Consider the following 144,179-nt stretch of genomic DNA (forward strand, 5'->3'; position numbering starts at 1 on the left):
TATTTAGTTTAAGTATTTCGGGATAAATAATTTTATTTTCTCAAAAAGAAATCTACATTTCGCTTATATGAGAAACATTTTTCTATAAATTATATTATGATGAATAGGTACATAAAATTAATATTATTCATACATTGTGTAGATAAAGTATTTACATTTTACAATGTTTAATTTTTGCTTCGACAAACATGCATGGATACGATAATTGACTTTCAATTATATTATAGATCAATTTTATTTCTAAGTAATATATTATGCATGTAGTATCACTAATTTTCGCTATAGTATGGTTAAAGACTTTTAGTTTATACATAAGTATACTTAATCGATACTCTACGAGTAAATAATGAGTATATACAGTTTCGCTGACGCAAGCGCGTGGAGCGGTCGTGTGCGCGTGCGCTATCTCGCAGTCATGACGTCGATGTTAAAGTGCAATAGTTGTAATATAGTAGTCAACGAGTTGCTAGCGTTTGTACAAAACAAGCTGTGTGTGATGGATGAGGACAGTTTGTACAGGATTTGTGTGTCTTCGTTCTCCACAGAAGACATAACTAAATCGAAAGGTCTATTGTTTGCGGCTACGGATACGAGTGTAAACAAAATCAACAGAAGAGGTCAAAATAAAGAACAACGCGATATGGAGGATATTATTGCGCTTCTCAAATGTACAGAAACAGAAAAAATACCGGTCTTTGTGGCTCGTGACCTTCACCGGCTGCCTCCGGTAACGTTTGATTCAGTTGACGTTACGTGTTTGCTGAGGGACATCAACCAACTAAAATCTGATTTAAAGATCATCAAACTAAATTATGTCACGCATGATCAGTTAGACGAAGTGAAGAACGAAATTGGCCAAACGAAAAATCATGTTCGCAGGATGACGACGCCGTTTTCAAACGTTAATCAGTCAATTTCAAATTTAAACGTCAACTGTAGGAGAGGTGCATACTTAGATAGCGGTCCGATGGGGTTCTCGCATTTCGAAATCGACCGATCACGAATAACGGATGACAACCCGTCTCACTTAACCAGCGGGGAAAACATCGCACTATCTCTCTCTCCCCCGCACGTACAACACAGTGAAGTATTAACGAGCTCCCACTCTAACGCAGTGAATCCCGAGGTGCGGTCTCTTTCTACGACACCTGACGTTTCTAAACAGTCGACCGATCGCTCGGACGGTGTACAGAATGCGACCCCGGCCCCGTCTCTTTCTAAACCTGAGCGTGTGAGTGAGACACCGAAAACTGAGAGTTGCGATGACAGCAAGATGGCGACGAGTGGCCAAAACTACAACCTGGCCTGCAAAGTTAGTCAAGATAACGTAAATACTATAAATATTTTAAATTCGCAACTAGTAGAATCGGTACAGAGTGAGATCGAGCGTAGACCAACTATGGCAGAGATGGTGAAAGACGGCGTCTGGGAACAGGCGCAATCACGTAAACGAGTGGCAAAACAAAGGAAGAAACAAAACCGCTTCGTGGGACAGCGGGGCAGAGCAGACGCCATGCAGCAAGGGAAATTCAAAGCAGCTGAGCTGACGATACCGTTGTTTATATCTAATGTTCACAAGGACACGTTGGAGGATGATATCGTTGAACACATTAGAGTGAAAACAAATACTACAGTCAAATTACTGAAGATTAACATGCTAGATAAACAAAAGAATCACAATGCCTACAAACTATACGTGCCGAGCGATAAAATGAGAATATTCCTCGATGCCAAGACTTGGCCTGAAGGCATTATATTTCGTCGCTTTGTGCATTTCAAGCACAGAAATACAAACAGAGGCAACTCTGAGGGAGAGAACACTGTGACGTAATATTTATGGGAAATAGTAGAACGTGTACATTTATAAGTTTTAATTGCAAGAGCGCAAAAAGGTCGGTAGATAACATACGTGGATTATGTGCATTTGCGGATATCATCGGAATCCAGGAGACGTGGCTGCTCCCAAATGACATACCGTTTCTTTCCACCATACATGAGGACTTCGCCTATACAGCTACGTCTGCCGTTGACACCTCGGCTGGGATACTCAGAGGAAGACCTCACGGCGGCGTCGCGTTGCTATGGAGAAAGAGTCTGTTTCCCTCGGCGAGTGTAGTGGAGTGTAACAATAATAGGATTTGTGGTATTCAAATTAATGTAGGTTCTAAACGTGTTGTGATATTCAGTGTGTATATGCCAACCGATTCTGCTGAAAACTTACCAATCTTTGTGGAGTGTGTGAGTACTTTACATGCTATTATCGAGGACAGTGAGGTAGACGCTGCTTATCTATTAGGGGATTTCAATGCCCACCCTAATGAACCCTTTCACAATGAACTTATGAATTTTTGTGGGGACAGTCAGTGGATCTGTGCAGACCAAGAAATGCTTGGGCTCGACTCTGGTACCTATACATATGTGAGTGACAGTCATGGATGTGAGCGCTGGCTGGACCACTGTGTGGTGACTCAGGCGGCCTGGTCTACTATTTCTAAAATATATGTAATGTATAATGTTTATTGGTCTGACCATTTCCCACTAGTCATTGAATGTAACTTGGATGTAACTCATTCAAAAATATATAATTGTAATGTTGATAGGTCAAAAGTTTTCTGGGGTGACAAACAACCTAGTGATATTATCAAATATGAATGTAAATGCAATGATTTGCTAAAAGTTATTGACTTTCCTACACAGCTCAGTGAATGTGCAGATAGCTGTTGTAATGTCAGTAGTGACAACTTGCATAGGGAAGTTATTAATAAGTTGTATAGTGATATTATTTGTGCCCTTAGTTCGGCCTCAGTATTATGTAAAAATGACTTGCAGAATAGGAAGAATAAACATATAATGGGTTGGAATAAACATGTGGGTGAGGCTCACAGAGAGGCCAGGTTTAGATTTCAGATCTGGGTGGCTAGCGGTAAGCCCCGTTCTGGTCAATTATATGATTCCATGTGTGTAAGTCGCAAAGTTTTTAAAGCCAGATTAAAATGGTGCCAGCAACATCAGGACCAAATTAAATTGGACCGGTTGGCTTCTTATCATGGTAAAAATGATTTTCGAAATTTTTGGAAGAGTACTAACAGATTAAATTACAGGCCGGGGCTCTCTGTGAGTATTGAAAATGAGACCAATCCTGTAAAAATAGCCAACTTGTTTATGAATTATTTTTCTGTCAAGTCACCCCTTAGTGCAGAACCCCGAAGGGAGGTGGTAGGGTCAGCTGGGTCTGTGTGTACTACTAAAATTACAGCAAATCAAGTAAATAAAGCAATTAAAAATATGAAGAGGGGCAAGTCCCCTGGGCATGATGGGCTAAGCATCGAGCATCTGCAACATGCCGGGCCACATCTGCCCAGGGTTCTTGCCATGTTCTTCTCACTTTGTATCAGCCATGCTTACCTACCACCCGATATGATTCGCACTGTGGTTGTTCCTATTGTAAAAAATAAGACAGGTGACATAGCGAAGCTGGCCAATTATAGACCAATTTCTCTAGCGACTGTGGTGGCTAAAGTGTTTGACGCGGTGCTTGATGCTCAGCTTGATAGATATATACAAATCAGTGATGCGCAGTTTGGGTTTCGGCCCAAACTATCTACCGAGAGCGCGATACTGAGCCTCAAGCACACCGACGAATACTATACACTCAGGAAGACTCCTATATATGCATGTTTCCTGGATCTCTCCAAGGCGTTCGATCTGGTTAACTATGAGCTCTTGTGGGCCAAGTTAGAAGAGGCGGGGGTCCCTATGGATATTGTGCATATACTTAGGAGTTGGTACTTGTGTCAAGTTAATGTTGTCAGATGGGGAAAAGACATGTCAGAGGAATACAGGTTGGAGTGCGGAGTGAGACAGGGTGGGAGAACGTCTCCTAAGCTCTTCAACCTGTACATAAATGCTCTCATCGAGGAACTCAGCAGCATTCATGTCGGCTGTCATATTAGCGGTGTATGTATGAATAATATTAGCTATGCAGACGACATGGTGCTGTTGAGTCCCTCACCAGGAGGGCTTGAAATATTGTTAAAACTATGTGAGAAATATGCATGTAAACATGGCCTGAGATATAATGCTATTAAAAGTGAACTTATGGTTTTTAAGTCTGGGACCAAAAGTCCATCTGTTGTACCACCGCTATATCTAAATGGCACACCCCTTAAACGAGTGACATGTGTAAAGTATTTAGGCCACTTAGTCAATGAAAATTTGCGTGACGACGCAGATATAGATAGGGAACGTAGGGCGCTGGCGATAAGAGCGAATATGATAGCACATAGGTTCAGAGGCTGTACAGCTCAGGTCAAAATTACACTCTTTAGAGCCTACTGTACCTCTCTTTATAGCTGCAGCTTATGGGCTAATTACTCGCAAAGATCGATCAGCGCCCTACGGGTTCAGTTCAACAACGCCTTCAGGGTGCTGTTGCGTCTGCCACGCTTCTGCAGCGCGTCAGGCATGTTCGCGGACGCACAGGTAGACAGTTTCTCTGCTACAATAAGAAAGCGTGCCGCCGCGACGCGTCGCAGAGTGCTTGACAGTAGCAACAGTATCCTGAGTGTGATAGCGGGTAGGCCCGATAGTCGCTATATGCAGCACTGGTCGAACTTGCACCGTTCCTTAGCTCCTTATGAAATGTAGTAGTTAGATACCTAATAAGTTTGAGTAAGTACTAACATAGTCTTAAACAAGTTCCTGCATGTACACGTTCGACTAACCTTTTTGTTATGGATTTTTGTGGTCCGAAATAAATGATTTTTATTTTTATTTTATTTTTTATTTATTTATATATATCACCTCATCTCAAACCCTAGCTTACTGTCGACGACGCCTCCGCCCCTGACAAGTGACAGTCGTTATTAAGCTAATTACCTAATTGAAGCTATAATAGTTAATATTTATTTTATTTAAATAGACGTCGATTTACTCCGCTAATTAAAAGTTATCAATTATTTTATTTTAATACAAAATAGGTACCTTAATACGGGAATCTTGACAACTTATAACCGAGAAATCAAGTTTGACGGTAACTATCGAAACGTTCTTAAGATTTTTATATTAGGTACATAGTACCTTTGTAACCAACAACAAATAAATTAAATCTTTAATAGAAAAAAACCGACTTCTCAACCGAACCGGGTCAAGGTCCTGGTCCGAGTCCGGGTCCGGGTCCAGGACCAGGTCCAGGTCCTGGTTCAAATCCAGGTCCATGGCCAGATCCGGGTCCAGGTCCAAGTCCGACTCCAGGTTTGAGTCTAGGTCCAGGTTCGAGTCCAAGTCCGGGTCCAAGTCCGGGACCGAGTCCAAGTCCAAATCCGGGTCCGAGTCCAGGCCCGAGTCTGGGTCAGCCCCAGTCCCAGTCGAAATCGAATTCCTTATGGATCCCATCATCAGAACTCGAGCTTGTTACCTTGTTGTGTTAGTAGAAAAGAAATTTCGCAATTTATACATATTAAACTTAGGCCAACTGGACGTAGGAAAAAAGGTCGTTAGTATTTTCGTGCACTAACATTATTGCCCTTTAGACATTTAAAAATAGGTTAATTAACATGCATGTTTAGGAACTTTGTACATTAGACATTTTGATTTTTATGTTCTAAGCTGTCTTTAGGAATTTAGTACTTAGCATATTTGATTTTAGATATTATGCTACATAACTCTCCAAACATACTAGAACAAGAATATCCCAAAATAGAACCAAACACATACCTAACAAGGCACTCATGTTTATGCATATTTATATTATTGCCAGCAGTCACGTTTTCAGTCCAGCACGCGCCAAAAGTCGTATATAATGAGCCGTCTGATAGAACACGACGCGTCGTAAATAGCGCGCCCACACGGCAACACCGCATACCTACACATTTACCCTCTTTAGTAAGTAGATACCTACTTACCCTCGCTATCTCCTCCTCAGTAATCTGGCTAGACTTAGCCTCCGTGCCAGCCATCGTTTAAAACTTTAAACTGTCCCTATTTACAGCCCCTATCTACATCTCGAAACCATTATCCACTAATTAACAAAAAGAACCACGACGAAAAAATGTCAGCCGATGTCAGACGGAGGCAAAAAACAACTGGTACATAGGACGGAGACATTTTTAAAGGTTTATTAAAAGAAGGAGAAAGTAAAGGCAAATTAGAACAGTTTATTAATGTTGGGAGTAATGCTGGGGCCGTGTCGCGTGCCGCGCCGGGCGCCTGGCACGGCCCGGACCGGCCCGCCGGGTGACTCCGAGCGCCCTATGTATTCGCTAACCTAATCTTTATGAATATCGTGATTTCCATAAGTTAATATTGATTTGGGTTTGAGTAAACATGCAGTCCTTGACAAATAGACTGTAAATCTTATGGACGCTTTAATTATACGAATTAATACAGCTTAAACCTATGCAGATTAAAATCATCGACTGACTTCACGTACACGTCTTGATTGAAAGTATTGAAACCTAGTTTTCTAATCTTATCTAGGAGAGAAATGCTTCCTGTGTTCCATATGATATGCCTCCTCTACACGATGGGCTAGCGCCGGCCACTCCAAGGGACGCATTTATGCGTTCGAGGGAGCGTGATATTGCTATCTCATTCTACCGCATGGCTGCGTCCCTTAGGGTGGCCGGCGCTGGCCCATCGTGTAGAGGAGCGGTGAAGTCGCACTCGACATATGGCGTTGCGTGACTGTCTTTGGCGTTATCAGTTGTGGCCGCCGCCGCTCGCCGCTGCCGCCGCCGCGCGCATTCATGGGCAGAAGGACCCCACGGGTGCCAACCTAATTTATTTACCTTCAGAATACATATTAAAAGAAAAGGGCCCCGCAGACTTCGTCCACGGCTAGATCAGTTCACGCTACGCCGCCTTCTCCCCTGTATACAGACTAACTAATCCAACGGTTATAGCTCCTCTACACGATGGGCCAACGCCGGCCGCAGCCATGCGGACGCAGCCATGCGGTAAAATGAGATAGCAATATCACTGCTTCCTCTAACGCATAAATGCGTCCCTTGGAAAGGCTGGCGCTGGCCCATCGTGTAGAGGAGCCTTAAGACGAATGCAGAATGGGGACGAAAATCCATACAAACGTAGTTCCCATTTTATTCTATGGCCACAGAATAAGTATAGGTAATAATAGTACCGTAGTACAGAAAGGAAACTTCCTACAAAACCGAAGTTTGACAGCGGTTCAGGATAGAATCATGCTGTCCCTTTCTAATGTATGACACTATCCCTTTCGGCTATTTAGGGTTGTTAAAATTCAAGCCATTATCTTATCTGTGGTCGTGCGTACGTCAAGTTGTGTCAACCCTAATAATTGCTCGGAGCAATGCTGAGCTGAACGGAGCCGAAGTTTGCCCGAAGTCAGGATTTTCGTACCCCTGTTATGGCTATTGACACCTCGGAGTAACGGAGACGCCATGTCTAAAATTTTCGGTACAAAATAGTCTGCCGTTTTTTGCGGGGGAGGGGCACATCAAATGTATAGGTACGTCATGTCAGATAAACGTCAGTCCATACATATGGTTGACCATTGGCCGCCTATTTTCGACAGAGGGGAACGCCTGTTAATGGCGGCTCCATTGTTAATTACTCCGAGATTGACACAGTTTAGTATCTAATTATGTATTAAAATGTAAGTAAGAATCACCCTAACGACTGTAATGTTGTGAAGCCAACGTCAGTTGCAAAGTTAAACGACAAATGGGTTTGTTTTGTTCGCCAACCAGTTAGTTCTTCAGGTTATCTATTTCCTGATTGTTACAATAGCTAACTGGGCTATTGAGTAATTGTTACTAGTACATTTATTATTTAACAACCTGTAGGGTCATTGCGCTAGTTTTTGTCCGGCTCTAGTTTTCGTCCACTTGACGAAATTTGAATATAAACCTTCATTGCTGCATAAATTTGGACTTATTGCAATACGCTCGTGGCGCGTAGCCACGATTTCGCCGTATGGAGCGCGTAGTCGCTACGACCAGAGTGTACCCGACAGTCGGATTCTTGGCGCTGAATGTGATAATATCTAAACAATTTATCTATCTACATAAAAATTATATTTCGCAAGGTGCAAATTATAAATGAAATGGATTATTTACTGATCTGTCATGTGGACGAAAACTGACACCGGACGGTAAACTGACGCAATTACCCTATTCCAGTTTAGTACATATCTTAAAATAGGACGAATACGAATTTTGGATAAGTACCTAATGCATTTAAGTTTATACGACTTGTGCTTGGTTTGCGATTCTAATGCAAATTAATGGCAAAATAACGATTTACGGAACGAGGGGCCAACACAACTGTTTTAAACCTAGGTATTATCAAGGAAGATAAGTTACGCCCTATATACAGGGCGTCCCAAGACTATGGGACATCGGGAAAGTACCGTAGATTGAACAATTTACAACCTTTTGGCCGCCGGACCTAGTCCGCAAAGACGCTCACTCACACGCCAGAGTAAATTCTAAGTAAACAACTAATAAAAAGTTTAGGGATTGCAAAATGTGATATCGATATTTACAATTTATGGTAAAAATCTTCTCAATTTGGCTTTGTTCTTAACCAACTTTAATTTATTTCGAGAATGCCAAAAATTAACATATTTTTTACACACGACAATGTTAAAAATAAAGGTCTTTATCATTAAAAACAACCACTAAACAATATCGATTCATGACGTAATATCACCGCACTAGGCTCTACGAGAAGTCTTGTATACATGACAACGGCGCGCATGGACTGCCCGCAGTGCAGACCGACAAGGACCGTTTCCGCGCGGATTAAGTAATAATAGTCTCTAGGTCAACGGCGTAAGCGCTTGTCGGTACGTAAACTTTATAAGCGTATGGTTAGAGCCGCGCATCGTGTGTCGATAATATAAATGTACCGGAACGGCATTGGGGAAAATGACACGTGGGTTGAATTGTCAATGAGTGAAGAACAATAATATTGGAAAAGGGTGGGGATCAGAAATGATCGGGAATGCATGTTTCACATTCGACATGTTCCTTAGAAGAGCTTGTCAGTTCCCGTATTACACCCTCCCTACCATAATAATTTTTCGTCAATTTCAAATACATAACATTCTCATAGTTAGGCGACACTGACTAGTCCGAGCGTCCGCCTGTAGGTACCATTCTTGTGCGAAGCGGTCACTGCAGGGTATCACTCCCCACTACACTATCATCTCAAAATGAATCATTTGTTCTGCAAATAGACCACAAGGACAGATTTATTTGTCTGACTCTACTATGGACAGCTGAACAAGTTCCCTGAACTCCAGCTATAGTTATGCCTGTCTCTCTCTCGTTTAACGTATTCTAGTTACTAGTTATCACCAATTGGCATTTAACAGGTGTTCAAATGCTTACATAAAACCAGATTGGTCACTTGATATTTATTTTGAATATTCTCTAGAGATGCACCGGATATTCGGTTACTATCCGGTATCCGCCCTATCCGGCCAGTATTTTAATATCCGGCCGGATACCGGATAGTGCCCTACTATCCGGCCGAATACCGGATAGTACCATTGCTTGATTTTGGAGTAAACAAATTGGATTTAAGAAACAGTCACGGTCATAATCGTACTTGTTTATTATTTTAAAACAATTTAGAGATTCAACTGACTTGCACGCGCACTCATTTCGAACCTAGAAATGTGTCCGCGCGAACGTTCACTTAGAAACAGGTCAAAACTGCAGAATGCGCACCTGAAAAACCGAAATGTAGGTGCAGCTCTGCTGGCCGATATTCGGCGGCCGGATACCGGATATTCGGCCGATGGTCAGGCCGAATATCCAGTATCCGGCCAAACAACTATCCGTTGCATCTCTAATATTCTCATATCGAATTAACATTCCCATCCCTAGCTGTCTTGTATACAAGACAACGGCGACGAGGAACGTGAAAAACGTTGAAAACTGGAGCAATTTTTTTGATTGCCTTATTATAAAAGAATGGATTTATTTATCTGCTTTAAATGCAATTATTTTAAAAATCAAAGACCTAAAACATTAACACGAGTGTAAAAATATACTACAATTGATGTTTTTTCACATTTACCGAGCGGTTGAATTTGTGTCTTGTATACAAGACAGCGGCGCCAGTGTATCGTTCTATCGTTGTCTTGTATACATGCCAACGGCGGTCAAAGGGTTAAAGAAGACATTATTATAATTTAAAAAAACAATTTAAACTGCATTCATAGATTTTTAAATAATTACATGGTTGAACCGGGAATTGAACCCGCTACACGAAAAAAGAAATTACCCTGTAGCTTTATCATACCGATCGAAAAGCTTCATCATAAGGATTATTTTTTGCTAAATAGTGTGGTGATCGCGATTAGTCAGTTATGATGCACCATCTACTGGGCGATATGTACAGTAAATAAACACAATATTTTTGAAATACGTTTTTATTTACAATTAATAGCTTTGAACATGTGACAGTTGTTATCTATATAGTATAATTACATTCATAGTACATAAGAGCGAGGGCCTTATTTCATAAATGAAGATTGTATATAAAATATATAATAACCAAATTAATTTAGGTATACATTTTTACTATATATTTCACTACGATCTTTAATTCAAAATTGATTTTTTATGAATAACCATCAAATCTATATATATAAATGCAAGTGTCCTGACTGACTGACTGACTGACTGACTGACTGATTCATCAACGCAGAGCCGAAACTACAAAAGCCAGAAAGTTGAAATTTGCACACCATATTGCATTTATAAAGTGTACAAGAGATAAGAAGCGATTTTGAGAAATTCAACCCCTAAGGGGGTTAAAAAGGGGATGAAAGTTAGTATGGGGTTAATGTTTTCTTTTAAGTTAGGAATTTGAAACTTCGTAAAAAGATTTATTACTAAAATACAAGAAAACTAATTTCAGCGTTTTTGAAAATTCATCCCCTGAGGTGGTGAAAAAGGGGTTGAAAGTTTGTATGGATATCAAATATTTTTCCGAGTGGTGGACTTGAATCTTTGTATTTAGGGATATTATTAGAAGACAGGAATAGTACATTACTACAGAGGCCGGGACGAAAGGGGTTGCCGGCCGAAGACATATAGACGGCCGAGCGAAGCGAGGCCGGATAGGTCTGAGCGCGGGCAACCCCATTTCCCGCCGAGGTATGTATAGTGCTTTTCTCAAACATGCAATGAAATAAATAAAATAAAAAATCCACGAAACCCAAGTTTTATTTATAGAAAAAACTAAAAGTAAACTACACCCAAAATATAACCAACACGTACCTATGTCATTATCACGCGTATGTTTTACACGATTCGTGTATTTTTACTACCCGTATATTTTCATGTATCTTTGATTTTTTCGCCTTGTATCCGTCTGACTGTCGTTTTCGTCACAAAGGTTTACATAGTCTTTCATGTTGATATCATGTTTCACATACATCGTTGCTTTATGCATGGAGTAAATAAGTATAATTTCCACAGTGTTGACGAATTTGTAGTTATATTCATTTAAAATATGCCACAAAACTGTTTCTAATAAACTGTAAGCCATTTTTCTTAGTTTCACCAATAATAAAATTGCCATAAGCAACCATATACATACTTCGTCTTTGACTTGGCGGCAGAGGGAGCAAGTTAGTTATTTAAAATCAATTCTGCTTACGCTGCCAATTCCAACACCTACGATTAAATTAATATTAATTTCATTATTTCGTCGGAACTCATATTAAAGTCAAAAAATCAACAACGCACCATAAATCCAATAAAACTGAATGAATATTTTTCAACTTTACCTCCGTAACAATTTTAAAAAAATAACTACGCGTGTTTGAGTAGACCTTTTTACCGCTAACGTTTAGATGAAATATTTTAAATGTTTTTATTTGTGTAGTTAAATTTATAATTTAAAATTATAGAATGTATTATTTATAAGTTCATGTTGATTTTATACAAATAAAACTGCAAATTATAGCAAACATTGTTTTTTGTTTTTTTTTTATAGGCGTAGTGGCAGAGTGTCATTACGAACCATAAAGCAAATACTGCCTCTAGTTTTTTTTAATGGATGAATGCCACGAAGCTGTGTCACAAATATCTGTGAAATGAAAATTAAAAAAGAGGACTTTGCCGGCCTAGGCCTGCAAGATGTGTATGAAATTCCATTAACGACCTTTTGTCCTAGCCGCACCTGAAACGTTATACTTCGCAGCCTATTATAAGGAACATAACATCAATATTTCATTGCATGTTTTAGAAAAAGTAATTTCAGCGTTTTGTAAAATTCATCCCCTAACAGGGTTAAAAAGGGGTTGAAAATTTTACTCCATTACAAATGCTTTGAAACTTCTTAGAAAGGCATAATAGCCGATAAGAAAAAAAAGTGATTGCAACGTTTTTGGAAATTCAACCCCTGAGGGGGTTAAAAAGGGGATGAAAGTTCGTCTTCGGGTGCAAATTTTATTTTGAGCTAGGAACTTGAAACTTTGTAAAAACGTATCAAATTCAAAAACAAGAAAACTAATTTCAGCGTTTTACAAAATTCATCCCCCAAGGTGGTGAAAAAGGGGTTGAAAGTTTGTATGGATATCAAAAATTTTTTCGAGCGCGGGACTTGAATCTTTGTATTTGGGGATATTATTAGAAGACAATAAAAGTAATTTCAGCGTTTTGTAAAATTCATCCCCTAACAGGGTTAAAAAGGGGATGAAAGTTTGTATGGGGTTAAAGTTTTCTTTTGAGCTAGGAATTTGAAACTTCGTTAAAAGATATATTATTAAAATCCAAGAAAAGTTATTTCAGCGTTTTTGAAAATTCATCCCCTAAGGTGGTGAAAAAGGGGTTGAAAGTTTGTATGGATATCAAACATTTTTTCGAGTGTGGGACTTGAATCTTTGTATTTAGGGATATTATTAGAAGACAATAAAAGTAATTTCAGCGTTTTGTAAAATTCATCCCCTAACATGGTTAAAAAGGGGTTGAAAGTTTGAATCCATTACAAATGGTTTTGAAACTTCTTAGAAAGGCATAATAGCCGATTACAAAAAAAAGTAATTGCAACGTTTTTGGAATTTCAACCCCTAAGGGGGCTAAAAAGGGGATGAAAGTTCGTCTGCGGGTGCAAATTTTATTTTAAGCAAGGAACTTGAAACTTTGTAAAAACGTTTTAAATTGAAATGCAAGAAAACTAATATCAGCGTTTTTGAAAATTCATCCCCTATGGTGGTGAAAACGGGGTTGAAAGTTTGTATGGATATCATACATTTTTTCGAGCGCGGGATTTGAATCTTTGTATTTGGGGATATTATTAGATGACAATAAAAGTGACTTCAGCGATTTGTAAAATTCATCCCCTAGCAGGGTTAAAATGGGGTTCAACGTTTGAATCCATGACAAATGCTTTGAAACTTCTTAGAAAGACATATTAGCCGATTACAAAAAAAGTAATTGCAACGTTTTTGGAAATTCAAGCCCTAAGGGGGTTAAAAAGGGGATGAAATTTCGTCTTGGTGTGTAAATTTAATTTTAAGCCAGGAACTTGAACTTTTTGCAAAAAAAAGGTTTAAATTAAAAAACATGAAAACTAATTCAAGCATTTTTGAAAATCATCCCCCAAGGTGGTGAGAAAGGGGTTGAAAGTTTGTATGGAGATCAGATATTTTGTGAGTGCGGAATGCGGAACTTGAATCTTTGTATAAGGGCATAGGTACCTATTATGAGAATACAAAAAAAGTAATTTCAGCAACCAACATCAAAATCCACTTGACTTAAAACTTCATACAACTTGTAAAAAAAAAAGTACTTAATTTAAACATTGCTTTGATATGAAAATTATAGGTACTAAAGATGTAAAATGTTGAAGATATAAGATTCCACGCGGACGAAGTCGCGGGCAACAGCTAGTATGATATAAAAGAGAACTACAAGATACAAAATATGAAAATAATCCATTTCTTAAATATGTATTTACCTACTTTATAAAGATACATTATTAAATATTGAAATATGCTTACATGGTATTATTGTTTATGTTCAATATATTAAATTGACGTGCAGTTTTTGGGAGTGAGGCTTCAGTCAGTAGCCGACACTATTATAATATTAATTTTATTGCTAAAGGTATTTCCACCAAACTTGTAAAGCATTATAACATATTGTGTAACCCTTGATACATTATTAAGGTCATAGATTGTAGAAAGCTGTTGATATATTATATATTTAACCCTTTACCAGGCGTGGCTCACTCCGCGATTTCGTCGCTTTGCTACAGGTAACTGGAAGTACATCCGTTCTACACCAATTTCGGTGGCTAACCATAAGCCACGCGTGGCGCTATCGCCACCTAACGGCCATATCTGTCCTGGCCGCGTAGCCAAGATGCCAATCGCTTACGCTCCGTAGCGATCGAAATGCAACTGTCACTGTCGCGCTAATATAGAAGAGTGATAGAGAGACAATGCTTTTCGTTGTCGAAGCGATAGCGATTGTAACCTTGGCTAGGCCGGCTGATCGTAACAGACGCGTTTTGTTAGAGAGTGAGTATTCTGTACCTAGTTCTATTATTTGTGACGTTCTACGGTAAAAGGTACCTTATGGCGGCTGGCACCTACGTCACATAGCGCCGCAATAATATTGGAGCGGCGTTAATAAATAGCGTAAGCGCCAACCGCCATAAGGTACCTTTACCCGTGGGACGTCACATTTATTCAGTGCCTTTACTAGGCTGACATTTCAAAATGATAATCGAATCTCCGTCTTACTCCACATGATTGAAGTGCCGTATGTGGGAAATATGTATCCCTTAGCCTAGTAAAGGGTTTAATCATTATATTAATCCGGCGTGGGTGCACCTTGACACATTTGTAGAACTAAAAGTTCAGTATTTTCGTTTAATTTGATGATTGTCCATCATCTTTTTCCTCGTACTATATTTCAGTACTATTTAATTTTGTACAGTCGCCATCAGGTATATCGGAGCGGCCAAGGTGTTCACAATATCTGAACACGCACTCTAACGCCCTTACAATAGAGGCGTGTTCAGATATTTGGGAGCGCCTTAGGCGCTCCGATATATCTGATGGCGACTGTAACATCTCACAGTCACAATAATATGAGGGCCCAGCGAATTTAAAATTGATAGTCACTGTGACAAGGTACGTAATGGTACCGAAATTAAATCCTTTGTCTGTACAGTCAACAACAGAGCTATGAATACAGGCAAAGTGCCAAAAATATGTATACACGACCTTAATGTACAGGCAATAAAGTATTGTATACATATTTTTGACACTTTGCCTGTATTCATAGCTCTGTTGTTGACTGTACCTGTTCATTATGAAACCAGTAAAAATGTGTCTTAAATAGTTTAAATACGTACTTTTGCTTGGAAGTTTGTATATGTATAGCTACATATAAATATATTTTAAATAATATTTCAATAGAGAACATTTTGTATTTCGACTTTAGAAGTTGACCAAGATTAAAAATTATTTTAAATAATATTTTTGAGCTCTATTTTTAACTGCCATATTCAATATTTAAAAATATGGCATGTCATCTCAATTATTTTGTAGAAAAACTCTAAGGGCCACCACAAACCCGGGGTTAACCAATCAAACCTGGAGTCACTATGGTTACCAGTAGAATTTGACACTGGGTCAACTCCATCCAAAACAGTTACCGTTTACGGTTTAACCGGTTAAACCCGGGTTAGTGGGATGGTGCAACGCAAAGTATAAATAACTAGTTAAACGTGTATATTTAAACCCTCTGTCTAAAGACTATATCTTGAATATTTTTTTGAGAATACATTTTGAATATTTTTCTATCGAGCGAACTTTACCATCTCACAGTAATACGAGTATAAATATATTATAAAATTTACAGTTATTTACAGTTTTATTGTCTTTTATCTATTTGACATTATGATACTGTATCAAATCAATTTGGTAGTTTTTCGCCTTACTCTAAATATCTTACATATCTACTTGAATATATTTTAATTCATTCATTTATATAATAGAGTTAGATCAAGCTAAGTTGGCAACGATTTTGACAGCCCAGACTGTGCAAGTGTTATTTTAAACTTCAAACTTGCACAGTCTAGGCTATCAAAATGGCTGCCAACATAGCATGTTATACACTTGCAGATCAACAAAAATCAGCTTTAGTCCTTGTACGTATACGTGTGTTATTGTGTCAACTTGTAAAAAAAGTATGAAACATTTTTGAAATAATTCCATACATTTCAACTCTCAAGCAGGCCACTGACGAGCCTTCCAAATGGATGCCGTTACAATGGATTCATCCAAATGGACGGCATCCTAATATTAAACATTGTACGTTTTTGACATTTACGGACCGATTTTGGATTGCAGCCACGCTATTTGGACTGTTGGAAGGCTCGTCAGTGGCCACCTTCATACCAATACTTAAAATAAGTGTTGTTTTCACTCTTTACATAATTTAAAAATATTATTCTACAAAATTGCTTATAAATTCATTTTCCCACTAAAACTAAGTTCGTGATTGACAAAATTATTTACCTATATGTAGGTACTTAAAGGTATTTCATAACTTCATAAGAAAAAAAAATCAATATACATAATAATATTTAGTTTATCGATTACAATACAAAATACAATATTATTGTCGATATAAAATGTGTTATCCTTAATTTGATTTTCATGACAGCTGGCATGTTAGCACCGATTCAGACTTTCGAGTTATTTATTTTTTTAATCGTTCCCAATTTCGAAATATTCGAGAGCATTCAAATGGGTTCTCATAATTTTTTTATGATATGTCGTTTTTAAAACATCTCTTCGCGTTAACCCTTTAGCAGGCTGACATTTCAGAAATGACAATCGAATGTCAGTCTTACTCATCTAAAATAGAACACATGTTTGAAGTGCCGTATGTGGGAAATATATATCCCTTAGCCTGGTAAAGGGTTAATATAGGGAAGCACGGTCAATGCACTCTTATATTTATTTTGTGAGATAGCCCGTGTGATTCGCATTATAAAATTGTGCCTTTATATTAAGACACGTTCATTATGATCTTAAATCTTTTGACTTGGAATATCTTAAATGTTATCCGAACTGACCTACTAGCATGAGTTCCGTTCTCGCGCGACTCCATACATCTGGCGCGACTTCAAGTATGGACTCGCGCAGATGTGTCGCGCCGGTCTGACACTTACAATTCGCGCACAAAATCCGTGGCATCGTGGAGGGATCCGCTTGTCTCTCACTTTTTTCGAAATTCATGCGTGAATTCAAGGCAAGGGTAGGGGCATTTTGGAGGTCCTGCCTGCTTAAAAAAGCCGGTCAAGCTCCGTACCTAACACGATTACCTATGACACGCTTTTTATCCTTTATTTCACGTCTGATCTAAACTGCAAAACGTAATTCAAGACCAAAAAAAGTAAGACAATGTTGCCACTGCAATCATTTGTTTGTAAAATAGTAAAATCCTTTTTATAAATAATCACGCTAAAATAATTTATTTATTAGTAATTTTACTCCTACGATTTCAAAAAATACTTATAATTACTTATTTTTACATAAATACAAAGACACTCTAGTAAAAAGTGGCAACATGTTCTTACTTTTGGTGTTGAATTACGTTTTGCAGTATAGAAGGCAGCCTGACGTGTGTGTGTGTGTTACGTGATGACGAGACGGGGAGTCGGCAGTATGTTTGTGTGCTCGGCGAAGGTCATCGCGGCTGTCCACTTGAGTTGTTCCTCTGTGACAGCGCCGGCTATAGTGCACCCGAACCACGGCCGGTCCTTGCTTCTATAAATACATTTAGTATTAGCAAACACATATGTAACTTCTGTAAGAGTAAAAACACCAGAGCACCACTTTATAACAATATTTATTAGGGAATCACAAATATGAGAGTATAGATCTGAAATAACTATGTGACGACGCTTCTCGCGCAAAACCAATCTGAGATGGACGACCACCTCTAGTGATGTGACCTCGCCGGTTATCGTAGTGATGTCAAACACCGCTGAATGACGATTCCACCGTTTACTTCGTATAAGATGAACAAAATCTAAAGAAAAGACGTGCCTCGGAAATCAAGAAAAAGTCATTCTAGGATAGAAGGCGCACACACCTTTGGCCTATGCTCGGCTAGATGGCGTGACGATACCATTTCATATTTAACAATTTTAACACATGGATATCAGTGAATGAACATGGGTCAACATTATATAAAAATAATAGAATCATTTCTCCATATATATACATAATTTTGATAATTTTAAACGTTTTCATTTTGAGTTTTAGACGTGTGACGATATATGGCAGTAAATCTCTGTACAAAAAGTACTGAGAAAGACTGAAGTAGCACGACATACGAACGTTTCCGAGAAAATACGATGGAAAATAATTATGCACTACATCTCTACAAGATGTGGAAATTTTTAAGAAAAAGGGGTTGGCAGTTGAAGATGGAGCTGTACTTATATGTCCTGAAAGCATATAGGAAATAATTTAAAATGTATGGTACCTTTTTTGCTTGTTGCGCGGCACGAAGGTGATGGCCCAGCGCGACTGGGGGTTCCTTTTCGGCTCGTGCCCCACATACCACAGGATATCTTTTATGTGCCACTCGTCAATCTTGTGCGAACCCTGCAAAATATGTCAAATTAGTACAGTGAAACCTGGTTAATTGGCACCTGGATAAATGGAAAACCTCAATAATTGCAACCAAAAGTCCGGTCCCGGTCCCTTGAGACCAAAAGGCCTCTATAATTGAAATTTTGGAACCTCTATAATTGCAATTTAGATTTTAGTGCTTTTCGTAATTTTGCCTCTGTAATTGACCACATCGCAACTTAAGACCTCTATAATTGACACTGTGCTAAAAATCCGTTATTTTTGCTCTTGTTTTTACCTCTATTATTGAAACGAGTCTTACTTATTACCTCTGTAATTGAAATAATGTAGTTGTAAACAGCAGAAACAATATTTTAATAGCAATGATCATTTTATTTATATCTCCATCCAAAATTCAATTTATTTATTGGGTATCTATCACAGCCTGTAGTAAGGTGAAATAGTTTTGATCAATAAAAAACAAAGTATGCTTTTTACATTCTAATAAAACTTTCTTCTACAATTCAAGGGAATTTATTTAAACCCAAATGAAAAGAAAATAAAGTGGTAATTAATGTAGTGTAAAAGTGCAAGTATAGACAGAAGCAATATATAGACCAGAAACCCAGAACGTAAGCGTGTAAATCTAGTTTAAAGGGTTATTTGCACCTCCATAAAAGAAATTTGTCAGAACGCAACCTCTATTAATGAAAACCTCTATAATTGACACAACGATTTTTTGAACCTCGTTAATTGACACGACCTTCTTAAATGAAAAACCTGGTTAATTGACAAAAACTGGCCGGTCCCTTGAGATTGCAATTATCCAGGTTCCACTGTATTTTGATGTATACACACACACAAATATCTGTGTAATCAGGTCATCACACAAATAAATGCCCTTACCGGGATTCGAACCCAGGACCATCGGCTTCACAGGCACTACCCACTAGGCCAGGCCGGTCGTTGAAAGTCGAAAGGTTTAGGTGTATAATTTGGTGAACCGTGCGAAGCCGGGGCGGGTTGCTAGTTGATGAAACCAGGCGTGGCTCACTCCGCGATTTCGTCGCTTTGCTACAGGTAGCTAAAAGTACATCCGTTCGGCCCCAATTTTAGTGGATAGCCATAAGCCACGCGTGGCGCTGTCGCCACCTAGCGGCCATATCTGTGTTGATCGTAGACGCGTTTTTCTCTATAGATAGAGAGTGAGTTTTCTGTACTTAGTACTATTATTTATTCTGTGATGAAACATACCTGTTTGTCCTTGAAGTAGCAGAGCTTGCCGTTCTGGAACTCGAACATGTGGAGTTTGAAGGTCTTGGTGGCCTCGCTGGCGAACCGCAGCTCGGCGCACACCAGCCCCGCGCTCCTGAGAGCCTCCATCTCGTGGAGGATCTGTTTCAACATATTCAAAAGTTCAAAATGGATACATTAGAAGCACGCATTAAAAAAACCGACCAAGTGCGAGTCGGACTCGCACACGAAGGGTTCCGTACCATTATCTATAAAAATGGTCACCCATCCAAGTACTGACCCCGCCCGACGTTGCTTAACTTCGGTCAAAAATCACGTTCGTTGTATGGGAGCCCCACTTAAATCTTTATTTTATTCAGTCTATCACAGATCACAAGATACAGCCTGGCGACAGACGGACGGACGGACAGCGGAGTCTTACTGCCCTATTCGAACTTTAAGATACGTTAGTTAATAGATCTAGAAACGATATGGATTAGATGTGTCTGTGTCAAAAGTGACGTTTTTGATTGAAGAAACGTCATATTTGACACTGACATATCTAATCCATATCGTTTCTAGATCTATTAATTGACGTATCTTAAAGTTCGAATTAGGCCGTTAGTAATAGGGTCCCGTTTTACCCTCTGGGTACGGAACCCTAAAAACGATTGATAAAGGTGTTTATCTGGAGCATTGCATTGTATGCGAGTGAGACATGGACACTGAGACAAAAATATAGAAAGAGGTTGGAGACTTTCGAAATGTGGTGTTGGCGGAGGATGGAGAGGATTAGCTGGACTGAAAGGAAGACGAATGAAGAGGTCCTGAGTATGATAGGAGAAAAGCGATGCTTGTTAAACGCAATAAGAAGTAGGAGAGGCATAATGTTAGGACACCTTATACGGCATGGCAACTTTTTCCTAAACATCCTGGAAGGCAGGATTGAAAAGACAGGAGAAGAAGGGAGACCTAGAATAACTTATCTCAGCCAAATAAAAAGAATGCCCCGTATGAGGAAATTAAAAGACTGGCACAAGAAAGAAATGATTGACGATTACTCCACCTACAAGAGCAAAGCTCTTATGATACGGCGTGTGTCCATATTGCGCGGCAAACTATCGAACATTGGCGCGCGCAATGGATACCGGGTTGGCAGATCGCGTTGGCTCGCGAACCAACCCGGTATCCATTGCGCGGGGCTGCCTCGCGAGTCAATGCTCGATAGTTTGCCGCGCAATATGGAGACACGCCTTTATGATGATGTGGAAGTCAATTTGAAAATTGGACGCCATCTTGCGTATCTACATTTTTCGTGTGATTGCTTCGTAGGGATGGACCCCACCTTATTCTCTCTGACCAGCAGATAGTTGTCCTTCCTATCATCCTCGTCCCAGTACCCCTACAAACATGGGGTGATGGGGGTTGGAACCCACCTTATTCTCTCTGACCAGCAGATAGTTGTCCTTCCTATCATCTTCGTCCCAGTACCCCTACAAACATGGGGTGATGGGGTTTGGAACCCACCTTATTCTCTCTGACCAGCAGATAGTTGTCCCTCCTATCATCCTCGTCCCAGTACCCCTACAAACATGGGGTGATGGGGGTTGGAACCCACCTTATTCTCTCTGACCAGCAGATAGTTGTCCTTCCTATCCTCCTCGTCCCAGTACCCCCATAAACATGAGGTGATGGGGGTTGAACCCACCTTATTCTCTCTGACCAGCAGATAGTTGTCCCTCCTATCATCTTCGTCCCAGTACACCTACAAACATGGCGTGATGGGGGTTGGAACCCACCTTATTCTCTCTGACCAGCAGATAGTTGTCCTTCCTGTCTTCCTCGTCCCAGTACCCCCAGCGCAGCACCACGTCCAGCACCACCTCGTCGATATGCACCACTCGCTTCATGGACTCGTTGCATATCACTTCTTCTAGCATGAGGAGATGGGAGTCCATGTTGGCTTTCTCAGAGAGTTGGACGCATATATCGGCGCTTGTTGTGCTCGGCGTTAGCTGTGGGAGAAGGTATTTGTTATTATATATTATGCTGTAAGCTGTTCATATCTGTAACACTTTTCTATAAAAAGGAGTACCTAGTTGATAGCTACAAAACTATTTAAGTAGCAGTATTCTAATAGTAGCACTTATTGCAACTTATGTAGTGTAGAGATGATGTAGAGGCCCAACGGAGCCGACATGTCTCATTTGATAAAGGCTCCTTTAAAATACGTAGATAAAAAAAGTTGCAGTGGATTTAAAAAAAATAAAAATAGGACTATCGTAGGTGCTAGAATGTGAGCAATACTTAGATGGACGAGTTAGTTTGAGGGTCGACCCGTCAGGAGAGACTCGACGATTTGACCATATTCTTCCTAATCATTCTGATAAGCACTCGTCGTACCCTTTCGCCTATTTTCGTCCTCGTTCGGCCCCTACACAACCAGGTACTCACCGAGACCTGATAGCACGTCGTGCGATCCTTCACATAGATCCACGCCTTCAAATCACCAGCCGCCTTCGGCGCAGAAGGCGCTCTATTACTAAGCACTCTCATCAGTACTCGTCGCACGGCCCCCTCTCGACGCTTTTCGGCCTCGGTCGGCTCCCATACGGCCTCGTAGTTGGCTATTAGGTCGCGGACTACGTAGACCTCTTTGGAATACCAGGATGTGTTCAGGGTATTGCTTGTCTGTAAGAAAAAAAAAATTAGGTATTCATAAAATAAACACAACGGCATCTTTATGATAGTCCATTCACACTCACAGTATAATGAATGTTAGGATTTTAGTGGCACTTAATTATAAACTGTGATACTTAGTGGGTTCTCTCTTATTAAATTTCCAATGTACGTACATTAATGGATAACTATTTGCCATTCTTTTACGTATATTGGAAGTCAGGCAGTCGATAAGTAAACTCCCCATGACAGCTCTCTAAATTGCCATGATAATTCTGGGCTCTTATCATCACGAACTATATTAATATTTCCGCGCATGTTTGACTGTTTGTACTAGAGATGCACCGGATATTCGGATACTATCCGGTATCCGTCCTATCCGGCTAGTATACCGAATAGTGGCCTACTATCCGGCCAGATACCGGATAGTAGCATTGCTCGATTTCGGAATAAGTAAACAAAATTGGAGTAAGAGACAGTCACGGTCATAATCCTACTCGTTTATTGTTTTAAAACAATTTAAACATTCCACTTGCACGCGCACTCATTTCTAACCTATAAATGAGTCCGCGCTAACGTTCACCACGAAACAGGTCATAACATGCACAGTGCGCACCTGTAAAACCGAAATGTAGGTATAGTTCCGCCGGCCGAATATTCGGCGGCCGGATACCGAATATTAGGCCGATGGTCAAGCCGAATATCCGGTATCCGGACCAAACAACTATCCGTTGCATCTCTAGTTTGTACTTACTAAAGCAGCAGGCATTAAAGTAGGCGCCCACACAGACGCAAGATTTTCCGCGCTCATTTTATTAGCGTGCGCCATACTGTGCAGGAAGTGCAAGTGCGCGAACAACTTGCGCGCCGTGTTACGCGCCACCAGAGGAAGAGATGACATCACTCGGCGATAGATGGCGTTGCGGGCCGCCGGATCGTCTTGATCTGAAAACAGTCAATTTATCAATACGGCAAGTTTTCAATTTTTACATATGTAGTGCCTAATTGATTTCCAGCGTATTTTCGCAGATACGATCGTATCTGAGCGTTTTCGAAAAAAAAAATGTACATTTCATTCATGTCTTCAAAATATTGACTTCTTGGGCTCATTTTACTCAGAATCATTTGTGTCATTATCTATGAAATGGGACCTTATTGTCGATGGCGCTTACGCCATTATTAACGTTGTTCCGATATAAATACAATGCCGCACGACGGTCCCTTTTTACTAGATAATGTCCCATTTGTACATTCACGCCTCATACATGAAAAAATGTGTCCCAAGATTTCCTTTCCAGATCGTCACATTTTTGTATGAATATTTTTTTAATTTGTATGGTTGTTTTCTATGTATTTAAGTATTTCTATAAGAATGTCCTATAATATTTATTTATTATTATATTTACCTAACGCAGCCAGCATGGCTTCTCTCTTAGCCTGCGACATGAGCGGCTCGGGCAGATCTCTGAAGAACCTCTTCAGCACCCCAGCCACATCGTGCTCGGAATGCGTGCCAGGGCTCAACTGGACCGACCACGCGTCCCTGCGGAACCGCGCCAGCAGCTCGGATAGTACCACGTTGCTGCCTGCGCGGCGGTATATGCCTTCGGAAAGACTTCCTGTTGACAAATTGCCATGTTATTTACCAAACAATATCACAGAAGAAATAATAGTAGTACCAGGCGTGGCTCACTCCGCGATTTCGTCGCTTTGCTACAGGTAGTTAAAAGTACATCCGTTCCACACCAATTTTGAGGAAAGCCATAAGCCGCGCGTGGCGCTGTCGCCACCTAGCGGTCATATCTGTGCTGATCGTAGCAGACGCGTTTTGTTAGAGTGACATTCCATTTTCAACTGCAGCTGCAATACTGTTCATTTTACTATGGAAACGCGTCGCTGTCATTGTCAATTTCTATACTAAAATGAACAGTATTGCAGCTGCAGTTGGAAATGGAATGTCACTCTTAGAGAGTGAGTCTTCTGTACCTAGTACTATTATTTATTCTGTGGTACTACCTTACAGAAAGGACACTTCCTACAAACCCGAAGTTTGACAGCGATTCAGGGTCGAATCATACCATCCCTTTCTAATATATAACACTCTCTTTTTGGCTATGAAGGATTGACAAAAATTCAAGTGATCATCTTATCTGTGGTCGTGCACGCACAAGGAAGTCAAGTGGTGCCAACCCTAATAATTGCTCGGAGCAATGCTGAGCCGAACGGAGCCGAGTTCGACCGAAGTAAGGAGTGTCTCCCCACTGACAATATAGGATCATGTGGTAGGAATTCAATATTTTATGGAAAATTTAAAGGTGTTGAAACTGCTACAGAAGTGTATTTAAATAGTGTGCAAAATTTTGTTTAAAATTATACAGTGGATAGGATACCAGCAGGAGCCGTGTTTATTTCTTACTGAGTTGGACACAATATGGTGTACAGATAAATTATTTATCAGAGCGGTCATGAAATCAAAACGGAAACGCACTAAAAAAACATAACCAAAAATGTTTCTGTAATTTCTATCATTTAGTATAGTCATAAAAACTCATATACATATGTATATAAAGATCATATATTTATTACGCTAGTCTAGTCTAATGTATGAGTACATATTGTTTTGCCGTTTCATAAAAGTAGGCCGCTAATTTGAGCGTTCGTTCATAACTAAAATTGGTCAAGCTAATCTTGTCAGTAGAAAAAGGCGGCAACTTGAAAAATGTAGGCGCGAAGGGTTATCGTCTGATATAAAAATTGAATTTCGCGCCTTTTTCTACTGACAAGATTTGCTTAACCATCTATAAATACTAACCATGCGCATATATGAAGCTTAGGCACTTGTCCACAATGGCCGGAACGTCCTCTTTGGTCAACTGTTGATGGTGTATTTGAGCTCCGTTGTTGTGAGCAGCTAATTTTACCATGTATCGCCATCCCTGTAATATAAGAATAGTATTGTTTTAATTCTTTCTATGGCAATTTAACCATGAAACTTTGTATTTTTCTTTGTTCATTTTGTTGATGCCAACTTTTACTATTTCAACAAAATGAAATGATTTTTCAATTAGCATATATTCCGTAAAGTAAGTAGTCTATGGTATGCCAAGGAATTTGATTTCTATGCCACTCTGTACCTGGTCACAATGACATTTAATATGTAAGCAGCTAGGGATCTCATAATATTGTTATTGTGGCAATAATAGAGAGGCGAGGAATAGGGTTGTTGACACATGTTGAATTTTATAACTAAATCTAGTTAAATAGATAGAAAATGAGCAATTTATCACAATAAATTGGAAACTTAAAAAATATACGGGAATAATAAAAATATACTAGACCTGTTACAAAAACATTTTTTTAACCCTTCTAAATAGGAAAAATAATAATGGTACCATTCGATTCCTTACATTTTATTTCAAAAAATATTGTATACCAACAATATACATAAACGCAATATTTCACCGACAAAATCGCAATTTCCTTGTTTTCCATACATCGACACGGCCTCTAACGTTACATGGTGACGTCACGATGTATTGCCATTTAGTTCGAAGCGTTTCGTCAGTAAAGTGCGGGTGCCAGACTTTGACCATCATTTGTGACTTTTGTATTGCTTTAAGACAATGGGTCCCATACAGACATTTGATCCTCAAAACAAACCTGATCGATTGATACCATTCATAAAAAAATGTCAAATACCCTATTCCGTGAGGGTAAAACAAAAGTCAGTGGTAAACAAATTTATAGCCTGTGGCTCACTCCGCAATTTTGTCGCTTTGCTACAGGTAGCTAAAAGTACATCCGTTCCACACCAACTTTGGTGGCTAGCCATACGCCGCGCGTGGCGCTGTCGCCACCTAGCGGCCATATCTGTCCTGATCGTAACAGACGCGTTTTATTAGAGAGTGAGTCTTCTGTACCTAGTACTATTATTTGTTCTGTGCCTGTGGGCCATTAACCCCCTAGTGACGTATGATGCCGGCATCAGAAAAGAATAGCACCACTGCACCACCCCATCTCGTCCCGTGGGTGTCGTGTAAGGCGACTAAGGGAAAACTGGCCACAGATATGCATATGAGCAAGGCTCGCCCGTATCCTTAGCGAGGTCCTTGCTCACAAGAGCTGTGCGCGCGCCACATCGAAAAAAGAAACCCCCTACAGTTCGTGTAGTTCACCTTGAGGTCCCTCTCGGTGGGGAAGCGCAGGTAGATGGTGGCGTGTGGACAGTCCATGAGCAGGTTGCCGCTTCCGTCCGTCGGCATCGCTTGTTTAGTCTCCTCGTCTGCATCTTGCGTCACTGGAATCAAGATAAGATAAGATAAAAGACTTTTATTCGTGACGATCACAAAACATGTACAGTCGCCATCAGATATATCGGAGCGGCCAAGGTGCTCACAAATATCTGAGCACGCCTCTATTGTCAGGGCGTTAGAGTGCGTGTTCAGATATTGTGAACACCTTGGGCGCTCCGATATATCTCATAGCGACTGTACGAACATGTACAGACAGACAACAACAGCAAGAAAAGAAGAGAACAATAAGTGTGCATCACGAAATGGACCCAACTCAGCATAATGCTAGCTATATAGCCAGCGCTGGTCTTCCGTAGGGCCCATTCAAGACGTGACAAGAAGTCAGTAACTCCTTAATAAGTGGAAATTGTCTTTATACAATTGTAGGGTTTAAAAATTTATGACCAACTGAGAATAAGGGACTCGATTCGTCCTCGAGAAATTCAGTGATTTAGAGGGAAGCGCGAATAATGATCAACTTTTAGGTAAATCATACATGTCATGAGCGGGGTCTCTATTGTTTCCCAAATAGTTTTAAGTCATTCACAATGTATTGTTTGTCCCAATTTTCGTTAGTCATAATTGGTTTTCTCAGAAACGCGTAACTTTTCAGGATTGCCATAAAACAAACCTTTATGACTAACGATAATATGACAAACAATACATTATGACTTAAAACTTAATGGGAAACAAAGGGGCCCCCGTCATGAGCGCGTTGTGAGTAGGCAATCATAAAAGTGGATATTGAAGTGCGGGCAGTATCGCAAGAATCCGTCGAGAAATTGTTATAATATCTTAAAACAGCGCGCTACAGGCGACCTCCGAGTTGCGGCTATAACCGCAGAGCAGAATAAACGCAACGTACATATACTATCCACAGCCAGGGCTACACATTTGCGCGGTTTGGCTTAGCAACTCAAGGACCGCGGTGGCCTTGCGCAAAAACCTCTTTTAAGGAAATGTCCCAGCGCCTTATAAACACCTCAGGTGACCGGAGGGCTGGCAGCTACCTCGGCCAGAGGATATGCCTGGCCATCCAAAAAGGTAGGTAACGCTGCCAGCCTTCTGGGCACCATAACGCATGAAAGTGACCTGAGGGGAGCATTTTTTATTTATAAGTTTACTTTAAGATTTCTTACAGTTTACTTTTAATTTTGATGTTTAAATTTAATCGTTATACGTTATTCGGTATCGTTCATTGGTATTTTTTATCGTTATTAATAACAAATATTCTTGAACAGCGTAAGTAGATGATATTGAATAAAAACGATACGTCAAAGGTGCTGCAACATTCTCGACTGGCCATCAACGGACCTTTGCAAAAAGAATTGTCATTTACATAGTGAGTTCCACGGTAGAATATGACTGGCAATTGTTTAAAAATAGAAGCAAAACAAACAGGCAAACTAAAGATTCAGCCCGTTTTGCAGGGTAATAGGACAAGGGTATAAAGGGTAGATTATATGTGAGGAAAAGGTAGATTTTCTGTGCCTGTTCTGTGACCAGACTGTTGACTAATCGCTGAATCACGAAATATTTTCCAGCTATGATATCACACCGTATTTTTTTACTAGAGCCGTGCTCTAATTCGCTACGCAAAAAATATTAGCAATCGATTTAAATTTGGATTGTACGTCTCGAAGATCTGACAAGATGGACCAGCAATCTGCGAGACGGTAGGATGTCTTTTATCATCGGTCATTCTAACACGTACCTATTTAAGTGCAACCATGATAACCGTATTGGTCAAGATAGATAGGCGGATCAGCGCAAAGGTCTTTTTAATTCAAATAGTGATACTGCTCACGATTTCACAATTATTGCCAGTTATTTTAGCGATCAACAGCGACAGTGACTTCCGACGCGTGACGTCACAGACCGGAATATCAAGGTTTCGTATTTGCAGGGGCAAAGTTCGCGTACAGGTCACCAGAGCGCTGACTCAGAGTGACGCATTCGCTCGTCAATCAACTGCTTTACCGGTTCCTAATAAATCGCACGACGACTATTTAGTTAACTGTTCGTGTGCACTTACCACTAATAAAAGTGCGTATAAGTGCCATCCCACACTAGCGTCGGCGTCTAGTCAGCGATATGGAAAAAGACGTTGCTGCGCAGCAGTTGCGCCACCGTTAAGGGGCTCCCCCACGCCAATGACCTTCGATCTGAATCCCTTAGTTTTCTAATGTTTTTTGTAGCTTATCATATTAACAGCAACGGCTTTAAGCAATATAGTATCCCATATTTATTTTAAAGTTCATTGTCTTCGAGATATTTGGCAACAAAGTTGAACAATTTTAGGCTAAAAAACTGGTTTACTGGCCATAACTTTTGTGTTAAGTAGTTTAAAATTAAAACCTTGGACACGATTTCCGAGACTTCAAAGACGAACCCAAATATGTAGATTTCGTACATGTAAGATCCTTCACTGCAAACTAGATACGAAAAAAGTGTTTTTTTAGACAATGTTTAAAAAATTCATAAAAAAAAAGCATTCATTTTTTTCAAAATCCGGTTGACAAAACCGGAGATCAAAGATTGAAGAACCGATAACCGTTTGTCTTATAATTTTATCTGTAGTACAAAAAAAGGAGATCCGATTCAAAACTTGTCAAAAATCGATGAAAACCTCGGGTAGCCCCTTAAGGGCGATCTCTAGGTTTGGACGCATCTTATCAGCCGTGACAGCAATGGAAAATTATTGTATTTTTCAAATTCAAGTTTTTTTTTAACGGCTATTGTGGCGAGGCAGATCTATAGGACGGGTTATGAGTATGAGTTATGATTTTAGCAGTATAATTATGAGCGCTTAGATTGTATTTAGTATTAGTAGTAGATTAGTCATTATAGTATTTTTATACTTTTCAAATATAGTATGTATTACTTTTTAATTTTTCCACCCTACAATCAGTTTAAAAATAAACGTACAGTGAGTCGCGAAATTGCATGGGTAAATTATGATTAATTCATTGACAAAGTCGCCATGCACTTTTGCGACTGATGGTACATCAGCATTACCTAGTCTACAAAATTTTAGTGCTACGAGTATGTATTACTTCTCTGTGTCATCATACCGCAATAAATATTGGTCTAAATTCTAGTCAGACACAAATAAATATATTATCGTCGGGTGACAAGCAAAAGTCACTAAGTACCAAATTGACACAACGGAGTTAAATACGTGTTTTGATATTATTTCCAATTATTAAATCCGTATGTTACTTAAATCAAGTGTAACGTATTTTTTTTCAGTATTTAGAATTGTGGCAAATATATGAAGACTCAAAATGTAATAATACTATCGGTAGTTGAATAGTTATTAAGCTTAATGAGATTTAGCTGCCGCAATTTTAGAAAATCAGTGTATATAGTGAAATATTTATATGAAAAATCTAATCTTTATTTAATATTAAAAATTTTAACCAAAACTTTAAACCAACTCGGTATAAAAACTAAATAATTTATCTTGACATTTAAAACTAATTATCAGTCTCGGCTTCGGAGTCACTTCTTCCTGATTCATCGTAATTTGTCTCTGGCAAGCGATTTCTGAGCGATTTCAGCGTGTTAAGATTTTTATACCACGGAGCGAATTCCTCAGGTATCTGCCTAGCTTTAACTAACTTGATGAGATTAAATGCAGCGGTGAGTTTTTGCTGCAGAGTGTTATTGTAGCGCAAGTATTTAATGTTTTTTTATGAAACGTAAGTTGGTTTTAAATTGTTCTTTTGAGATTAATGAGTTTTTCTTTAGCAAAAAGGTGAGAAAACATAACATTGTATCCAAAATAAAATGGTTTCGGCTAAAAGTGTACTTAGTGACTTTTGCTTGTCACCCGACGATATATCCTTTACTAATTCGCGAATAGGTAATCGCTGGTAAAGCATACCTAAGCAGGTATTTAGCATATTTACGTGATACTACGTTATTTTATTATTTATAAAATACCTCCGTGCTCGTTCATTTCCGCGAGCGAGTTAAGGTCGTTCGACGGATACTTCCCTATATTAGACCTTAATTCAATGCAGTAAGGCTTTAATTGAATATTTACTAGAGACCAACAGTAAAACAGGTCTACTAAGCCTAGCCGCTGCTAATGATTCTATACTGTTGTCAGAGAATTATTGATACCACAAGTTGTATCTTATTCTTATCTTATAAAACAAAGTCCTCCGCCGCGTCTGTCTGTTGGTGTGTATGTATGTTCGCGATAAACTCAAAATATACTGAACGGATTTTCATGCGGTTTTCACCTATAGTTCGTTTTTTAAGCATTAGAAAAAACTTCAAAGAAAGGTGGTCGGGTCAGTACGTACTATTGTTAAGTTCATCTTGTCTAATGCTATTACTTCACTGGGTTATATATTTTAATAAGAGAAAAATGTATAAATACAAGAGTATTTCGTAAAACTCTACGGCCAAACCGTTACGTAATATCACCGTGTCGATACTGGGCGGTTCCTATCGTGAACCAATATCATGGTAGATAAGCCACGCAACGTCTGTAAACTGTCATTCCCGCATGGCTGTGGTCTTTGTTGAATATTTCATACCGAGCGAGAAGCGCGAATGACGGCCCGATTCGAGCAATACTTATAAGATATCACAGCGATACGATACTGATATGTTAGCAGGTTATAGAACCTGCTCACAAAAACATAGGTATTTGGTGGTCACGAGGTCTACAGCTCACAGAGTCAGAAGTATGATTACCGACGCATCTCGTCTTCCTCAGGTCTACGGTGCAGAGCCCACTGTCCCTACTGGTGTAGTAGACGAGCACCCTACGTACCAGTATCACCCATGCTCCTCGCCATTCTGTCCAGTGCGGGGCTTGGATTTGCTGCCAGTTGTATATGTAGCTAGTAACTTACCGACGCATCTCGTCTTCCTCAGGTCCACGGTGCAGAGCCCGCTCTCCCTACTGGTGTAGTAGACGAGCACCCTACGTACCAGCATCACCCATGCTCCTCGCCATTCTGCCCAGTGCGGGGCTTGGATCTGCTTCCAGTTGTATATGTAGCTAGTGATTTACCGACGCATCTCGTCTTCCTCAGGTCCACGGTGCAGAGCCCGCTCTCCCTACTGGTGTAGTAGACGAGCACCCTACGTACCAGCATCACCCATGCTCCTCGCCATTCTGCCCAGTGCGGGGCTTGGATCTGCTGCCAGTTTTATATGTAGCTAGTGACTTACCGACGCATCTCGTCTTCCTCAGGTCCACGGTGCAGAGCCCGCTCTCCCTACTGGTGTAGTAGACGAGCACCCTACGTACCAGCATCACCCATGCTCCTCGCCATTCTGCCCAGTGCGGGGCTTGGATCTGCTGCCAGTTGTATATGTAGCTAGTGACTTACCGACGCATCTCGTCTTCCTCAGGTCCAGGGTGCAGAGCCCGCTCTCCCTACTGGTGTAGTAGACGAGCACCCTACGTACCAGCATCACCCAAGCTCCTCGCCATTCTGCCCAGTGCGGGGCTTGGATCTGCTGCCAGTTGTATATGTAGCTAGTGATTTACCGACGCATCTCGTCTTCCTCAGGTCCACGGTGCAGAGCCCGCTCTCCCTACTGGTGTAGTAGACGAGCACCCTACGTACCAGCATCACCCATGCTCCTCGCCATTCTGCCCAGTGCGGGGCTTGGATCTGCTGCCAGTTGTATATGTAGCTAGTGACTTACCGACGCATCTCGTCTTCCTCAGGTCCACGGTGCAGAGCCCGCTCTCCCTACTGGTGTAGTAGACGAGCACCCTACGTACCAGCATCACCCATGCTCCTCGCCATTCTGCCCAGTGCGGGGCTTGGATCTGCTGCCAGTTGTATATGTAGCTAGTGACTTACCGACGCATCTCGTCTTCCTCAGGTCCACTGTGCAGAGCCCGCTCTCCCTACTGGTGTAGTAGACGAGCACCCTACGTACCAGCATCACCCATGCTCCTCGCCATTCTGCCCAGTGCGGGGCTTGGATCTGCTGCCAGTTGTATATGTAGCTAGTGACTTACCGACGCATCTCGTCTTCCTCAGGTCCACGGTGCAGAGCCCGCTCTCCCTACTGGTGTAGTAGACGAGCACCCTACGTGCCAGCATCACCCATGCTCCTCGCCATTCTGTCCAGTGCGGGGCTTGGATCTGCTGCCAGTTGTATATGTAGCTAGTAACTTACCGACGCATCTCGTCTTCCTCAGGTCCACGGTGCAGAGCCCGCTCTCCCTACTGGTGTAGTAGACGAGCACCCTACGTGCCAGCATCACCCATGCTCCTCGCCATTCTGCCCAGTGCGGGGCTTGGATCTGCTGCCAGTTGTATATGTAGCTAGTAACTTACCGACGCATCTCGTCTTCCTCAGGTCCACGGTGCAGAGCCCGCTCTCCCTACTGGTGTAGTAGACGAGCACCCGACGTATCAGCATCACCCATGCGCCTTTCCATTCGCCGCTCACGCCTTCCTGTAGCGAACAAAAATTCTTGTTATACATTTACCCCCTTATTCATAAACGTTTATTTACTAAAGTTGACAAGCCGATAATAATCGTTTGTCCCTTTCCATCATACTAATACGTCGGAAAGGGACAAACGATTATTATCGGCTTGTAAACTTTAGTGAACGTTTATGAATAAGGGGGTTAGTTATTATTAACCTCCTTATTCGTAAAACTTTACAAGCCACAATCAGTTTATGTTATATTTCTTTCTTACAAATACAAAGTCGAAATGATAGATAAAGTTAAGCGGCTAATTGAGGCTTGTTAAGCGTTTAGCAATAACGCCATAAACCTATACGATTTTTGCACATTATTTTACTAAACGTGATTTAATCGCGTAATCGTATAAATTAGTTCTCATGTTTTAAACGTCATGTTACGTACTTGACCGCAGGAAAATATACAATTACAACCATGTAGCGTGACACTAAACCTCGGGCCCCAACCGAGATGAGTCAGCCAATTTCATTGAATTCCAATCAACGTTTCATTTTACACCAATCGCAAATGCGTAGAAAAAAAGAAACAAAATAAATTCGCTCAAATAATGAATATGTCTTCATCAACAGTGTTTCTTACAATTGCTTGCAGAGAGTAAATCTTAAGTTAGGTATAAAGTAGGAGGAGAGCTTACAGCAATTATAAGGGCCACCCCACACTAGCGTCATTTGAGCCTCGGGGTCTAGCCAGCGCTATGGAAAATGGCGTCGCTGCGCATTTGCGCCAACGTTGGGTCGAGCAGCAGCCATAGAGCTGACTAGACGCCGATTCTCGGGGGACGCTAGTGTGGGGTGGCCCTTACTTTGAATATGACTAATAGATGATTGAAAGGATTCACATAGCAGTTTATTTAGTAAATATTTAACAATAACACACCTACAAAAGCTTTGTCTACGGAACAGACCATTTTCTCTGTTCCGTGGCGTAAATATCATCAATAGCCCAAGCAATACCACATATATCGCTGAGCATACAGTTCATTCAAACAATGACACAAAACTGCAATGCATAATGTATTTTAATTTTAACGTGTTTTCACACATCTTTGATAACTAAACATTCCCTTGGGATTGGACGATAAGCATGTTCTCCCTTAATTGGAAAAATACCCTCATAATTGACCAATAGTGGGCCGTAAGTCTTAGATAATAAGGTTTACGAAGCGTCAGTTAATAGGACGATGGTTCATAACGTTCATATGTTCATATTCACATCATATTTCGCTTTAGAAAATAAACAATCGCTTGGCAAATAATTAAGATAAGTAACAATGCACTTTAGGGATTTTGATGATGGGAATATGGTATATTAGGTACTCGTATGCCGTAGGGGCTGTGCAGGCTATTGTGACACTAAAACATAAATTGAAATAGGTGCAACGCTGCCTACTAGTTTAAAGGTGACAGTCCATTTCCTACGACAGCAACACTACCATTCATTTTACTATGTGCGGAAAGAGAAGAGTCGTGGAATGTATGGGGCCCAATACATTCCATGACTCTTCTCTTTTCGAACAGACTCTAGTTGTATGACAAGTGTGTTTGTGTAGGCAAATATACTATTAAAACAAGACCCCATCTTCGCTTTCTCGGCCAAGTACAACCAAATACTCGTTCAAAACAAAAGCACAGAATAAATAAAAGTACTAGGTACTTACAGAAGACTCACTCTCTAACAAAACGCGTCTGTTACGATCAGCACAGATATCTGTGCTAGGTGGCGACAGCGCCACGCGCGGCTTATGACTTTCCTCAAAATTGGTGTGGAACGGATGTACTTTTAGCTACCTGTAGCAAAGCGACGAAATCGCGGAGTGAGCCACGCCTAACAAAAGTGCTAAAAATGTGTTGTGTGAATGTAAGTCTGTTTTTTTAGGTTTTTAACGGGTTGCCCCAATAATCGTTTAGCTACGCGGTAGTTTTTGTTGACAGCTGCCAATTGTTGCGGTGGATCCGTGACAATGGCGGTGTCGCGGCACAGTTTGACTCTGCGCATATTGTTGCTGCAACGGTATTTAGCAAGCTTTTATTAGGTCGACCTGTATGTAACTATAACTATGTAATGGAATCTAAGGGAACTAATTTAACCATCTTCCAGGGATGACGCTACGTCTTGAAAATTGGCAACTGTATGTAGTTCTGATGACAATACAATAATATGGTACTGTCGAACTGAACTGAAGATGGAGACAGGTGGTGGCCATAGGAACTCTGTGATGAAACAACGCAACCTAATTGTGTTAGGGATTTTAAGAATTGTCTCGATGAGTATTAGTTGTCTGTCGTAAGAAAAAAGTACAGTCAGCGATATACCAAAAATGTTTTTTTTTTTGGCAAAAACTCATTTTACAATACGAGAAGCGTACGCAGACATAAAAGTGAATAGAGCTTATTAAGCGGGTATAGTTCATAAAGACAGTTGGGTGATTTACAAATTAGGTTTTATAGAGTTTTATACTTATTGCGAGATATTGGGTGATGATAATGGGTAATGGGACATTTGAATAACATAATTTTGAATGCTGACATTTTGTATAATGCGACAAATAACCAGAGATAATAATCGCTCAATAATAAAAGCTTGCTTAAAACAATTAGGAATAGTTATATCGGGCATCAAACCGTAGGTACTTATGTAAGTAGCCCGTCTTGCAGTCTCTTCCCTATTTTATATTGAACGGCAAAATTTAATAATTCAGGTGATATCGCATATCGCATCATTTATCCTCTCTATCGGCCCACCATAGAAGGAAAATAGGCAACAGAATTTTTCTCAACGGTATTTACTAGTATTGGGAAATGCTGGGACACAGACAAGACATTCACCAGACTGAGCATAGTAGCGCTACCCCCTCTGCCACGCATACGGTTATTTTACTCCATGTTCGAATCGAAAATGTCTTTGAACGGACCGGACCAATCATGGCACGGAACTTCGCTCACCTCGTCCCGCGCACCTCCGCCTTTTGGCATCATCGGTTGCATGAAATAATTGCTCTAAACTCGGTCTAGAGGATTCCTAGTCTCTGTGCTGGGATAACGCGAAGAAGGAAGAAGGAAAGGTATTTACTAATAGTATTGGGACATTGAACCCCAAGAGGTTATTTTAAGTGGCTACGTGAACGGTAATGCTCATGATTCTCAAATATAAAGCATACGGTCCTCGCGGCATAGCTACAATCAAGTGTTAAAAATATAAGTGCATACAGCTTACTCAAAAATATGTCCCATGTCCCATAGTTCTTAAATCGCTGACATAAGAGCTATGGGACATATTTATGAGTATGATGTGTGCACCCATATTTCTACACTTGACAGTGTACCAAAATTATGGGCGTTTAATGCCCCCTATGTTCATAACTATCAGGAACCGGAAAGACAAATTAGATCCTAAATCCGTGTGTGACACATCCGTATTATGTTCTAACAGTCTATGTTCTATTTTTAGGGCCACCCCACACTAGCGTCTTTAGAGCGTCGGCGTCTATTCAGCGCTATGGAGAATGAGGTGGCTGCGCAGAGCGGCTACCGCGAAAACCGAAATTCTCAAATTGCGGGGATCAGTCTCTTTTACTCCAATGAAGGCGTAATTAGAGTGACAGAGAAAAATCCCCGCAATTTGCGAACTTCGATTTTCGCGGTTATAGCCCAGTTGCGCCAAGCTACATCGAGCAGCAGCCACATAGTTAACTAGACGCCGACGGCCGGGAGACGCTAGTTGATTTTGTACACGCCCGCTTTGCAACTTCTGCTGCTGGCAGGCGTGGCTCACTCCGCGATTTCATCGCTTTGCTACAAGTTGCTAAAAGTACATCCGTTCCACACCAATTTTGGTGGCTAGCCATAAGCCCCGCGTGGCGCTGTCGCTACCTAGCTGCCAATATCTGTTCTGATCGTAACAGACGCGTTTTGTTACAGAGTGAGTCTTTTATCTTGTACTATTATTTATTCTGTGCTGCTGGCTGTATTACAAGATGGATTATTTAACCATGAATGCTGCAATGTGCAAGTTATCTCAACGGCCTTACGAATGCACAAACAGTGCATATTAACAAAGACTCCTTATGATAATCAAGCTCGACTGTTCTTTGAGGACAAACGTAGCATTGAATTCGGCTTAATAGATTATCGTGAAGTGCATTAAGGGCATTTTGGTGACAAGATATACTACCTACCAACCAACTAGAATCACTATATTAAGTTAGACTAGAGCTCAAAAAACCGATCAAGTGCGAGTCGGACTCGCGCCCGAAGGGTTCCGTACTATTAAAGGGGCCCACTGATTAACAGTCCGCCGGACGGTATCGGCCTGTCAGTTAGAACAAAAATTTGACAGTTCCGAACAACTGACCGGCCGATATCGTCCGGCGGCCTGTTAGTGGGTCGGCTTTACGCAAAAAACAACAATAAATCACGTTTGTTGTATGGGAGCCCAGTACCACCCACTATTTGTTTTATTATGTTTTTAGTAAACTGAAATAAATGTCATATACTCTCGTCATATTGTCTGTCACATATAGTCAGGGCCACAATGTATATATAATATGTATCAGTGGCGGCGCGTCCATAAAAGCCGATTCCCACCGGCTTGCCTGTTTTTGGACGTTTGAGCAGAGTTGTAATGGAAATTAGTAAGCCAAATTAACCCCGGCTTGCCTATGGATATATTGTTTGACGCGCCGCCACTGATATGTACAGTCAGCAGCAGAAGTCGCTATACACTCCAGGTGCTCAAAGAGAGGTAAACGTTTAAACTGTCAAAAAGTTGTTGACTGTCATGGTAGCATTTACTTGTAAGCGCTCAACATGTCACAAATATCTTAACAGTCGCTATTCATTAATTTCTACACTTACAACAAATCATTGATACCTTAGCTGTCAAAAAACCACTGGTATCTAAGCGGTCAACGTGTCAAATATATCTGAACAATATGGAAAAATAGACGTTTAAAGCATACATGTATGGTCGTATATTGAATGAATAATGGCTATGCTAATTTCAGGTAAAGCGTTTTGACAATCATCGAAAGCAGTACAGTCTTGTCATCACATACATCTATCTCACGTTTTGCCCTTCAACCATTGACAGTGGTCTGTCATTCAACTTACTGCAAACTATTTCTTTTATTGAATAGAATCATCAAAACGAATGAGTGACACATAGCGAAAGCTAACTGAAGCCGAATTTAGAGCCAATTATCAAGGCACGTTGTGGTCTTGTTACTAAGGCGTTTGCTTTTCAAAGCAGAGACCGCGGGTTCAAATCTCAGTCGGACGCACCTAGAAGTTACAGCTTTTTTTTTGGGTTTCATTTCTATTATTGATTTGTGGTTTTATATTAATTTCGCATAAGTTTATATGTTTTTTGAAGATATTATGTCACATGTAGCGTATGTACGACTTTCTAACAGGACGTTGTAGGTTTGAACCCGCAGTGGGCGTTCCTTAGATTACTCCTGTGCCGAATGCCATTTTATGTTTACTGCTAGGTTATACTAACAATAAGTTCAAAGATATACAGTATGTATCAGGACGAAAGGCCAAGAAAGAGACCCATTAATGTTTATATTATACTGGACAACTTTTACTATGGGACCAACCCCGATAACGCGGAAAAATAATTGGAAGTTTTATACATTTTGCTGGTCTGATGTTGAAATTTTCTATGGGAGAGTAAATTTTTTTCCGGGGTTTCGGGGTTGGTCCCATAGTAAAAGTTGCTCAGTATGACCTAAACATGAATGGGTCTCTTTCTTGGCCTTTCGTTCTGATACATACTGTATATAACTCCGTATACTCTATCCTCTCTGCTAAGTTGTAAAAACAAAATTCGTCATTTCTCCAACAAAATAAAGAGAGGAGTCATAGTTGGATACGCTTAACACCTTTACTGCCCGTGCTTCTCACGTGGGGTCACGGCTAGCCTCTATTACAAAGCCATAAGGTTTACATGTCAGATTGGGACAGTGAACGTGTCACGTTTCAATTCTATTGTTTTCTCCTTCGTTCTTTGATCGATTCGGAGCATCGTATTTTAGTACTATATGTATATAGTATATTTTAGTACAATAAGCGGGCTAAATAAATATAATATGCTCTACGGTTTGGAAGAACGGCCGCCTATGACAGTTAAAATAAAAAACCGATCATTCTCGTAGAACCTACCAAAGAATATAATACTCAGAACCTACTTATCTATTGTCTAAGTTTGACACTTGACGATAAAATACTTCTTTAAGAAAGGAGGTGTCAATTCGTAGCTGCTACAGTATTTTTTTAAAGTTAAACTGATAAAACGTTGATGCTTAGTTACCATTGAAATAACAACTGCTTAGCAACTGGTGGCACCCTGGCTGCTGACGTACGTGATTGGCAGGTATTAATGACAGCAGCTTGAATTTGAGTGCTTAGATACCATTGACTTTTTAACCGTTATTGTCATTGTGATTAAATAAGGGTGTATGTGTTAAAGAAAAACTCAGAAGTTAAGATATATGTGACGAACTGAAAGCCTACGCTAAAATGACAACTTAGATGTCCTTATTTTTGTGACGATTGAAGTGTATATGTTTTCTTGGACACCTTGCCCGCTCAGGTATATCTGCTGCTGACTGTATGATTGTATGTATACAGTGGAATCCGCTTATAATGACATCGAAGGGAACTGACAAACACGTCATACTAAGCGGATGTCATATAAAGCATAGTTGTACAACTTCTTATTTTTGTTATGTTTTCCAAATGAATCTCAAATTCCTTTGTGAGAGATGAGTTTTCTTAAATTTGTAACTAATATCTACTTGTCACTGAGAATCAAACCTAAAATACCTTACACGCCACGAACGCACCAAACGTCCTCGCAGGGAAAGACGTGGTGACGGCCACGAAAACCAGCAATGGTGTCAGTATAACCGGACATAATTTCATGGAAATATGATTTTTAGGTCATAGTAAGCGGTTTCTCACTATAAGCGAAGTCATCTTATCCGAATTTGTCACAAAGAGTTTTATATGAAAACCAAATTACGCACAGTAATTACGTCATAGTAAGCGGTTGGTCAGTGTAAGCGGAGTCATAATAAACGGATTCTACTGTACATTCCAAACCGCATTCTTTCCATGCCTGTACAATAAGAAAAAAACATGAATTATTCTATTACGGTTATAAATGTGCGGAGATGAATATTATCTCCCTCCAGTGAGTCACGAGACTCGCATGTCATACGTTATATCTCGATATGTTTATATGTTATCGTACTCAACGGATATGCAAGGCCTTGCTACTACTACTTGCATATTTCCCGACTGTTGTGGTAAACATGGACAATATGTAACGTCCCACGGGAAAAGGTACCTTACTGCGGTTGGCGCTTACGCTATTATTAACGCCGCTCCAATATTATTGCGGCGCTATGCGACGTAAGCGCCAGCCGCCATAAGGTACGTTTTGCCGTGGAACGTCACATATAACAATACAAACTTGTGGTATGGCAGAATTTCATTCTTAAATTCATGATGTATAGTAATTGTTAGATTGATGGTAAATTCGTATCAATTGTATTGAGATTAGAACGCCGTTTTTGTATATCCAGTATATTTCAAATATTACTTGATTTCTGCATCATCACTCCTTTGTATATTCTAGTTTACCGCCCCTGATACACAATAATCAGTGTTGCCAACTTTGCATAAATGATGCCAGATCTGGCATATTTTCACTCGCTCCAAAATTTTCCATTTAGCATCTGGCATATTTTTTAGCATAATTTAGTCTAAGCCAACTATGCACCGACTTAGCAGCAACAATATGTGCCATCGCCTTAAGTGGTTCATATTTTCATATGATTTTTGACTTTTGTGGACGGATGGACGTCGACGCTCTATATAAAGTTGGTCAAGCAGATCTTGTCAGTAGAAAAAGGTGGTAAATTTGAAATATGTGTTTTAAGTGTCTAATTTCAAGTGACATTTTAGCACATTTTTAGCATATTTCAACAATCTTTGGCGTAATCTTATCTAGACATTAGTCTAGCATTTTTTCAAAATCCTAGTTGGCAACACTGAATGTAATTCTGGCGTCACACACGTGGATATACCGTCTTAGTAAAGGTTAAATATCTTTACAACTTTTACAAGTGCAGTTCACACGGAGTCACGCGTTCATTCAACCAATCACTACGCCCGTAACGCATAACGTCATATAACAGTTGCAGTTGCATGTGCTTAGGGCCTATCGATAGAGATGCAGCGATTGGTTGACCCAGTTCTACCTGGACCCACTATTGATAGGTACAATGCGTGGATTAGGTATATGCAGAGGGTCTACCGCGTGCCACGTTCGACGTATTGCCTCCCTGTCACACTTACGTACGAATTTACTTGTGCGGCAGAGAGGCAAACGTCGAACGTGGTTCGCGGTAGACCCTCAGTTGCTGTGAACGGGTATCGATCGAATACAGTTGGCCTTCGTGATTCCATACTTAAGTGTTTATGCGTATTTTTGCTACGATCTAATGTTTACATTCTGACGACCTGTCTGGCCTGCAAAGTAAAACATTGCCTGTTAAGCATCAAAAGTGAGAATAAAATCGGCGTACATATTAAATCGCAATTTCAACCGGGGCTATCTTGAATTTATGTTACCTTTATATACCAACGTTTAAAAAAACATTCTCGATAGACATTCTCGGTTTTTTTTTAATAAACTGATCGGCGATTGGCTCTAGTCACACCTGATGGAAAGTGAAGACAGAGCCTAAGATGGTATTGGCATTTAATCAATTGTACTTTTCTTTTGTGTCTTTTTACTGAGGTGTGCCAATAAAGAGTATTCTATCTATCTATCTATCTATGGTGCTCACTGATTCTCGTAAAAAAGTTTTTAAATCGGAATATAGTCAAACGTATTGAAAGCACATATTGAATAATCACCCACCGTATCTCCAGTAGGGCTAATATGGTCGGCTCTTCATCATTTGTCACCATGCCTGTCACGTTCTAACAAATATATAAGTGCGAAAGTGACGCATGGAATGACAGGTGATAAAGATAATTTTTTTAATAGCATCGTTCGCAGACGTTTCTGCTTGTTAAAAATTAAAATTAGGTGATAAAGATGCAACCATGATACCGCTGCTGAATACAGCTTTACGTATTTTGTAGTTTCGCAATATTATTTATAAAATTCAACATCAACGAAATTGAGAGGTTGTAAAATAAGAAAATTGGTAGTAGGAGATTATTATGCTAGCGTGTAATTAAAAATCTTTTATTATTTTTCCGTAATACTATTTCGCCGTCCTGTATATTTAACTAACATGCCATTTTAAACCATGTTGCAAACAGATAAGATATACAGTAGGTCCGGTTAGTACGACTCCGCATATAACAACCAACCGCTTATAGCGACGTAAGTATAGGCACTTGTTTGGTTTTAGTACAAGCTACTATGAAAGCACAACCGTTTATAACGACTCCGCTTATAACGACCGATCGCTTTTAACGACGGAAATTGACTCAAAATCCGTCCGTCAAGTCCGGTTACAACGACGAGCGACGTAGTTTTTACAAATAAATTGTTGGTGAGAAGCTTACTCCGTCCCGCGCACCCAACTCTCCTCCCCCTTTTGCATATAGGGAGCAAGATGAAATAGATAGTCATGCGACTTTTCGTAATCTTGCAAAGTAAATAAAACAATTCCCATTATTCGATTGAGCTTAAACTTCACACACATAATAAAAAATAAATAAGATAAATAAGAAATAATTATGTAAGTTGGGTGACTATGCAAAATTTTGGTAGGTACCTTCGAGCTGATCTGTCGATGGACACGGGAGGTGGCCACAGGAACTATGTGATAAAACAACGTCATCTTGATTAGATCCCCAAGAATTACGACGTTTTATTTTACGGGATTCGAGTAATTTGCGGATGACGAGTGAGTACGCGTACCTTGATGAAAAGTGGCTTCTTCTAAACACACAAGTCTCTCCATTTAAGCCAAGGTGTCGTAATACTAACGTAAATATATATTTTAAAAGAAATGTTTTATTTCTTTGATTGTCGCATAAGTATTAATAAATACAAAATGATGTAATTATTTTGATTAAAAAATATATTAGAATATAGAATATATTTTATTTGTATTAATTGTACATCGTCATATTCATAAATTATTTACAATTAGGGGAACAAACATATTATTATAATATTAAATGAATGTTACATTTATATACAAGTCAATTACGCTTCAATGCAAGTTAGATTAAATATAATGATTAATGAATTATACTAAACATAATTTGAACACAATTTCATTGAATAAAGATGACATGTCATGAAAGTTATAATTATACCTATACATACTATTCATTCATGGTTTCGACTTTCGACATATTTAGTCATTCATCCAAAAATTCTTTCACCGAGTAGTATGCTTTTGTTGTGCAAAACGTTTTGAGTTCACGTGTGAAGCGTCGTTCAGTACTCAATTCTTTTATTACCTCAGGTAATTTATTATATATTTTGGCACCTACTACCTTTAAGGACTTCCCTGACTTCTGGAGTCTATGCGTGGGTACCGACAGTGCAGGTTTTCTTCTCGCAGAGTAGGTCTTGCTTATAGGAAACTCATCAGGGTTATTTCTCACATATTTACCTATCTCAAATATAAAGAGCGAAGGTACAGTCATTACCTTAAGGTTAACAAATAGCTGCCGTGCAGGTTCGTCCTGAGGGACTCGTGATATCAGTCTAATTACCTTTTTTTGTAGGATGAATGGTCGGTCTCTATCAGCCGCCAGGCCCCAAAGGTCAATTCCTCTCGTTAGGTGTGCATGGAAATATGCATAATATGCTGTCAGCAGGCCTTGTTCCGATAACGTATGCTTTAGACGTCCGATAGCGTAGAAGGCAGAATTCAATTTTTTACAGATCGCGTCAATCTGTTGGCTCCATTGCAAACTGCTATCGAAACAAAAGCCAACATAACGAGCATAGTCTACGGGTTCTATTTGCACCCCGTTAACGGTCAAATCTAGCCGTAACTGTACCCTATTATTGAGTGAGAATTGGAGGAGATTAGTTTTCTCAATATTTAACTGCATGCCGTTAGCTTGAAACCAGTGCAGTAATTTTAGAATTATGTCCCTAGCATTCGACTGCAGTTCCTCTTGGCTACGACCGTGGATTATTGCACATATGTCATCCGCATACATGATGAATTTTGCAATAGGACTTGGGAACGGCAAGTCATTCATCAGTAACGCGAATATACTATTTCCGACATTTGAGCCCTGGGGGACAGACCTATCTCCGACTGAGCCACACACAGAATTCTCCCCGTTGACATCAGTGACTTGAACGCGGTGGGCTAGGAACGACCTTACTATATCCAGGGCCTTACCCCGGACACCGTAATGTTCAAGCTTCGCCGCTATCAACTCATGGTCTACTAGGTCGAATGCACGAGACAAGTCAAAAAATATAGCAGCAACGTAATTTTTTGCCTCTAGATGGTCTAATACGGTTTCCAGTAGCATGCGCACCGCACCTAGGGTTGATCGGCCCGCGCGATATGCATACTGGTCACCGCAGAGTACACCTTTGGTATTGAAAAAATGTGCAAGCCTATTGCATAAGCCTGATTCAAATATCTTGGACAGTGCTGGAACAAGTGATATTGGACGATAATTTTTCATTGTATCCCTACTACCTTTTCCCTTGTAAACTGGGGTAACTCTGATTTTTTTAAGGGATTCGGGATAATTACCACTGAGTATTGCGTCATTAAAATGTTCACATAGTTGGTGAAGAAAATTGTGCGGTAAACTGTGAAGTATAGCTGTCGGGAAGCCATATATATCCTTAGTTCCTTTCGCTTTGACCGACTTTATTATTGTCAATATTTAAATAAAACTGGCGGCTCGTTTTGTACGACGTCCGGTTAGTACGACGTAATATCAGCGGTCCCTTGAGTGTCGTTATAACCGGACTCTACTGTACTCTATTCCTAGTACCTAAACTAAAACATTCAACAAAAAAGGAAAGCAATATCGGAGCGGCTAAGGTACACGCAAACACGCACTCTAACGCTTTGACAATAGATGTGTGTTCAGATATTTGTTAGCGCCTTGACCGATCCGATATATCTGATGGCGATGTATGCTGGTGAAAATACAAAATAGCTTATCATTTTAGTGTTCGCAGAAACCAAGCCTGTGATAGCCTTTAACCTGTTATAATTCCGAGTTGTGCAATAACGAAACGATAACAAAAATAAACATTAAATAAGTTTTTGGCAGAAATTTCGTTTTTGGTACAAGCTTTTATCGCTGACTGTACTTTTCTTACGACAGACAACTAATACTCATCGAGACAATTCTAAAAACCCCTAACACAATTAGGTTGCGTTGTTTCATCACAGAGTTCCCATGGCCACCTCTTTTTTCCATCATTAGATCAGTTCGATGGTACCATAATATTGCATTGTCATCCGATTTATACATTTATGCAAAATTTCAGCTCAATCGGAAACCGGGAAGTGGATCAAATTTAACTTGCAAGATTTTATTACAGAACGACAACACGGGACAGGTAAAACTAAATGAAAGCTTGTAAAAACATTACGTACTAATTTTATCACAGCTTCGAGTATGACAATGCTTAGGACTTTTCGTAGCATACCGTGGTGGTTCTAAAATTCTTGGAGCCGCCATATGTGAAATTTTCGAAGTAGTATTTACCGTAAAATGGGGTGGGTAGGGACGAAATCGAAGTTCAAGCCGGATAAAAGTTTATTTTTATGTGTGGCACATTGATTTATATACAAAGTAAGTGTTCCGGACGCATGAATTTTAGTTTATCAATGATAATTTGTAGTTTCATTTCATAACTTTAGAGATAAACACGAAATAGTAGGAAATCCCAGCTCACCCCGTAGTTGGGGTGAAGACGGATTTTCTACTACGGTGAGTTTTTAAAATTGTTGGATCGACACTTTGGGATTATGAAAATTATAATATGTAGCTTGATTTGTTATGAGAATATATAATTTACGCACCAGTAGCCTGTAAAAACCAACTCGCCCCTCTGTCATCCCTCCTCACGCCATTCATAACCCAACTGCCCTCGTAATCCCTACTCACCCCATTTTACGGTACCTGATTTTCGCATGTACTCGTATATTAGAAACAACACATCCTTCTAGATTGTAAGCAGGTAGAAGTACCCAGGAATAAGTACGTAAGTGTCTAAGTGCACGTACAGCGCTGATGGAAAACGCCAAAACGAAGCTAAAATTATGTCACGCGACTTTTGTTAGCATCTCACACGATTGTCATCTTGGCTATCAGTCACACGATTGTTATCTTGGCTAGGCCCCCTTATTTTATTTATTTATAAATAGGCCCCCTTGCATTATAGCAAAGGCAATAGAGTGTATAGAGGCGGATTGTCAAAGTAAATTATGTAGCCACTGTAAAATTACTGCCATCTTTAGACAGAAGATAAAAACCGTTAGAACGCCATTTGACTTTGATGCTTATTCTTTCACTGATAAGTGTCAATTTGTAAAATTTTGAAATTAACGCTATCTACTGGACAGTAGGCCAAAGGTATGGTGCAATATTTTCGAGCGATGGCTTCTTCTTCTTCCTCGCGTTATCCCGGCATTTTGCCACGGCTCATGGGAGCCTGGGGTCCGCTTTGTCAACGAATCCCAAGAATTGACGTAGGCACTAGTTTTTACGGAAGCGACTGCCATCTGACCTTCCAACCCAGAGGGGAAAACTAGGCCTTATTGGGATTAGCCCCGTTTCCTCACGATGTTTTCCTTCACCGAAAAGCGACTGGTAAATATCGACTGATATTTCGTACATAAGTTCCGAAAAACTCATTGGTACGAGCCGGGGTTTGAACCCGCGTCCGCCGGATTAAAAGTCACCCGCTGTTACCGCTAGGCCACAAGCGCTTTTTGTTTTTTCGAGCCATTGGTTTACTGTTGAGTAAATGGCGTTAATTTTTAATAATCATGCGTTAATGTTAATTCTTTAGAAATGCTGAAATCATTTGAGAATCTCGATTGACATGTCATAAAGCGCATACAATAGATCAGTACGTATACCGGAGGCTGGAGGAGAGACCGCTTGTATAGTAGTTTAATGGTAGTTTTTAGGAACCGGTTTATGCAGGTAATGTTGGCATTAGGCCGGCAATTGCGGTATTGGCAATGTCGACACTATTAAATAAATAATAATAAATAAATGGGGCATTAGTTATCTATGAAAAGGGACCTTATTGTCGATGGCGCTTACGCCGCACAGCGTCGCGCGGGATTGGATTTATATCGGAGCATCGTCAATAATGGCGTAAGCGCCATCGACAATAAGGTCACTTTTCATAGATAACGTCACAAATATTATAGGACATTCTTACACAGATTGACTAAGTCTCACAGTAAGCTCAAAAAGGCTTGTGTTGTGGGTACTCAGACAACGATATTCTTATATAATACATAAATACTTAAATACGTAGAAAACAACCATGAGTCAGGAACAAATATCTGTGTCATCACACAAATAAATGCCCTTACTGGGATTCGAGCCCAGGATCATCGGCGTCGCAGTCAGGGTCACTACCCACTAGGCCAGACCGGACCTTAGGCCTATCTTTCATACATTTATGGACGGAATAAAGGGTGGCCGCGAGGATAACGCGCTAGTGTAGTTTAATGGTCGCTTTTAGGAACCGGTTTATGCAAGTAAAGTTGGCAGTAGGCCGGTGATTGGGGTATTGGCAGGCGTGGCTCACTCCGCGATTTCGTCGCTTTGCTACAGGTAGCTAAAAGTGCAACCGTTCGACCCCAATTTTGGGGTTTGCCATAAGCCGCGCGTGGCGCTATCGCCACCTAGAGGCCATAACTGTGCTGATCGTAATAGACGCGTTTTGTTAGAGAGTGAGTCTTCTGTACCTAGTACTATTATTTATTCTGTGGTATTGGCAACGTCGATGCTATGACGGATGGGTCGCTAGTTACTTAAGCACGAATTGGCCTATTATTCATAGACTTCATAGAGTAATGACCGTGAGGGACCCATGGGCCAAACACATTTTAGAAAAAGTTCACTTCTGTGGACAATACAATAAGTTGACGACTCTGGAACATAATATATATGTCGGCGGCCGATCGTAAGATCAGGCAGATCGTAATGTTCTTGTGTAATGTTTCGACGATAGTGACATTAAACCAATATATAGGAAGGATAGGTTCGTTAGGTTGCTTCATATGCCCGGAGGGCAAACTGCCCAGAAATAGGAGCCCCGCTCAGGGAACGGGTCAAAGATTTTCACGTTTCACGATTTGCCTAGGAATTTCACGATATGCCTGAACTTACGATCGGCCGCCGACATATGTATCCCGTTTTTCTTATTCCAGTCTTAAGTATTGAATAAAATGTATTCCGCCTATAAAGTTTCAGCTTTAGTGCCCAAACTTAACTGTCAATAGGTTACAGCAGTGTGTCATCTCTAGGGCATTTACATATCAAGCACTGGGACGTTTACTTTGCCTACTTTTTATACTAATCGCTAGTTCCACTATATTTATTTCATTTCCTGTTCTCCGTTTGTTTGTTTTGTTATGTACGGTGTATAGACACACATACATACAATTGATACAATTTAACGCGCTGATCTAACCTAACTACAGTAGAATCCGTTTATTATGACTCCGCTTATACTGACCAACCGCTTACTATGACGTAATTACCTACTGTGCGAAGTTTGGTTTTCATATAAAATTCTTAGTGACAAATTCGGATAAAATGACTTCGCTTATAGTGACAAATCGCTTACTGTGACCGAAAAATCCCATTTTCATGAAATTATGTACGGTTATACTGACATTTATGCTGGTTTTCGTGGCCGTCACCACGTCTTTCCCTGCGAGGACGTTTGGTGCGTTCGTGGCGTGTAAGGTATTTTAGTTTTGATCATCATTGACAAGTTGATATTTGTTACAAGTTTAATAAAACTTATTTCTCACAAAGGAATTTGAGATGAATTTGGAAAACATAACAAAAATAACAAGTTGTACAACTATGTTTTATATGACATCCCTTCGATGTCATTATAAGCGGATTCTACTGTACCTACTAGCTGGCACCAGTGACTAGACAAGGTATATTATATCACACATGAAGTGTGCAATTACCCTATAAATGTAACTAACGCCATCCGCTCATTAATTTTTAATGAGATGAAATCTGTCGCACGACTTTGTGTGTGTACAGTCACCTGCAATAATATGTTACTCTTCGAAGGCCGCAAAAATATGTGACACGCTCTTATGGCTCTACAAATAAGACCGTGTCAGATATTTTTGCGGCCTTTGTTGTGTAACATATTATTGCAGGTGACTGTACATCATAGACTAGGAATCCTCTAGGCCGAGTTTAGAGCAATTATGTCATGCAACCGATGATGCCAAAAATGCGGGGGTGCGCGGGACGAGGTGAGCGAAGTCCCGTGCCGTGATTGGTCCGTTCAAAGACACGGACGTCACACAAAGGCAGTTTCGAGTCGAACATGGAGTAAAATTACCGCATGCGTGGCAGAGGGGTTAGCGCGACTATGCTCAGTCTGGAGGATGTCTTGTCTGTGATGTACATACTCGGCTTCTAGTATATCGTCATTGTTGACTGACAATTCGAAAACATTTATCTTTACCACCAGTTTGACACTGACATACTTATTCGCTAGCGACTGTGTAAACTAACTGACGATGTATCTCCCTCGTACTGACATTGGTGCAAGCGAGATGCACTGCGTTTGTGTCACGGCTCAGCCACGACATCGAGCGACTTGCGACGGTGGGAGCGATAACCATAGGTTGGAGCGTGACACAGCGATCGGACCTTTCGCTCCAACCTATGGTTATCGCTCCCGCCGTCGCAAGTCGCTCGATGCCGTGGCCGAGCCGTCACAGACCAACTTACTTAAGGCCGCGTACTAATTGCAAAGATCATGGTATAATAATATACTCCGCCTGGTACTCTCTACCCGTCTTTTTGTGGTCACGTGACTGACAGTACTGACACAAGCCTACGTCATCATGCGATAGCGCTATATGATAATATGCGATAGCGCTATATAAAGTGGCAATGTTATTGTGACGTAGGCTTGTGTCACTCTGGGAAGAGAAGACCATGTTTAATTAGACTATGGCAAAGATTGAGGTTTGTTGTTATACCTCTCGCATTAAATAATGGTCTCGATGACAGTTCCATCAAGTCTCATTCGGTTGGGCTTAAAAAGGTGGGGTCTCTGCTCATTGTAGCCTACATCCGCTCATAGAAGCTAGGATCCTATAGAAGTGGTATACATACACGACCGTGCCTCCGTGAGGGACAAAACATAGGTACGCAATGCGACACTTTGGACACTATCTATGGGCCAATAGTTGCCTGAAAATAAATATTTTCATCACTATGATTGGTCGAATTTATTTGTTGCCCACCATAATCCATACTAAATTTACGGTGGGGAACAAATAAAATGTGAGACTGTGACAAGGACAAACAATAATAGCTCTTTCGCTGCTACTCCTTAAGTATCTTACATAACATACATAATGGGTTAGCCGTTCGGTCATTTCCCCGACCCCTCATGCCAGATCCAGTTATACACTAGATTCATGCATCCGCTTTATGAAGAAACGATCGGTGGCGACAAAGCTGGCTCAAACCTGATACACAGCCGTCCTCGAAGATGGGGCGCGACTCGAAACAGCCTCCGCAGCCTGAAGAGGCCCCTCACACCCTCCGAAGTCCCAAAAGAGCGTGTCGAAAAATACCTACTACTACCCTTTTTGAAGTAGAGTCGGACCAAAAAAAGTCTGCAGCATATTTGATAGCCGCAGTGTCATTTATACGTCATAATTTCATAGAAGCTTGACGTTTAAAATAACACTTTCACTGCGTGGGCTATCAAATCCGCTGCAGACTATTCTTGGTCGGACTCTATCTGTGGGTAGTCTGTGTCTGGTGGATGACCCGTAATCCAGCACGTAATTGGAACACGTCTGGATAAAGAGGATGTTGCTCCCGCCACGGAACCACAACACTGACTCATTGGAGCATCGTACGGGGAGCGGTTGTTCGCGTAATTTCTACAATTGGGTATTTTCACGACAAACCAAATATTTATTACAACAATCATAAGTAATACATAGGCAAAGGGTTAGGTAAGACATAGGTAGGGTAGGGTAGAAAAGGGGTTTCAGTCGATGTATGGAAGGGCGGCACCGTCGTCGAACCCAAGCCACCTGGGTATTTTCTAACTAGTCAAATCAGTTACTTTTTTAGAAATGTCAAAACGATTTGCTAATATGGAATCTATGAAACATTGAGACATAAAAATTGAGGTTGTGGCTATCTCTCAAGTATTAAAAACAAAGTAAAAAAAAAATTAAGTGTTTATAAACCTTGTTAGAACCTTGATTGTTTTTTAATGAATTACTATTAGGTGCATGTAACATCCTAATTTCAAAGATCGAACCACTAGTTTAGCTAACCCAAGGGGATCCTAGCCTTGGAATTTGGTAAAACCGTATTTCACTTTCAATATAATAAGACATACTTATATCTTACTAGCTGTTGCCCGCGACTTCGTCCGCGTGGAATCTTATCTTCAACATTTTACATCTTTAGTACCTATAATTTTCATATCCAAGCAATGTTGAAATTAAGTACTTTTCTTTTTTAGCAAGTTGTATGAAGTTAAAATTTCATTTCAGTTTAGTGGATTTTGATGTTGGTCGCTGAAATTACTTTAATTCTTGTATTCTCATAATAGTTACCTATGCCCTTATACAAAGATTCAAGTTCCGCACTCACAAAATATCTGATCTCCATACAAACTTACAACCCCTTTCTCATCACCTTGGGGGATTATTTTCAAAAATGCTTGAATTAGTTTTCATGTTTTTAATTTAATACCTTTTTTTTTTGCAAAAAAGTACAAGTTCCTAGCTTAAAATTAAATTTACACCCCAAGACGAACTTTCATCTCCTTTTTAACCCCCTTAGGGGTTGAATTTTTAAGAACGTGCAATTACTTTTTTTTTGAAATCGGCTTTTATGTTTTTGTAAGAATTTTCAAAGCCTTTGTAATGGATTCAAACTTTCAACCCCTTTTTAACCCTGTTAGGGGATGAATTTTACAAAACGCTGAAATTACTTTTCCTGTCTTCTAATAATATCCCTAAATACAAAGATTCAAGTCCCACACTCGAAAAAAATTTTGATATCCATACAAACTTTCAACCCCTTTTTCACCACCTTAGGGGATGAATTTTCTAAAACGCTGAAATCAGTTTTCTTGTATTTTAATAATATACTTTTTTAGTTTCAAATTCCTAGCTTAAAAGAAAACTTTAACCCGATACAAACTTTCATCCCCTTTTTAACCCTGTTAGGGGATGAATTTTACGAAACACTGAAATTACTTTTATTGTCTTCTAATAATATCCCCAAATACAAAGATTCAAGTCCCGCGCTCGAAAAATTTTTTGATATCCATACAAACTTTCAACCCCTTTTTCACCACCGTGGGGGATGAATTTTCTAAAACGCTGAAATTAGTTTTCTTGTATTTGAATTTGATACTTTTTTACAAAGTTTCAAGTTCCTAGCTTAAAATAAAATTTGCACCCGAAGACGAACTTTCATCCCCTTTTTAACCCCCTTAGGGGTTGAATTTCCAAAAACGTTGCAATTATTTTTTTTTGTAATCGGCTATTATGCCTTTCTAAGAAGTTTCAAAGCATATGTAATGGATTTAAATTTTCAACCCCTTCTTAACCCTGTTAGGGGATGAATTTTACAAAACGCTGAAATTACTTTTCCTATCTTCTAATAATATCCCTAAATACAAAGATTCAAGTCCACCACTCGAAAAAAAATTTGATATCCATACAAACTTTCAACCCCTTTTTCACCACCTTAGGGGATGAATTTTCAAAAACGCTTAAATTAGTTTTCTTGTATTTTAATAATATATTTTTTTACGAAGTTTCAAATTCCTAGCTTAAAAGAAAACTTGAACCCCAGACAAACTTTCATCCCCTTTTTAACCCCCTTAGGGGTTGAATATCTCAAAATCGCTTCTTATCTCTTGTACACTTTATAAATGCAATCTGGTGTGCAAATTTCAACTTTCTGGCTTTTGTAGTTTCGGCTCTGCGTTGATGAATCAGTCAGTCAGTCAGGACACTTGCATTTATATATATAGATTATATTAGACCTACACTACCCTATTAAAATTTCCACTTCTCTTTCAATAATGGCAAATAACTCATTCATTATTTATGCGTTTTACTATTTCGTTTTCAGAGTAACTGTAAGGTTCAGGCCCCGTAGACAACATGGTAATCGCTAACGCTACGTAGAGAACGAAACGCAACTGTCACTGTCACACTAATAAGGAAGAGCGATAGAGAGACACAAAGTGTTTCGATGGTAAAGCGCAAGCGATCATCACCTTGGCTAGGCCCCCTGAACAGTTAGCGCTCTTGAATAGCGAAATACTCCAAATAGCATAGCGGTGTCATACAATCTCATTCATTTGTAGGCACAACTTTCACTAGCTAGCGTAGGTATTAAATTAACCATCTGGCAAAAAACATCAGCAAAAAATGTACAATGATATTTATACTGGTAAATATTCAGAATTGGAATAAACTCATTGTTTGTGAGTGTATTTAATGATATTACTGCGGGTATAAGTTTATACAATGTATAAATGAAAGTTACTATTTATTCAAGCTTTCACGGTTACACCCTTTCTATTTTTACAAGTGAATTAAAAGAAAATGCGATGTACCTAATATAGGTAGTTCAGCAAAGTATTTCATCCGAGGATATTACACTCGGCATTGACTTTATACTCATAGCACTTTGTTTCAACTGCAAGATTTATAAACAGAAGTAATTGAACGTCATTATTATTACAATTTCTGAGACTATAGGATCGAAAAAAGAGATTACCGTATATATTTACTACTCATGCACTATAAAAAAAAACCGGGCAAGTGCGAGTCGGCCTCGCGCACCAAGGGTTCCGTACCATAATGCAAAAAAAAAACAAAAAGAAAACGGTCACCCATCCAAGTACTGACCCCTCCCGACGTTGCTTAATTTTGGTCAAAAATCACGTTTGTTGTATGGGAGCCCCATTTAAATCTTTATTTTATTCTGTTTTTAGTATTTGTTGTTATAGCGGCAACAGAAATACATCATCTGTGAAAATTTCAACTGTCTAGCTATCACGGTTCGTGAGATACAGCCTGGTGACAGACGGACGGACGGACGGACGGACAGCGAAGTCTTAGAAATAGGGTCCCGTTTTACCCTTTGGGTACGGAACCCTAAAAAATTAACCTCGTAATTTAAGACGCAGGACAATTTTCCTGCTACACAGTCTACATTTTAGCTACAGATCTCGCCTGGATTTTATCCTGTAGATAGTCTTAAGATGGTAGGTATTAATACATGTTTTATCGACAGATCTCGTGTTAAAACCTTTATCGTCATCGAAGCTCTCGCGGCACGTGTTATCGTATCATTCGGAACAGTTGAGGCGATAGCACACGATTAGATAATCCGTGGGGTGTGCCAAGCCTAACAAACGGTGCCGACCTACATCGTGCATCATGACAATAGGATGTAATTTAGGAAAATATAACCACAAAGCTGGGTCCTACAATAATCCTCATAGACACTTTTTTAGCTACAAATGACGTAGTATCGGCCCAAAGTGTCAATGAGTTTAAGATAAGCACAATGCAAACTCTACTCACTCCTTGATGGCAGTCATCAACCGAGTTTTCAGAGCTCTGACCGCTCTGGACACAGGCATTATCACTATTATCAATTTATCAGTTATTTCAACTGCCTCCCTGCTTTACAAATAGTAATAAAAAGACCCAAATTAAAAAAAGCTGTGCTGTCTAGTAATATGAGGCGGGCCTTACGTCGCCCTACCACCTAACAACGATTTTAAATAAGTTTTAGGCAAAAATTCCATTTTTGATACAAGCTTCTATCGCTGACTGTACTGTTCTTTCCACAGACAACTAATACTCATCGAGACCATTCGAACAACCCCAAACACAATTAGGTTTCGTTGTTTTATCACAGAGTTCTTATGGCCTCCTCCTATCTCCATTATCAGATCAGCTCGATGGTACCATAATATTGCATTGTCACCTGACTTACATATGTATGCAAATTTTCAGCTTCATTGGAAGTCGGAAAATGGGTCAAATTTAGCTTGCAAGATTTGACCCGTACAAACATAGTTACATATTTACATAGGTACATTGCAAGTTAAATAAAAGCTTGTAAAAATGCGTGTTTTTAAGCAAACACAGCTTTAGCACATAATTTGGAATTATGTATACGTAGCCTCAATGAGTTGAGGTCTATCAACTTTCAAAAATAAATAAGCCATTATGTAGGAAAATGTTTGTAATTGCCAAAAAATATCCTTCAAAATCATTGAAACCGTTATAAAGTGCCGTTCGTCTCATTGGGAGCAGTAGGCCATCACGGTAATTTAGTGCTTATTACCGCGCAATAAGTGCCATAAAATTATTATGCACTTGTTCAATACAATGTCATATTTGTTTTATACTTTCTCTTACGCTAGCATGTCGCGACTCGAGCCGAACTAAATTCGGCTTTGTTATAAGAGAAATATGGTGGTCATTTGAATGATGGTACATTTAATTTTAAGTCTAGCAAGTGTGATAATGATAAATGTATAGATTTAGATACGTGTTCATTGTTTTGTTTGTACATATTTGTTTTAATATGACAGGTTTGCAATTCGTTTTGCCACAAAATCCTGCTAACAAGGTTTTTTTTAATATGCTCTCAGTGTTTTTAATTTACTAAGAATATAATCCTACACAATACATGTCTTTTAAAATTAACAAATACGTTAGTTGTAAATTAAAATAGTCCAATATTTTCATTTTGCTCAGAATAAGGCGACAAGCGACGAGAAATGGCTTGAACATTTTATCGTATTTTTTAAGATCCCTAGACTCTTGTGATCCCGTGTCAATGTGTACAAGCCCAGTGAACGCACGAGCGGAGCGCGCAGCGGGGCGTACCGCGTTCATATTGAACAAATACAAATGTATGCGAGCGGCCGCATTGCTTCGCCGCTGCCCGCTGCGCTAGACGCTGATAAAAACTCGCAAAGCGGCACTAACCTTCAAATAACACCATCCGCACCTAGTAAACTCTGCCGTATGTTTCGTCTGGAACTCCCCAGCTAGATGTTCCGCAATCTTCTGCGCCCAGTTTCTTCGTTCTGACGCGCTGGCGCAGCTGAAGAGGACTTTTCGAGAAGATCGCGATCCAGTGCTGACTGAAAGCTCGAGCATGTAGGAGTTGCTTGTTGTGCTGAAAAAGACCTTGATGTTAGGTAGATAATGCTACATTTCGATTGGCAAATAATTGTAATTAGGACTGATAGCTCCAGCAGACATGGTAGCAGTGGCTTATTTTGTTAAAATGGACCTTGATGGTAGGTAAGGTAGGTAAGTAAGGTTACATTTGAATAACGATCAAGGGATGTTAACCCACGATATGTATTTGTATTGTTAATCATTTATGTAAATGTCATTAATCATCATTGATCATATGCACTGGAAGGAATTTAAGGAAAATAATAGTGCTATTTGACACAAATCAAAATTAATAGGCTGATTAAAACAAAACATCTAATTTTATTCCTAATTAGGGAATAATAATTAAATCAAATAACTGACTAATCAATGGCTCGAATTACTTTAGAATAGGTACTTAGTATTAATGAGACATCTAATGAGTAATAGACGCATGTAACAGTAATGCGTCATCAGAGTAGCCAGGTAGATACTACACTTTAGATCAGAAATAATAGGTCACTTTGTATAGAAATGTCCTAATAAATTGGTCCAATTTGTTTTTGAGTGTTTTATGGATTAACAACGTATCGGGTATTTTAAGGTAAAAACAATTACCCACTGTCGTATTTAACATGTATCTAAAAAGCCTACATTTTGGCATAATTACATTGATTTTGATGTTTGAAGTGATACTGAGCAAACTGATGAATATAACCAAAAGCGATGATCTTTTATTCATGCACATGCATTTTCTGTCTGGGCCTTATAATACTATTGACCTTTACAAAATTGCCTCCTCTAGAGCACAGTCGCTGTGGCCGAAATTGGTCAGGAGAGCATCATCAGTTCAAATTTCATGTACACAATTAATTTAGTAATGCAAGATTTTTTTTTTTTATTATGAAAGGGCTTACTCATGGCCACAGACTAGCCGAGGCGTAGACGTGGCCTACGATGGAGCGAGCTCGCCCAGAAGGTGCCTGTTCACTCTTGATTTGAAGGTTGCCGGGTTATAAGAATACGGAAATATAGACGCCGGCAAGGAATTCCATTCCTTGGCAGTGCGCATAAGGAAAGTAGAAGCAAAGCGCTTCGTGTGAATTGGTGGAATATCTACCAAGTAAGGATGGATTTATCAATTAACAGCTTCCATTTAAATAAAATGGTTTTCAAGAAGTTGTTTAAAAGAGCAAATAATGTAAAAAATAAAATGGCCAATTAATGACTCACCTGGATGACAGAGGCAACACAACTTGCAAAGAGTTGATTGTATCCAGAGGGTAAGACTCCTTCAAGACGGAGTTGGTTGGGTCCGTATAACACAACAATTTCTGTTCAGACAGCACACAAAACCTACTCTGTGTGTTCTTGAACAAGTCTTCAACACCACCGGACACCACTTTAGTCAATGTACCACTGAAAAATTGCACCGGCAAGCCGTTTACTGGCGGTCTTTCTATCGTGTCAACTTTAGGAATGACCGCTTTTGGGGATTTGTTTAACATATTGTCCAATTTTAACATGCTTGAGAATTTCTGCATAACCGAATGTGTGCTGGTAGATCTTTCTCCAGCTTTTGGCAATGAGTCTGTATCGCTAACGAACCAGTTGGAATTGTTGTCCTTGTCCACCATTGGGACTTTCTCATCTTTTGTCTCAGTCTCAGGAAACAGGCTGTCTGATCTCTCCGGGGGAGTAGGTGGATTGTAATATTCAATGTCTCGGAAATCAAAAGTCTCATCCGAATTGTCTGTAGTAACTATAGTACCGTAAGTATCTCCTATTAAGAATGACTCCAGTAGTATTAGCTCATTGCTTACTCCATCATATTTTGGTGCAGGTTTGCTTGTATTTAGTGGATCAAACTCATAAATTGTGCTTTTGCTAGGCCTCTGTGTCTTGTTACAATTTGTACTTGCCTGAGAGCTTATGGTACTATTTGGTAGTGTCCAGTTTTCATACATAGAGTTCTGTCTCATAACCTCTATGCTCTCTCGTTTCTTCCGTCTTTCTGGAACTTCAGGTGCTGATCTTATGCTTACTATACTATTCGCTCTTGAAGGTTTCGGTGTGTCATATGTTAACTGCTCATTTTCCAAATTGGTATAGTTGTTTTGATCAGATTCTCGGCTGTCATATGAGAAATTACTAACAGTGTCGGTGTTGGAGTCTGAATTTGTAGAAAATAGTGAGAGATCATCAAAATGGGATGCATTCAGGTTGAGTGATGGCAATTCTTGGGCATTTTCGTTCTCCGCTTTATACCTCTTCTGTTCTAATAGTGGTGAATGGAACTGTATGTTGTCAAAGAGACTGACGTCCACTACTGGCATGGAGACACAACGCTGGTCTTCCGTTTCCTCCAGAGAGTCTGTCTTTTTCACTTTTCTCAGTTTCATGCCCGCACTCCTCGTGCCTTCTATGACGGATTTGGTGACGGAGTCCCGCACCGCCCGCGACGTCGTGAGCGTCTTTTCCAACGTACCTTTAGCAAACTTGGACCCATCCTGAATGGACTTCTCAATTTTCTCGTTTGCCGACTTAGCCGAGCTGCTCACTTTCAGCGCCACATCCTCGGATATCTGTTTAGACACTGAACTTATGGATCTGAATATGTCCGAGGCGGAAACTCTGTCGTTGGGACTGATTTTAGTTCTCGGTAAGGGAACTGGTCGCTTGAGCGGATCATTTTGTGGCAGAAATGCACTCCTCGGCTTCGGAACGGGCGGCGTATCCATCGGGCTCGGTGCACTATCACTGTACAACTATTTAGACGACGATAACATTGCTAAGCCATTATACAAGTTTCATAAACAATGTGACGGGTGACTCACAGGGGGCTAAACAAACCACTTCTTTATTATGTTGACCCAATTATGTCGTCCGCTCTTTACAAAAGTACAAAGATATGTATCAGCCGTGTAAATAACTAGATTTTGATCACTTAAAACGACCTAATAATTAACCAAAAGAAAAATATATTTATAAAAAAAATTGAACGTTTCGATGAAGGAGTGTAGCGCAGACGCAGTGCGCAGCTGTGTGCCACAGATGAAAAATAAATTCTATAGACAGATACAGATGCAGGCCACAGACTATAAACATACCTTCACTATTCATCAATCGTACCAATATACATGATGGCTCATTTAAGTAGCTAACACACTATCGCACCGCACCAAGGTCATTGAGGGACGCACCCATAAGTAAGAGGAAGAAAGCGATATCTCTTTCTCCCTCTTACTTATGGGTGCGTCCCTCAATGACCTTGGTGCGGTGCGATAGTGTGTTAGCTACCTTAGATCGGTCAGTATGGGAATATCTGAGGGCCAAGGCCCCTACCTTTATTGTTCTATTTGACGGCGCAGCAACTAGTATCATTTCTCTCTCCTCGCTCTTTTAAAATGCCATTTGTCAAAAAAGGACAACTATACTGTTGACAAGATGGACTTCAAATCCAAGTGGCCCCTTTTTAGGCGACCCGGGTTGTGCATGTTTGCGTAAAAACGTATATGTGTGCTCTTTTAGGGATGTAAAAAGTCGATTTTAATCATGTTATATATCGATAAACGCTACACAGCGGAACGAAATAGCGATTAATTGAAGCTTCAATATCTTCGTTAAACATAAACATAATTGAAATGCTAATGGATAATGAATATATTATAATGTAATAAAATAATTCAATTATTGCGGACCACCTATTTTAATAGGTATTTATGTATTTTAATTAAATATCTGAACTTTCCCTTGGTTCTCTCCTGGGGCGTGACTACAAAATTGTGATCTGATAACCACAATAAAGAAAAAAAGCGTTTTTGTTCATTTTAGGTATAGTTAAACCTTTGAAGTAAAATTAAAATTGCAAGAAATGTCGGTAGTTTATCGATATGACTTTATCGACATGGCTACAGCAAAGTGGGTCGCTTTGTTAATCGTACACTAAACAAAAAGTGGTCCCACTGACAGCGCGCTTGGAAGGCATCTGTATATATTCTTATATCTATGCTGAGGGCCTACCGCGAACCACGTTCGACGTGTTGCGCCTCCCTGTCACACTTACGTATGAATTTACAAGTGCCATAGAGAGGCAACACGTCGAACGTGGTTCGCGGTAGGGCCTCTGAAACAACGATCTCTTCTAGGCTTATACTCAAACACAACACACCCACTGTTCCACTGTCAGTAGAAAAAGGCGCAATTTATACGCAAGCTCAACTCTTTGCACCAACATTTTTTATTTTTCTACTGAGAAAGTGGGTGTGCCAGAGTATAGTAACCTACGACTCGTTAGGCTAAAAAAATAAGTAGCTACGTTAGTGACGTAAAAATAACAAAAAAAAACAGACATGAAACATCTGTCACTTTCATTTGTCAATCAGAGTCCGGTTAATACACGACCAAATAATGTACAGCCCAATAATAGGCGTCCACTTTTTTGGATGCGTATTATTGGGTTGTACACTACTGCCCTGTTCAAAGAGTGGCTTCGTATTATTGGCACGGACCGAGCTTGTACACCCTGATAACGCTCAACCCAATAATACACGACCCAATAATACGAATCCATTTAGTGGACGCCGAATATTGGTCGCATATTATTGGCCCGTACCGATAATGTTCGACCCGGGATTGCTCAACCCAAGAATGTACAGCCCAATAATTGGCGTCCACTTTTCGCTCCACACCACAGACTATAAATATTTGACACATAGAGTGATATTCTAGGGATGGGGCGACGATTTTTAAGTTTACGATTCAGTAATGTTGCCATGCGCAAAAAATAAGCAGATAATGGTAAGGTTAAGTAGCTAACATATTATCGCACCGCACCGCGATCTTGGTGCGTCGCGCCCATAAGTAAGAGCGAGAAAGAGATATATTTTTCTTCAGCCCGCTCCAGACTATGCGCGTGAATCGCGGGCGAAGCCGCGAACGCGAGTGTGGAGTCGATTTCGCTGTCTGCGAACATCGACGCCACACTTGCGTTCGCGGCTTCGCGCCGCAATTCGCGCACGAGTGTGGAGGGGGCTTTCCAGACGGAAACAATTGTTCGATCCATGAAATGTATACTTGGTCAAGCAGATCTGGTCAGTAGAAAAAGGCGGCAAATTTGAAAAATTTAGGCACGTAGGGATCTCTTCCCATAGAAAATTTGAATTTCGCGCCTTTTTTTATTGATAAGATTTGCAAAACCAGCTATAATTAGAATAGAATGACAGAGAAAGGTGCCTGCAATTTGCACGCACCGCGACCCTTCGCACCGGTAAGTGAGGGCGAGAAAAAGATATCTGTTTCTCGCTCTCATTCATGAGTGCGACGCACCAGGGTCGCGGTGCGGTGCGATAGTGTGTTAGCTACTTTAAATGAGTATAGTTTTCCTGGTTCTTAGGCCCCGTTCGCACGACAGCTTTTTCAACGCGCGTTAAAAAAAGCGTTTGAATGACACAAATGGATAACCATTTATGTATTCACACGACAACGGTGACGCTTTTATTCAGTGTTGTTGGATTTTAGACTTTAAGCTTTGGTCGTTAAGTCGAATTTAGAGTGCGACCAGATTCAAGCGCTTTTTTAACGGGCGAAGCCGCGAACGCGAGTGTGGAGTCTAGTTCGCTGATATGCGAAATCGACTCCAGACTCGCGTTCGCGGCTTCGCGCAGCGATTCGCGCGCGAGTGTGGAGCGGGCTTAAGCTATTTCTTGCTCCGTAGTCTTGTGAGGCGGACTACAAAGTAGGATGGTGTGTGAGCTATATCTTACACCGTAGTCCTGCGAGGCGGACGACAAGGTAGGAGTGTGAATGAGGGGCTTTAGTTACGCGGCGCGCCCCGCTCACGCGCCGCCCGGAAAACGCGCCTGTGTGACGAAGCCTTTACAGAGAATTCTTATTAATAGTTTTTAACAGAAGTAGACCGTTGGATCTGACCTAAGTTTCTGAGTTACACACTCTCTTTTTGTATTATTTAACGAAGACTTCCTTATTCCTTCGGGACTGATCGAATCGGTCGATTTGATCAGTAATGAAATTGGCGTCAATCTCCAATTTTAGATTTATGGTGATATTAGAGCCCTCTTAATTGAATAAACGGGTATGTCCTTAAACCACGTCCAAGACCACCGGTGGACAGGCAGCAGCGTCCCTCAAATTCGGTGTACTCGACTGCGATCGCCAACCCGCCTGCCAAGCGTGGCGATTATGGCATTCACCCCCCAAAAAAGGGGGAGGCCTATGTTCAGCAGTGGACGTCTTATGGCTGAGATGACGATGATGATGATGAAATTGAATAAATGCCCCAGAACGAAAATACTAACCTCACAAATTGGTATTCTTGCGTCCGCACCTCATTTTATCGGTAATATCGGTCATTATCGGTCATTATCGGTGGTTGAATTCGGTGAGCCAAATTGGTATTTGCGTCCGCACCTCCTGATTCGATCGGGCAATTGAATCAGATTGGCGAAAAATTGACTAATCTGGATATGCCTTTAATTGACAAGAGTTTAAAGGATATCATACAAATACGACGGAATTAAAATAAAAGGTAACTTGCTTATACTGTTGTGTATTGCTATTGAATATAGTTCGTTTTTTTTAGCATTAGAAAGAACTCCACAGAAGCAAGCGTGCAGTCTTTATCGGGCTCTTTAATTGTTAATAATTATTGAATTATCTAATGTAGCATGGTCAATACATATAATTTACTTCAAATTATTACCGCTGAAAGTGCCGGATTTGGAACCAGAAGCTTACTTCTGCGAAGTTCTTTCTAATGCTAAAAAAAACGGACTATAGCTTGGATTGCTCATGATAAAATTAATCTTGATTGAATTTCTTTCAGATCAAAAATCAAGCCTCAACATCGCAATCCCTCAACTCAAAAAAAAGATTCCGATTGTTGACGCCAGAGATATAATTATTTCCAAAAAGCGTGCACAAATAACAGATGCACGTGAAATATTAGCTGAACTAGCTCACAGATTAATAATATGTGTCTACAGATTAGTATAGCCGCCCGTCATACTTTTTTTTTCTATTTATTTTTAGAGCTTGTCACTGAGGTGAACATGTCGCTCCATAAAAAACTACAAATTTATACATTCTTACAACTAACTTATTCTATATACTAAAGCCTTTCGTACAAGCTGCAATAGCATCCGACGAAGGAGCAGCCAGGACACTATTGCAGCCCCCAACATAGCATTATGGCTTACGCCCGTCATACTGGGTCATACTGAACAACTTTTTCTATCGGACCAACCCCGAAATCCCAAAAAAAATATTGGCCTTCCCATAGAAAACGTCGACATCCACTCGATCAAAATGTATGAAACGGCCAAAAAAGCTTAAGTGATTACGAAGTTGGTCCCATTATAAATGTCATAACTGAAAAATTTGAATTTGATTAGCCTAGTAGCCAATCAGGTAGCGGTGATTGCTAAAGGGGCTTATACATAGAACACGGACCTAATGTAAAGCGCCCTCCAGACTATGCGCGTGAATCGCGGGCGAAGCCGCGAACGCGAGTGTGGAGTCTAGTTCGCTGATATGCGAAATCGACTCCAGACTCGGCTTCGCGCCGCGATTCGCGCACGAGTGTGGAGCGGGCTTAACGATGCATTTTTACAAATCGGTCGTTACAGCCGGTCGCAACGACGGACTCTAAGCCCCCATTCGCACGAGAGCTTTTTCAACGCGCGTTAAAAAGCGCTTGAATCTGTCCGCACTCTAAATTCGATTTAATGACCAAGGCTTAGGTAAGTCGAAAATCTAACAACGCGTGATAAAAGACCGTAGTTCTGTAGAAAGCGACCAACTTTTTATATTTGTCAAAGTGACTTACACCCTAACTCAGTAGCTTTGGTCTCTTTCTGCATTGATAAAAAAATTGAGTTGGTCGTTTTCTGCATAACTACGGTCATTATTTAGCGCCACCGCTGTCGTGTGAATAAATACACATGTATCTATTGGTGTCATTCAAACGCTTTTTTAACGCGCGTTGTAAAAGCGCCCGTGGGAATGGGGGCTAAAGGCGTATCCTGACCAGATCCTGACTAGTAAATTTTTCGCCAATCTGATTAAATTGCCCAATGTATGCAATGCAAAAAAAAAAAGTGGTGCGGATGCAAACACCAACTTGGTTCGCCGAATTCAATCGCCGATATTGACCGATATTACCGATAAAATGAGGTGCGGACGGTTGAATACCAATTTGTGAGGACTGACGCCACACTGTGGGCTGAAATTGGGCTGTCATTGACATAGAAACCGAAGTTATTTTTATGTTTTCTTGATTGAAATCGGTTTTGCTAGGCATTGTTATAGTAACCTATGAATTTTAGACGATTAGGTATGAAAGTTGTGGAATGAGAGTTACGAATTAAAAAAAAAATCGGGGTGCACTCCTGGGCCCAGTTTTATAAAGTTACAAGTTACAAGTTTACAGGCGTTTACTGGCAACACTTGCTCCGTTTTTTACAATTTGCGTTTTATAAAAGTACTGTGTTACAATTTTACAGGTTACAGGTACAAGTGCCTGTAGCTCAACCATAGACGAAAATACGGGAGTTTTATAGTTTTAAACTCATAATCGAACAAGCGTTTTATAAAAATATTGTAAATTACAAGTGTAGATTGGTACACTTGTAACAAAAACTTACATACGTCTTGAGTCCTGTAACAGCACAACAGCAGTTACTTGTAGACTCGTTTTCTGAGAGATTTTAAACTTTACTCTTTATTGTTAAGCACCAACGCCAACGATTGTGCCAGGGCATGCATACTTTTCCATGCACTGACCTTATCAGTTTTTGTTAATGTATCTGAAATATATAGTTCATAGGAAATAAAGTGACAATATGTTTGATATTGATTTTATTGACGATTCGTTTTATTTTATCTACTAGGAAATGGAAAGGGATTATTGCCGATATTTGTCGTTGATTTATTAGCATTCGTCTCTTTATTTAAGTATAGTGCATTCACATTAAGGTAAAGTGTACTATTCATAATTTTCGATACACAGACACACCGTATTTATCTTTGAGCCGCTACCGAAACGATACATTTTAATGTAAGAATGTGAAAGAGTACCTACTTATTTACATGTTATTTACTTATAACGTAAATATTTCATTAAATCTAACTTAATCTGAATCTGAAAACGGCCCAAAAAGTATATCCTTGGCATGGAACGCCGCTCTCAACCACTCGATTTTTCCTTCATTTCTGGCCATTTTTCCAGTAATTAATATTTTACAGCAAACAAAAACACATAATTTAGTAGAGAACCGAGTATCTATGACACACGTTTTTTTTTAAATAGTGATGTCCTTCACACCTGTAGATTTCACATGTAATCGAGATTGACCGTGGTTCTTTACAACTGTAATTATTTATGTGTATTTATAAAACACCTGTACCCGTTCACAGTGCATTACAGGTGCCTGTAGCCTGTACTCTTGTAACCTGTAACTTGTAACTTTATAAAACTGGGCCCTGGGGGCCGATTTTTTAAATTCGACTACTCGATTTCGTGTATTAAATTTCGTTCAATAATATCTCTACTACTAGGCATTTAAATTCTACTAATAGAATTGAAAACGAGTGGTCAATACCACTCGATTCTCAATTTCTATCGCTAGTATTTCAAAAATTAGCATTTCGCCGTTTTCCACCGATTTCCGAACGATCGAACGATCGAATTTCAAAAATCGGCCCCCTGGAGTGCCGACAGAAGTGAAAACTCAATGACTAGTCCAAAATGTCTGCAGCACTACCTATGTATAAGGTAAATGTACGCTTCACCGAATGCTTAAGCCCTAGACTTACGTTTAATTTTTTTATTTGTTCTGATATTTTCTTACGAATATGTTCAATACTAAAATAGAAACATAGATAAATTTGACCTCATTTAAACATACCTATAAATTACTGAAATGATTGGACGTGTATTAAAAACATTTTTAAAGTCATTTCTTCCAATTTCCTTGTTTGTACCGTTTACCGAACTAAGAAACGTGATTTGCACATTATACCGAACTAGGAAATAATTGTATGAAAATATGGTGTTGAGTGGTGCTCAAACTTCAGTAGTTCACTATTAAATCCCTACTATGCTTCGTTTTTTAGCATTATAAAGATGGTAAGCGATCTTGACGTGTCTTTTTTATTGAAATAATTCTTTTGAAAAATAAGTCAGTAAGTAAGGTACGCAACAATTATAAAACATGTACGCATATGTATAAAATAATTTGGCTGTTTCATAAATTTTGGCTGGTCCATTTTCTATGGAAGGGTAAATTTTTTTTCACGATTTCGGAGTTGGTCCCATAGTAAAAGTTGCTCAGTATAATCCCAAAACCTCCCTGGGAATGGGAATGTAGTTATTTTTTAGCCACCCTGTATGTGAACCCCGCAATTTCATAACAAAAGATAAAAGTTTAAAAAATCACAATCGCCCACGACGAGAGGAATCTAAAAAAAATTTTTGAACATCATGCTTCATTATTTTTGTCCACATTCCAAGACTATTATCAGGCGTCCAATAAGTATGTCTAAAGTTTGAAAAGCGCTGGCATTGAAATAATGGTCACAAAAAATAAACATATAAATATCGACCTAGCCGTTATCGTAATAAGGATGATATTCTCAAGAACGTCGAATAGAAACATGGCCAACGCAAACATGAGTTCGGTAGCAGAGACTATGGGTACCATTCACCGAACGGCCGTTCGGTGAACGAAACATGGAAAATATGTGGAACCTATTTCGCGAACGGATTTTGAAAATAGTATTTTAATCGTAATCAATGTGGTATAACTACAAATCTATCATTAAATTTAATACTTGAATCCATTACAAAACCGTACATGTATAAAGTTCTTGTTAATACTGACGTAAAATATCTAAAATTATTGTTTGATATTAGTCTTGCCAAAAACCTTATTTTGATGCCAAAAAGTCGTAAAACATGAACATTTCAAACGCAGTTTTATAATAATCTATATAGGTTATTGTTGTTCGGCAATTGCTCATAAAATTACAAATACATTAAGTTATTTGTGAAATTAGGTAGTTAATCTAAATAGTTCGTAATCAACCATTAAAAAAATAATTTCAAAAACATACGCTTTCCCTGATTTCGGACGCTGTTCGATAATACCTTCCAATCAAATTGTCGGTGTACTCATCACCGAACTCACATTAAGCTTAATTTCTGATAATATGACTGCACTAAATTAATTAAATTTACTAAAATACACGAACTAATTAAGTAGTCACACTGAAAAACCATACTTTGAAACACAGAAATAAATTTAAAAGGTTTTATGACCTTAAGAAATATACGCAACTTCTTACCGATTTCTTTAAGGTTGCCCATACAAAGTGGCAATCGGGAGCAACGATCCGTTTCGATCAGTTGCCACGTCCCAACTGCGGGACAAATTGGCCGACTCTGAGGCATAGTTGAAGGGATAGGTATTTAACTCGTGGAAAAAAAATACGCAAGTAAATATCAGCTGTAAATAATCGACTTATAGCCTAAAATAGAAGAAATTCGGTGATACGGACGGATATTGAGCGTTCGGTGGAGCGTACTTTTACCTTAATTGACCCATCCTCCTTACTATTGAAAAACTTTAGTTCCGAAATTGCTGGCTAGTGAGCTTAAATTTGTAGCGTTAATTGTTTAAAATTCGAATAGAAATTGTAAAGTTACCTTGCAGACCTCGCATCTAAATATATTTGGTCATGATATTCTGAGTTTTCACTTTTATTAGCGATTTTATCAAGATGCAGCTTTATTGAATTATATTTGAATACCTAAAGTTAGAATGTAACTGAGATTCTCGTATTTCAGCCCGTACAAGATTAGAACATTGAGCTTTATTGCTTAAATAATATAAAAGTTCCAGTTTTAAATAATTCACCTGATTATGATACGTTATGACCTGGTTATGACTAAAGTTCTTTGGTGAATAACATTGTGCGTGACACATGACGTCAGCCGTCGTCGTCGTCGTTACGCGTTATGTGTTACGCTGTATCGAGTTTATCATTTTTTCCCCACCTCAAAAAGTGCTCAGCGCCGCTAAAGAAGTTTTCACTTCAAAAAAATGTATGGAGCAGGAACAAAAAATCATTATTACTTAGTCAAGAAACAAAACAAACCGTAATATCTTCGCAGGTGGTTATACTACGAATTATTTGTGATTTTTTGGCATACTAAAATACATATTATTATATCCGTCACGGGTGCGGCTTTTTTTAAAATCATTAATTGTTTCTATGGGAAAAGCACAAAAACCAAAGTCAACATAATATATATTAAGATTTTTTTTGACTGAAATGGGTCTTGCCCAGTATGTTTATGCTAAGTTGTAAGTTTCAGACGATTTGAGTCGAAAATACTAGTTATGATTTTTTTTCAAACAAAATGTATTTAGCCGGTACAAAAAATCAAAATATCTCACAACAGTTGACTTTGGTTTTCGTGCTTTTTCCATAGAAACAATTAATGTTTTTTTTTAAAAAGCTGCACCCGTGACGGATATATGTAATATGCCAAAAAATCACAAATAATTCGTAGTATAACCATCTGCGAGAATATTACGGTTTGTTTTGCGGTTCTTGAGTAGGTACTTAATAATGATTGCTTGTTTCTGCACCATACATTTTTTTGAAAAAAATTCGTAACTCGACAATTTTCATTCCAAAGCGTGTAAAATTCATAGAGTCGGACCAAAAAAAGTCTGCAGCGGATTTGATAGCCCACGCAGTGCAAGTGTCATTTAAACGTCATAATTTCATAGAAGTTTGACGTTTAAAATAACACTTTCACTGCGTGGGCTATCAAATCCGCTGCAGACTTGTATAGTACGATAGCTGCCTTTTAGGACAGTAAAAAAAAAAGTGGTCGGCCAAATCCTGTGTTGGCAGGTTAATGTGTCCGACCAATTTTGTGGTACCACGTAAGAGCTACAATTTACCTCATCGAAAAATAGAATGAAACAAACGGATTATAATAGCTTAATAAGCCTGTTGACTTATGGCTTAGTCGGCCTCACCTTAGCCGGGCAGTTTTTGCAGTCCGACCACATTTATAAAGAATAATAATTTCTTTATTGAAAATATGGTTTCTTCGCAGCTTGAACTTAACTTAATAATGCTAACTGAAAAAAGTCATAAGTAAATGAGTCCATGGAGGTCTTAGAGGGCTTTAAAAAAAAAGAAAACATTCAGTTCAAATTTTATTCATAAATCTATCTACTTAATATCTAAATAACGTTTTCTAACTACCGACGTGGTTTCAGAGTAACACTTACGTTGAGATGATGTCTCACAGATGTCAAAAATAAAAAGGTTTTCATCGATTTTTGACAAGTTTTGAATCGTATATCCTACTTTTCCACTACAGATAGAATGAGGAGGCATAACTGACATTTTATCACGCCAGGCCCCAATTTCACAACGGTGACAGGTGCGACGAATTGTAAAATCACTATTGCTGACGTCACAGGCATCCATGGGCTACGATTACCACTTACCATCGGGCGGGCCGTATTTCTGTTTGCCACCATCATTGTATTATTTAAAAAAAACTTTATTATATCGGAAAAAAACAGATATTTCTCCTGCGAAGTTTCTGACAATTGTCAAAGATTTAGAAGAATTGTAGGTAATTCTTGACAGGTAATGAGTTATATGTCGGAATTTCGTGACAATTGTAGTGTTTCTTGTGACAATTGTCATAAACTTAGCAAGAGAAATATCTGTTTTTTTCCGACATCATAAAGTTTTTTTAAATAATACAATGGTGGTGGCAAACAGGAATACGGCCCGCCCGATGGTAAGCGGTAACCGTAGTTCATAGATGCCTGTGACGTCAGCAACAGTGATTTTACAATTCGTCGCACCTGTCACGTTGGTGAAACAGGGGCCAGGTGGCGCCTCCATAGTGGAGTTGCTCACATACATTGTTTCCAATAAATTGTAAACATTCTCCTTTTTTAACCGACTTCCAAATCCCAAAGGAAGAGGTTATCAATGCGGTTGTATGTTTTTTTTTCTCCACAATACTGCAATAGTGTGCGACAAATTGTGGAAATATACCTATAGGATCTCCCTTTTTTCCCAAGGACCCGATATGCATAAATCGGTGAGAAAAAGCTTTGAGTACCAAAAACTAAGGCAAATGACAAAGACCGTTTGTGTAAATAAAAGGTTTACATTTGCTCCATGTGAAGCTGTTGGAGGAAAGAAAATAATAAAACTCATGAACTTTCCTTTTCAATATTTTACTGACAGGTGAATAGGTTCTAAAAATGTAGTGCAATTTCCTTTACCTTCGTATTTTCACGGATACGTCCGAACGTCTCATATATGCTACTTGTATTTCAGTCAATACAAACAGTACTGAGGCGAGGTTGACTAAAGTAGCTTTTATACCTAACTATTCGTATCTTCCCCTGCAATTGGCGACTCACACGAAGACGTCAGTCGCCCGAGGCGCGCGACGCACGTCCGGCGCCGGCGACTCAGCAGAGACTCATTCTGGCTGCTTGTATCAGCTCCTGAAATTTGAGAATAATTATATTTAGAATATTTGTTTAAAATGATTTTATCAGTGCAACATGAACTTTAATTCACTTTCATAACTTTCCTGGCTTATTTTATATAGGCCCTACATACATAGATGTCGCTAGAAATAGGTACGTAACTTTTCTGAAAACCTAAATGTTAAATGTTTTAAAATTATGCCTGCTTATATGACCTTGTATTATCGTAGTTTATATAAACTGATATGTCGTTTTTACAAACACTCCCTCAGTGGACTTGTTGTACAAAGTAGCAACAAAGGTCTTTCAAATTCTGAAAGTGTCATTACGGGATTGTCCATATGAGTATGACACCAACGAAACGGCCAAGCCGTACTGTTTGACCAAGATGTTGGCTTTATACTGTTAGAGCTTATAAAGTTAGGAATGACAGAGTAAAAGTCTTGGTACCTACTACGGGATCTGATAACTTTTTTAGTGTAAAAGCTTTATGCAACTAGTCTTGGCAACACTTTACATTAAATGTTTTCGTGGGTTGTTCTAACCTCAAAAGTAGTAAGGTTGTCTGGAAGAGATCGCTTTTTAGCGATAAGACCGCCTGTTGTTTAATCTCTTCTTCCTGTATTATTTGTATTGTTTTCTGTAATGAGGTGTGCAATAAAGAGTATTTGAATTGTATTGTAGTACCTATACTGTAATTGAGGTAATCTGAAAAAAAAACCGGCCAAGTGCGAGTCGGGCTCGCGTTCCAAGGGTTCCGTATATTACACAATTTTTAACAATCAGTGCCGGATTAAGATATTTTGATGCTTTAAGCATTTCTAGACCATGGTGCCCCCTCTCCCTAGGGTCATCAAGATTACATTGATTTTTTTTGGTAAATTGAGAGAAGTTCAATGCCGCATTACAGCTGAGAATGGAAATCAGTCACATCATTTTATCACGAAAATTGACAGTGCCGTTGCAGTAATGTTGCAACAGATTACCTAATACTGCTGCAGTCGCCACCCGAATGTCACACCTTTATCATATCTAAGAAAGTAATTGAAACGCGAGCGAAGCGAGCGCGAAAATTTTTCGATATAAAAACGCAATATGATAGACAGTTGTACATTTTTACTTTTAGTATGGAAATCAGTCACATCATTTTATCACGGAAGTTTTAATCATTTTTTATCATTTTATTTGCGATAAAAAAGGTTATATACAAGTTGTTTCTGTAAAATTATACATTTTTAAGTCCCATCTATCTTAACTGACTATGCAGCATGCAAATTTTAGTGTAATATATACCTAACTTAACCTACTTAAACTAGTTTAATACAAATTAATTATCAACAACAATAGAAATAAAAATACACTGTCAATTATGAAATAATAATATATCATGTATCTATCTCAAACAAAACCACTTCAATTAACATAATTTAAAAACTAGATTGTTGATTTACAAGGTATTCATTAATAGAATAAAATGTCGAAGACAGCAGCCATTGAAAAAGTGCTCTTTTAAATTTACTATTGGGCAATTCTCTTATGTTGTTGGGTAACTTATTAAATATATTGACACACATAGCATAACAATTTTTCTTAAAAGTGGCAGTTCTTTGCATTTTATTTATGACCAGCCTGTTAGTGTTCCTAGTATTTCTTAGGAATACTTCGTTGGCTGTTTTAAACAGGTCTATATTTAACTTAACTAAGTTGACAGTACTTTGCAACAGAGTAATGTTGCTGCAGTCGTCACCCGAATGTCACCTTTGTCATACCTTAGAAAGTTATTGAAAAGGCGAGCGAAGCGAGCGCGAAAATGTTTCGATATAAAAAACGCAATTTTACTTTTAGGCCGAACCAGGCCCGAATCCTGGCATTTTGGTGCTCCCCCCTGAACGTGGTGCCCTAAGCACGTGCTTGTTTTGCTTATTGGTTAATCCGGCACTGTTAACAATGTATTGTTTATGTGAAACGTGAGTGAAATCTAACACTTTAAACTCTCGCGTTTTGTACATATATTTAATTACACAAACGGGTCTACCGCGTTTGGACGCGCGTTTGGTTGGCGTTTGTGGGTTTGTTGGGACGTCAGTCTTTCCGTGACCACAGCTAGTGCAACTCAGCTGAAACGTCGGAATTAAAGGTAAAAACAATGAAATTATATCGCGGTAGACCCGTTTGTGTAATTAAATATGTGATTGAAATCTCTTTAAAAAATCCGTAGGGGTCGGATCTAAAACTGTAATTAAGTCCGACTCACGCTTGACTGTACATTTATAATAGGTTTTCCTGTCATCTATAGGTATAGACCTATTTTATGTATTTTTTTCAAAATTTTAGACTTAGTAGTTTCGGAGATAAAGGGGGGGGGAATGGTCATTTTTTGCCTATTTTCTTGAATAACTTCTAAACTGTTTATTCGAAAATTATAAAAAAAATATATTTGAGATCCTTACAATAAGCTCTTTAATTTGATATGTAACATGATATAATTTGAAATTTTTTTTTTTAATTTTTTCATTTACCCCCCAAAAGTGGCCCCCATGTTTAAAATTAATTTGTTTACGTTACATGTCCATATTTTGGTCACAAACTTACATATGTGTACCAAATTTCAACTTGATTGGTCCAGTAGTTCCGGAGAAAATCGGCTGTGACAGACGGACAGACAGACAGACAGACAGACTGACAGACAGACGCACGAGTGATCCTATAAGGGTTCCGTTTTTTCCTTTTGAGGTACGGAACCCTAAAAAGGACTATAATTATTAAAATCATTTAAATTAATTAAGGTAAATGTGTGGAAGACTGTCAGGTAAGACGACAAGCTCTTTCAATCCTTCAACTCTTGCACTTGTGCATTCTCTACTTACAGAAGTTTTGTAGAGCAGAATAAGCGAATCCATGTAGATGTAGTGTAGGGACGCTCGGCAGGAAGCAGGTGGGCTGTCGATCACGTGTTGCGTTCATTCAGCCCAATTCCCTAGAGTTGGAGCTGCAGCTAGGTTACTGTCCCGGCGGCATTAAGTGCCACACCATTCTCCTCGAATCTTCTTGTTTTCCTGCAGAACAGAAGAACATCTTTAAGTTCGTTTTCTTTCAGTGTGTCTTTACCGAATGTATTATATCGCGGTGCCGCATACATGAATTACATGATAAGTTCGCCTTTGTACTAATGATGTGTGTTCTTTCATGTTTTATGTTTCTTTTTGTACAAGGACTATACCAAACAAATTTAAGAATATCCACAGATGGCTCAAAAACAAATGAAGGGACCGGATGTGGTGTCTTCTCGGAGGACCTGAACATATACATCTCAAAACCCCTGGGTTACACTGGGAACACAATACGGGATTCCAAGCTGAATGTGTAGGAATAATGGAAGCTTGCAAAGCGATAAAAAGACGAGAAGTAAAACAAGAAAATATACTAATACTGTCAGACAGTAAATCAGTACTGCAAGCACTAGGTAGCTACAAACTTACATCGGAACTCATACTTGAATGACATCGAGGCCTCACTGAAGTGAGCAAAGAAGGCAACAAAGTAACAGTATAATGGATAAAGGGGCATAGTGGATCAAGAGGAAACGATGCAGCGGATGAACTGGCCAGGAAAGGTTCAGAAACCAGCTTCACAATAAGTTGTTGTTGTCCTAAGGCACCCCAGAGGTGCAAAGGGCCTTCACAAGCTCGCGCCACGCCTTCCTATCTTCAGCGACCACTCTGGCCTCGCTCCAGCTCAACCCGACCGCTCGTCGTTCATTTGTGACGGACTGCTGCCAAGAGTGTCACAATAAGTACTGGACTAAAATGAACACCTGTAGGCAGACCAAAGAACAAAACTACAAGCTTACACCAAAATATTACTAAAAACACCCAGACACGTTTTACGATTACAGTGAGTTTTTTAATATTCCACTAGTAATTTAATAATTAATACAGGCGTGACATTTGTATAGTACCGATATAAATTACATTCTCATTGTTAATAATAATTTCGATATATTGCAAATTTTAACGATTAATTTTATTTATATAATTTGGATTATGTTTACAGGTATATGCACATAGAATACTAGACCAATACTAGTACTTATATGGAAAAAAAAACATGTAACAAATTGTTATCAATAAATTTTTCATTTCATTTCATTTCATTCATTACATCATTTCACACCAACTACGCAAAATAGTAGGATTAATCACAGGTCATAACAGACTAATCCAGCGGTCGGCAACCTTTTAGCAGCCAAGGACCAAATAGTAGTTACCGAAGTTGATGCGGGCCGCACTTTGTTAATATTTATGACTTTATCAGACATTGTTGTTTGTCAATATTACATACAAAATAGCCTAGGAGGCACGCGGGGTGCAAGTGAGAGGTTCGCGGGCCGCTTGTTGCCGACCGCTGCACTAATCAAACACCTACATAATATGGGTAAAACAGACAGCCCCATGTGCAGAGTGTGCATGGAAGAAGAAGAAACAGTAAAGCATATTCTCCTACACTGTAGGTAGAAGGTAGAAGTATACAGGAACCAATACCTAGGGACTCCGTGCACATTGAAGGAGGCAGTTAGCGACCTGAAGACACTGCTAGGTGTCATGGAGGAGCTGGGGCCACCCCATAAACACAATTTTTTTGCTCTTAAGTAGTAGTTTTTGATGGTGTTTGACCCATTGATCAGTGACCCAGTCTCAGTTTTTCTGATAAACAGCTGTCTTAATGGACTCACCAATATGTTTTGCAGAAACCTCCACCTTGTAGCATACACCTTGTTTTCTCAGTCAATCTCAATATAAATAAATATATTGGGACATTTTTACACAAATTGACCAAGTCCCACGGTAAGCTCAAGAAGGCTTGTGTTGTGGGCACCCAGACAACAATATAATTATTCAATATACAAATATCTGTCTCATCAAACAAATAAATTCCCTAACCAGGATTTGAACCCAGAACCATCAGCTTCACCGGCAGGGTCACTAGGCTAGGCACCCACTAGGTCAGACTGGTTGTCAAATATAACCAAGATATTCTTTTGAACAAACTGCCATGTCACTGCTGGTTTCAATCTGTGCCCTTCATAATCTACATACTTACTGCTGTCTGTCTCTCATGCAGTCTAAAAAAATTAAGTGTGGGGTACAAACTTTGTGTCGGTCGAAAGTCGAAACCCTCTTGCCTTATCTCCTGATCCACCTTTCAATACTGGTCATCACTCAAGTAATTTTCCAAATTTCTGGGAATACTTCTAGCTCGAGACAGAGGTTAAATATGTGCCATAGCGGCTCCGCCAGCACCATGCTGTACAGTCCATACGCACGAGGGAATACCATGCGGACACGAAGATTTTTTTAGCTTAAGTTGTTGAATTGCGGCACTTACCTCCAACTTCGGCTTCTCCATTAATTAATATTTTTTCAGTACCTCGTACCTCTACTGAGTCTACTGTTTCTTTTATTAGAATTCATTTTATTGTATTTGTAAACCAACAAGTGTCAATACAATACTGTCAATGTCACTGAAAGATGGCACTAGAAAAAACCGATTATTTTTAAATTGTCAAGAGCTAATGTCAGAACGTCCCTACTAATTTTGACAGCTCCCTTAAAAAAAAGAATCTCTCTGGTTTTTGGCTTCCTATTATTGGGTCGTACATTATTGGGTCGGGCTTTCTCGACCTGTACCAATAATGCGCAGCCCAATAATTGAAAGCCAAGGGACTCAAATTATTGGACGCGAATTATGGGGTCGTACATTATTGCCCTGTGAAAAGAGTGGCTTCGTATTATCGCCCCGGACCAATATTGCGCGGCCCGAGAATGCTCAACCCAGGAATGTACAGCCCAATAATACGCGTCCACCATGGACGCCTATTATTGGGCTGTACATTCTTGGGTTGAGCATTATTTGGTCGTACATTAGTGGCTCCCGTCAATCACACATTCAAAATTGTCGTAAAAGAAATTGCAAGATTCACCGAATTTACTTTGAAAATTTACCAAGTAAACTACAATAAGTTGGAGTTCTGTTAATAAGTTAAATGCACCGACGTAATTTTGTAATAATCAATTAGCGCTTTGTTATTTCTATGATTTGTGGTAGAATTGCAAGGTAAGTAATATTTACACAGACAACATCAGCCGCACCTGCTATAAATTCTAACATTTTTGCATGAAAGCGGTGATATATTTAAACGATTGGAACACCAAGTGTCTAAATAATCAATAAATATTTTTTCTGGAGTGTTGTTATGGGGAAATTATGTCATATTATGCAATAACCTATGACCATGATTTCATTAGGCCTTGAGGTTCTCACCGCATTCTTACCGCCTACACTGCGAAATTATCGCCACTTTAATTTTTCCTATAGTTTACTTTATAAATAGCAAGTTTAACAACAAATAGCTACTAGTATTCATAACCGTTTATCCTAATTGGTGGAATTGCAGCATACATAATTTTGCCATTTTTTAAATGATAAATGATCTTTTATAAACCTTTTATCTCTCTCTGTGTCTCAGCCTGGCGACATACTACTATTATATTTATTTGTTTATTTAAACTTTATTTCACAAAAGAACAACTTAATGTACAAAAGGCAATCTTAATACCATATAAGATATTATAGTTAAGAAATGATATCATATCTAATACCATGTAGTTAACAATATATAAAATATACCTGTTCTGCCCCATACTATAAAACTTTAAGGGTATTTTGTATGCTTAGATTGTAAAATGATCGTTTTGAAAGGGTAAAATCAATATAATAGAACACTGGTCTTGGGTCGCCACCAATTTGGGAGGCCAATAGTTTCCAAGTTTCATACAATCGATGAAAGGGAGCAGATGGTTGTGGCTCCAGGGTCAAAATATTTATAGACTCCTGTCCTAGAATATCTGTATAATTAATTATTTAATTTTATTAATTACATTATGAAATCATCATTGCTTAATTAACGACTGATAAGCTTTACCAAATTATGCAAATGCTCTTTAGTCGTAGTAGACTAAAACTTAAAATACATCATACTAAAGTCATATTTTACAACTGCAGTTTATAGATAGAATAACATTTCATTTGAATACAAATATAACAAGATATTTCTGAGGTGAAAAATATATTTTGTTATTATTGTAATACTGTGTATTTAACTGGTTTAAGTTTCAATGACTAACTGATGGCAAAATTTCCTAATACATAACAATATATTTTTTAAATGTTGCATAATCCCTAACTGCTAGTTCAAGTGATATAATAATTATTATATTTTAAACTTTCTTATGTAATATTAAAAGCTACTGACAAGTATATAAATTATTCATGTAAATAATGTATTAATCAACTAATTGCAGGCAATGTCTCACATTAATGACCTAATCGGCGTAGTCCGGGGCCTGCGGTTAGTAGTGGAGGCCGGAGTCAAACTCCAGCAGGAAAATGCTAGAATCATCTGGAATAACTCCACCATTAAGGCTTTCGCTCAAACCTGTCCAACTAACCCCATATCTAACATCAAAGTTAGCCCAGACTTTGGGAAAGAGCTGTTTGACCGAGCTTCTGTTGTCGCACAAGGGTTCCGACAGTACGCTGTAATGAATGTCCCCAATTTCACAACGAATCCAGAGACTAAAGCCGCCATGGATCCAAAGTTGCAAGAGGAAATAGAGGAGCTTAACCGGGAGTTCAACCGGACCTTCGAAAGTTTGGAGAAAGCTCAGTTAAGAACGGAACAGGGGAACGATAGAATTCAAGTTCCGTTAGAGAATGTAACTGTGCGGAAGGTTGAGACCCATACTCCTGAAATCCTTACCGAAATCAAGCCAAGCAGTGCAAGCAGTTCAGGGAAACCAAAGCCTGTTGCCAAGAAAAAGATTAGAGTGGCGGTGAGTAATATACAAGGTTGACTATGTGCATGTTACATAACATTTTTACCTAATCACTTAGTAGCAAATTCGTTCTTATACTGCTGATATTGTGTCTTTAGTTTCTTAAAGTCATCTTTATCTCTTAAAATTACGCAAAATTTTAAGCATATGGCGCAGCAATCGTAATTTTGTGTGATAGATAGCCTTCAATGTTTAGAATTAAAAAGACTATACTTATTCCTTGTTTACGCGTAACGAGTTAAAAACTAGTATCAATTACAAATTTGGTTCATGTTTCGTTAATTTATCTCAAAATATTAATAAATAAAGTGGCATAAACAAAAATCGATGTAATACCACTAAAAACTTTTTTTATAAACTCCACTTGGCAAGTTACTAAAATCCATTGATATAGATATCTAGGGACTGGCTTTACGGGCAATAATAATGAGGCATGACGGGCCAGTACAGCGGTGTGAAACCGCTACAACGCGATTGGTTGATGAGTTCGAATCACGCATGCGATTGGTTGACGAGTTCCCATTACGCGCGCTATTGGTCTTAGACTGCACGATTGGCTGGAACTCGTGAGTAACACCGCTGTAACTAGTACCATTTTAGTGCCCCATTAGCCCGTCGTTAGGTATTATACGTCAATGCTAAAATGAGATTAATTCCTTAGCTAAGCGAGAACTCGAAAGCCCGCGTGGTCCCATCGTCGCGCCTCGGCCGAATGTTCTCCTTCGGCTCGCTGGCCGCGGGGCTCGGCGTGGGCACGGTGGCGCAGTACGCGCGCAACACCATCCAGTCCGTCACGGGCAAGCCGGACGACTCCGCTAACGCATTCCTCTCGCCCGCCAACGCCGAGCGGATTGTCGACACTTTGTGTAAAGTCAGAGGTGAGTTATTCAATACTCAATATCTTTATTGCAAATAAGGAATAGTCCATGCAGTAGCGGATACACAGTATCAAATCAATTAAAACAGAAAAAAAGTAAAACATCCCTTCAATTGATAACGTAATTTCGATTAGAATAATAATTAATAATTATACAGATTAATACAACACATCAGAATATAAATCCCCCTCCGCGACTGTCTGTGTGTATGTTCGCGATAAACTCAAAAACTACACGCGGTTTTCATTTATCGATAGAGTGATTCTTGAGGAAGACGTTTAAGTGTATAATTTGCTAACCCGTACGGAGCCGGGGCGGGTTGCTAGTAGTAATTAAACATTTTAACTATTTGACATTCCTTTCTAGTCATTCGATTTTGAACCGTAATTCTTATAGTAGAGATGCGTTTTTGTTTTAAAGATGATGGCAAGTATGTTGCTGCTACAGACTAACCCCCTTATTCATAAACGTTTACTAAAGTTGACAAGCCGATAATAATCGTTTGTCCCTTTCCATTATACCTATACGTCAGAAAGGGACAAACGATAATTATCAGCTTGTCAACTTTAGTAAACGTTTATGAATAAGGGGGTAAAGGTTTAATGTCTGTCTAATAGGAGCGGCGCTGAAGCTCGGCCAACTGCTGAGCATACAGGACGAGTCTGTGATATCGCCAGAGTTGCAGCGCATATTCGAGCGAGTGCGGCAGTCGGCAGACTTCATGCCTGCCTGGCAAGTGGAACAGGTCAGTCAATATTACTTTTTAGGGCCAAGTGCGAGTCGGACTCGCGCACGACGGGTTCCGTACCGTTACCACGGAATAAATAATAGTACTAGGTACAGAAGACTCACTCTCTAACAAAGCGCGTCTGTTACGATCAGACCAGATATGTCCGCTAGGTGGCGTCAGCGCCACGCGCGGCTTATGGCTAGCCACCAAAATTGTATGGGAGCCCCACTTAAATATTAATTATATTCTGTTTTTAGTATTTGTTGTTATAGCGGCAACAGAAATACATCATCTGTGAAAATTTCATCTGCCTAGCTATTACTAGTTCATGAGATATACAGCCTGGTGACAGACAGATAGACGGACGAAGGGACAGACGGACAGCGGAGTCTTAGTAATAGGGTCCCGTTTTTACCCTTTGGGTACGGAACCCTAAAAACGTCGTCGCTGTCATCACATGCCATCTTTCTGTTTCCGGCTGTTCAATAGGGTATTTTCCTACTTCTTTCTTCGTTCTAAAAAAGTAACTGATTTGACTCAGTTACTTTTTCAGAACTGTCAAAACGTTGTGCTAATATGGAATTTATATGAAACATTACATCGTGACTAGGGTTTGTACGACGAATCCGAAATGTATGGGAAGATCCGCGGATCCGGATCCCGAACCGGATAATTACATACATTTTGGATCCGGATTGCAAACCCTAATCGTGACGTCACGGTCAACTCACCTACTTTTTACATTTCTATGCTATTTATTAAATAGAACTTGTGTTTAAAAATAACTCCTATCTGTGTTTTTTAATATAAACCGGTGCTTTATTTCATGCATGGAGTAAAATAATTAATTTTAAATACAGTATTATAGGTGAACCAGGATCTATTGAGGGTGCGCCATGTTACGGAAATTTGTTGGTACTAATTTCTAGCAATGGCAACAATTTTAATAATAGACAACATCTACCCTCTATGATAGTTGTCAATATTGACAATGTAAACATTGATTTGTCTAGTTTCGTGTGAATTATTATTAGACTGCAATAATCATGCCGAAAGTTATAGATTTTACAGAGAAAAAAGTTGTAAATAGTGTATATAGTTATTTATTGGAAAAAAAACGTGCGGGAGAGGAATTTCTTCCATTAGAAAACATAACGAAATTAGTAAGGAAATTAGCATCTGAATTGACGGGTAAGTTTCAAACTTATGGACAAATGTCACTATAGTCAGGTCGTCACGATGTGGTTGATGTCTTGTAATAATTTGATTTAGAACATATTTGGTACGTTAAATAATTTATTTTGTAAAATTATCTATATAAATTCTTACTTATAACTCTTGCGTTACTTATTGACTTTACGCTATTCATTTTATCTAAATCGAGTCAGCCATTTAAGCGTAAAAACCGAAGAAATATCCAAACATCAAACTTCGCACTTATCAAACTTCGCACTTATTAAAGTTGTCGGAATAAAACAAAAATCATCTGCCAATTTCCATTGTCCCCACTATACAAATTGTTGCTATATAAAAATCAAAACGAGCGCCCTCTTGACAATACTCCCAAAGTTCTGGTTTACCTATAAATATACTTGGTCAAGCAGATCTTGTCAGTAGAAAAAGGCGGCAAGTCAAAAAAATGTAGGCGCAAGAATTATCGTTGCATAGAAAATTTGAATTTCGCGCCTTTTTCTACTGACAAGATTTACTTGACCATCTACATACAGTCGTCATCAGATATATCGGAGCGGCTAAGGCGCTCACAAATATCTGAACACACCTCTATTGTCAGGGCGTTAGAGTGCGCGTTCAGATATTGTGAACACCTTGGCTGCTCCGATATATCTGATGGCGACTGTACAATAAACATTGTGTTATATCGGCAGGTGATGGCGACCCAGTTGGGAGCAGAGTGGCGGACAAGAGTGCAGCATTTTGAGGACAAACCATTCGCAGCCGCCTCTATAGGTTAGACAAGCCATTCTTAGTGTATTCCGCGGAACCCTATACTTCGTTTTTTTTAGCATTAGAAATTAGGTAAACAATCTTGATGTGTCTTTTAATTGAAAAACACATTTTAAAAATAAGTTACGGCAAATACGTAACAATTATGAATCTAATACGATCATTTATATTCTCCTGCTTTCAGAAGTAATCGTTTTTGATTTTTAAAAAGCGTTTTTCAATTAAAAGACATGCCAAAATCGCTTACCTTCTTGCAAGTTCTTTCTAATGCTAAAAAAAACGAACTATAGGGCAAAGCCTCTGTTGGGGCTCCGCGAAAATATACTTGTAATAATAAGAAAAAAAACCAGCTCTTCTATAGGTTTATCTGGTCCACAGTGATGAACGAAAATTTTTCATTTGGGGTGACGTCAAATATTTCGCTTGCCAAAAGGGTTCCGTCACCAAAAAAGTTTGAAAACGCTGGGTTAGACAATAACTTTTTTTGAAGTGATAACTTCTTTAGCGCTGTGCACTTTTTGAGGTGGGGAAAACATGTTAAACTCGAGACAGCGTAAGGCGTAACCCTCTCTTTCTACCGCGCGGCGAAAATATATGCCTGAGCCTGCTGTTTCGTTTAGGCGGCGCAGGGCGGTTGCGTGACGTCACGTGTGACGGACGATGTCATTGTGTTTTTTGATTTAAATGCCATCTAGTGAGTTTCCTTCAAACTGGTATTAATATAACTGTAGTACTTACAGTGATGTACTTAGGGGTTTCAAGTAATGCGGCGAAATAACGCTCGGCTCGCGAGCCAACTCGATGGCTCGCGCGGCAGCCCGGTCTCCATTACGCGCGGCTGCCGCGCGAGCCTATGTTCGATGGTTTGCCGCGCGATATGGAGACGAGGCTTTATTTTGTTATATTGACAGGCCAGGTGCACCTAGCGGTACTTCACAACGGCATGGAGGTCGCCATGAAGGTGCAGTATCCTGGTGTTGCGAAGGGCATCAACAGCGACATCGACAACCTCGTTGGGGTGCTCAAGGTACAAAATTCGTCGAGTGTATAGTTCGTAGGTTTCTAATAGAGCCCGACGGCTAATCCTACTGTCTATTGCTAAGTAAAACCGCACGTGCTACTTACCTGAAAAAAGGGTCTTAATTATTCTACTTGGCACCTGAGCGCGGGCTAGTCCAAGGCTCAAAAAACCAGTGTAGGTGCACTCTCCGATAACGCGCCTTTGTTAAGCATCTCGATGACACATTTAACACATTTTAGATTGGTTCTATAGCGTTCGACTCGCCGGCACTCAGTAAACGAAGTACGTATTTTTTATGCAGGTGGTTGTGGCACGTGGCACGAGCGGTTTTACTTAACAATAGACAATGGGATTAGCCGTCGGGTTCTATTAGAAACCTACAAACTATACGTGCACAGTTGGCGTCGACCAAGTGGCCAAATATATCGTAACACACCTTTTTGTTACCATAGAATAAGGTGTCCTCCAATATTTATGGACTTTAGCCATCACTAACTTTTGACCCCGAGTTCGTCAGACACTATACTACGTCATGTAACACTAATAGTAACTGAATTGTCAAACGTACACGACAGTCACCTGCAATAATATGTTACTCTTCGAATGACGCTAAAATATCTGACACGTACTTATTTGTAGAGCCATAAGGGCGTATCACATATGTATTTTTGCGGCCTCTGATGAGTAACATAATATTATTGCAGGTAACTGTACCACTCATATGCAATACCCATTTGAAAGATTGGTAATCAAGAAACGACATCAATCTTACTTTTCCATGTTTCATTGATAAATTTGCTAGACACAGGCAAAAGTAGCTAAATAATTTATTTTTCTCAAAAATGGACGTCAAAGTCGACTTTGCCGTGTAAAAAATAGGTCGCGAAGCGCGGAGTTTATGGTCAGTCAAAAATTAAAAAGTTAAAAACATTGCAGTCTCGATTTTAGGACTGCAATGTTGCATACAAATTCCATTATTTGTCGAGTTCCAAACTTTTTAAAAGTTGAAATGGCCATATCAAATGAAGGCACAGGCCCATTAAACAGCCAAACAGATGATTAGTGCCGCGACTATTTAGCTGTCTCAAATAGGTTGGCGTATTTTCGGCAGAAAAATACACTTCTATTTTTTTAATAAAAAAAATAAAAAGGCGGCAAGTGCTTTGTTCTGTGAAAATATATACGTAAGAATGTTGCTTTTGTAAAATATTTCTATGATATTTATATTTCTTGCACCATTTTTGAGAAAAACACTATATATGACTCGGCTGGAAGTCTACTTGCTGGCTTCGGATTCAATTAAACGGACTCCCAAGGTCGTCCGTTTAAAACGAATCCTCAGCCTGCAAGTAGCTACTTCCGAGCCTCGACAATAATGTACTATTAGTGCTTAATGATAATGTCCTGCGCATATGCGACTTCCCCAAATTTCGGTAGCCAAGTATCAGTACAGATTTAGTGTATAATTGTTTTCCATCGTATTTTCTCGAAAACGTTCGTATTTGTCATGCTATTTCAGTAAATCTCAGTACTTTTTGTACCGAGATTGACTGACACAATGTGTTATTTGTATTGATGTGTTGTCTGAATAAATTATTTCTATTCTATTCTGAATAGCAATAAGATACGTTTGTACGTTTCCGTGAAAATACGATGGAAAATAATTATGCACTTTAGTTCGTTCTTTTTAGCATTAAAGGAAAAGTAAACATTCATGACGTGTCTTATTATTGAAAAACACTTTTGAAAAATAAGTCACGGCAAATACGTAACAATTATGAATCATATACGATTATTTACCTTCTTTTGCTTTCATAAGTAATAGTTATTAATTTTAAAAAAGCGTTTTTCAATTTAAAGGCACGTCCAGATCGCGTAGTTTTTTCTAATGCTAACTGTCATTATTATTGTAGGTGTGGAACGTGTTTCCAAAGGGGATGTTCATAGATAACGTAGTGGAGGTAGCCAAGAAGGAGCTCGCTTGGGAGGTAGACTACCGCCGCGAGGCCGAATGCACCAAACGGTTCAAGACTCTCCTCGCGCCCTACCCCGAGTACTTCGTGCCCGATGTTGTAGGTAAGCTAGCTCTACGTCCGTAGTCTTGTCTAAACTGAAAATCGTTATCAAGACCAAAAAAAGAAAAACAAGATTAAAGTCGTTTTTTTGTCTTCTAAGGCTGTTTCCATTAATTCAGAACGGGCAAACTTTCGTGTATTTTATGTTTCTTTTCTATTAGTTTTTTTATAACGAAACACTTTGTTTCAGACGAGCTCTGCGCGCAAGAAGTGATAACGACCGAGCTAATAGACGGTGTACCGCTAGACAAGTTCTTCGACGCGCCGTACGAAACCCGGCACGACATCGCCTACAAGATCATGCAGCTCTGCTTGCGGGAGATGTTCGTGTTGCGCTGCATGCAAACCGACCCCAACTGGGCAAATTTCTTCTACAACCCTAACACTAAACAGGTATAATATATAAGCTGTTTAACGTGGTATAAGTTTTTGCTTTTTCATACATTTTGGCTGATCAGATGTCGACGTTTTCTATGGAAAAGCCAAAAATTTATCCCCGATTTTAGGGTTGGTCCCATAGTAAAAGTAATTCAGTTTAGCGAGTAAAATTAGAAACACCATGTATGACAGTCAAAATCATCTTACAGGTCATCCTCCTAGACTTCGGCGCGACCCGCGAGTACTCTAAAGATTTCATGGACCAGTACATAGAGATCATCAAGGCGGCGTCCGACGGCGACCGTGGCGCCATCTTGTGGATGTCCAAGGAGATGAAGTTCCTTACGGGTTACGAGTCTAAGGTAAGGATAGATAACTTTGTTTGGTCTCAATTAAGTTTCCTGTGAGGATCAAATGTCTATGGACAGGCGTGGCTCACTCCGCGCTCGCAACAGGTAGCTACAAGTACATCCGTCCCACACCAATTTTGGTGGCTAGCCATAGGCCGCGCGTGGCGTTTAAGGGACTAGAGTATGGGGTTCTTCAGAAAAATAGTGTACAGGTTTTTAAAGGGTCGGCAGCGCGCTTACAACACCTCTGGAGTCGCAGGCTGGTACACTGGCGACTGCTTACCATCAGGCGGGCCGTATGTTTTTTTGCCACCCCAATAAATATGCCCCATTGACGTCCGTAAACTGTGAACGAATATTTACGACTCATAGTGTCCAAAATGATTGTTATACAAAATGTATTTTGTTGTGTATTTTCAAAATGACGTGCGTTTTCGCGAGCCTTGGTCCTAAAGCACCCTTTTGCACAAAGGGCCTTCCTATCTTCCGCGACCTTGCCATGGTTACGCCAAAATATTCCCCCAAGTTCACACATTAAAACGATTTTACTATGCATAGTACTTTGGCGTGTCCGCTCTGTGCTTTTCTAACCTTAATATTTTCGCAGATAATGGAAGAAACCCACGTGGACACAGTGATGATAATGGGCGAAGTATTCACCAGCACCTCAGGCGAATTCGACTTCGGCACCCAACGCACCACCCGCCGGATACAAGCCCTAGTGCCCACCATACTGACGCACCGCCTCTGTCCGCCGCCCGAGGAAATATATTCGCTACACAGGAAGTTATCTGGTGTGTTCCTGTTGTGTTCTAAAATGAAGATTAGGATGAACTGTAGGGATATGTTCCAAGAGATATATGAGCAGTATAAGGATAGGTAATCAGGATAATGGTAACAACGATTGTTATGGGTTATATTGGTTGCTGTGTGTGTTAGTGAACTTTTTGTGTATGGCGTGTGAACGAAAACTCTTTTGTTTTTCTTTAATTTGCTTTGTTAATACTTTTCTAATTATGATTACCAATGGGTTAAACACAATAATAACTACCTCTTTAAATAAAATAATGAAGTAAGTTTGAATTATTTATTTATAATATTTTTAAGCGGATATTTTCTGCAGTATGAGCTATTAAGTGTAAAGTTACGTTGATTAATTGTAATTCGTGTAACAAATGTAACAATGTGTAAATAACTATTAAAACTATTTAACTTTTAATGGTTTATATTGCCTTTATTTTATTCTGTCACTTACAGATGTAGTCGATAATTGCTTTCCGTCGTATTTTCTTGGAAACGTTCGTATTTTTTTATTTAATAAAATACAGAGGCATTCTTCGCGGAGGTCGCGGGTTCAAATCCCGGCTCGTACCAATGAGTTTTTCGGAACTTATGTACGAAATATCATTTGATATTTATTTACCACTAGCTTTTCGGTGAAGGAAAACATCGTGAGGAAACCTGCATACATCTGCGAAGAAATTCAAAGGTGTATGTGAAGTCCCCAATCCGCATTGGGCTAGCGTGGGGACTATAGCCCAAGCCCTCTCGCGCATGAGAGGAGGCCTGTGCTCAGCAGTGGGACGTATATAAGCTGAAATGATGATGATGAGAGGCATTCTTAAAAATAGTCATAGCCCCGCGACACTCAACAATGAGTTTAACTGTGGGGTCATCAGTATCTAGTTATGTAACAGTCAACCTACCAGTACTTTTTGTACCGAGACTGACTGAAATAGCAAGACACGTTCGTGCGTTTCCGTGATAATACGATGGAAAATAATTATGCATTCTGTATTACCAATTAGAGTATGGATGTGGATGGTATTTTTACCTTTTTTGACAAACATAACTGAACCTATCATCAAAGATATAATTATATAACACTATCCTAAACACAAGCATGACCAGTGAGTATATTTCATAATTATAAATCACCTAGTCTAAGAGTTTAAATAAATAAAGATAATAAAAAGTGGTATAACATAATATCAGGTGGTGGTCAGGTGACAAGCAAAACTCGCTAATTACTAAAAAATATATTTAACATGACGATATTTCCTAACAAACTAAAATGCAATTGTCGCCTGGCTGGCGGAATAATGACAATAGTAAAAAAATGGACCCCTATATGTTTATAGAAAGTAGGTACGCTAACCATCACAGGCAGCATGCAGTGCAAGTGTCATTTTAAACGTCAAACTTCTATGAACTTATGACGTATAAATAACACTTCCACTGCGTGGGCTATCAAATCCGCTGCAGACTTTTATTGGTGCGACTATAGCAACCTAGGAGTATAAAACCGAGGGCCACGAGAAGCGTAGCTGGTCCACAGTGGACCAACGAGGTCGACGCTTCGTGAAACATGTGTTCATAGAAGGTATGACGCTAACCACTATGACAAATGCAATTGCCAGTACAAACTGCCACGAGAAGTGTAGCTGGTCCACAGTGGACCAACAAATCGGATTTCGTTTGCGTAACTTATACATTCATAGAAGGCATGCTGCTAACTACTATGACAGGCAGTTGCCAGTACAAACAGCCACGAGAAGTGTAGCTGGTCCACAGTGGACCAACAAATCGGATTTCGTTTGCGTAACTTATACATTCATAGAAGGCATGCTGCTAACTACTATGACAGGCAGTTGCCAGTACAAACAGCCACGAGAAGTGTAGCTGGTCCACATTGGACCAATAAATCGGATTTCGTTTGTGTAACTTATACATTCATAGAAGGCATGCTGCTAACTACTATGACAGGCAGTTGCACGTACAAACAGCCACGAGAAGTGTAGCTGGTCCACATTGGACCAACAAATCGGATTTCGTTTGTGTAACTTATACATTCATAGAAGGCATGCTGCTTACTACTATGACAGGCAGTTGCCAGACCAAACAGCCACCGAGCAGTATAAAACCAAGGGCCACGAGAAACAGCGTAGTTGGTCCACACTGAACCAGCGAGGTGTCGGATTTGCTGCGTGATAATTGTGGTTGGTGGCTGAAATAGAATACACCAAGTAAGTGTTATATTATAGTATAGATATAGCCCGCTGTATTTTATGTGCATTTCAAACACAATCTTGTATTGTTGATGAATAAATATGATGATATGTAATAATTATGAATAATATACGATGAATCACATTCTTTTGCTTTCTTAAGTAATAGTTACTGATCTATAAAACGCGTTTTTTTAATTAAAAGACACGTCAAGATCGCGTAGTTTTTTTCTACTGCTAAAAAACGTACTATAGTACCTATTATGGAAAGCTAGAGGTAAAGACGAAACAGGAGCTGAGTTTTAAATACTTTAGGTAAATATACCGTCTAACGGAAGCGGCTCCTAAAACTAGTGCGATAAGGACAAGGCGAAAAATCCTGTGTAAAAATCTCAATAATCGAGGTTTCGTACTCGACTGTTTCCTCCTCCAAAACTTAACCAATCGTAATCAAATTTGGAAATCTAAATGATTATGAAATTATCTGTGTCGGACCGTATTGCTTTTTTTGGCTAATTGAGGTCAGTTTTGGACACTACGCCTCTCATTGCGGCATAGTCAATGATGGCATTTTTGAAGGGCTCTAGCGCCTTAAAAAACAAAAATATCAAACAAAAAGCAAAACGGTCCGACACAGATATCGACAATATTAATCTGTGTTGAAAAAATCATGGCTCTATCATCAAAACCCACGGAGGAAACAGTCGAGTACGTTTGTATGGAGAAATGACCACTCCTGTTGGCTCTTAACACATTCAGCGCCAAGAACCCGAATGTCGGGTACACTGTTCGTAGCGGCTACGCGCTCCGTATGGCGAAGATGTGGCTATGCGCTACGAGCGTAACCCGTAGCACTTAGTGGCAATTAATGTGTTAAGTGAATCTACCTACTCATAAGGTATATTTGCAGGTCTGTACGTGTACATACATTGGATCAGGTAGTGGCACTGGCGCGTCCCTGCCAAGACCAACGGGCATCAGCAGAGCCTTATCCTGAGGCAGCAGCGATATTTCCAGCTCTATAATACCCTAGACAAAAATTAATGCACATGGATATACTTCAAGAAGGACCTGAACTCCACACAAATCAAGAAGAGTATGCCTGTAGGATCGACCATCTCTACTGTTCTTCTACAATCATAATTTACATTAAATTAAATATCTGACAGCTCATACAGAAGGCGCTGTGCGGTGTCATCTGTTTTGTGGTAACCGAATTCACAAATGTTTTTTAATAATAGTTACGATCAGCAAAGTAAGCCACAGCAGGCGTGTCTCACTCCGCAATTAGGTACGTCGCTTTGCTACAGGTAGCTAAAAGTACATCCGTTCCACACCAATTTTGGTGGTTAGCCATAAGCCGCGCGTGGCACTGTCGCCACCTAGCGGCCATATCTGTCCTGATCGTCCCAGACGCGTTTTGATTGAGTCTTCTGTACCTAGTACCTATTATTTATTCTGTGGCCACAGGCAAAGAGAATATGACCACATGGCCACACGTTTCGCGTACACAACTAAATTGCTCTACATAATAAAGAGACGAGCAAAGAGTGACACAGAGGCAAATATTAACGAACTTTCTATTTTAGTGTTTCGCAGTAGGCCCTCTGTTATTGCTAGTGGCGCCCTCTACGCAGAGTATTACGTAATATACCCTATTTTAACAGGACCTGCTAAACTGAAAATCATAATTAAATTCCATAAAAAGCAAGACAATGTTGCCACTTTTTACTAGCGCGTCTTGTATTTAGTATGTAAAAATAAGTAAAAAAAGTACTTTTTTAAAATCGTAGGAGTAAAATTACCAATAAATAAATTATCTTAGCTTGTTTATTTATAAAAGGAATTTACTATTTAAAAAAACAAATTATTGCAGTGGCAACATTGTCTGACTTTTTTTGGAATTTAATTACGACTTTCACATTACAAGTTTAAGGGCCAGTTGCACCAACCACATTTGACAGACTGATCAACGTCAGCCGGCGCGCCCCGGCGCCTTACTATGAAACTTTCCATACATAAAAATTTTGCGAACTCTTTAGCGATACAGTTTGGTGCAACCGACCCTTAAAATGGGCCCTAGTACTTACAGCAAAATAATAGTCCCCGGAGTTCCGGTCGAGCATCCTGAGGGGCCACCAGCCGCGCGCGTTGCGCACCGCAAACATATTGACTTTGCGCATATTGGTTACAGCGCGCGCGCTGTGGGGCAACCTCGAGCCTCGCGGCATACCCGACAGGTCGAGCGTCAGCATACCTTCACAGAATGTATAATGGCTCCTCTACACGATGGGCCTGCGCCGGACACTCCAAGGGACGCAGCCATGCGTTAGAGGGAGCAAGTGATATTGCTATCTTATTCTGCCGCATGGCTGCGTCCCTTGTAGTGGCTGGCACTGGCCCATCGTGTAGAGGAGCCATAAAAAAGATAAGATCCACTAACATATATTATACAATAAAGAATATTATTATTATTGTATCTCCTTTTTGGACTTCACGGGCCTATAATCCCGGTTTTTTGATAGGCTTGCGTGGGGACACAGATCCAACACGTAGAGGCCCCTTGGAGAGCTTTTATGTCATGTAGAACGCCTGCTGGAACCCGTTCACAGGTGCAACAATAGACACCCGTGAACCGGTCTCAGCAGGCATTGGGACTATTGTAGAAAAAGAGAACAGTATACCGGTCTATGGATTGAAGTTTGGGTGGACTATGAGACTGGGCTATTGTAAAAGAGGTCCGGACACCTGCCATAACAATGTTAACACCGTCATCGAGGCAGGCGGTGACTCGCCGCTGACTAGATGGGCCCCTGAAACTGCCGTCGCGAAGACGACCAGGGGCAACATCGGTGTGAGCGGCTCAGGGGTGTCGAGAGGTGTGCGCCGCTTTCTACCCAGTGGCTGTTACCAGCCACTGTGCCAACTCGCGTCTTATGCATCTTTCACTTCCACCCCTGGAGCATATAGCTCTAGCGACTCCTCTCTGGACGGCCAATGAAGGCAAGCCAGAGCTGAGAGTCCTGCGGGTCTCCTTGGGGTCCACTCAGACCGACGAAGACACGCCGGAGACGGAGATCCTGACCGACTCTCGGGAGCACTCGGGTCCGTGGGGTCGTTACTCCCCAACAGCTCGCCACAAGCTGCCCTGCGGGCTTATTATTATTATTATGTCTGTCTTTTACAAATTCTCGGGACCATGGGGTCCCGGGCATTTGGAAGGCGTACGTGGGGCCGAAGCCAACACGTAGAGGCCCCTTGTAATAAGACAATTTACTCTAAATGTAACGTGACACCAACCGACGATTATCCCTGTTTGCGCTATAGTAGTGCACCCAAGGACAAGCCCCGGTTAGTGTAGGACTATTGTAAGAAAAGGTACAAAAAGAAACCGGGCTATTGCGTTGAGTTGCTAGTGGGCTAGTAACCGGGACTATGGAGGAGACTATGGCACCTGCCCTGCTCATATGTTAAAAAACATGAAAAAATGGGCCAGGTGGTGACTCGCCAACTCACAATATGGGTCCCCGAAAACGGCCGCTCGCACGGAGCGACAAGGGGACAACATCACGTGAGCGGCCCAGGGCGTGGAGAGGTGTGCACCGCTTTCTACCCAGTGGCTGTAAGCAGCCACTGTGCCAACTCGCGTCTTAGGCATGTTTCACTTCCGCCCTGCGAGCATATAGCTCTGACACCCCACTCTGGACGGCCGGTAAAGGCAAGCCAGAGGTGAGAGTCCTGCGGCCCCTGCTCAGTGTTCACTCCAGCCGGCCAATGAAGGCAAGCCGGAGAGAGGGGCCTGACCGACTCTCGGGGGTATGGGACCCAAGGGACGTCACTTCCCATTCAGCTCGCCACAAGCCGCCCTTATTATTATAGTTTCGTCACAGAAACAGGAAGAGAGCCAAACTATAAAACACTTTGCGAATTCGGCGCCGTCGACTGGACAGAAACTTTGGATAGAGAAGCATTATAGCGGTTTCTGCTGTAAGTTATTATTGAGTTACTTAATAATAAATTAACTTATAACTTGGGATCGATCTATCATCACTGACAGGACTATTGTAGCCAATAAGCCTGACATCGTGCTGATAGATCGATCGCAGCGCCGGGCCGTGCTCGTCGACGTCACCATCCCCCATGATGAGAATCTCGTGAAGGCCGAGAAGGACAAGTCCAGCAAGTACCTAGACTTAGCTCACGAGATAACCGCCATGTGGGATGTTGACTCGACGATCATTGTTCCTATAGTCGTGTCAGCGAACGGTCTCATAGCGAAGAGTCTCGACCAACACCTAGAGAGACTCTCGCTATTCTCTCGCAGAAGGCGGTAATTTTGGACACGGCGCGTATAGTACGTCAATTCCTCACTCTGCGGCCCTGACCACCGGCAGCTTGGGCCCTGCCCCGCTGCCGGCGGCACCCTAGGTTAGGTTTTTTATAATGTGTTTATAATTTTTATTATTGTTTTGTGAGTGTTTTTATATTTTACTTTTATATTGATATTATAATTAACCTAACTTAAGAAGAAAAATAAATAAAGAGAATTAACTTATTATCATAGCAGAAAGTTATAAGAATTTATTAATAATTATCTTATTAGTAATAAATAACGAACGTCGAACCCGATACCCGTCCCCTTCATTTATAGTGAATGTACCTAGACTTGCGCTGCGGCTTACCGTCGTAGCATTACGCTGAGTGGGGGTCCTATTGGTTTGACGTAAATAAATGTATTTTCTTTCTTTCTTTTTCTGTATAACTAGTTTGTTAGCACCAACGAGGAATTAATACCTACATGTTTACTTTGCAAATGCTCATTATACTCATAGCAAAAATTTAACATGGACTTTGAAAAATTTTAATCGGAAAGATTTACTTTCAAGTTCGGGTTTGAAATAGGTACGTAATTCCTAATACCGCCTTTTAGCTTCGGAGTAGGAAAATAAAGGATTCATTTAAATACGCTTAAGTACAGTCAGCAGCAGAAGTTGCTAAGCGGGCCAGGTGTTCAAAATGACCTAATTTTGGACACCTCGCCCGCTTAGCAACATCTGCTGCTGACTGTACCTATAAAATCTTGGAGTGTCGGAGCGTCTATATCCAACACCTGGAGGACGAGAATTGGCGGAAACACCTCCGTCACCTCCGTAAACGGGCCCTTGTCGTGGAGCACCAACTGCAATATAAAGATTATCTGGATTACAAACTGAAGTAAAGTCGAAAAGTGCTCGAGTGGAGACCACGGACTAGCAAGCGCAGCGTAGGACGTCCACCCACAAGATGAACAGACGACCTTGTTAAGGTCGCCGGAAGACGCTGGATGCGGGTCGCTTCCAACCGGCACGTAAGTATGGAGGTCCAAGAGGGAGGCCTATGTACAGCAGTAGACGTCTTATGGGTGAGATGATGATGATGAAACTGAAGTGGTAAATGTCATATTCATATACCAAAGAAAAGGTGCCTAAGTAGTTCGTTTTTTAGCATTAGAAAGAAGGTAAGCGATCTTGACATGTCTTTTAATTGAATCGTGGGTAAGCTCAAGAAAGCGTGTGTTGTGGGTACTCAGACAACGATATATGGAGCATTCCATGAAATTGTCTACCGTTGTCCCGTACAAACGCGAAGTTTCTGAAGATTTAAAGGTATAAGAGTTTCCTTTTCTATGAGAAATGGTCAAACATATGCACAGAAAAATAATCGCCTGCTTTAAATGCCGAGAAAAAAGTCGCAACACAGGAAATAGAATGCGTTTGTACGGGACAGTCCGTGGAATGCTCCATATATATAATATAAATACATAGAAAACAACCATGACTCAGGTCAGGAACAAATATCCGTATCATCATACAAATAAATGCCCTTACAAGGATTCGAACCCTACGAACCTTACGAGGATTACTATATAGACCGACCGCTTAACTCAGTCCTCGCCTGCGCGGTACGGGGGCGACGGGGCGGGACGACTAAAGGCCTGTGCACACCGGCTGCGTGTGCGTGACGTGCACGTGCGGCGTTGTAGTATACAGATCCTTATGAGAGATGGCACACCGCTTGCGTGACGTGTGCGTGTGCGGCTCTAACATTTTAGCGCACGCACACGCGCACGTCACGCACACGCAAGCCGGTGTGGCTCGGCCTTAAGGGCGGCGGGGAATGTGCGGACGCCGTACGCAGGACTGAGGACTACGAGGACTTAGTTAAGCGGTCGGTCTATAAAAAAACCGGGCAAGTGCGAGTCGGACTCGCGCACGACCACGGATGCGCATGTTCCGTACCACAATGCAAAAAAAAACAAAAATAAGCAAAAAAAAACGGTCTCCCATCCAAGTACTGACCCCTCCCGACGTTGTTTAACTTTGATCAAAAATCACGTTTGTTGTATGGAAGCCCCATTTAAATCTTTATTTTATTCTGTTTTTAGTATTTGTTGTTATAGCGGCAACAGAAATACATCATCTGTGAAAATTTCAACTGTCTAGCTATCACGGTTCGTGAGATACAGCCTGGTGACAGACGGACGGACGGACGGACAGCGAAGTCTTAGTAATAGGGTCCCGTTTTACCCTTTGGGTACGGAACCCTAAAAACAAACACCGGACCTTTCTTTCAGTATGCTTGTATTGAAACTGGAAGATCATTCTCCAACTGAATCGTCCTTCGCCGTTTGTACTCGTATATATATCGGTGTCTTGGGCTTCATCGCTTGATCCAATCCATCTATAATATAAACTTCTATAAAATCTTATGATATGACACTTAAAGTACTTATAGGTAAGTTTGATATCAGTGTTACATTGACGGTGAAGGAAAACATCGTGAGGAAACCGGACTAATCGCAATAAGGCCTAGTTTGACGTCAGCGTCGCTTTCGTAACAACTAGTGCCTACGCCGATTCTTGAGATTAGTTGCCAAGCGGATCCCAGGCTCCCATAAGCCGTGGCAATTCCGCGACAACGCGAGGAAGATGAGAGTGTTACATTTGTCTTAACTAACGTTCGGTGGCTCTCAGGTAAGAACTCTGTCTTATGAAAGAGAAACACTCCTTTTAACATATCGTCGGGTGACAAGCAAAAGTCAGTAAGTACCACCACAAGTTCATAGCCATAGTGAACCATATTAGTACTAAAAGAAGGTCGATTTTTGTTTATATTTTTTTAGTAATTAGTGACTTTTGCTTGTCACCTGACGATATAGACATTGTCTCCCTTGTTCAGCTTGACGTCCCACATGAGAATGAGATAGATATGATTGATATGAAAGTGATAAATCACTAACATAATCAGCTCATACTTAGGTAATGGTCGTCAGGAAGAGGTCACAAAACAGATAAGTACAGAAGTCAATCACATGTATGTACTTTACTTTTCATACCTACGCTCGGCGGTCGCTCTAGGGTTGCGATTGTTGCGAACTATGACTTATGCACAAAAAAACTATTGTCGTAGTGGCACTCGTATCCATCGTATCGTATCTCGTATCTAGTTGTTAGATTTATTGTTGAGGATGAAACGGGAAGAATGGAAATATAAATTAATAATAACATTAATAACTCAAATAGGTATTTTCATTTTAATGTCATTGTTATATTACAAATTTGCCACAGAAAATATCTTGCGATGATTTCGAGATTGGCAAAATGCACGATTATTATATTTTAAAGTGTAATTAATTCGCATTCTCATGTACAATATAATAAATTCGCATACGCATTCTCTCTGAAACCACTGGTAGCTTAAAAAACGACAATTCACCTGTTAATGTTGAATTTAAACAACCGTCCACTGTACATTTATAATAACTTTTTGTTTTGTTTCTCCATTATTGCACAAAAAAGTTCACAGACGCGTATCTCAAGCGGATGGCACTCGCGCTCGCACTGGTCCCAACTGGTCCGAGATATCGTGTCCGTGAGCAGTGTCTATGTGTGCGTTGCTCGAGCGCGCTTTGTAATATGTAGGTTGATTTCTGTACCTATCTCTTTTGTGAAGAGGTCGGGTGGAGACAGGCTATGGTATTACCGGCCGGGAGCTGGTATTACTTATTCGACTATAGGAACATCTGTCGCCTTAGCCACGACACGCTCCGAGGGTGCACGCTGCCTTCCGAGGCCCTCCGGTAAGAGCTAGGTCATAAGAAAGTGATAAAACACTCACACTCTTACATTAGGCCCTTTGATCAGCTCCAAGCCCCTCAAGAGTATGATACAGAGAAAGTGATGGAAAAACTTACGCTCTAACATAGATATTAGCTTTCTTTGCCACCTTTAAGCCCTGCACGTCCCACACAACCACCCGCAGTTCATAGTACTCATCAGGACGAGGACGGATGGAGACAGGCGCCGGTATTGTCCGGCGACAGTCCAGCAGGAACATGTCCACCCACATGTGGATCTTACCCTGGAAAATAATGGGGAACAGGAGATCTTACGCCATGGATGTTCATGTCTTTCATGTTCAGTATGTAGTGTTAAAATGAGAGAGAAAAATTATTGTATGGCGGCGGTTCGTGTAACCCAATAAGATAACAAGATACAGCCTCATTAGCAAGCGACCAGCGCCATTGTCGTCCAAGAGGTTTGAGCAGAGGGAGCATTCCATGAAATTGTCTACCGTTTGTCCCGTACAAACGCGAATTTTCTGAAGATTTTCAGGTATAAGAGTTTCCTTTTCAATGACAAATGGTCAAAAATATGGGCAGAAAAATAATCGCCTGCTTTAAATGCCCAAAAAAAGTTACAACACAGAAATAGAATGCGTTTGTACGGGACAGTCTGTGGAATGCTCCAGAGTCACAGTTCTGTGAAGCAGAGTGCACTGAATACCGCACCGGACGTCGCCTGGTCGCCGTCGCTACCGCCACTCAGTTTACCTTTCTTCACACACTTACCTGCTCAACCCCGGGTTTGTCAGGGTCGTACAGAGTTCTGATCTCGACATGTTCAGGTACGAGTCTGTGTCCGCACACGGGTACTGTGTGCCATTTGTGAAGGATATTCAGGCAAAGGTTCTCCTTGCTTGCTAAGGGGTTTGTGTATTTCGTTCCTGAAAATCGTTTACTTAAGTTAAGGCACGTTAGCGGCCTACCGACTTGATACCAATGAGTTTCATGGAACTAGTGTACCTGGGGTTACTTTGATTCATGGGGGAACAGTGATCTTGGGATCACGTTCTCTCACAATCAAATGCGCTCTTGGCATCAGAGCCCACCAACCGCCAACATCGAAAATCTAAAAACCTTATTTTCTCTTGCGACAGAGAGGCAGCACCGGAATTTGACCTGATTGTGAAGCAATAGTCGCCTGTGAGAATTTAATGCCTGTGAGTTTTTGTGATATGATGGATGCTAGGCCGTCAGCTGTTGTTCAGGATTTAGAGGCCAAGTGCCTACTTGGTATGGCACAAAAGATTTAGGGGGCCCTTTCTCCATCTCTTCAATCAAATCAGTGTTAGGTGGCCTGGGTCCCTAGGCCCGGGCTTAGTGGGCCTAGGCGGAAAAAATCAGCAGAGCCGGGCTGATTGGTAGCAACTGTAATGTTATTATAAATATGTTTCTAAATAAATACCAGAGTCAAGGTCTTTATACTCCAACCCGTTGAAGACCAGGGATGAGGGGTCGGGGAACTCGGGGGCCGCTAGGTGGTTCTGCTCGCAGAGCTGTTCCAATATGGCCGACGGCCGGTCACTGTCACGCCATCTGTTGGAGCCGTTTCTGAAACAAGCTTCATTACCGTAAACCACACGACATATATTACAACTACACCTCTAAACCTTCCTCAAGAAGAATCACTCTATTGATAGGTGAAAACCGCATGAAACTCCGTTCAGTAATTTTTGAGTTTATAGCGAACATACAAACACAAACAGACAGATAATTTTCATAAACGATTTACCCCAATCTCTTACCTATGGATTACCTTATCTATACGCTGATGATACCAGTGTCATTTTGAATGCGACCACTACCCATGAGTTCAAAGTAATGATCAAAAAATGCTGGAAAGAAATCGAAAATTGGTTTACTGTCAATGGCCTTAGAATCAATCATGAGAAAAGTTATTACACTATATTTCGACGTAGCCCTAAAAGTACCGACTTCGACTGTGATGTACCAATACAGAAGGCCGAATGTATTAAATTTTTAGGGGTAGAACTCGATCCTTATCTGAGATGGAACAACCAGATAGATTCCATATGCAAAAGGCTGGCTAGTGCATGTTACTCCTTAAAATCACTTTCGAAAGTAGCCGATGTAACTATACTTAAATCTGTATACTTTTCCTACTTCGAGAGTATTATCAGATATTGTATAGAAGTATGGGGTAACGGAACGAACATAAACTCTATACTACTCTTGCAAAAAAAGGCACTACGAATTATTGTGGGATCTAAACACATACCAGTCACTCATCGCAATATGTTTATAGACCACAAAATATTTACAATTACGGCATTGTATTTATATCGAATATGCGTTTATATGTATGTCAATCAAAATAATTATAGAAAGGCTGAAGAAACCCATCATTTTAATCTCAGAAACAAATCAAAAATTGTTCAAATTAAATCTAACTTTATCCATTTTAATAACAGCCTTAACAATATCGGAATTAAAAATTTTAATAAATTAAGTACCGACATAAAACAATGTAGTGACCTAAGAACATTTGACATAAAGGTAAGAGATTATTTCATAAATAGACCATTCTACACAATTGACGAATATTTTGACAACGCACTTGATTAAAATTATTTTAGGAACTGTATTTGTAACTTCGTAGACTTTTTTATTTATTTTTACATCATAACTTGACATTTATACAACATCCGACATTATTTTATACTTTCATTTATATTTTTAGCTAGATTTAAGATATTATGACTGTAATGGGGGTTCTTTTTATGAGTGGGGGTTTTATTGTTAAATTTATTATTAAGTAATTGTAGTTGTAATTATTATATAGTTTGGACTGTAATTTGTAAGCTTTATGTGTGTATGTGTAGTTTTAAATTTATTTTATATCGATTTTAATTTTAATGTATTTTCAATGTTTTTCTAATTTTGTGCCAATTAAATTATAAACATAATTGAAATTGTAATGGATAATAATTAATGTAAATATTGTAAATAATTGTATATACCTACCTTGTACCTATAAAACTGTATTTGCATGTACATGTACTTAACGCAAATAAATAAATACAATACAATACAATAGACGCGGCGGGGGACTTTGTTTTATAAGGTATAGTGATACTTGCATTTCCTATCCGATCCGAGCCACACACTCGTGCAAATGTGCAAGCTGAGGAAGGTTTCCAAAATCTGCACATCAGTAAGTACACACTCGTAATATCCTTACATATTATACTCGGAAGCCAGGCCAACAGTGGCCCTATATTTCGTGTAGGCTCTGTTCTCGAGATCAATACTGGTGCAGCCGATCAACTCGTCGGCCGTAGCCCCACAGTCCAGCACTGATATCTTCAGGAGATAGTCTTCTGGAAGTGTGCAGTCGAGCTCGTACATCCTGGATACAGTTTCGAATGATTCACGGTTAGTTTCTCTAGACTTATATCGACTGGGATATGAACCGTTGATTACCTTTAACCCCGGTTCATTTCCCAGTCGATATAAGTCTAGAGTCTAGTGATCCTGGAAACATTTTTAACGTTGTAGTGTGTTGAAGTTACACTAGCAAAAATCTACTTGCTCTATTTTTTGTATTACAATTTTTACAACGTAAACTAAACCTAGACAAAAAGAGGTGGCTACTAAATAAATTGGGAAGCGCACCGAGAAATAATTAGGATTAATCCCTGCCGCTTCTTTTCAATCGCTCTATACTTCCGTCTTAGAAACTTTCTGCCTCGCGCAGCTAAACTGTGGAATGAATTGTTGCTTGTGGTATATCTGGACCGATACGATCTTCAAACCTTTAATGAAAGAGTGTACTAAAAGCCGGCAACAGTACGGACCGTTCTTGCAATCCCTCTGGTTCTGCAGGCGTCCTAGGTCACAGTAATTGCTTAATGCTTACCATCAGGCGATTCGTCTGTTCGTTTCTCTCCTAAATCACAACAATAATATACATTTATAACTTACTTTCCAAACGTAGGTTCAGCATCCCTCGGCACGCTAGACCCCCGGTCGCACAGTTTCTTAGAGTTGCACTGCACGGCCACATAGCACTTGGACGTGGTACCACTGGTCACCAGACCAGAACATTTCACCGCGTATACGCGGACTAGGTACCGGGCTGGGTCGTTGTCGGGGTGGTTGTTGAAGTAGCTGGAAGAATGAAAGTAGCGTTAGTTGACAGACATACTTAGGTACGAGTAATATAATACCACGACCAAAGTTATATGTCGGAGGGGTGCTGAGCTGCAGCGAGTGTGGCCGCACATTCGATGCAAAGATTGGCTACGTCTGTCGCCTGAGGGCACACCAGCGACACTCTCAGCGGTGGAAAGCAGTCTATCGCTGTGGCCGAAAACGGCTAGCAGATGATTACGACCAAACCTTCGAAATGAGATTACCTGCCCGATTTGAACTTTAAGAAACAGCCGGCCTAGCCAAGGTTACAATCGCTATCGCTTCGACAACGAAAAGCTTTATGTCTCTCTATCACTCTTCTTTATTAGTGCGACAGTTACAGTTGCGTTTCGATCGCTACGGAGCGTGAGCGATTGGCAACTTGGCTACGCGGCCAGAAACGATATGTGACGCTTTTTCAAACAAAAACGTTACTTTTGACACTGACGCATCTAATCCATATCGTTCCTAGATCTATTAAATTGAGGTATCTTAAAGTTCGAATCAGGCCGTAAGACTTAATAGAGCGATTTCACACTGTCTGATCCGACATCGAATTTAAGATCCTACATAACATACCCGTAGTCAGGCCGCGGGGGCGCGCCCGGGCGCCATCTTTAGCGGTCACGCATACTACAATAAACATTACGCCTACACATACGCACATAAACAAATATTGTCGGTCCGACAGCTGACGGGGGGCTCCAACAGGGCAGAATTTATCGGAAGCGTCTTTCCGATCGGGTGTCGGAAGGCGCCTATGACAAAAACAGCTGCAGAAGAGTGCCAATGGGATTAAGTCCGCCTTTTTTGTGTTGTCTATCGTTTTTAGGGTTCCGTACCCAAAGGGTAAAACGGGACCCTATTACTAAGACTTCGCTGTCCGTCCGTCCGTCCGTCCGTCTGTCACCAGGCTGTATCTCACGAACCGTGATAGCTAGACAGTTGAAATTTTCACAGATGATGTATTTCTGTTGCCGCTATAACAACAAATACTAAAAACAGAATAAAATAAAGATTTAAATGGGGCTCCCATACAACAAACGTGATTTTTGACCAAAGTTAAGCAACGTCGGGAGTGGTCAGTACTTGGATGGGTGACCGTTTTTTTTTTGCTTGATTTTTGGTTTTTTTTTGCATTATGGTACGGAACCCTTCGTGCGCGAGTCCGACTCGCACTTGTTATAGTAATAATGATTTATTAAATGTATAAATAAATACAGAGAAACACATATTTCTTACATTTTACTTCTTACCGACATCCGATATTGGATCGGACAATGTGAAAACGCTCCAACTTCTGTCCGCTAGTTTTCAATTACAGGTTTGAGATTTAAAATAATTTTCGAATGCAAAACTGCGAAAAAGTTTAGTTTCGTGAGTGTTGCGGTATGATTAGTGAGAGTACCCTTGTTGTAGGTCGACGCCGCTACTGCTGACTGGCAGTGTGTCCTCTGGCGACGGCCACTGGTATATCGCTATACTGGCCTGAGAACAAATAGGTATATATACATATACCGTATGTATCAGAACGAAAGGCAAAGAAAGAGACCCATTAATGTATAGGTCATACTAAGCAAGTTTTACCATGGGACCAACTATGAAATCGCGAAAAAGAATTGACTTTCCCATAGGATATTTCAACATCAGACCAGCAAAATGTATGAAACATCCAATTTTTTTCCGCGTTTTGGGGGTTGCCCCATAGTAATAGTTGCTCAGTATGACCTAAACATTAATGGGACTCTTTCTTTGCCTTTCGTTCTGATACATACTGTATATGTATATTAAATAGATGTGTTCAAAACTTTTTACAAAAAAAAGAAAACCGACTTCAAAAAGGATGAAATAAAATATTATCCATTTTAAGTCTATGCGTTACCAACTGATATGTTTGAAGTCGGTGCCAAGCCAACTTTGGAAGCATACCATGATTTTGGTGCGAATCGATAAGGATGTACGTTGGTTTGCCTTACACGACGACAATTAACGTACTTTCTGTAGGTACAGTTGACGTTAAAAATATGTTTACACTTTTCGTCTTATTACAAAGGAGTAAGGTGCAAAAGTGTAACCATATCTTTGACGTCGAATGTACCTAAGAACACACCTCAGAACACACGATCCAACCTTAGCACAGTCCGTACCATGTTAGTCGGCACGCAAGCGTGAGATTGGGACTGAAGTTATTTCCCGTCCCTTATTCAGAGAACTACGTTTCATAATATAAAACAATTCAAGGAATTTACTTTCTTGCCAAATGTCACCTGAAGCGGTTCAGTTGTATAGCCATGAAAAGGTGACAAAGAGGCAGACAGAATTACTTACACATTTATAATAGTTATTAATACTTACAGTTCTAATGGGATTTATAGTCATAAGGCTGATTATATTTGACGGGTATTGTTACTACTTGGCTTGGCACCGACTTCAAACATATCAGTTGGTAACGCATAGACTTAAAATGGATAATATTTTATTTCATCCTTTTTGAAGTCGGTTTTCTTTTTTTTGTAAAAAGTTTTTATTTTTCAATTTTTAGTTTTAACGCATTGTTAAGAGCGCGACGCATGAATGAAAAACAACATCATGACTAACACTAAATTCGTGTATCTACTTTAATAAATATGTAATCAGGAATTTTCTCGAGTCCGTCTGGGAAATTACAATTCCTGTCACTACACTAAATCCATCCTCCGCCCCGCCACTGACCCAATCTCTCAACCCCCCCGATCACTCTACCTCACAGCGTATCAACTCCTGATCCATGTACCCCTCGGCCCTGAACCAGCAGCCCTACAACCACCATTACCCGACCCCTTTATCCCCGACCCCTTAACTCCTAACCCTAACCCCCGATCAGTAGCCTTACCAGCTTTCCAAGAGTTTGACATTGATTTATTCGCTAGCGTGTGTGTAACTTACTTTCTTTGCATCTCGCTCGTATTGGCATATTAGTGCGAGCGAGATGCATAAAAAGTTAGTTACGAAGACGTTAGCGTCGCTAACTTAGCGAATATGTCAATGTCAAACTCGTGGTACGGCTACACTTGCACTACATCAAATTGGCGGTGTTCGGAAGCAAATGCTCGAGTTGCTTAAGAAAACACCCAAATCACCATGCATGTGCCTTTAAAAATTGAGGAGTTCCCTCAATTCCTCATGGATCCCATCATCAGAACAGAACCAAATTAAAATGGGACCAACTCGGAGGTAGCTCCTTTCGATCAAAAAAAGAATTACTCAAATCGGACTACGGATGTCGGAGTAATCGGTGAACGTACTACATTTAAAAAATCATCATCATTATCATCAAAACAATCATCATCATCAGGTCTACTTCATCAAAGTGGTGGTTTTCGGGAGAAAATGCTCGAGTTGCTTAAGAAAACACTCAAATCACCATGCATGTGCCTTTAAAAATTGAGGAGTTCCCTCAATTCCTCATGGATCCCATCATCAGAACAGAACCAAATTAAAATGGGACCAACTCGGAGGTAGCTCCTTTCGATCATAAAAAGAATTACTCAAATCGGACTACGGATGTCGGAGTAATCGGTGAACGTACATAGAAAAAAAAAAATAGCCACAACCGAATACAGAACCTCCTCCTATGAAATGGAAGTCGGTTAAAAACCTATACTTAAACCAAAGAATACCGGTCACAAAAATGTCAGGTCATGCACGTGTGCTCAGTGTGGGATTTCGTATTTGCCCGTCAGTCGGAATAAAAATACTTATAAGGGGCTTTTTGCATTTAGTCCGAACCATAGACAAAGGAAAATTCTCTTTGTCCGAACTCTACCTGTAAACAAGCCATTTTTGTCTTAGCAGTTAAGAAATGTGAAACTCTGCGAGTCATTTAATGTTTAGAACTTGAAAACATTAAAAAAAACCGGGCAAGTGCGAGTCGGACTCGCGCACGAAGGGTTTCGTACCATAATGAAAAAAAAAACAAAAAAAAAGCAAAAATAATAAACGGTTACCTATCCAAGTACTGACCACTCCCGACGTTGCTTAACTTTGGTCAAAAATCACGTTTGTTGTATGGGAGCCCCATTTAAATCTTAATTTTATTCTGTTTTTAGTATTTGTCGTTATAGCGGCAACAGAAATACATCATCTGTGAAAATTTCAACTGTCTGGCTATCACGGTTCGTGAGATACAGCCTGGTGACAGACGGACGGACGGACGGACGGACAGCGAAGTCTTAGTAATAGGGTCCCGTTTTACCCTTTGTGTACGGAACCCTAAAAAACTCGCACTTGTCCGGTTTTTAGATCACCGCACAAAACTGTTCGCGGTGCTTTTTTCTCAAAGACCGCGTGATGTAGGGTACCTAAAATTTGGAACAGTTATGGCAAGTACCATTACTAACACTGTGAATAAGTCAAAACCGCTTATTTTTGATTTTAGGGGGTTGAGAGGGGTAGGCTGAATTTTATTTATTAATTTATTTAGTTTTACCTTTAAGTACCCACAGCGGAGTTTCTCGTCCTTGTCAGGTATTCCTGTCTTGTTGCTGTTGTAGATCTTGATGGTGCCGCACCAGTCTTTGAACCTGGCGAAGTCGGGCTGCTCCTCTAACTCTGAATCGTATATCTTGAAATATAAAAACATTAGGGAATTTTAACGATCTACGGAGGCCCGAGTCTCTTATTCTGTTTGATAAATTAACACTAAAAAAACAACGGGTTGCACTCCGGGAATGCAGGCAGAAGTAAAAACTCAACAACATTGTAACCCAAAATATTAACAACAGCGCGATCTAGTGCAAAATGTCTGCAGCACTATATATAATTGAGGTTAACGCCATCTAGCGTTTTTTCGTCGCATTACTTGAAACCCCTAGGCACATCACTGTGAGTACTATAGTTATATTAATACCAGTTTGAGGGAAACTCACTAGATGGCATTTAAATCAAAAAAACACAATGACATTGTCCGCCCGTCAGAGGGTTACGCCTTACGCCTTACGCTGTCTCGAGTTTAACATTTTTTCCCCACCTAAAAAGGGCACAGCGCCGCTAAAGAAGTTTTCACTTAAAAAAAAAATACCAAAGTCTAACTTCAAAAAACGTCTTAATGAATGTTTAAGTAGACGCATAAGTTATATATCTGGTTTAATTTATTGCCCTATTGGATCTACGTACTATATACACTATGTGGCCTGTAACACGAGCAATAAATTTAACTGTAGGCTGTACTCCTCATACTGACCAACATTTGTTTAGCAACTTATAAAAATTACTTGTGGTTTGATTTTAAGACACTTTAAATTTTATTCTAAGACGCAATGTATTGCGAATTTTGTTATTTTTAAGGCATGACAAGCAATGTCGATATGGCGTGGCGATGGCGTCCATTGAAGATAATATTTATTTTGTATGAATAATAGGGACTCTAAAATAAATAAAGTTTGAATAATAGGGACTCTAAATACTTCATAATTTTTAAAAGTTGTTGAACAAAAGTGTCGTTGTTTGAGGAGTACAATCATGTTTTAATCATTTGCTCGTGTTACAGGCCACACCTGGTATGAATTATATGATAATTTAGTTGTGTGCGTGACTTCAACATTAGTGCCCATACGTATAGAGTCAGGCCAAGAATAGTCTGCAGCGGATTTGATAGCCGACGCAGTGAAAGTGTTATTTTAAACGTCAAACTTCTATGAAATTATGACGTATAAATGACACTTGAACTGCGTGGGCTATCAAATCCGCTGCAGACTTTTTTTAGTCCGACTATATAGTCCTCTATATTATATATATAATATAGAGGTTATATCGGATAGCTCACCGTTATCTGGTTGGAGGCCAGCCCACTGTCGCCAGACGATTTGTCCTGTATGTAATAAATAAGGTCAAAACTTTCATTTCTATTTTAACCTTTCATAGCGTTGGGTGACTAATATAGGGTATATGCGCTAGTTTTAGTCCATGCTCTTGTTTTCGTGCACTTGACGGATTCAAGTAAAATTCATAATAAAATTATTTCAAGAAATTAGCTTTCCAAGAGAGGCAGTATAGATTAGCAGATAATATATTTCATGTTTAATTTGCTACTAGCGAAATGTATACTATTTTGATGTAGCAGATATTATTATATTGTTTAGACATTAAGGATTGCAATAAGTCCAAATGCTCACGTACGTTGAATATATACGTATATTCAAATTTCGTCAAGAAGACGAAAACTAGTGCAATGACCCTATGTGTCGTTTGACGGTATTGGCACAAGTTTGTGGGATGTTATTTTTCTGAAATGAGATAATTCGCTTTGAAGAGAAGGTCGCGAGTTAATCTCATATCAGTCTGGGATACTCGAGGATATTATAGCGCCCACTGAAACTTTACAGGACGCTTAGCCAAGATGCCAACAGTTTGTACTACGACAAAGAAACACTTTCGGTCTCTGCCACTCTTACATATTAGTGCGATAGAGAGACATACAGCGTTTCGTTTTCGTAGCGATAACGATTGGCATCTTGGCTAGGCATCCTGATCCGTTTGATCTGTCTATGTCTTAGAGCATTTAGTAACTGGAGACGCCTTGGCTGTTATTTTCTGTACAAAAAAGTCTGCGGACTTTTGCGGGGGAGGATACACACGTCAAATGTAAGTACATGATTTGTCCGTAACGTACAAATACTTAGCCATAAACGTCTGTCCATACAAAAGTTTGCACAATTGGCCTGATGACAGTAACAAAGAATCATGGAAATAATGGTTTCAAAGAAACGTATATGTTAATATGATTCTAAAATATGGCCCAATCTCAGTATAAACTGAAGGATTATTAATATATTCAATAAAATAAAAGTGCGAAATTCTCCACTCGGCCATTTTGACTGAAACACCAATCAGAGGCGACGTAAGAGTTGACGTCATCAATGCATGACATATTTCTTAGAGCAACATAGACAACCTCATTGACTGTAATCCATTACGTACTCGCCAAAGAGATTACTTAGAGGTTCAAAAAAAATATTGTTTCGCCACTAAACATTTATTACGTCCAAAAAATATTATTACACTATATAAAGTAAATATTTATTTGATATTATATAAATAAAATGCTGAATAATACGATATTTCCCCAAAAGACTTTTTTAATTATTTGGCTGAACGGAACTATCATTGCCATGTTAGTTGTCGTAACTAGAAAAAATTAAAAATTAAAAAGTAAATCCGGCGCTCGGTGATTTTCACTCAAAATTTACATGTATCTAAATAATTCATCTTAAATTGCAACCGTGTGAGAGTCTTTATATAAAATGACTTATTGTGAACAATTGTTGTAATGTATTTATCATCCCTAATCGTAATATATGGTGCTGAATTAACAATATCATTCGGATTCAATGGAAATTCGTAACTGTAAGTATGTAAGCTACCACCACCATAATTTATGACGTCACAAATGGCGTGCGAGGCGTTTTCGCGCGAGGTTTAAACTGGCTATAATAAAATGCAATTATTTATGTTAAATCTTATGAGTATAGCTGAAATATTGTGTTTTTCGGAACCAATACAAGTGTACCGACAATATTAAAAGGGATTCCAAAATTTGTCATCAGGCCAATTGTGCAAGGTTTTCGGCAGAGGGGTAAGCTCCTAAAGGCGACACCGGTTATTAAATGCTCTAAGGTCTATGTTATTGTGAGACTTGGAACTTATACATCGAAGGGTGCTGATCGCCACAAACAAACCCTTTTCAATGGAGGTATAAACTGTGTAAGCGGATTATAGATTTATAAAAAGGTATTTTAGAAACTGGAACACACATATTTGTACAGTCATGAGTCAGTCATGACTGTACAAATATGTGACGCCAGTCTACTGCTTTTCGATGCGACCATTAACGGGTTGACCGCCACTTGAAGGGTTAATCAATATAAGTTCGAATTTTGAGTCCCTACTTAAAAATGTATTTAATTATTTCCAGAAGTCCAGATAAGATTTCCAATTTCAAAATTTGCAAATACCCCTATTTAAAATCAGAAATTTGCCGATAACTGGATACAGTTAAAGATTTGATTGGACGTACTTAATAATAATAAATAACAAATAACGAGATAACCGCCATGTGGGATGTTGACTCGACGATCATTGTTCCTAATATAGTCGTGTCAGCGAACGGTCTCATAGCGAAGAGTCTCGACCAACACCTAGAGAGACTCTCGCTAGGTGGTTGGATCAAGGGTCAGATGCAGAAGGCAGTAATTTTGGACACGGCGCGTATAGTACGTCGATTCCTCACTCTGCGGCCCTGACCACCGGCAGCTTGGGCCCTGCCCCGCTGCCGGCGGCACCCTAGGTTAGATTTTTTATAATGTGTTTATAATTTTTTTTTTATTGTTTTGTAAGTGTTTTTATATTTTACTTTTATATTCATATTATAATTAACCTAACTTAAGAAGAAAAATAAATAAAGAAATAACAAATAAATATTATAGGACATTCTTACACAGATTGACTAAGTCCCACAGTAAGCTCAAGAAGACTTGTGTTGTGGGTACTCAGACAACGATATATATAATATACAAATACTTAAATACATAGAAAACACCCATGACTCAGAAACAAATATCTGTATCATCATACAAATAAATGCCCTTACTGGGATTCGAACCCAGGACCATCGGCTTCGCAGGCAGGGTCACTACCCACTAGGGCAGACCGGTCGTCAAAACCGTCGTACTTACATTTAACGAAGTATAATATCTCGCCCACCAATCATCTTCCGTCTCTTTCACGGCGTTGTCTATTTCCTTAGAGTAAATAGGTAGAAGCATCAACTCCTCCTCGCAAGCCTTCTTGTAAAACAATTTCTTAATGTTTTCCCAGTTCACTTTTGTATTTTTCTCATCTTCGTTTTTGTAGGTTTTAGGTTTGTCGAAAACGGGATACGACAAAGTTTTTTTGACAAAAGTCTTGCGGTTTACTGTAGACGTATAAAATACAATTTTTAATGCAACGTTTTTATACTTAGGGGTTATCCATTAATTACGTCACACGTTTAGGGGGAGGGAGGGGGTCAAGAAAATGTGACATATTGTGACATGGGGGAGGGGGGAGACACAAACTTTGTGACGTCACTTTAACTTCATCAGCAACCGAAAATTTATTTAAATTATTTAGTTCGCTGTACATTTAAATAACAAGTTTTTAAAACGAAAATAGTTTTTAATCGTTTAATTTTCTTTCCTAAGCAGTTTTGGGTTATAAAATTACTAATATTTGTATCGTCAAAAATATTTTGATAAAATATTAATAATACTTAGGTACTTACTTAATTCGATTTGGCGATTTCGTAGAAAAAATGTGACGTCACACTAGGGGGGGAGGGGTTTGCCAAATGTGACCAAGTGTGACAAGGGGGGGGGAGGGGTCAAAAAACCTAGAAATTGGTGTGACGTAATTAATGGATGACCCCTTATGTACAGTCGCCATCGGATATATCGGAGCGACCAAGGCGCTCACAAATATCTGAACACGCCTCTATTGTAAAGGCGTTAGAGTGCGTGTTCAGATATTGTGAACACCTTGGCAGCTCCGATATATCTGATGGCGACTGTACAGATGTAGTGCATAATTATTTTCCATCGTATTTTCACGGAAACGTACGAACGTGTCTTGCTATTTCAGTCAGTCTCGGTACATAAAGTACTGAAGTTGACTGTAGTAGCATGACAAATACGAACGTTTCCGAGAAGATACGATGGAAAACCTGAGCGGCTACCGCGAAAACCGAAATTCGCAAATTGCGGGGATCTTTGTCTTTTACTCCAACGAAGGCGTAATTAGAGTGACAGAGGAAAATCCCCGCAATTTGCGAACTTCGATTTTCGCGGTTATAGAGCCCTGTACTCCAAAGTGAAAGTTTTCTCCAGAGGTACGGTCATAGACTTTATCTACACACATGTCATTAGTGTTCTATAATGCGTTCAGAAACCGTAGGAAATGACTAGCTTTATTACAACCAATTTTACTATGAGAACTTTCTTATCTGTGGCAGTAGGAAAATTTGTACTTTAATGTACATAACGTTATAGATTTTTGTAGGTTATGAGTTTAAATTTGGAACAGCAGTCAAAACTCAAGTAGGTCTCTATTCTAGTATCCATAGATATTAAAACAGTTATCGATTCGAAACGTCAATTTAGTATGTTTTTTTAATATAAATTGCACGATATTTGATCTCGAATGACATGAGAATAGGGACTTCATTCTTTTGTCTAGGAATTTAAAAAAAACTACGGATGTGTGACATGCGTGAAAAAAGTTTTCATTCACCGCCATTTGACGTACAGTTTATCTTTTAGTTAGTTTTAAGTATGTGTTTAGATAAAGTAGTGTATGTAACTGTACATAATTACGCATTAAAACACTCGTGTGATCCTATTAAGAAACTCACTAACGTTCGTTTCTTAAACCCACACTCGTATTTTAATGCCTCTCATTATGTAGCAGTCACATAAACTACTATTAATTGTTGAGCCATTTTGGGACCAATAAGTTAATTTAGTTGTCAATACTAACAACGGTAGCATTATGTAATGAATATCTATTGTAAAGAGGTACTTATCTATTAGAACAAATTAATTTATTATTACAAATTAAATAGAAAAAAAAAATAATTTGTTTTTATTTCAAGTAGAAACACTATTATTATACAGGGTGACATTTAAGTCGTGATCAGTAATTTTTCTAACTCAATAAACAACGAGCAATTTAATGCCCTTATTCTTACTAAAATCAGACAAGATTTTCTTTATTTCTTTTTTGTCATTTATTTTACTTTTACAAATCAATCAGTAATCTCAATATCAGGTCATTCTCAAACAAATTGTCTGCGGCGGGCTATTGCCGCGCCCATACAAAGTGTATGAAAAGACTCGTGGCAATTAGACGCAACGGCAGATATTGGGCCCGATTCGGATTTTGAAATAGACATCTATTAGATATCTTTTAGACATCACCAAGATACGATAACGATATGTTTAAGATCTAACCTGTCAAAATTGACATTTGCGCGATTCTGGAGATACTCTTGAACAACTCTTGAACGATTTAGAGATCCAATTCACATCTAATAGATATCTTACTCTATCTAACGTAAAAGTGACATTGGTTACCCGAATTGCGCTGCAAAAGAGAACTAGTTGATATCTAAACTATAACGTATCTAGAATGGATCTAGTACGTGTCGCCTCTTGTGAATATCTTGAAGTTCGAATACGGCAGATTTTCAGAGAATGTCCCACCACAATCACCTTGCATGAAGAGACTGTTCACTACAGGCTTCAGAAGCAGTTTTTCATCCCTTTCACTCTTGGACAGCCAGGTGAGAAGGTATTTCTCGGGCCTCTTCACGTTCGAACCAACGAACAGGGTTCGTCCGAAGGTGGTTGTGTCGAACAATTTGATTGTCAACTGGGATCCGTTGGTCAAGTTACCTCGGAATGTCTGAAATTAAATAACAAGTTTAATGGCTCCTCTACACGATGGGCCAGCGCCGGCCACTCCAAGGGACGCATTTATGCGTTAGAGGGAGCAAGTGATTTTGCTATCTCATTCTACCGCATGGCTGCGTCCCTTGGAGTGGCCGGCGCTGGCCCATTATATAGAGGAGCCATAAAATAGAAAGTTAAGACCTTATTACAAAAGGCATATGGTCCACCGTTATACTGTGTTGGCGATGGTATATTAAAAACGGGTCACTTACGTATTTTAAGTCGAAAAACGCTCGATATGATTCACTCCGTACCGAGGAGTGTCATCAGGAGCTTGCGTTGACGGGCAGCGCGGGGCTTGAGTGACCCGTTTTTAATATTTTTATTTTTAATGTGTATATATGTGTCTTAGATAGACAGAGGAAGTGTCGCTTAAGAGGATAGTGGAGAACGGCTTCTCTATACAAACGTAGTCCCCAATTTCCTCTCTGGATATGGACATTATGGAAAATATCTTAACACAATTTGATGTATATTAACCATAACTTTTGACTTTTGTCGACTTTTTGGACTAAATGGAATAACAGCGATAAGGAGCGAACAACATAAATATTCCATACAAAACATAGGTAATACCAGTATACTTACCTATGTTTTGCATGGACGTAATGTACATATACCATATATATACATAATTTTATTTTAAACACTCGTAACTCTTATAATAATGTTACTCTTATTCGTTACATCGTTCTCTAAAATTCATCCGTTTTATCAAACACGATTTTGTTTACACAAGGATATTCTAAAAAGGTAAATCCAATGGGTAACTCATGAATATATTATAATATATGTGATATAATATAATATGTATAACCCGCACACCGAGGAAAACGATTCGAAACAATTATTTGATTAATCTTAATGCACATACCGGGTGTGGCCTGTAATACGAGCTAAAAATTAAACTGTAGGCTGTAGGTACTTCTCATACTGACCAACATTTGTTCAGCAACTTTTAAAAACAACTTGTGATTTGATTTTTAATACACAAGTTTATTCTAAGATGCAATGTATTGCGAAAGCAACGTCAATCACAATGATATGGTGTGGCGATGGCGTTGAAGATAATATTTATTTTGTATGAATAATAGGGACTCCATATACTTCATAATTTCTAAAAGTTGTTGAACAAAAGTGTCACCGTTTAAGGAGTACAATCTATGTTTTAATTATTTGCTCGTATTACAGGCCACACCCGGTATATGGCCATGGGTTATTTTTACTTCAATGATTAATTTCTATGATATTATGTCGTTTCGCAATGTATATATAAAGTGAAGTCATTTGGGATTTTACGGCGACACTGCAATCATTAAAATATTTTAATAATAAAATAATACGGTATAGGTAATATAGAGTTATTTAAAAAAACATTAAGTATGTGAAGTGATACTTTATTAATATAGAGAGCAGATATAATTCAAACGAATAATAACTGTTACTAGTGAATGTGTCCAGTTATCGAAAAAAAGACGAAATAGAAAGCCTTGAAGTTCTAGACGCAAAACATGGAAGGTTCAGGGGAGTCCAAATTCGGGACGATTTTGATAGGTGATACGACTACGCTAGCAAACAAAACACCGGCCCACCAAGCAGCATATACCTGCGCTCTCACCCTGTTTGCAATCACTTTAATATTATCTATGATTAGTCTAATATTTGGAGCAATTTCTTGGATCGTACTATCAAAATGGAGGAAATTCGACCACTATGTGTTCTTAAGTCTCATCTTCGCCAGCGCTATCAATATGATGGGCTTCAACTTGTATACTCATTATAAGCTCTCCCCTATTGTGATTGTGCTCCTATTATTAGTGCCTAGAATTATAGTGACCCACTGGTTATTTGTTACAATATCCATGTTATATTTAGACATAGTCAAAGTTAACAACAATGAGATTAGCAGAAAATATTTGAAAGCGAACATTTTTTGTTGGATATTACCTTTCGTTGAAGTACTATTTGTGTATGCCATAGAGTATTACTTTGAAATAAGAATTGTAGTCAGTTTTAATTATGGTGTAAACATTTTATTGCTAGTGATAACTTTTGTTTTATATTTATCAGTGCTCCGTTCTATAGTTAAAATTACGTTGGCTCAAAGTGGCACATGGAGGTATTTTGTTGAAAAGATATTGCTAGCTTGTGGCTTTAGTGTGCCTTCGGGTCTTTCGACGTTGTTTCCTATACTAGTGCTAGAAGTGTTGCATGTGGATATGGTTATGTATAACCTAGGTCTCATTGTTTGTATGTTAACCATTAGCATTGGCAACATAGGGTTCCTATGTTTGAGACGACATAGGGAGTTGTGGGCTGAATACAGACGTCGAAGGGAAACTATTAAAGATGTTTATAAAAATACATACTTGGCGGTCACTACTGCCAGAGTTTAACCACAGAAAATATTAAAGTGATTAAACCTTATTAAGATCTGTGAGTTTAACTAAATATTTTTTTCCGGGAATATATGAATAAATCAATTTAAACGGACCATTTAACTCACATAAATTGTGTAAGATCAATGAATTGCTCTGATAATATTTATTAATCCTACTTACATTGAGTACCTAATTATTATAAGTATTCTACACACATTTCGCTTTCACCCGGGATGGCAAACATTTATTTGCGCGTTTAGCTTGGATGAGTTGGATGACATCATACACATAATTATTGGCTTAAGATAATATACATGTAATAGCAACTTACCATTCATAACATATGAATGGTAAGTTGGTATTTTCACGAGTGCTTGTTTTTAGGCCTATGAATAAAGTATATTTGTAATTTGAAAATTTGAAATTTACTTCAAAGGAAATACCAAGATTTAATAAGTATATATGTACTTAATTGTATAAAATTTATGCAATTCTAATTTATATAGGTACCTAATTGTATAAATCTGCAGGTATGTTTAAAATTATTCTGATATTTTATGATCCATAAATAAAATGATGGTGATGAGGTAATTTAGTACACCAGAGGGCATATCCAAGGTGACAATCGTTGACTAAAACGCCAATAAAAATGCATGTGGATATGTATAAAAGTACTGGCCGCGTAGCCAAGACGCCGATCGCTTACGCTCCGTAGCGATCGAAACGCAACTGTCACTGTCGCACTAATATGGAAGAGTGATAGAGAGACATAATGGTTTTCGTTGTCGAAGCGATAGCGATTGTAACCTCGGCTAGGCCGGCTGTCTATCATTTTCACAGTGTATTAGTCCGCTAGTAAAAGGCTTGCTACACGGTCGCCGACAAGCCTACTAACCGTCTGACCTTGGTCTGTCCTTGGTCAGTTTTGGTCAAATTTTGTTGGTAACAACTGTCTACACGGTCCGGGACTGGCCAAGGCCACGCGGTCTGGGGGCTTGTCGGCGACCGTGTAGCAAGCCTTTAATGCTGTGTAATATTTATGAATCTGTGAAAATTACAAATCTGTGTGGAAAACTAAACCCTTGTTTTTTTTTTGGTTGTGTCCACTTTACTTCCCAATCGTTCCGCTTTTGTGCCAAAATTATAGACTTTGACCCATGTTCTTTCACTGAATATTAAACGGTGTTTACACGAGATTTCCACGAGTATAGGCTAAAGGTATGGCGCAATTTTTTCGGACATATTTTTTTGTTGATTTTCCGAAACACGTCTTCTTCTTGGACTTAATTTATGTTATTTATTTCTCTGATCAGATCGTGGAAATCCTGAAGAAAGGCCAGGTCAAGAGCACCCTAAACCGGCGAGCGTGTATGAGGAATGTTATGAAAGTGAAGGAAGCGAAAGGAGCATTCCATTAAATTGTCTACCGTTGTCCCGTACAAACGCGAAGTTTCTGAAGATTTAAATAGAAATAGGCGTGATTATATAATATATGTATGTATACCGGGTGTGGCCTATAACATGAGCAAATAATTAAAACATAGATTGTACTCCTCAAACGGTGACACTTTTGTTCTACAACTTTTAAAAAAGTTGAAGTATTATGACTCTTGATTTTTCATACAAAATAAATATTATCTTCAATGGACGCCATATCATTGTGATTGACGTTGCTTGTCACGCCTTAAACATAACAAAATTCGCAATACATTGCGTCTTAGAATAAACTTTAGAGTGTATTAAAAATCAAACCACAAGTTATTTTTAAAAGTCGCTGAACAAATGTTGGTCAGTATGAGGTGTACAGCCTACAGTTTAATTTATTGCTCATATTACAGGCCACACCCGGTATATGTATGTATGTATGTATGTATGCATGCATGTATGTATGTATGTATGTATGCATGTATGTATGTATGTATGTATGTATGTATGTATACGAGTTTACGTCACCTGTGAGATCCGTGCGTTAGGAAAGTTACAGCTGGACTTGCACTGGGTAATTATCGCGGACTTTATGGTGATGTCTTCCAGTTCCAAGGTCACCAGGGGCTTGTTCGTGATGCTCACTTCTCGGAGACCCCAAAAGTATACGTCGATTCTAAAAAAAGTATGGAAAAACAAGTATGCAAGTATTGTAGGTTCTCGGATATAAACTGTCGAGAATCATACTATAGTCCTCGCCTGCGCGGTACGGGGGTGACGGGGAGGGACGACAAAGGGCGGCGGGGGCAGTTAGGGGCGGCAGTTAGGGGGGCACATATCTTATATTTTCTTACAAAGGGGAGGGAGGGGGTTTTCATAGTTCTTACGTAAGATCAAAGATGCGATTTTTTAATTTCTTTGTACCTAATTATGACGTTCAAAATAATACTTCTACAATCTATGCTATCAAATACGGTGCAGAGTTAGCTTGAACGGGCTCCAGTACCTTTGTACGTAGATATAAATATTCCAAAACTGTTATTTTAAATAAACACTAAAACAAACCCAACATGTACTCATTTTTAGTGTTCCGTACAAAACTTTGCTTTTTCCTTTAAGTACATTCAGGGGGTCAGCTTATTCTTATTTTTTTACATAGGGGTGGGAGGGGGTCAAAAGTTCGTCTTACGTAATAAATGTTTGGCGCCTTAGCAAGGTTAGGTTTCAAGGTTTAACGTGAGTTAAACCATATATGTAATTAATTTTCCCAAACTCACCTATGAATAATTAAATTTTATATATCATTAATATTAAAACAAGTATACTTATATATCATTAATATTAAAACAAGTAGAAGTTTAACATACATATTTGTGACGTCCCACGGAAAGAGGTACCTTATGGCGGTGGGCGCTTACGCTATTATTAACGCCGCTCCAATATTATTGCGGCGCTATGCGACGTAAACGCCGGCCGCCACAAGGTACCTTTTTCCGTGGGACGTCACATTTTAAAATTTCTATTTGCTCTAACTTCTTTGTATAACGAAAACTGGCGCCAGACATAGATATATGTTAAGTTAATGTCATGTAGCCACGTCAAATTAAGCCGAATTTGGGCAAGCTGCGGAAATAATTCGTGTAGTTTTGAAAATTGGTACAGGCATACCTTGTAGTGTGAGCAAAAATATGAAAAAAAGTACCTTCAACCCCCCTCTACACCCCCAGCATACCCCCTACCCTCGAGGACTTTTAGTATGTTTATCTGGACACCACAAGGTATACCTGTACCAAATTTCAAAACTACACGAATTATTTCCGCAGATTTTTCTAATTTGCTTAGGCTAATTGCCAAGTTTCATGTAGAGTCGATTGTATGGGAGCTACATTTTGGCCACGGGTACGTGTGACTCTTAAGATATAACTATTGCCTGTCAAAAAAACATATAAAGGGGCTATTCATAAATTACGTCATTTCAAATTTAGTGGAGTGGGGGTCTGGACATGCGGATGATAGTAGCATGACGTAGTAGGAAATGGGGTCATTCGGAGCATGTTTTGGATGATTTTAGAGAGGGGGGGGATTAAAAAATCGTCAAAAATCGATGACGTAATTTATGGACAGCCCCAAAGTTATAATAACTTGTAACTCCTATTATCAGGCAATATATGCAGGGGTAGCGGTTCCGGCACGTCCGAGGTCAACAAAGTCCGGACGACTTGGTCACTCGACCTCTGCAGCAGCTCTTGTGTTCTGTTGATCCATGTCTTGCTTAGCGTACTGTTGTTGTTCTATAAGATAAGATAAGATAAATTAAGTTGTTGGCCAAAATTTATTTTTTGGTACGGTCAGCCAAGATAGTGGTCTACCACTTTTCGACTCTATCAATCAGATGGTAGACCACTTTCTTGGCTGACTGTACAATTGTACATACAAGCTTTTCTCGCTGACTGGCTTTCTAGATAACTAATATTCATCGAGACAGTTCTAAAAAACCCAAACACAATTAGCGGCGCGATTCGGGAAATGAATTAGAGATTAACTAGATACGATATAGTAAAGATATGTGACGTCCCACGATTAAAGGTACCTTATGGCGATTGGCGCTTACGCTATTATTAACGCCGCTCCAATATTATTGCAGCGCTATGCGACGTAAGCGCCGGCCATAATGTACCTTTTGCAGTGGAACGTCACATAACTTTACCATTTCATATCTAGTGAGTATCGAACAGGCCTATTCGGATTTCGAGATAATCACAAGATCTAGAGACGATTTAGAGATCAACTAGATCTACATTAGATATCGACTAGATGTGACTTGGATATCTAAGTCATAACTAGTCGAAATCGTTCAAGAAGACCTCTAGAATCGCGGAAACGTCAAATTTGACATATCTATCTAACAAATATCTTTAAATTATCCATATCGTAACTTGTTGAAGTCTAGTAGAAATCTAATTCATTTTCCGAATCGAGCCGTAATTCATTTTCACTAATTCATATACGAGTATCTGATGGCGAGCGTATACTTACAGTGTGGAAAGATAAGTCGGGCCCTGGAGGGAAACTACCTTAAATCCTTAAGCTGGCTCATTTTACTTAAAGGAGACATATTCCTTTATTTTTAAAAAGAAACAAAACTGCATTCAAAGATTTTCTAAAACTCGTTTGCCTCGCCCGGGACTCGAACCGAATAAAATTCAAAAAAATAAAACTCGCAATTTTATTCTTCTAGTTGATACAGTTAATGTTGATTATAACATTTCTCCAAGAAACATTAGGTCTTACACTCGTCTGTCGTACAAAATATCCATAAAATCTAATATTCAGTACTCAAGATTTTTTGTAGACCAGCCAAATTGAAGAAAAAAAGAAAAATATTTTGAATGCAGTTTTGTTTCTTTTTAAAAATAAAGGAATGTCTCCTTTAAGTAAAATGAGCCAGCTTAAAGATTTAAGGTAGTTTCCCTCCAGGGCCCGACTTATCTTTCCACACTGTATACTAACTTGCGTAAGTTGCGCGGACATCTGTATTTTGCCCACGTCTTCATTCCAGAGACGAAGGTCGAGCCAGTCCAGCGCAGGCGGTGGCTCCAAATCTTCAGATACCAAAAACTCGGGCGTCAACGTGACTCGACCGAGCAGATCTATTTTACCCTGAGAAAATGTAAAACGTAAAAGGAGCCATAATATGATTGAAGATTTTAACGCATTCACTGCCAGGGGCGTGGCCTAGGAACAAATTTGTATGACGGTGGACGTAGCTACGACGGTGGATGTGCGTCGGGGGCAGTGAAAGTGTTAAGACGATAATAACATTGTTGAAAATATATTGACACAATTTGTTGTATATCAACAGTGGTTACTGCTATGCCCCTACATTTGATTTTATAATATTGGTATTGATACTTAATTCTGTATCTTTAGGGTAGTTATGCAGAAAACGACCAACTAAATTTATTTATCAATGCAGAAAGCGACCAAAGCTACTGAGTTAGGGTGTAAGTCACTTTGACAAAAATAAAACTTTAGTCGCTTTCTACAGAACTACGGTCGTATTTAAATAAAAGTAAACAAAATATAACCTCAAATGGCTCCTTAGGCCAGTTAAAGTCAGGTCGTTAAGTGACTGATCCAGGCGGTTTTGTATTTGGTTGGTTAACCAATAAATGTTATAACTACCCGAAAATGTACAAATTGTTTGTTTACATTTATTTAAATACCTATAGGTAAAGATACATGTAGTGTAGTATTGGATTATTTATAGATGGGTAGTTTTAGCCCCCCCCCCCCCCCCCACACATCTAGCGTCTTTCGAGCGTCGGCGTCTGGTCAGCGCTATGGAAAATGACGTCGCTGCGCAGTTGCGTCGACGTTGCGTCGAGCAGCGGCCATAGAGTTGTAGACGCCGACACTCGAAAGACGCCAGATGTGGGGGGGCCCTTCGAGTACCTTTTGCGTGGCATCCCAGTGGTACACCTCGACGAGTATCTCCGGTGGACTAGTCTCCAGGCGTTGGGGGGACACGTTAGCGCTGCACGATATACGGAGCACCTCACTCCAAACCGGGTAGGCGGTATTTTGACATATCTAATACAAATCACATCATCATCATCATCTTGTGCTTTTTCTATGTCTAAATCAACAGTGGTCAGATCTATGACGGAACTTTTAAACTATTGACATCTATTTTAAAATATCTCAGTCAGATCTGCATATTGATTTATATCGCATCCCCCACACTTTTAACCCCTGCGTTAAAAATTCTTGTTTATTATATGTAAAGAGTAATTTTTGTAGTAGTTTATGACTTAGGTATGACTAAAATAAGGGAAAAAACTACTTTGTTTAGTCAACTTTGAAGGGAAATATATGAAAATAGGTGGTTATTATAGATTACCACCAGGACGAAAAGGGTTAATACACAATAGGAGGGTGAAAGTAGACAGCCAAACCTGTGTATCTTTGACGTTGTTCATAAAGTGGATTCTCACGAAGGGCGACAGACCGCTGAGATCGCTCGAGCCGGACAGCTTAGCACGATAGATGTTCACGCAGCATTCGAGGAACTGCAAACCAACTAAAAATTATCAGTTTATCGCGGAATAAGACAGATGACAAGTTTTTTTTTCCTTAGCCCGTCATAGTGTTCCACCGCTGGGCAAAGGCCTCTCCCCTTGATCCCCACATCTCTCGTTGTTGTGCTTTTTCCGGCCAGTTACTGATGAAGGTGTCTAAAGGGGCCCACTGATTAACAGTCCGCCAGACGGTATTGGCCTGTCAGTGTCAAAATTTTGACAATTCCGAATAACTGACAATCCGCATACCCTGCGGCGGACTGTTAATAAGTGGGCCCCTTAAGTCGTCTCGCCATAAGTTACTATTACGTACGGAAAATATTTAAGCATTCGTTTCAGTCTTTTGTAATGATGCCCAAAAATATCTTTAAAATAACACATCACGACAGTATGGAAATATTTTATTGAACGGTGTCCAAAAATATCCCCTGCTCGAATGCCCGGTGGCAATTTTCATTCAATTAATCTTTTAATTGAATGAATTCCGTCCGGGCCTGTTTCATTGCATAAAGACTATTTTGAGTGCAAGCGAAACTATCGATGATAACAGATGTAGTGCATTTATTATATTCCATCGTATTTTAATAATGAATAAAAATACATAAATTTTATGTCAGGCCAGCAAAGCACTGTTTCTGAACGCATGTTTCTGAACGCAACCTTAATTGACCGAATGTTTCCATTAGTTTATCCATTCACCGGTTCACTCACGCTCTTCTTTTCTCAACCCATACCAAGTTAACGACGCTCTGTATAAATTTAATGGTTTTAATGAAAATACATACTTTTCATATATAAAAAGTGTGTTTTCTTCATACCACAACAAGCACCAATATAAAAAAAGTGAAATACAACTACGTCAGTAGTTAACAAAATTAGGCCATGGGATCTACCGTGTGTTCCATAGTTTGCTGAACAGAATTTTACGATGTCTCAAGCCTATGAAACAATGTGGGGTGGAATTGAAAGAGTTAATGAATTGCCTAATAATTGAAGTAAGCAATGCGCGAATTGGATGATTGCTATCAGCACTATGCCTACTTTAGCTGCTGTCACTAATTCCATGCAGACGAAGTCGCGGGCAAAAGCTAGTACAGTAATATAAACATACCGTTGGTTCACACTCGAGGCCAAGGCCCGATTCGTTAATTCTGTACCCATCTGGAATACAATACTGGAATATGCCGCGATGCCTGAACAAGCCCATCCACGCGAGCAGCTCTACTTTTCCGGAGATGCAGTTGCAGTCCACCGGGTGGTGATGAGGGCATTTTATTGGCTGAAACAACGCAAATGGCTCCTCTACACGATGGACCAACGCCGGCCACGCCAAGGGACGCATTTATGCGTTAGAGGGAGCAAGTGATATTGATATCTTATTCTAACGCATGGCTGCGTCCCTTGGAGTGGCCGGTGTTGGCCCATCGTGTAGAGGAGCCAAAACAGCGAATAAACATGGAGGCCAATCTAAACTTGATGCTCTTAACTAGTGCGAGTGCGAATCAGGCCGCGTAGCCAACATGCCAATCGCTTACGCTCCGTATAGCGATCGAAACGCAATTGTCACTGTTGCACTAATATGGAAGAGTGATAGAGAGAGACAAAGCGTTCCGTTGTCGTAGCGATAGCGATTGTCACCTTGGCGAGGCCGGCACAGAAGTTAATGGCGAACTTGTCCAAAACTAATAATTTTCGTTCATTTCATAAAGGTGTTTGGGGTTTTTAGAATGTTCTCGATGAGTATTAGTTGCCTGTGGAAAGAAAAGTACATCAGTCAGCATAAAAGCTTGAACGAAAACTAAAATTTTTGTCCAAAACTTTTATTTATTTTTTGATGTCTTTATTATTATTTTGCCTATCAAAAGAGATACCCATGCATACTCGTAGAATACATTATATGTAATTTTAACATCGCTCAGATACGAGTATCGCATATACTTAATTTTAGTTTTAAAATCGTTTCATTCATGACATGAATCAATTAGCAACTACATGAAGTTTCCAGAAAGCCTGGATTTAATTTGATATATTTTTTATTACATGTTAATTAGTTAAGTGCCGTGGAACTAATTATATACTTATTTATTAATTATTTTAATGTATGTTTAGCATGTAGGCACTAACTCTTAAATGTAAGTACATTGTAATACTAACAATTTTATGGACCTATTCAGACTGAAATAAATACCTATATTAAATTGAATTGAATTAAATTTAAGGTCGCCGTCGTAATAACCTGTATTAAAACGGACAACCAGGATGCATTGCATTGCACTAGTTCTGAAAATAGATGCATATCGATCCAGGCAAGGGAATCCAGCCCTAACGTAACGTGAGCTCAGCATCCATAACAACTAAAAGGAATGAGTGCTGAAATGGGGACTGGTCAAACTGAAGAGTGGGCGAATGTCCCCACGTATGCCCTTGCGGCTCATCGCCACCCCTGATGGCTCTACACACTTCAAGGGACGCAGCCATGCGGTAGAATGAGATAGCAATATCACTTGCTCCCTTTAACGCATAAATGCGTCCCTTGGAGTGGCAAACTGAGTGTGCTATCAAAATAGTGGCAGACTTTTCTTGGTCTAACTCTGTCTTTTTTTATCCGCGCGGTGATAAAAAGTGACAAGTCGCATCAGCCATAGTTTGCCTGCTTAGCTTACAGGTACATAGGCCACACTGAATGTTTTACACTATACTGGCCACTGGTAAACATTTAAATTACGAATTGTATATATTTTTTTAATACAGGCTTTTGATTATGGAACGTGATAAATGTTGGCGACAAATCGATCGTCTTTTGTTTTTAATGGCTTGTCAAAGTAAGTCACTTGTGTTGAATGTGGGTTTAACGCGAAAAGATTTTAGAGCTATGATTTATGTATAATTTTGTTTCATACTTGCCTTCAGATAAACCGTCTGTATTTTCCCGCATCGCTGGCCGCACTGCTCCGGCGTGACTGAATGTATGACGTCCCTCGGCGATATCTTGGTGTGAGCGACGCGCGACCCGTTGCTTAGCAACCATACCGATATGTGCGGCCAGCCGTCTGGGGTCTGAAATAACCGCTCATCACATAATGGCTCCTCTACACGATGGGCCAGCGCCGGCCACTCCAAGGAACGCAGCCATGCGGTAGAATGAGATAGCAATATCACTTGCTCCCTCTAACGCATAAATGCGTCCCTTGAGTGGCCGGCGTTGGCCCATCGTGTAGAGGAGCCATATAACTATCTTTACATTGGATACGGGCATGCTGCTTTTCGGTGTGCGAGCGGGTCATCACTATATTATATTTACATGCTGTCTCGCTCATACGACGGAGCGGCAAACGGATCTACATCAGTGTGGTAGGTACCGTAATATTTATCTTTTTTTTTTCCTGATCTCTTGACTGTGTATGTTTAGGTTCCTGACCGAATTTTTAGTCACTTTTTGCATTTTTTTCTGCTCTACATAAATATACCACGCAACTGAGGCTTGAACACAAAACTTTTAGAGTTCCGTACCCAAAGGGTAAAAAAACGGAACCCTATTACTAAGACTCCGCTGTCCGTATGTCTGTCTGTCTGTCTGTCACCAGTGAGGCTGTATCTCATGAACCGTGATAGCTAGGCAGTTGAAATATTCACATATTATTTCTGTAGCCGCTATAACAACAAATACTAAAAACAGAATATAATACATATTTGAGGGCTCCCATACAATGAACGTGTTCTTTTTGCCGTTTTTTGCGTAATGGTAAGGTAATTTGTGCGCGAGTCCGACTCGTACTTGGCCGGTTTTGGATCACCACATTATGGTAACATTACTCCAGATCTAGAGCATGGAAAAGTTATCATACCGTAATATTTTTATGAAAATAAGGCCTTTAAAATTGCACTTCCACACCGTCGGCGCAGGGCTTGCTGAAGGGGCCCACTGATTAACAGTCCGCCGGACGGTATCGGCCTTCCCGTTGTTCAGAACTGTCAAAATTTTGTTCTGACAGGCCTATACCGTCCGGCGGACTGTTAAGCAGTGGGCCCCTTTAGACGGATTCAAGCAAGTTAGTCCAAACCTTGTACATGAGTTCCTTCAGCTCCTGGTAGACGCTTTTGGCTTCAGCCAGCATCATTTTGACAGTTTTCTTGCAGCACGGCGAGGCTTTAGTCTTTATTGATATTAGCCGACAGTATATTTTTTCCTGAAAAAATGGCTCATTTTAGGCAAGGGGTCATCCATTAATTACGTCACACGAATTTCTAGGTTTTTTGACCCCTCCCTCCCTCCTTGTCACACTTGGTCACATTTGGCAAACCCCTCCCCCCTAGTGTGACGTCAATTTTTTTCTACGAAATCGCCAAATCGAATTAAGTACCTAAGTATTATTAATATTTTATCAAAATATTTTTGACGATATAAATATTAGTAATTTTATAACCCAAAACTGCTTAGGAAAGAAAATTAAACGAATAAAAACGATTATCGATTAGCGAATAAAATAATTTAATTTAATTTTCGGTTAGTGATGAAGTTAAAGTGACGTCACAAAGTTTGTGTCTCCCCCCTCCCCCATGTCAGAATATGTCACATTTTCTTGACCCCCTCCCTCCCCCTAAACGTGTGATGTAATTAATGGATGACCCCCAATTGACTTGTTACTTCTTAAGCCCCCTCCAGACTATGCACGTGAATCGCGGGCGAAGCCGCGATTCGCGTACGAGTGTGGAGGAGGCTTTACCTTAAGGGCACTATTACTAAGGCTTTAGGCAAAGAGCATATAATCACTACGTTTTAAGAGTCGGCACTCTCGAACAATCCTCGAACCGAATTATGAACGTACATATCCCAACACACCAAATACAGGCTTAAAGATCTCGCATCCAGGCCATAATTGTTAAAAAAAAAACCACACACAATACTACCAACACAAAAAAAAACAACGCTAGGGCTCGACACCTCCAGTACCTACTGTTTATCGATATCGATAAATGTGCGATACGTGCTGCTGTATTTACCTACTGTACTACTGTAACAGTACATTTTGAGAATTACGTGGATTAATAAAATAAAAGAACATTATATATATAATTTTTTTTATTTTACATGATAAAAATAACATACTTTATTATTCAAGTAGGCATATTCGCACATTCTTTTTTAATCCGGTCCCTTTTTATTGAAGGCACTGGATGGAGAATGATTTCCACAAATGAACTTGTTTCCATTCAGCTTTTGAATAGGTAAATAAATACGCCAAATCCTCATTTCCTTTTCCTCAGCTTTGCCCATAATCGACATCTGAAATAAAGAGATTATCGATAAATTGGTCGTACACTATTCGTGTCATAGGTTACTTAGTTTTTTACTTAAAAATACTTTATTCACAAAATATTTTCGTTTTAATCATGGATTGTAAACGACTAAAACTAATTAAATTAGTAACTGTTAACGACTCAAAGTAAAAAATGAAAATATTGCATACAAACATCAGTTTACCGACCTGTTCGGATCAAGTGGAAATTTGGCCAAAAATGCGTCAGTAGTTAGTCTTCTTACACACCCACTACAAAGTTCACATTTCCTTAAAGATTTGGCCCCCATTTAAATAACAGCTAAAGTTATTTTACCAATTACAATAAAAAATAACCACGTATTTCCACGTTCACGACAATTCAAATGACGTTTGACGTTTTACTACCAATCATACCAACCTAAAGAAAAGTAAGTATAATACGTCTATGTTAAAAGCAAGTATGGTATGTGCCACCAAAATGCAACAGCAGTCAGTTTTAATTCGATAAGATTATTTCTATGCCTCAATGTTGGTAACAAGTACGTTCTTAATTTATCAAAGTATGGGGTGTCGATGGGCTGGCTTTAGGTTTTAGTATCAAGCGGACTGTCCGTGCGGATCGCTCCGCATCGGACCAATATGTATTGAGTTCTGGGCTATAACCGCGAAAATCGAAGTTCGCAAATTGCGGGCATTTTTCTCTGTCAGTCTTATTACGCCTTCATTGGAGTAAAAGAGAAAGATCCCCGCAATTTGCGGATTTCGGTTTTCGCGGTAGCCCCTCAGGGAGCGTCAGAGTAAAGCTGACAGGTCCGCACCGCGCGGACAGCTTTCTCATACAATTTGGCGGTGCGGAGCGATCCGCACGGACGGTCCGCGTGACAGTAAAACCAGCCGAAATGGGCCACTTCGCTGGTGTGCATGCACATGCACATGCTCGTCGGTGCGCATGTTCGTCGCAGGATAGTTCGCCATTCGCCGGATTCTTGTTTCGCCCGATTCCTGTTTCGTCGGATTTATATTTTAGTACCCACCTACGTTACAATCCGAGAATAGGTACGAGAATCCGACGAAACTCACGATATAACAATCCGGCGAAACAAGAATCCGGCGAATCGGGAACCGGGAACTAACTAACCGTTCGGCATTATATGGCTCCTCTACAAAGATGGGCCAACGCCGGCCACTCTAAGAGACGCATTTATGCGTTAGAGGGAGCAAGTGATATTGCTATCTCATTCTACCGCATGGCTGATGCGTCCCTTGGAGTGGCCGGCGTTGGCCCATCGTGTAGAGGATCCAATACATGTCAACGGGCCTAAGGAAGAAAATATATGGCACGTCGCGCTAAGCTAAACTTGCGACAAAAGATATGGCCATCGGTGGGTTTTATCTCAATTACCTACTCTGAAAATATACGTCTGCATGCTCCTGGGCTATATCACTAACTATATTACCTATACTAAAATTATACTGATACCGTATGCAGGTTAAAGATATACTATTATTGTTCTATCGAGCCAACTTTAACTATCCTAGGTATATGTTCTGAACAAGAAAAGTCTGCAACGATTTTGTCAGCATACTGTGATGAATCAAAGTCCTTCGTACAATCAATTACCTTTATTACTCTAAGTTCTTACTTCAACACTTTCGACATTCTTAACATAACAAGCAGTAAGACTTCCTACGCAATACGTTACCGGTTCAAGCGCCAAAGCGAGAATGGTTCCATTCCATGGTAAGTTACATTTATACATTTTCATAATTCGAATTGGCGGGTAAGAGAGAAGGGCCATTTTCGCGACTACCGACAGATTAATTAATAAATATTCGGGTAAACACAAATCACATTTCTAACCACTACCTACTGAATCCCATAAGTTTAACATAACTCACACAAAATAATTATAATTTACTCTTGAAATCTTATAAAATATCACACTACGCAGTGCCAATGTTATTTTAAACGTCATACTTCTATGATATGATGACGTATAAATGACACTTGCACTGCGTGTGCTATCAAAATCGTTGCAGACTTCACTTGGTTTAACTCTGATACGTCACCTTTATCAGATCCATATCTAATCTATTATTAAAATCAGAATAAGTCTGTTAGGTAGTATATTTTTACAGAACTAACGATCTTCTCCTTCTGCAGCTGAACAAGTTTATGATCAAGCTCCGTAGTATACTTCTGCATGTCTTCGTTTGAGCTGGAGTGTTGGACAATTTCTAGAAACTTCTTGATCTTGGCGGCAGTTTCGTCGTTCGAGCGATTGAGAGACTCTACAAGGTCGTCGGGGTCCTTGTAGTCATTGTTTGCGAGACGGGTAGAGATTTCCCAAAGATTGTTTTCCTAAAATTAATTATAAAAACCTTTTTTATATCCGTAATTCTTTGACATAGGTATATACTGCGGGGCCCCAGTACAGACTATACACTACATTATACATAGTTGCCCGAAACGGAAATTTGTCGGAGAGGCCCTAAAGTCCCCTTCACTCGTCTAATGCACACGCTGCCCAATGGGTGAAGAATTTAGATATCGTATTGTAAATATTGTAATTGATAATTAGCGACTCTGTAAATGCCATACGAATAAATAAATAAAAATAGGTATATCTAAGACGGGCCTTACGGGCACTAAGAATGGTGCTAATTCAGCAGTGCCACTCACGAATTCGAGTTAATCGTGTACATTAACGCAGTTTTTACTGTTTTTACCTGTTATTTGGCTAGTGTAAAACATTCCCGAACCGAAAACCCCGATGTATGCTAATAAGACATAAAACGACAACCAACCGTGGTTGTTTCTCTTCAACGATTGATACTTATCACAAGGCATATCTATTATACACCGTGTTTTTTTTGTTTTCCGTTAATTTCAAGGGTGCATTCCTGAGCTTAAATCAAGTAAATTTCTCAAAGACACCGATATTCTAATTAACTCCATTTCGGAGATAATCAATATTTTATTTTTTTCCTATAAGGCCTCTACAAGCGTGTACACTTGCCTTAGGGCCGGTTTACTTATTGATTAGTGTTTAGAATGAGTTCATACATTTGCTACTAAATTTAAGTACAATCTCGGTCGATCGATGTTCGAAATGACATTGATATTTGATATGTCACAGATTTCAATTGTTTGGTTGAGTTAACGCTACATGCTACATTTAATTACTTTTTAAATATATATTCTTTTTTGAACTGCAAAAAAAAATTTTTTTTTTTAAAATAACTATGCCATTTAGTTCTCTTAAACGTACTTAACCATACCCCGAAGTTAACGGAATTCAATAAAAACACGGTGTATATAGTTGTTCGATTTGTAGCTAGCCCCGAACGGCAAATCCTTTGCCTATTGTTAAGTAAAATGGCGCGTGCATCGGTCAGAACCGGTTATTGAATTATAACAACTATCCAAATTGCAATAAGATTCAAAATGAACAAATGGACAAATAATTTGCCACTTCTTGTGTGGTCCCTCTACCACAGAATGAGTAATTACTGAGTGCCGGCGAGTCGAACGCTACAGAACCAGTCTAAAATGTGTCATCGAGATGCGTAACAAAGGCGCGTTATAGGTTTTTTGAGCGTCGGACTAGCCCGCACTCAGGTGCCAATTAGAATTATACCTACGACCTTTTTTTGCGGATAATGACTTGTGCAGTTTTACTTAACAATAGACAAAGGATTTGCCGATCGGGGCTAGTTATGAACCAAACGACTATACCTACCTACTCGTATCCTCTTGGGGTTCAAAGTCAGGAATATTTAGGTACTAATACCAATTACCTTCAATGAAACTTTAATCATTATTAAATGGAACAGAGTAGCTTTTGTTTTGTTTTGTTTGATTTTAAAACGAAACAAATGCGATTCTATTTTTTTCATAGCATTAAATCAAAGCCTGACAATTATCGCTTCGCGTATAATAGTCAACAGTGACAGAGATAGCACTAGTGCTCTTCGCTGCAGTTTCTTCTGTTCCTCAAAGTGAAGCATAAAGGCCTGTGCACACCGGCTTGCATGTGCGTGACGTGCGCGTGCGCTAAAATGTTGCAGCCGCACACGTCACGCAAGCGGTGTGCCATCTCTCATAAGGATTTGTATACTACAATGCCGCACGCGCACGTGCACGTCACGCACACGCAGCCAGTGTGCACAGGCCTTAAAAGACTCCTCACCAGGTGAGCTAGGATCCCGAGCAGCACGTTGTCCACGTACAGCCGGAGCCGCAAGTCCGGCAGCCGCGCGGCCAGCTGCAGCACCGGGCACGTCAGCTCCAGGTGCCCCGACACGTGGCTGTTCCAGCGGACGGGCCTGCCACCCGTGTAATGCAGCTTCTTCTGTTCTGATGAGTCAAGCATCTAATAAGATTCACGTCACGTCAGAAATGGGAGTAGGCGCGTCTCATCGCCTTTAGAATCACACAAATGTTTCAATGGCAGTGCCAAAATATGGTATTTGCGGAGTAGGTATGCCTATTAGAGAAAATTTTGTTGATTTTTAAAAAGAAAAAGAGATACACTCACTTATTTCAGACATCACTCTCTCAAATTCGTCAGGATCTGTAATAATGAAATTAAAATTTTAATTAACACAAGTAACACAACCAATTACTATAGGGTATATACAGTACTAGCGACCCGCCCCGACTTCACACGGGTTACATAAAACCTAAACCTTGAAGAATCACTCTATTGATAGGTGAAAACCGCATACAGACAGGCGAACATACAGACAGCGACTTTGTTTAATAATGGCTCCTCTACACGATGGGCCAGCGCCGGCCACTCAAAGGGACGCAGCCATGCGGTAGAATGAGATAGCAATATCACTTGCGCCCTCTAACGCATATTAAATGCGTCCCTTGGAGTGCCCGGCGCTGGCCCATCGTGTAGAGGAGCCATAAGGGGTCATCCATTAATTACATCACACGTTTAGGGGGAGGGAGGGGGTCAAGAAAATGTGACATATTGTGACATGGGGGAGGGGGGTGACACAAACTTTGTGACGTCACTTTAACTTCATCAATAACCGAAAATTTATTTAAATTATTTTATTCGCTGTACATTTAAATAACAAGTTTTTAAAACGATAATCGTTTTTATTCGTTAAATTTTCTTTCCTAAGCAGTTTTGGGTTATGAAATTACTAATATTTATATCGCCAAAAATATTTTGATAAAATATTAATAATACTTAGGTACTTACTTAATTCGATTTGGCGATTTCGTAGAAAAAATGTGACGTCACACTAGGGGGGAGGGGTTTGCCAAGTGTGACCAAGTGTGACAAGGAGGGGGGGAGGGGGTCAAAAAACCGAGAAATTCGTGTGACGTAATTAATGGATGACCCCTAAGGTGTAGAGATATTTGCCTTGGCCAAAGGGGCTGCTAAATGGAATATCTCCAGTGGTGATGGCGATCCCACACGAGGTTCCCGACAAGCTCTTATCCAGCATGGACACTTCGAAGACAGGACAGAACATAATGAAATTCTCGATAATCCACTCCTGTTGAAAATCGTAAAAGGATTTAGAATTACAGCACCGTACGGCTATAACACATTTGACAAATTTCGGCCTTTTTGGTCGATAAGAACTCTTCCTTTGCTTTGCAGTAATCAGAAAAAAGAATTCGTGACATGGGTGCCAAGGATATAGAGGTAAAGGCAAAGGCAACCACCAAAATTCACACTTTTGTAATCGGGTAAATACTTAGCAAAATCTTGAAATTTGGAAAAATTGGCCCGATGCTGTTAAGTCAATATTCTAAATATATATACTTGTTACAGGCTATTTTCTTCCAGGTTTCAGAATCAGATCACTACTAATGTGCCTACGGAAAGTTTCCTAAGTTGACACCTTCAATTCCTGTAAAAATTTTCTAAATGTACCTATTGGAAAACTTTCTTAATTTTTGGAACTTTTGCAAGTTGTTCATCTGATCTCACCGTATCCAGCAAGCCAGCGTTCACCGTTTCCACGTGAACCGTCCTGAGATCCTGCTTGTAATATGGGACTATGGTCTTCATGGCTACCACCAGCGCTCCGCGGTGGAAGGGCCCGTCATCAGACTCGCGCCACGGCCCGTACATGTGGAGAAGGGACGGCCCGAACGTGGGTAGGAATCCTGGAGCACTTTAAGACTTTTTTAATGGGAAGAAGAAGCTTTTATGAAACATTGACTATAAATTTAATGATGCGAAAAAACTAAATTTCGCTTAAATTAAGATTTAAAAGTGACACAGTAACATTTTTGATTTCAGTTATTGCAAGCCATAATTGAACTGCTAAATGTTCATTATCTAACCGTTTTCGCCGCCATGCGATATTTCCGACAGCTTCAACTTCGTACTTGCCAGGACCTTCGACACCCCGTTAACAGAGCACACATCCAACTGGATTGTGTCGCACACGTTCGGAAACATCTCGACCAATGATATGCGCTCGATGTACACTGGGTTGTTTGTGCGGTGCTGCGGGCTCGTCTCACCCTGTGAACAAGCAATGTAAGGGGAACAAGAAATCGTCACTTGGTAGCAAACTGTCTACTATAGACTCGTACACAACTACACATACCATTAGGTCAGAAAAGGCGAGTCTCACGCATGTGCTAGGGGGGTTTCCCAAAGTGTCCGGGCGTGCATGCGCACTGCAGGGCACGTTGTATGCGCGGTAGATCGTCACTTGGTAGCAGGCGGGTTGCTGCTCGGAACCATTAAGTAGGAAGAGGTTGCTGAAATAAGGCATTCAGTTTTGATTATTAAGCCCGCTCCACAGTCGTGTGCGAATCGCGGCGAACGCGTGTGTGGAGCGGGCTTTACTCTGAAATCAATAAATAATAGTTACTAATTTCCAATGCTTGTGGGAGAGTCTTGATACTTACATCGTAGAAAACATATTACGGGCTACAGTTGTGACTGATACCCATAGCCGTCACTTTAAAGATCTTCAAATCATGGCCTATGGCCTTAATGTTATTCTATAGCTCTCGCATGCGAGAGAAACAGTCAGGTAAAGAAGTTTCCAATTTCAAATACTTTTTAGTTTTTTACACAAAACCAGTGCCAAGTAAATGCAAGCAACTCACTGCTCTATTCTCTCTTGGAAAAACGGCGCGTTTAACACTTCAGCGCGGACCGAAATGGAGATATCCACTTTTAGGTAGCCGACTGGGTCCTTCTTTGCATCGGTAGGCAGGGACAGCTGTACCCACTTTTGGCTAATGGTATGGTCTGTAAGGAGAAAAATGCAAGGCGGGTTTACAAACCTTGAGCCATGTTCCCCAGGTATAAAATATCATAATCCCACCCCCACCATTATTACTGGAGCCTTGCTATTGGACTGAAGTAACGAAAAACATTACAAAATCTAATTTCAAAGTTTCCATGGAAAGCCCAGCCATGTTTTTTTTCTATATTTCTGGTTTGACTAAAAGTTCACTACACGGGTTATTCTATGTCCTACATGTTAGTAATAACAAATATGATTTCTAAGTTCAAACGTTTCTAAAATACGATAAGGCTTCTCACATGGAAATATTTCGGAAATAGAGAGAGAGAGATGGAAAAGAGAGCGCTGGTGGCCTAAAAAGCGCTGGGTACAACAGCGTGCGACTTTTAAACCGGAGGTCGCGAGTTCAAACCCCGGCTCGACCCAAAGAGATTTTTTGGAAATTATGTACGACATATCATGTGATATTTACTAGTTGCTTTTCGGTGAAGGAAAACATCGTGAGGGAACCGGACTAATCCCAATAACGCCTAGTTCCCCAGGACCTAGGACCCCAGGTTCCCATGAGCCGTGGCGAAATTTTAATGCCGGGATAACGCGAGGAAGAAGAGAGAGATATGATATTTCTACTTAGAACACAAGATCATCATCATCATTCATCATCTTATTCATCGGAAGATCAGCGCTGGAAGTCGCCAGCAACATGCTAGGATGGGACCATTTCGTGACACTTTATTTTTCACTTTTTTTTTCTATGAATGCTATTATCTGTGTGTTTACGATTAAAAACTATTCTATTCTATTCTTAAGATACAGTGTCGTATTTTACGTGGCTGCCTCCACACATGCGCCAGGTCCACTCCGGCTTCCCCTAACATGCGAGGGACGCCACCAAATGGCTCAATGACGGTCAACCATAGACACTTGCGTTTCATTTCTGCAGCGCTCGTGAACAGCTCGAAAACGAAGTTCTGGAGACAAAATTCAAAAAAGGTGGATAAAAGGATGACTCACGCTAGACCACAGAATAAATAATAGTACTAGAGAAGAACTCACTCTCTAACAAAACGCGTCTGTTACGATCAGCACAGATATGGCCGCTAGGTGGCGACAGCGCCACGCGCGGCTTATGGCTTTCCCCAAAATTGGGGTGGAACGGATGTACTTTTAGCTACCTGTAGCAAAGCGACGAAATCACGGAGTGAGCCACGTCTGGCTAGACCGGGCCGAGCTCGGGCCGAGGCATCCGACATGTCATTTTCTATGACGGCTGACCGGTGATCACGTGGTGCTTTCCATAGATAACGAAGCGCCGGAAGCTCCGGCCCGGTCTAGCATGAGCACAGAATAAAAAATAGTACTAAGAACAGAAGACTCACTCTCTAACAAAACGCGTCTGTTACGATCAGCACAGATATTATTATGACCGCTAGGTGGCGACAGCGCCACGCGCGGCTTATGGCAAACCCCAAAATTGGGGTCGAATGGATGTATACTTTTAGCTACCTGTAGCAAAGTGACGAAATCGCGGAGTGAGCCACGCCTGGCGTGAGTCATACTTAAAGCAAACTTGTTGTTTTCATAATGGATTTTGCACCTTTTAATCAGGGGCAAATGCAATGAAAAATTCAATGGAAGAATATACTTGCAAGCCAAAAGGTTAAAATTGTTCATAGAAACAAAACCTTTTTTTTTATTGTATAACATCACCTTGCATACCATAGCACTATTATTTTAGTATAAATTAGCTTGATAGAGGCTGGTAGCCAATGGATCTGTCAAGCAATATTTCAAAATTTTGTAAAATAAAATATATTGACTCCTTTAGTAATTGGCCACTCTTAACAATAAGGGACGCAGCAAAACGGTAGAATGAGATAGCAATATCACTTGCTCCCTCTAACGCATTAAATGCTTCCCTTGGAGTGGCCGGCGCTGGCCCATCGTGTAGACTGTAGAGGAGCCATTAGGAGTGGCCAATTACTATGTAGTGGCCCATAACTATAGCAGTCACCCCGGGCATATTAAAAATCCGCGCGTCATCCATATATTTTGTCATAAGTTTCGCGCGGCGTACCATATCTTTTGTTTCAGTCTAATTTCCTGGCACTATGCCCCCTCATAAGGGTGTATACGTCGGCAGCCGATCGTAAAATCAGGCATATCGTGAAATTCCTGGGCATATCGTGAAATGTGAAATTCTTTGACTCGTTCCCTGAGTCACGGAGCCTATTTCTGGACAGTTTGTCCTTCGGACATCTGAAGCAACCTAACAAACCTATCCTAGTTACCTATATATTTGATTAATGTGACAATCGTTAAAACATTACACAGGAACATTACGATCTGCCTGATCTTACTATCGGCCGCCGACATATACATTACCTCTCTATAATACGGCACTTTCATGTTTTGTCTCACTCCAGTCCGATATTTGACTTTGTCCAAAGCGACCACCACGTAAGACGTCGGCTGGACTGGGTAAGAGAACATTAGTTTCTTGCCTTCGAGGATATTCACACATATCTGAAACATTGTAATTATTATTTGTATGTCTTTTCCATATCTCGGGACCATGGGGTCCCGGACCTTTGGGAGGCGTACGTGGGGCCGAAGCCAACAACGCAGAGGCCCTTTAAGACACTTTAATCTAAAAGCAAGGGATACACGTGGCGGATACCATCCCCGAACGCACAATGTGATACATCCGGAGATGGTCCCCGCCAGGTGCAAAGACTATTGCAGTGCAGCACTTTTGTGCTGCTATGGGAACAAAGGTTTTGGGCTATAGATTTGAAAGTTGGATGGACTGGATAATGGGCTGTGGGAGAGACTAGCGGACACCTGCCGTGACAATCAGTCTCAAAATTGTGTTAGACAGGTGGTGACTCGCCTACTCATTTAGTGGGCCCTACAACGGCCGCACGCACAGTGCGACAATAGGGCAAGACTTCGGAGCGGCTGTAAGGTTGTCGAGAGGTGAGTCTGCGGTAGCCAGATCCCGGTGATCCGTTCAGCAGGCCGTCGGCGTTATGACATTTTACACTTCCAACCTGGAGCATAGGTCCCGCTCTTGCGACTCCACTCTGGCCGGCCAATCAAGGCAAGCACAGAGGCGAGGGCCAGATGACAGGGCCCTTTGGAATAGGGGTCCGCGGTGTCGCCACTCACCATCAGCTCGCCACAAGCTGCCCCCGCGGGGTTATTATTATTATTATTCAGAGCCCACTGTGTCCCACTGCTGGGCAAAGGCGTCCCCCTCTTCCTCCACTAGTCTCTATTTAGTGCGATATCTGGCCAGCCTCTCAAGAAGGAGTCCAAGTTATCCCGCCATCCTTAATACTTAGAATTATACATACATACATATAATCACGCCTATTTCCCGGAGGGGTAGGCAGAGACCACGGATTTCCACTTGCTACGATCCTGACATACCTCTTTCGCTTCCTTCACATTCATAACATTCCTCATACACGCTCGCCGGTTTAGGGTGCTCTTGACCTGGCCTTTCTTCAGGATTTCCCCGATCTGATCAGAGAAAGTCCGCCGAGGTCTACCCCTTCCAACTCCCACTTCCACTTCTCCCTCATACACTCTCTTTGTCAGTTCACTCATTCTTTCCACATGTCCAAACCATCTCAACATACCTTTCTCAATTTATGTCACTACATTTACATTCAGTCCACACTTTTCCCTTATCACGCTTACTTAGAATTATAACTAACAACTATATAGTTCGTAGTTTTGTAACTGAGCCCGAGCTAATCCTATTGTCTATTGTTAAGTAAAACCGCTCGTGCCACGTGCCACAACCACCTGCATAAAAACTGCGTATTTCGGTTACTGAGTGCCGGCGAGTCGAACACTACAGAACCAGTCTAAAATGTGTCATCGAGATGCGTAACAAAGGCGCGTTATCGGAAAGCGCACCTACACTGGTTTTTTGAGCGTTGGACTAGCCCGCGCTCAGGTGCCAAATAGAATGAGTATGACCCTTTTTTGCAGGTAAGTAGCACGTGCGGTTTTACTTAACAATAGACAATAGGATAAGCCGCCGGGCTCTGTTACAAAACTACGCACTTTACCTGCGATTCAATTAGTCACGTCAGTCTCGACGGAGGCTTGACTAATGACTATTAGTACAGACCTCGCTTCATACAGGTCAAGATTTGGTTCCGAAGTATCATTGATTCCAGTATTGCTTTGACTTGCATCACTGTATCAATGAGCTCCTGATCATCAGTTTCTTCTGCAGTAGGTATCTTGGTTTTTAACATTTACTACGTAACAATGAGTACTTACTTGAAAATTACGTGATATGAGGTTAGCTTCAGGATCAGGACCAGCTTTCAACTTCAACACGATTTTATTCTTGGGCCAATGGTTGTCCAACCATTTGCCTCTCGTGGTCATTGTCACCAGTAAACTTTATTTGCAGTATTAATCTGAAATCGTATTCAGCTTAATATCTGGGAGATCTAGCTTTGCTCGGAAAACATAAAAAGATTTAAATATCCCAGATATAAGACCTGGCTAGATCGATTTTTCGATAATCCGCAAAAACTCCCATGTAGCAAATTTCATCGATATCATTAGGGTGTCCGAGATCCCCGAAATATATCTAATCTAATATATCTAATAGGTACCTTTAAACGAGCAATTCTTGTTTATTTATTTATATATATTTTTCGGGGATCTCGGAAACGGCTATCACGATTTCGATGAAATTTGGTATATGGGGGTTTTTGGGGCCGAAAAATCGATTAAGCTAGGTGTTATCTCTGGGAAAACACGCATTTTTAGTTTTTATATGTTTTCCGACCAAAGCTCGGTCCAAAGGTCGGCCCAGATATGAAATTAATATATATACAAGAATTGCTCGTTATCTATATATCTATATAAGAATTGCTCGAATTAAAGGTATAAGATAAAGCTCATAAAAGTTCCCTGTAACAAGATCCTGATGAAACAAACTTACGTGGAGTGAAACGCGGAGGCTTTTTACAAGCTTTTATTTAGTTTCACCTGTCCCAATATCGGTCTGTAATCAAATCTTGCAAGTTAAATTTGATCCACTTCCCGGTTTCCGATTGAGCTGAAATTTTGCATGCATGTAGAAATCGGATGACAACGCAATATTATGGTACCATCGAGCTAATCTGATGATGGAGACAGGAGGTGGCCATATGAACTCTGTGATGAAACAACGCAACCTAATTGTGTTAGGGGTTTTTAGAATTAGTTGTCTGTCGTTAGAATAGTACAGTCAGTTCGTATCGAATAGTATGTTGATGAAAATTGCACTGATATAACAACTACTTAATTACACTAAAAATAATTACGCTTTATAAATATTGGGTAAAATAAACAACCAAGATGTCACTATGTCACTTTGACTCTTCTACTCATGTCAGTATATAAAATTTACTGTATGACTCAGATGAACTAAAGAGGTGACAGCGGGGTAGGGTGAAGGTGACCTAATAGCTTAGAGCATTTAATAACTGGAGTCGCCTTTAGGAGCTCTGCAGGAAACCTTGCACAAATAGAGCTACCGATTTGACTCCCATATATGCTCAGTGAAAATAATAGCTTCGGAGAATTTTTGTCATCGATTACATGTTTCAGATATACTTAGTGCATACTCGTAATTATTTTCCATCGTATTTTCACGGAAACCTACGAACGTGTATTGCTATTTCAGCCAGTCTCGGTACAAAAAGCACTCACGTGTACTGAAGTAGCATGACAAATACGAATGTTTCCGAGAAAATGCGATGAGAAACAATTATGCAATCGGTACAATACATGAAAATGATACTAGGAATACTAAAATTAGTAAGCGTAGGTTTATTAGAGGGCGGGTAGGGCGTAGGGGCGTAGGTTAAACCCACAGGTTTCAATAAATAAAACCAGACAAAAGAAAGATATCTTTCAATAGTAAGTACTCGTGGCATTGCTGTTCTTTAAATCTATAAAAAGACTGGGAATTTAAGCCGGGCAAAGAGATTGAGTGGGCGTAAGTAACATATGGTTGCATAGATTCTATTTCACAGATTTTGTGTTTTATTTTTCAGATTTGGTCCTTCGTGCTTTTATTTATTGTTAAACCTACACAAAGGTTTGATGAGGCTATAAATAACTGTGCAGGTAAAATAAATATGTTGGTACTTACCTATAATACTGACGTAACTAGTATAAGGTATTAATGTAATATTTCTCTACATCAGCGGTCGGCAACCAGCAGCCCGCGGGCCACATGCGGCCCGCGAACCTCTCACTTGCGGCCTGCGAGCCTCCCTGGCTATTATGTATGTAATATTGACAATTGTCTGATAAAGTCATAAATATTAACAAAGTGCGGCCCGCGTCCACTTCGTTAACTGCTATGTGGCCCTTGGCTGCTAAAAGGTTGCCGACTGCTGCTCTACATAATCATTGGGCATGACATCTTTGCAGATTGTTGCAGCGACTAAGGAGGTATTTATTTTGAGGACGTAGTCTACAGCTTACATCGATTGCGATGGCTGTAATAGACCAATGGCCGATCGTAGGGGGATCCATTGTAGGGTGGTCCGGCAACTCTGTGAAGTCGTTTCTGCTTGAGTTGGTCCAACCAGAGCTCGTCGTGCTTCGCCATGACTTCACGCAAGTTGCGAAGCCACTCCGGTCTCATCTCCTTGCATTAATCCAACAGTTAGCGATGGCTGTATAGACCAATGACCGATCAGCATTGTAGGGTGGTCCGGCAGCTCTGCGAAATCGTTTCTGCTTGAGTTGGTCCAACCAGAGGTCGTCGTGCTTTGCCGTGACTTCACGCAAGTTACGAAGCCACTCCGGTCTCATCTCCTTGCATTAATCCAACAGTTAGCTGGTATGTTGAAGCCATTCATGTCGCATGCAGGTCAACCAACCGGTCTCTTAGCTTCGGCAAACTACGATGACACAAATACAATCAAATCAAATACAATCGTTTATCTATGGGCCAATAGTTGCCTGAAAATAAATGTTTTCATTCATTCATTCAAATACATATATGGTGAGCAGCTGTAGACTTCGGGAACCGATCCGCCATGGCTTCACCATTTTGAAAAACTTACAAAAAATTATTAAAAAATAACTCCTTACTAAAGTTCCCAAGAATCGGGAGAGAAATGCGATATATATAGAAAACAATTGGATAAATTTAAGTATTTTTAGATTTTTTAGCCAAGCTGACACAAGTTAGAGTTAGACCAAGATAAGTCTGCAACGATTTTGATAGCACAAGCAGTGCAAGTGTTGTTTTAAAATCAAACTCCTGTGAAATTATGACGTATAAATAACACTTGCACTGCGTAAGCTATTAAAATCACTGCAGACTTATCTTGGTTGTTTATTCAAAGGCAAAAGCCATGAAACAATTTACATGTAAACTACATACATATATGTAGAGTAGATATTAGTAGACAGTAAAGCTTATTGTTTTGTGTTTGGTCTAGGGTTGCCAACAGTACTATATTATATAGTAATGTACTATATTTTGGCTTTCTGTACTAGGTATATACTTTTGGAAAAATATATAGTACGATAAAATACTATATTTCCGATTAAACGTATTATATTACACTCATGTTTAGTATTTTATCTAAAAGGTGACCTGAGGAGCATTTATCACCTATAAGTTAATTTAAGATCTGTTAAATTTAGTTTTAATTTTAATGTTGTTTTTATTATTATTTTATTTGTTATTGGTAAATAAACTTTATTTATATAAGTACTATTTTTTTTTATGTACTAAATTTTTGATGCCTTTTCTAAAAAATACTATATTCCACCAAAAAAAAGTTGGCAACCCTAGTTTGGCCTATCTAACTATGCGACACCTACTTAACTTTGATCACGATATGCTCATTAAATGATTACCTACTATACAATCGATTGGTCGCTAATGACATCAGACTAAGGTCACAGAGTGATCAGTTTGTTATTGACTATAGAGCCGTACGTGGCAGAATATCGATCCTATAAGCGGTGTCTGAGCCGATACCAGGCGTGGCTCACTCCGTGATTTCGTCGCTTTGCTACAGTTAGCTAAAAGTACATCCGTTCCACACCAATTTTGGTGGATAGCCATAAGCCGCGCGTGGCGGTTCGCCACCTAGCGGCCATATCTCTCCTGATCGTGACAGACGCGTTTTGTTAGAGAGTGAGTCTTCTGTACCTAGTACTATTATTTATTCTGTGCCGATACCTCAAAGTATACAACGTGTTGCAGTGAGAGTTACTAATTGAGAATTTTTGGTCGAACTTCAAAATGGCGAAGTTGTTTCGAGAATATTGGATTACTAAGACTCCGCTGTCCGTCTATCCGTCTGTCTGTCACCAGGCTGTATCTCTTGAACCGTGATAACTGAAAATTACCATTAAACTAAATACAAAACTATTCTAAAATAAAATAAAACTAAACTAAATCTAAGAAAGGCCTCTGCGGCAAGGTCCCCAAGATGCTGGCTGCGACCGCGCTGAACTGCCAGACTGAAACGTTGAGCGAGGTAGCTGCCAGCTCTTGGGTTCCCAGTTGCGTCCCTGAGTCTCTTTGAAAGGTCCCCAAAGATGAAATAAAAGATGAAAACTTTTAAACTTAAAGCAATCTAGTATTAACTTAAAGTAGATATTAAAGCCAAATATCATGTGTAGGGGAGACCGAGGTGAGTTGTGACAGAGGAGAGTTGTGACATTGTCGATTTTTTGGAATCTAATAACTGTTAGTGTGAGCTCGCAACAGTGTGCGTTTGTAGCTCGCAACTTGAACTAACAAACGCGCGCTATTGCGACCTAGTTTTTAGATAGGTAATAGATTCCAAAAAATCGACAATGTCACAACTCTCCTCTGTCACAACTCACCTCGGTCTCCCCTACATTCGTTATCAATCTTGCAGTTTTGATGATATTAGCTTTACTTACTGACAAAAGCAGGGTGGGGAAATTTTAATAACTAAAATGCCGCTGATGTCATACTTGATTTACCTTCAACCAATTATTTACTTACATATTTCAATAGTAGGCCCTTGTTAGCAATTATTCTATTACAATGTTAATTACCTAATTAGTTAATGAACTTTTAAGGTGGCCCCTGACGAGCCTTCCAACAGTCCAAATAGCGTGGCTGCAATCCAAAATCGGTCCGTGAATGTCAAAAACGTACAATGTTTAATATTAGGATGCCGTCCATTTGGATGAATCCATTGTAACGGCATCAATTTGGAAGGCTCGTCAGTGGCCTGCTTTAAATGCCGCTGATGTGATACTTAATTAACCTTCAATCAATTATTTACTTA

The 144,179-nt window shown here is 39.8% G+C and overlaps 5 protein-coding genes and 1 long non-coding RNA gene across 8 annotated transcripts; 3 read left to right on the forward strand and 3 right to left on the reverse strand.

The window, feature by feature from the left end:
* The first annotated feature begins 394 nt into the window (after window positions 1-394).
* Window positions 395-4,773, forward strand: LOC134678618 (uncharacterized). The gene has a single exon (XM_063537248.1). The coding sequence runs from the start codon at window positions 416-418 to the stop codon at window positions 1,829-1,831; it is 1,416 nt and encodes a 471-aa protein (XP_063393318.1). The 5' UTR covers window positions 395-415; the 3' UTR covers window positions 1,832-4,773.
* Window positions 1,827-4,773, forward strand: LOC134678617 (uncharacterized). Its single transcript, XM_063537247.1, has one exon. It carries the CDS (start codon window positions 1,837-1,839, stop codon window positions 4,645-4,647), a length of 2,811 nt encoding a protein of 936 aa, XP_063393317.1. The 5' UTR covers window positions 1,827-1,836; the 3' UTR covers window positions 4,648-4,773.
* A 12,840-nt stretch (window positions 4,774-17,613) lies between these two features.
* LOC134678531 (arf-GAP with Rho-GAP domain, ANK repeat and PH domain-containing protein 2) lies at window positions 17,614-59,713 on the reverse strand. Its single transcript, XM_063537107.1, has 12 exons — window positions 57,980-59,713; window positions 56,570-56,762; window positions 33,135-33,255; window positions 26,695-26,816; window positions 25,332-25,455; window positions 23,926-24,138; window positions 23,274-23,464; window positions 22,295-22,531; window positions 21,640-21,855; window positions 19,862-20,002; window positions 18,519-18,640; window positions 17,614-17,794 (listed from the first exon to the last, which is right to left on the reverse strand). The coding sequence occupies exons 1-12, from the start codon at window positions 59,485-59,487 to the stop codon at window positions 17,662-17,664; spliced, it is 3,321 nt and encodes a 1,106-aa protein (XP_063393177.1). The 5' UTR covers window positions 59,488-59,713; the 3' UTR covers window positions 17,614-17,661.
* An 11,277-nt stretch (window positions 59,714-70,990) lies between these two features.
* Window positions 70,991-77,180, reverse strand: LOC134678606 (uncharacterized). Of its 2 annotated transcripts, none has more exons than XR_010100212.1 (3): window positions 76,696-77,180; window positions 74,178-74,366; window positions 70,991-71,950 (listed from the first exon to the last, which is right to left on the reverse strand). It is a non-coding gene; the product is annotated as an uncharacterized LOC134678606 (long non-coding RNA). The 2 variants fall into 2 exon arrangements; XR_010100211.1 differs by having other exon boundaries at window positions 70,991-71,325; window positions 76,696-77,176.
* A 69-nt stretch (window positions 77,181-77,249) lies between these two features.
* On the forward strand, window positions 77,250-87,907 carry LOC134678277 (atypical kinase COQ8B, mitochondrial). 2 transcript variants are annotated; one of them, XM_063536762.1, is made up of 10 exons: window positions 77,250-77,424; window positions 78,943-79,202; window positions 79,867-80,083; window positions 80,701-80,828; window positions 82,700-82,781; window positions 83,690-83,805; window positions 85,713-85,875; window positions 86,065-86,267; window positions 86,462-86,614; window positions 87,210-87,907. In XM_063536762.1, the coding sequence occupies exons 2-10, from the start codon at window positions 78,957-78,959 to the stop codon at window positions 87,483-87,485; spliced, it is 1,584 nt and encodes a 527-aa protein (XP_063392832.1). In that variant the 5' UTR covers window positions 77,250-77,424; window positions 78,943-78,956; the 3' UTR covers window positions 87,486-87,907. The 2 variants fall into 2 exon arrangements, with proteins under 2 accessions (XP_063392832.1, XP_063392831.1); XM_063536761.1 differs by having other exon boundaries at window positions 78,672-79,202; window positions 87,210-87,905.
* A 3,363-nt stretch (window positions 87,908-91,270) lies between these two features.
* Window positions 91,271-139,272, reverse strand: LOC134679283 (otoferlin-like). Its single transcript, XM_063538180.1, has 32 exons — window positions 139,162-139,272; window positions 137,245-137,385; window positions 135,689-135,830; window positions 134,717-134,861; window positions 134,206-134,362; window positions 133,937-134,120; window positions 133,578-133,756; window positions 133,002-133,137; window positions 132,156-132,191; window positions 131,808-131,974; window positions 129,761-129,976; window positions 126,397-126,522; window positions 125,240-125,392; window positions 123,447-123,614; window positions 122,213-122,326; window positions 121,710-121,847; window positions 120,765-120,914; window positions 119,397-119,545; window positions 117,783-117,930; window positions 113,209-113,401; window positions 110,638-110,876; window positions 106,395-106,544; window positions 103,335-103,414; window positions 101,717-101,902; window positions 100,974-101,141; window positions 99,177-99,322; window positions 98,501-98,655; window positions 97,844-98,010; window positions 96,213-96,330; window positions 94,681-94,789; window positions 91,701-91,867; window positions 91,271-91,288 (listed from the first exon to the last, which is right to left on the reverse strand). Exons 1-32 carry the CDS (start codon window positions 139,270-139,272, stop codon window positions 91,271-91,273), a joined length of 4,656 nt encoding a protein of 1,551 aa, XP_063394250.1.
* Between the last annotated feature and the right edge of the window lie 4,907 nt (window positions 139,273-144,179).

Source organism: Cydia fagiglandana, chromosome Z (genome assembly GCF_963556715.1).
Source record: "Cydia fagiglandana chromosome Z, ilCydFagi1.1, whole genome shotgun sequence".
Classification (NCBI taxonomy): domain Eukaryota; kingdom Metazoa; phylum Arthropoda; class Insecta; order Lepidoptera; family Tortricidae; genus Cydia; species Cydia fagiglandana.

What these genes read in the sequence shown, in the direction of transcription:
- LOC134678618 (XM_063537248.1), top strand. Translation starts at nt 416, where the DNA reads ATGACGTCGATGTTAAAGTGCAATAGTTGTAATATAGTAGTCAACGAG.
- LOC134678531 (XM_063537107.1), bottom strand. Translation starts at nt 59,487, where the DNA reads ATGGATACGCCGCCCGTTCCGAAGCCGAGGAGTGCATTTCTGCCACAA. An exon ending in GCGGATGGTGTTATTTGAAG is followed by an intron (nt 33,256 to 56,569) that starts GTTAGTGCCGCT and finishes TGTTCGCTACAG; the next exon opens with GAAGGCGTGAGCGGCGAATG. An exon ending in CTTTAATGCCTGCTGCTTTA is followed by an intron (nt 22,532 to 23,273) that starts GTAAGTACAAAC and finishes TTTTTCTTACAG; the next exon opens with ACAAGCAATACCCTGAACAC.
- LOC134678277 (XM_063536761.1), top strand. Translation starts at nt 78,675, where the DNA reads ATGTCTCACATTAATGACCTAATCGGCGTAGTCCGGGGCCTGCGGTTA. An exon ending in CACTTTGTGTAAAGTCAGAG is followed by an intron (nt 80,084 to 80,700) that starts GTGAGTTATTCA and finishes TCTGTCTAATAG; the next exon opens with GAGCGGCGCTGAAGCTCGGC. An exon ending in TTACGGGTTACGAGTCTAAG is followed by an intron (nt 86,615 to 87,209) that starts GTAAGGATAGAT and finishes ATATTTTCGCAG; the next exon opens with ATAATGGAAGAAACCCACGT.
- LOC134678617 (XM_063537247.1), top strand. Translation starts at nt 1,837, where the DNA reads ATGGGAAATAGTAGAACGTGTACATTTATAAGTTTTAATTGCAAGAGC.
- LOC134679283 (XM_063538180.1), bottom strand. Translation starts at nt 139,272, where the DNA reads ATGACCACGAGAGGCAAATGGTTGGACAACCATTGGCCCAAGAATAAA. An exon ending in TCGCCTTTTCTGACCTAATG is followed by an intron (nt 134,121 to 134,205) that starts GTATGTGTAGTT and finishes GCTTGTTCACAG; the next exon opens with GGTGAGACGAGCCCGCAGCA. An exon ending in CTGGCTTCCGAGTATAATAT is followed by an intron (nt 99,323 to 100,973) that starts GTAAGGATATTA and finishes AGCTTGTTTCAG; the next exon opens with AAACGGCTCCAACAGATGGC.